The sequence below is a fragment of the Chroicocephalus ridibundus genome, chromosome 2 (genome assembly GCF_963924245.1).
Source record: "Chroicocephalus ridibundus chromosome 2, bChrRid1.1, whole genome shotgun sequence".
Taxonomy (NCBI): domain Eukaryota; kingdom Metazoa; phylum Chordata; class Aves; order Charadriiformes; family Laridae; genus Chroicocephalus; species Chroicocephalus ridibundus.
This window is the reverse complement of record NC_086285.1, coordinates 146,813,547-146,956,629: the sequence shown is the minus strand read 5'-3', so window position 1 is coordinate 146,956,629 and position 143,083 is coordinate 146,813,547. Positions and strand designations below refer to the sequence as shown.

The 143,083-nt window shown below is 41.7% G+C and overlaps 3 protein-coding genes and 1 long non-coding RNA gene across 16 annotated transcripts in view; 2 read left to right on the top strand and 2 right to left on the bottom strand.

Annotated features, from left to right (window-relative positions):
* Nucleotides 1-12,217: 12,217 nt before the first annotated feature.
* Nucleotides 12,218-14,944, bottom strand: ODF1 (outer dense fiber of sperm tails 1). Its single transcript, XM_063324064.1, has 2 exons — nt 14,736-14,944; nt 12,218-12,527 (listed from the first exon to the last, which is right to left on the bottom strand). The coding sequence occupies exons 1-2, from the start codon at nt 14,942-14,944 to the stop codon at nt 12,218-12,220; spliced, it is 519 nt and encodes a 172-aa protein (XP_063180134.1).
* A 12,252-nt stretch (nt 14,945-27,196) lies between these two features.
* LOC134512176 (uncharacterized) lies at nt 27,197-39,167 on the bottom strand. The gene is made up of 4 exons (XR_010070059.1): nt 36,921-39,167; nt 35,020-35,251; nt 29,916-31,551; nt 27,197-29,086 (listed from the first exon to the last, which is right to left on the bottom strand). It is a non-coding gene; the product is annotated as an uncharacterized LOC134512176 (long non-coding RNA).
* A 611-nt stretch (nt 39,168-39,778) lies between these two features.
* UBR5 (ubiquitin protein ligase E3 component n-recognin 5) lies at nt 39,779-130,554 on the top strand. Of its 11 annotated transcripts, none has more exons than XM_063327300.1 (60): nt 39,779-40,172; nt 58,610-58,654; nt 59,154-59,235; nt 59,413-59,489; nt 60,287-60,406; nt 63,461-63,650; nt 65,899-66,058; nt 73,540-73,689; nt 75,692-75,885; nt 79,742-79,858; nt 79,938-80,048; nt 80,808-80,962; nt 82,899-83,016; nt 83,875-84,059; nt 84,835-84,944; nt 86,488-86,600; nt 93,446-93,589; nt 93,685-93,796; nt 94,001-94,155; nt 95,081-95,278; nt 96,410-96,620; nt 97,243-97,287; nt 100,641-100,767; nt 102,193-102,344; nt 102,742-102,837; nt 103,281-103,404; nt 103,753-103,850; nt 104,725-104,873; nt 105,310-105,401; nt 106,341-106,487; nt 106,583-106,701; nt 106,783-106,909; nt 107,010-107,139; nt 107,366-107,526; nt 108,107-108,346; nt 108,581-108,704; nt 109,446-109,557; nt 110,709-110,840; nt 111,742-111,999; nt 112,353-112,621; nt 114,176-114,387; nt 114,776-115,006; nt 116,689-116,762; nt 117,347-117,519; nt 117,621-117,734; nt 118,299-118,519; nt 119,164-119,284; nt 119,380-119,478; nt 119,755-119,998; nt 120,614-120,725; nt 121,566-121,710; nt 122,010-122,140; nt 122,377-122,437; nt 122,746-122,921; nt 123,276-123,360; nt 126,002-126,157; nt 126,524-126,637; nt 127,996-128,140; nt 128,729-128,814; nt 129,927-130,554. In XM_063327300.1, exons 1-60 carry the CDS (start codon nt 40,111-40,113, stop codon nt 130,137-130,139), a joined length of 8,424 nt encoding a protein of 2,807 aa, XP_063183370.1. In that variant the 5' UTR covers nt 39,779-40,110; the 3' UTR covers nt 130,140-130,554. The 11 variants fall into 11 exon arrangements, with proteins under 11 accessions (XP_063183370.1, XP_063183372.1, XP_063183368.1 ...); XM_063327302.1 differs by having other exon boundaries at nt 75,674-75,885; nt 102,793-102,837; XM_063327298.1 differs by having other exon boundaries at nt 75,674-75,885; nt 107,016-107,139.
* Nucleotides 130,555-139,104: 8,550 nt separating this feature from the next.
* Nucleotides 139,105-143,083, top strand: part of RRM2B (ribonucleotide reductase regulatory TP53 inducible subunit M2B) — a 19,116-nt gene continuing 15,137 nt past the window's right edge. Inside the window, exon 1 of one of the 3 annotated variants that reach the window (XM_063327296.1) lies at nt 139,105-139,249. In XM_063327296.1, the coding sequence (XP_063183366.1) occupies nt 139,196-139,249 (54 nt within the window). In that variant the 5' untranslated portion in view covers nt 139,105-139,195. The other 2 variants (XM_063327295.1, XM_063327293.1) reach the window with 2 other exon arrangements.

Below are 143,083 nucleotides of genomic sequence, written 5' to 3'. Positions count from 1 at the left end.
TATTTGCTAACCTAACTTTTACAACCCCTGAGAACCTCAGCCAAAAAATAAGCAATTCCCGTGCTTTGCTCTGGTGCCAAGCGACTTTCAATCTGCACCATCTATATTAGCTCTCATGAAACTCTCTTACTACTGCTTTGTTAATAGAAGAATTTTAAAGCCCAGCTATCTTGGTGTTTTAAATTTGAATTACTGTGGCATTTACTGGTGTGGGTGGCAGAAAGCACGAGCCTGTGCAGCTCGCTTTTGTTCTTTGTTTTTCTTTATTTGCATGTTTTAAAGTTATTTCTTTGCCCAAGCAGTGACACTGGTCATCGTCACCTTTATTTCAGCTGAAATGTGCGTGTCTTAAAACCCTCTGGAGAGCCTACAGACAGGCTGAGCCGCTTCTCCTCTTGCGTCCTCTGTGTGCCACCCACCCGCCCCAGCCCAGTGTCACTGCCCCAGCGGGAGGTGACGTGAGTCAAGGCTTCTCTGGTCCGGAGTAACCAGCCTCATGTGATCAGGGACGGATTTGTGACCATGCGCCTTCGGTCCTCAGCACTTACCGGAGCGAAAATATCTCACGGCAGCTGATGTGGGAGTTGGCGTGGCCCGCTCCATCCGGATGGAGACTCTTCCAGCCGGCTCTGGCTCTTTTATAACAGTGCTGGGCACGGCTCTGCAAGCATTTCTGTGCCATTCATAAACACCAGATAGGAACAAAAGAACAGGTAGGGTGTGTGCGAAAGAATACACCAGCACTTCCTATAAAAATGCTAATGCTGCTTCAGGCCTCTTGAGGGTGTTCAGTGATGTGCAATAAATTACCTTTATATGGCTTTGTGAGCAGTTGTGAATTTAATATGGTTTTCAAGGAGCAAGAAGTGTCTCCATAATCACAGTCAAGGAGATGGAATAAAAACCTTTCCAGCCAGCAAGCATAAAAATATCTGGCCTTTACCTTTTGAGTCTTCCCAATAATGTTTGAAATCCAGTTAAACCTCTATACCCAGGAGAAAACTAGCACAAATAATGACAGAGATATTGATGCTAATGCTAGGCAAAGGAGAGCGCCTCTGTCTCTTCAAACACATTTAGTTCCCCTTCCTTCTGTAATAATCAAAGGAATGTTCTAAAAATGCTAGATTGTTAGAGGTAAGCTCATCTCCCTGCTTGTTATTTGTGATACTCTGCTCCGGCGTAATGAATGTAAGCGATGAGCTGCTGTTTCTGCCAGACCTCATGGGTCTACCCACATGAAGCGTTGGAAGCAAACTGCTCTTCCTTTGTAAATTGGAAGTGGAAGAGGTCGATGGGTAAAAAGCTGTTAATAGGTCAGAAGGAAAGAGCTGAGGTCTAGAAAGCCACTTGAATTTAAGTGGAAAGCCTGAGTCCCCTTCTCTTCCTAGCCAGCCCCATTGATGGGGTGGATGAAGTCAGGTCTTTGGGGTGTCACCAGGAGACACTCCTGCGCAGATCCTGAGCTGCAGATTTACATCTCTCCAAAACAGGCGTGCCCCAGGGCTGACCCAGTATCGCTGGAAGAAAAGAGCTCAAGGACTGGAATTCAAGTCCCAGAGGCTTTTGCAGGGGGCTACAAGATGCATTGAGGTGACTTAGGAATTAAGAACTGATTAAGATTTCCTGTGTGGAGAAGGTAAATGTTTAACTAGTAATTTCATTTATTCCTGATTTGAAAGATAAAAATTCCCTTACAGATAATGAACCATGCTGGGATTCAAGCTCCTCTGTCATTGGCAGGGGATGGATAAGAGCTCCTTCCTACGCCCTGCGACTGGACTGCCCCAGGATGGATGGATGCCCAGGAGAAGCTAATGAGCCTTTCAGACCAGCAGGCACTATCAGGTCGACTGATGAACCAGGCTCGACTTCGGTATTGGTGACAGACATTCGTTACTGCCATGACACCTCATCAGCAAGGGGAAATCCCACCAAAGCTGTTGGTAGCATGTTCCAGGCATTGCCTGCCTTCACATCGCCCCCTGGTCTGGCTCCAAGCCGCCACTTTTTCTACCAGGGACTGAAGAGGGCCCTGGGACCCATTTTTACCCTTGGGTATGGGTGGCTGGCCAAAAATGTGGGATCTTGCCGTGCTCTAGTGAGGAGAGATTGCCAAAAGAGTGAAATATTTTTGATTCATCCTGGGTTTGTTTACAGATATATCCCGAAGCCTGCTCCTCTCCCCGTTTTGGGGGCAGGCTATTTGTGCAGCCCTTGCTGGGATCTCCCTGCACACAATTTTCCTGTCTGCATTGCTCCAATGTCAGCTGTCCCCCGAACAGCCAATTCAATGTTCTTGCTTTAAATTTGTCCCTCACTCTGATTCCTTCTGAAGTTGTTTGGAACCTCTACTCTTTACTCTTCACTCCAGCTTCTGTATCAGGGTGACTGGCACCCGGGGGACAGGCTGTGACCAACAAACTCCTTTCACATCGGCTGTTAGAGGGGAAGTTTTGGTCACGCTGCCTGCAGAGCTGCCCGCTGCTAGCTGGCACACCGACAGGCAATGCACCCCTCTGCTCCCCGGCTACACAGTCCTCCACCAGTGCAGTTTTAAATCTCTTTTAAACCAGATTTTACCTTGCATGTAAATTGTACCTCTGGCTGAAGCCAAGCTCTGCAGCATTGGCTTTCCTGCTCCCTGACAGCGCATGGGTCGGTCTCTGCTACCCAGCAACAGGCGATGGGACAAGAGGAAATGGCCTCAAGTTGCACCAAGGGAGGTTTAGGGTGGATATAAGGAAAAATTTCTTCACTGAAAAGGTTATCAAACATTGGAACAGGCTGCCCAGGGAAGTGGTTGAGTCGCCATCCCTGGAGGTATTTAAAAGATGCGTAGATGTAGTGCTGAGGGACATGGTTTAGTGGTAACTTGGCAGTGCTAGGTTAATGGTTAGACTTGATGATCTTAAAGGTCTCTTCCATACAAAATGAATGATTCCATGGCCCCTGAGGGCAGAGGGCCAAGGCTGAGCAGTGGGAGTGCAGTCCTGGTGAGCCATGGCTATATGTTTTCTCCCGGACCTCCCATAAAACTCAAGGATTTAGGTAAAATGAAATAAGCACAACAAAACATCTGGCTGCATCCCATACACGGTGCTCCATTTGCTGTTGTTCCCAGAAGCACGTGCTTGCACCGAGGTCACAACAACCCCATGCAGCGCTACAAGCTTAGGGAAGAGCAGCTGCAGAGCTGCCTGGCAGAAAAGGACCTGGGGGTGTTGGTCAACTGACGGCTGAGTATGAGCCAGCAGTGTGCCCAGGTGGCCAAGAAGGCCAACAGCATCCTGGCCCGTATCAGGAATGGTGTGGTGAGTAGGACTAGGGAAGTGATCGTCCCCCTGTACTCGGCACTGGGGGGGCCCCACCTCAAGTACTGTGTTCAGTTTTGGGCCCCTCACCACAAAAAAGACAATCAGGTGCTGGAGCGGGTCCAGAGAAGGACAATGAAGCTGGTGAGGGGTCTGGAGAGTAAGTCTTTGAGGAGCAGGTGAGGGAGCTGGGGTTGTTCAGCCTGGAGAAAAGGAGGCTGAGGGGAGACCTTATCACTCTCTACAGCTCCATGAAAGGAGGTGGTAGAGAGGTGGGGGTCGGTCACTTCTCCCAAGTAACAGGCGATAGGACAAGAGGAAACAGCCTCAAGTTGCACCAGGGGAGGTTTAGACTAAATATTAAGAAAAATTTTTACACTGAAATGATTATTAAGCACTGGAACAGGCTGCCCAGGGAAGTGGCTGAGGCACCATCCCTGGAGGTATTTAAAAGGCGGGTAGACATAGTGCTTAGAGATATGGCTAATGACGGTTTTTGTCAGAGTTATGTTGATGGTTGGACTAGATGATCAGAAAGGTCCCTTCCAACCTAGGCCATTCTACCATTCTATGACTGTGTTGGCATCTGGCTTGGTCCTCTCTGTTTGCTGTTGGGATGATGGAGCACATCGTTAAGGATTTGCCTGTGGTTTGGAAAATCCCCCCCAAACATGGGGGGTACGTTTGCCCTCACTAGCTCCTCTGTGCAAGGGCTCTGGGTGTGTGTGGTGGGATTGAGGTATTTTATCCCACTTCCACAGCAGGCTGCAGGCACACCGGGAGGGGAGGCTATGCAGGCTCCCGGTGTGGTACCCGATGCTGAGGCCACCCTGGGAGCACACATAAATGGTTGAATAATACTACAGTACAGGCATTGCTCCTACTCCTGGGGATTAATCAGCGAGTGTTTTTTCCAGTTTGTTTTGGTGCTTTAATCCAATGCAAAGCATCGCTTTTTGTGTGCACTTTGCTTACCCCTCCCAGAAGAAACCCACGACATTATCATGAGGTCAGCTGCACCACGTTTCAAATGTCATCGTGCTAACCAGGCACCCAATCTAGGCTGGAAGGTTTGGAGTTTATGTGGGCCAATCCCTTGGGCTATTTTTAAATATTGAGGTTAGGTTCCCATTACACCGGTGCATTAACATCCACAAATCTCTGTGGGTGACAGCCCTGGATTTTGAGCTAGGTCTCTGGCTCTCTAGGCACACCGAGCAGCCAAGGAGGGCTGGGGACGTGGTCAGGGAAGAAGGGTTTCTGACACTTTCCCCAAGATGATAGTGTTTTGCGTTCCTAGAGTTTGTGTGGGCCTCTCTCCGTGTGCGTGCGCTTGGCTCTGAGCAGGAATGGTCACTCCTGGGCCTATAAATATCTCTCCATTTCTCCAGGGGGATTAACTTTGCAAGTGTCCACAGTAATGGTACAGTTCAGCTGTGTGCAGTTACTGTCCAGGGAATTTAGTGGGAACAGAAAGTGCTCAGGACCTCCTGTGAGTGGACGCCAAGTGCTGGCATTTTTATTTATTCCTCTCTTTTTAATGTCCTGCAGCCTTACTGTATTTCACAGTCAGTCAACCCCCAGCAAGGCTGCAGGACTGGTAGCTGCTACATTCTGCTTTTTCGCCTCCCGCGTAGCATACTGTTTTCAATCATTCTCTTCCGCTGCCTCCCCACCAAAGGATCCTCCTTGATTTTAATGGTTTATCTGCACATGCTCCTTAGTCCCAACCTGTTCTCAAACCTCGCATCTGTTACACCAGTCACCTCTACTGCATCCTGCTGATTCTGCTTTATATTTCACAGAATCACAGAATGGTAGGGGTTGGAAGGGACCTCTGGAGATCATCTAGTCTAAGCCCCTGCCAGAGCAGGGTCACCCAGAGCAGGTTGCACAGGAACGCGTCCAGGTAGGTTTCGAACACCTCCAGAGTTGGAGACTCCACCACCTCTCTGGGCAGCCTGTGCCAGTGCTCTGCCACCCTCACTGTAACGAAGTTCCACCTTGTGTTGAGATGGAACTTCCTCTGTTCAAGTTTGTGCCCGTTACCCCTTGTCCTGTCCCCGGGCACCACTGAAAAGAGCCTGGCCCCATCCTCCTGACACCCACCCTTTAAGTATTTATAAGTGTTGATAAGATCCCCCCTCAGTCGTCTTTTTTCCAGACTTCAAACCCAAATCCCTCAGCCTTTCTTCATAAGGGAGATGTTGCAGTCCCCTAATCATCTTGGTAGCCCTTTGCTGGACCCTCTCCATCAGTTCCCTGTAATTCTTGAACTGGAAAGCACAGAATTGGACACAGTACTCCAGATACAGCCTCACCAGGGCAGAGTAGAGGGGGAGGATGACCTCCCTCAAATTTTTTATTATTTAAATGTTTCTAGCAGGTAACCAAAAGAGAGGGAGAAGCCAAGACACACACAGAGCAGTGGGAGTCGCTGCTGGCCTGAGCAGGAGACAACGGGCTCTGCAGAACCTTGGGGATGCTCTGATGGGGACTGTGCCTGGGCTCCAGTGTCTTCAGCTCACCTGCTTGGCCCCCAACCCTCTTCTCCATCCCTTTTCTGTCCCCTCGCAGGAACATGGACCCTTCCCTCCCTGCTCACAAGCGCTGGGCTCTGGCAGGGTCTATCCCGGTGGCAGCACTTTGGTGGGCCACTGGGACAGGGCTCGAGCACTTTGCCTGCTGTGGCGCTGCCCGTCGCTGGGCTGAGAGCTCGTTGGCAAGCTTTCCCGCTCTCTCTGCCTTCACAATGACCTAACTTTTGGCTCAAATTCTCCTCAAAATGCTTATCAGGCCGGAGCCAGATGTGCTGGGTGGTGTTCCTGGTTCTGTGCCTGCAGGGACACAACCCTACACCCCACAAACACAGGGCACATGGTGGCCGGTGACCCCCTCAGATGACAACCCAAGGGCAGCGGGGGATGCGAGAGGACGGGGTGAGTGCCATCACCACCCGGTTGTGTGCTCCGGTTGCTGCGGGCCCCTCTCGGCTTGGTCTGGACCCAGGACCCACCTGGGCTTTGGGGCCCAGACCTCAGTGGGAGGGGATTTTTGTTTTCTCTTTTGATATGATTTAAAAAGTGCCACATCCCCGCGTGCAACCGTGCGGCAGAGCCCTGGCAGCTCTCTCTTGTGCAGCATTTTCCGCACACGCATAGATGCACCAAGCCAAGTCAAAAAAAAAAAAAAAACAAGCAAAAAAAGAGGCTGCATTTTATCTTTCTGGCAAGTTAAAATGTGTCCCCGTGAGGTGCAGGGGATGAAGTTTTTCCCTGTAGTTTGATTAATGGTTTACAGTTTTTTAAATTGTAGCATTATTTTCACTTGCAGGCCTTTAAAGACTACATGCAACGCCCCAAGTTAGGCACCAGCAAGAGTGACCAAAGAGCTGAGAGACCTTCTATTATTTGTAATTAAAGAAGGACAATTACATGGGTATGATTTCACACCACCTACATATAATACAGCAACCGAGAGGATAACCTCAGGTACAGCCAAGCTTTTTCTCACCTAGACTGGGATTTCAGCCCTAGCAAAGGGCTCCATCGATCAAGAGAAGAAGAAAACCCCACACATCAGTTGCCAAAAGAAAGGCCTGACCTACAGCAATTGAAGTGGAGGGGAACACGTGGGATGACGGTGGGGATTAGAAGACAGCCAGAGATGGAAAAATACCTGGTTGTTCAAGGGAGCAGGGAAGGGACCAGCAGGGTGAAAGAGAAGGATCAAGGGCCGTGCTTGTGGAGTTGGCAGCTTCTCAACAGTCACACCGAGGGTGCTGGGAGGATCAGCTTCCTCCTAACCTAAATCCAGAGCAGGATTATTAATGAGGTGACAAGTGCAGGATCCAGAATGCCAACAAATCCACCAAGACTTTGGCACAGAGGAAAGCTTGAAGCAACGGCTCCTGCTCCGCCTTCTAAACTCTTAGCGCTTTCTCCAGGGAAAATGACTGAAAACAGGCTTGGAAAGTTTATCCAAGAGACTGAGATGCCAAACGGCTTATCAGGGGACGATGGTTAAAATTAACTGTAGGCACAGATGAAATGGGTGGATGAAGTTCCTCACCCCGTGTGGAGGTGCAGCGGAGGGCAGCCCCACGGGGCCGGCGTGATGCCGACAGCCTGGCCTGGGAGGATGAGGAAGGGAGGGGTGAAGAGCAGGGGCTGGCCCCCGCCACAGGCAGCAACTTCAGCAACTTGGTCCCTTGCAGGAACATCCCTCCCGCGCCGGCGCTGCCTGCAGAGAGAGCGGGAGGCCTGCAGTGCACTGCCGGCCTGGAGGAAAACCCCTAGGAACCCGTGACCGAAGAGATGGCTGGAGCCAGCATCCTCAGATGACCTCCCATTACAATTTCCCTGGGGCTCCGGCTATTTATAAATGCCCCGATAAGGCTAGAGTTCAAGAATGCGCTAACGTTTATTACTACAGAGCCAAGTCGCCCTCTCAGCCATCTTCCTCCTGCCAGGGAATTCAGAGAGGGTATTTGCCGTGCGAGGATGGTCAAAATTGGCCCCCAAAATAATTTGGTGCAACAATATGCTGAAGAATCCATTAACTCCTGGAAATCCCTATTGAGGCTAATAGCTGCGGTAGAGTTGTGCTGCAAAAGAAACTTGTTTTTTCTCCGGGGGGGAAGAGCTGCGGGATCGAAAGTCGATATAATCCAGTGCAGAAACCTATCGTGACGGTGGTGTGTCGCGAGGGCTCCTGCACGCCCAGGATCACAAACCGCAGCTCTAACTCTTGCCCTCCTCCAGCTGCTATTAACACCGCAAACCAAACGCCAGCTGCAGCGCACGCCAGCCTTTTTGCTTTGTAACACCACCTTCACCGGCTTGGCATTTAAAAAAGAGTTAACGCAGTGGTAAATTAAAAAAAAAATAAATAATCTGCCACCTAGTGGCCAAGGAATTTCTGTAAGGGAGATGCTGAAGTGAGCACGTCTTGCTGTGCTAACGGTAGCTTTCCAAAAGTATTTTCACTGAGCAAACCCTCACCTAAGTGGTATTTGGAGGGTACAGATTTTGAGAACGCTTTGGGGTATGCCCCAGGGTATTTACAGCATGTAGGTATTCACAAAACTAAGTGACTATTTGAGTGATTTGCTTCTATTATGGAAAAGGTCCTAAAGATGCTCCGACCAACCTAGACTAGCATTTGACGGGATGTAAAATTAATTAGGAATTTTCTTCAGAATTCCCACTAAGTTCCTCTCAGTCTGCAAGTCCTCTTTGAATTTAAACACTAGGAGTCCTAATAAGTAGGAAAAAATGGCTATTCGTGGCTCATTTCTGTAAGAAAAAATATAAACCAAGCAGTTTTTTCCTAAATCTTTCTTTAATAACTGAAGCATGCTTCCCCCTGGATGTTTTTTCATGTCCCCTGGGCTGTCACGCCAACCTTCTCCGCATCTACAGCATGATGAGGAGCAGCACGGAGCACCTGCCCAGGCTGCAGCCTGTCAAGGGTGGGACCCTTCAGCGATGTGTAGGGCTGCGGGTGAAATGGCCATCCAGCCAGAGAATCTCATGCAATGCAGCGTCAGAAAGATACAGAGACCTTTCCATCTTGGGAAGATGATAAAAAACCCAACACCATGTTTCTGCCTCCGTACGCTGTATTGGTGGGGTGGAGAGGGAATTGCTGCAGCCAGTCCTGGTGGCCACCTTTGCCAATGGCACCAAAAACTTGAAAAAGGGGGCAAGAACAAGCTAAAAATATTAAAAAGTTGGGCACCATGTCTTACAATGAGAAACTTCAGAATTTCAAGATTGAAAAGTGACTTGCTTATAATGTAGCAGTTCATAGCTGCTACTGAGTTACTACAAAGTCAGTTTTGAGGGCTTTTGTCATCTAGCAGTGAAAAAAAAAAGTGATGATGCCAGGCAACCTCATGTTAGTAACAAGGCATGACATTTAATTACAAGGCAACTACCAATTGGAGCAAAATACAAAGAGAGTTGCCGCAGTTTGTCTCCTGAAGTCTTCAAATAAAGACCTTCCTGGAAGTTAGACTTTGGTCAGATTATTTGTGGTATAAGATAATATAGTGGGAGATTAGGACAGATGACCTGACAGTGCCTTCTAGTCTTGAATGCTGGGAATTAAGTCATATCTTTCAATAAAGTCTTACTGCTCAGGAGTGTAATTTGGTGTTAGCAGCTTAATTTAGGAACAACGTGTGAAGAGGATGTGTTAAAGGATGAGCAATAAGGATGAGAGCAGTCATAGCCAGCCCTATGATCGCTGTGGGACTCGATATATTCTGCAAGTCTGAAGTCACGGGTAGATGGGAGGTGTTGAAATATGTTCCTCCTGTGCAGGCTTAGACAGCTTCTGTAGAAATAGTTACAAAGTGAGAAGACTATATCCCAAAGGGGTTTCAGTTTTATTACTTGCTGGGTTGCTTCCTAAGAAGATGGTCTTCTCTGGGGGTCTGTAGCGTCCCCAGACCCCATCCCTGCTACCTGCTTTCACAGGAGTCTCCCTTGCAGACTCCTAGTTGAGGTATGGCTTGTTTCTTAATGTCCTCAATGAACATCATCAGAATCGGGCTACCTGTGCATAGGCAGCCTTTCAATTTATAAAGGCAGCTTATAAGAAAGATGGAAAGAGCTGTTTTACCAAGGCCTGTAGTGACAGAACAAGGGGTTTCAAACTGCAAGAGGGTAGATTTAGATTAGACATAAGGAAGAAACTTTTTACGATAAGGGTCGTGATGGACTGGAACAGGTTGCGCAGAGCAGCTGTGGTTGCCCCATCCCTGGGAGTGTTCAAGACAGGTTGGATGCGCCTCTGAGCAAACTGATGTAGTGAAAGATGTCCCTGCCCATGGCAGGGGAGGTTGGACTACATGATCTTTAGCGGTCTCTTCCAACCCAAACCATTCCATGGCTCTATGGTTCTCTACTAACCCAGCTACACGCCAAGCCCATAAAGCTTAAAATTTGTTATCAATGGTTTCTTAAGTGCCAGCTGGATGCTGAAAACATGCCAGAAGCAGCTCATTTCTTGCACAGAAGTTAAATTACTGAGCTGGTTATGGCCAAGCCAAACTGATTCTCAACCATTTGCTGGGATGTTTGACTGAAGGAGTTTCAAGGTGCTGGTGATTTTGGGGAGAAGCCTGTAGGGAGCTGCCCTAAGGGGCTGTGCTCACTCAAGAGGAGGCCGAGTGCTTATGACTTCTCCAGCCTGACCTAAATGCCACCAAATCAGTGCAGGGGGCCACTCTGAGCCTTTTGAATGCATGGACAGGGATGGCTTCGCTCCTTGACGGAGCATGTCTCCAGCTGGGAGGAGAGGAGCAGGGGGCGGTGGAACCGGGGGTTTCCCCACACCGTGGTGCTCCCAGCCATTGACTCGCTGCTTTGTAACCCATCTCCTCTGAATTCACCACCTTCATACGATGAATGTAAATTGTGGAAGCAGGGCTGGCTGTTTGCAGGCTAAAAATAAAGGTCTGGCTTTGTTTTCTTTGGGTGTGAGTGTTACCGGGGAAATATCCCCGTTGCACCAGTGGGTGGGAGCCCTTGGCACTGGGGACCCTTCAGCTACCGGAGGCGAGTTGCCCCAGCGGCGTGGTGGCCCTGTGAGGGCTGGGGTCCCCCTGTGTGACAGCCAACAACTGCATTTCTCAGCCAGGCTAATGGCAGGGGACAACTCGCCGCTTCTGAGGGGTTTCAAGCCGGCAGCACACCTGCATGGCGCCCGCCCGCAGGCTGCCCACCCTGCAGGTTAGTTAACATCAGAGGTTCGTTTCTGCGACAGCACAACCTCAAGCATTAAGTTTCCCACCAGGAAAATCTGCTACAGGGGAGCGTGCCACAAAAAAAGGCGGCAACCTTCCTCCCCCCAGCCCTGGGGGCTCATGAAGCCTGAACCAGGTGGTGCTCGCTGGTGAGATGGCTTGCCCCAGCGAGATGGCTTGCCCGGGCGGCTTGCAAATGCAGGCATTAGGTACATTTTCCTGTTACGTGCCTTTCTGCAGTGAAAACTAACCCTGCTTCCCGCAGGAGTGCGTGCCCAAGTGCTGAGGCCAGGGCAGCAAATGCAATCCCCCCACAAGGCTGTCCCTTGGTGTCACCCCTATCCCACTGATCCTGCTGGTCCCTGTGCTCGGGGAGAGCGAGGGCTGTGGCTACGTGAGGTCCCACTTTGGACCTTAAATTTTTCATTAATGTTACCTAGAAGAAATTGTATTGACAATTCTCCCCCCTCTTGCAACATGAGAAATGTTTTCTTATTCATTTGGAGCTATTGATTCCTACAGCAAGAAATGCTTTAGTCATCCCCTCCTCTGCTGGTAGGCGCTCTGCCATAGTCCCAACGTCTTCTAAGGAAAAGCTCTCTGTCCTTCAACCATGGCTCTTCCCACCCGGGCAGCCTCTGCAAGAATCAAACCAAGGGGCACAGCTTGGGTTTGTTTTTTTTTTGGGGGGGGCTCCTCCCCTCAAGCTGCTCATTATCAAGGTTTTCTTCCTGGAAATATCCTACAGCTCAAATAGAAGTGGTGGGATTGAGAGAAGTGTCCTCACAGAAATGTGACAGATCATAAATGGTGCCTCTCAGCCTTTAGAACCCACGAGGTGGTACTGCAGCAGTAATCCCCAGCCTGAGCCACGCTACCTCCAGCCGTGCCTTCGGAACCCAGCAAGCGACCGCAGGCGAGTATGCCCAAAATCATCTTGGCGTTTTCCTGTTGGCATCTCCTCCTTTTTTCCCACCAAACCCCTTCAAAATGAGACTCACACGCATCTGCTGGGAATGCTGTCTTTTATTTTGGCAGAGGCCCGAGGAGCTGCTGGCGCAGGGTTATCGGGGCAGAGCTAAAGCCGATGGGGAGGAGGGATGTGGCAGAGGAAGGGCTGTGCCCGGGTGCTGCTCCCCGTTGCGGCTCAGCGGCTCGGGAGACAAGGGTAGCACTTGTGTGCTGCTTTGATCTTCACGACGTTATTGGATCCCAGTGAGTAGGTCACCTCGTCCTCACTCACCCCTGGTGGCAGGCTGATTTCCTTCATGATGTTTTTGTAGTTATATTCCTTCCCTCTTGAGGTGGTGCGCTCCTCCCTGTGCTCCGCTAACACCTTCACCTTCCCATCTTTCACTGTTACAGTGATTTCCTTGGGGACAAAACCCTCCACGTCCACCAAAGCCAAAAGCTTGTCATCATGGGAAGAGTCCAACACGCTGTTAAGTCTTTGCATGCTGGAATAAAAACAAGACAACAGCCTTTCAGTCCAACTCACAGAGGAATGGGTGGACCACCTTAAGGACAAGAGAAGTAAATAGGAAACTATTGGATCCACCTTCATGCTAATGCACAGCCCTTGGAGTGGTGTCTGCACCGCCAGAAGGAGCTCCCACCTGCATGACACAGCAGTCAGGAGTATTTCAGTGTCCCCTCTTGGGATAAGGCAATGGTGGAGCTGAAAACTTCTTTTACCTAAACACAGAGAAGCCAGTGCTCCTCTTTCACATGCACGTACACTCATGAAGCCACGTGTCCATCTTATGTCCTGTCCTGCATTTTCAACGGACAGTTACAACAGATCACATTTTTCAGTTAGGAGTTTTCTTTAAAGCAATCAGTGGGCAGGAGACACATCTGGCAAAAAAAGACCAAACCCAAAATGCTCCTTTGGAGCTGGGCTGGAGGTTCACTGAGCTGTTAAAATGATTTCTAATACTGTCAAACAGCGACTCTGCTCAACCAGAAGGTTGGCTCCTATTCAAAACCATTTGTAAAGCAGACAATGGAAGGGTCACCTCGGTTGTAATAGCTAAGTTGGACACAAGGCACCAAATTAAAAAGATAATGGGTGTGATGGAAGCGGAAATAGGGCAAGCAATGAGGGAACGGACAAATCCCTAACGAGTGGTTCATTAGCAAGGTACACCCATTTCAGCAATCCTACTGTAAGCCTGCAATGATTCAACCTGGTGTGGTGATTTTGGGATGTATTTTTTGTGCTCTGTAAGAGCTGGCTCCTCTACCTGCCCCTTTGGTCTTTTTTTTTTATATTGCTGGTTGGAGGAGAATAAATGTGCTGGGAAGAGTTGGTCCTTCCCAGAATTTTTTGTGGGAAGGGGATGGCTGAATTCCCTGGTGCGATGGACTGAAATCCTGCTGGGGTGTGGTTTTGTATGGCAGTCATATGGACTTGTGCTCAAACCAGCAAGTTGCCCTGAGTGTGGCAGGGCCAGGGAGCTGGCACTCAGGGACACTGTGCCCTGACATCCCACGGCCCTTCCTGAGACCCCACAGCTTCAGACTGAATTTCCACTCCTTCACTGGGATTTTGGTGTGCAGTGATTCTGCAAGGGGGTGCTACACCTGCCCAGCTCTGGTACTCAATGCGCCAGTGAAAATCTGGATGCAGACATCAGTCCTGTAACACCTGGGACGTGAAATCTGCTGCTTGACGTCCCTGCGTGAGCTGCAGCTACTGGGTAACTTTAAAGTAATCCCACAGCAACTTTTGGTTTTCCTGAAGTCAGTGTAAAATTAACCTGTGGTCAGGCTTTTTTTCCGTTTTACTCTAACTTTATTGCACCCAGGAGATGATGCACGTGGCAGGCTGTGGGGTGATGCTTGCTGCTCTACGGGTAATGAAAATGTCACACTTCAAATTGCCAAGATGAAGGTCTCATCATCAGCAGGCACCACACAAGAGGACTCAGACAGAAGCTTGAGTCTGGGGAGAAAACACCAGTGCCACAGACGCAGCAAGAGACTCCCACCGCTGCTGGTGGCCAAGGGACTTCTCAGCCCTTTCTGTTTTCTCCATGTTTGGTTGTGCCTTACTGCAAATGGTACCGTTTTATCATTCAAAAACTCCCTTCCTATAGGGTACCTTTGGGTTTTTACTAGAGTCAATCTTGAACTCATTAACAAAATAAAATCATCACCCCAGTGGTCAAAATGGAGATGTAGAAATCCTGAGACTTATTCCTCCTACTGTACGAGGTGGGAGAGTATGGACACAGGTCTGTGGTTTGTCAGTGCTGCACCCCCCTGCGTATAAGCGCGTTTTGGCTACTGAAGAAGATAATTATGTGTTTAAAGGACTTAAACTGAATTTACATTGAAGATGGACTTTGTTCCACAGCTGAACAGCTTTGGATCTAGTCGCGTATTTTAATTTAGACGCAGTTTGTGAGATGATTAACGTCACAACACCGTAGCCCGAACCCTTTCCAGCACAGGCACTGCCTGCGTGGCTCCTCTCAGGCTGCCTAGCTGAACAAGCTGTGCTTCCCATTCCCCTTTCAACTAATTTCTCTGAAAATGGCTATTTCTCTCCCTTCCTGCTTATCTGTTTCCACTATTGTTCTTGGTACCCGTACCAAACCTCCCTTCATCCTGCTTTAAAGGATGATGATGCCCGTAGAAAGCAGGCAAATTCCTGCTACCTGCTCAGCTCTCGCTCCGCATCCAGGCGTGCGGTGAGGGCCCTTGTCTCCCAGGAGCCGGGGTCGGGCTGGTGCGGGCAGGACAGGGGCAGCTCCTCGCGGAGCTGCTGCAGGTGCAGCTCCAGGTGCCTCATCTGCCTCCGCATCTCTCTCTCCCCCTGCCTCAAAATCCGCTCGGCCTCTTCCAAAAGGCAATTGTGCAACGACATCGTTGCGCTGCAAAGCACGTCAGGGCACGAGCGCGGCCGTGGCAGCCTGCGCTCGTGGCGGAGGGAAAAAAATTGCCTCCGGAGTTTCGTCTGGAGGTGAGTGCGTGAGCGGAGCCACGGGCGCTCCTGCAGCCTCCCCAGCGGGCACCCTATGACGTCACGGGCCTGCTGACGCGTCACAGCTCCGCAGTCGCCATGGGAAGCGCATCCCGGGTCTGTCCACAGCTCCATCCCCCCCATGGCAGCTCCCACCCATGGACGGGGGGGCTTGTGGCAGGGGGACACGCTGGGGACCGTGGGCATGGCGGGGGTACGTGCGCAGTGGCCGGGCAGCAGAGCCAAGGGCCATCGGGAACACGACTTGGTGTGGTGTCAAGCACATGCTTCAGCACAGCTGCCCACACCATCCCCTCTCGCCTGCCCTGGCACACCGGTGTGGTCATCCCACTCCGCTCCCAGCCAGAAATCCCCATGGACCAAAGCCCAAGTCTCCACTCAAGCTTTTAAGCGCGGTCTCCTCTTGAAACTCATGGGGATTCCCGCTCCCGGCTCCTGACCACAGCTGCCTTGGGAGAAGGGAAACGCACAGTGGGCAGCCGCCAACCTGCTGCAGCCCCCTGCAGCCTTCCCTTCCTCGCTGTCTTGCTGCTGTTCCCCACAGCCTTGCAGAAAATGTGTAAACTAAGGAGAGCTGCAGTCGCTCCTTATGTTTTTTTTCCTCCTTTTCAAGTGCTTTGCACAAGGCGTTGGATGTGAGATGCCTACATATGTTTTTCGCTGACACCCAGCATGGACTGCCATGGCGTTAGGCCACCAGAAGCCTTGGCCTGAATATATGTTGGGCTGGTCTGTGGGGTGCTGGCACCCCCAGGAGCACCACCGGCACCCCGGTGAGTGCCAGGGAAAGGTGAAGAATTCCTGCACAGCTTCTCCCTGGCAGAGCATCCTGCTATCCTGCTTTCCCATCCTGCTGGCTCTCTTCTGGAGTTTTCTCCAGCGGCTACAAGTTTCAGATGTGATTTCAAACACGCTGCTCCCATCAGGACCTTCTCCCTCTGCCTGTTCGCTCTCTGCCTTTTTTTTTTTTTTTTTTAATGGGACAGGCACAGCAAATGGCTAAAACTGTGCAGAAATGGGAGGTTCTCTTTATATCCCTTAGCTGACGGCTGCAGTTAAGGTACTTCTGGGAACATTTTGGGACATAGGGTACATCTGGGAACCTTCAAAAATATTTTTGTCCCTGCTCTCACACCATATTAAGCAAACAAGGCGCTAAGAAAAGCAGACCTGGGTATTTGCCTCCCGCCCCCTTACAGATGTTATTCCACAGCTTTCACCTGCCTATGCGTCAGGACGAGGAGCTGCCTTGCCAAGAGTGGGCAACACGAGGATTTCGGTCGATGGGAGACAGAGCAAAAAGGATGCTGCATCCTGTGATTATTTTGCAGAGAAGGGGACAGGATACATGTGCCGTATGCGCTCAGGCCACTGCTGCGAGCACTTATCTGAGCGGACAGATTTACCCTCACAAATTCTGTGTGTGCTGGGTGCTGCCTGCTCCCTCAGCGAGCTTGGGCAGAGGGGCTGCAGCCATCAGCTCCTGCCTCCAGGACTTCCGAAGCCATCGTGTCCTGTCAGGCCGTTCCATTGTTTTTTCTTGAGAACGACCTGCACGGGTTTCAGTGTCAGTGGCGCTGGCGGCATGGAGGGATTTGCCTGGCTGCCTGAAAGGCACCTGTGGTGGACTTTCATCACAAGCAGCACTGACACCAAAACCTCCTGGGTCTAGTACTGCTAGAAAAACTAAGAGAAGAGAACAGGAGTGAGGAGTGCTTCATATTTCAGGGAAGTCTGGTCTTTAAGGGCTTGCAGTGGACCGAGTATCAGTGGGAATGCACAGTCCCTGTGTGTTTAACACAGCAGGAGAAGAGCCCTCGGGAGCCTGGGAGCTGCTCTACCCTGCTGGCACCTTCCCATGGAGGAAGCGCCTTCTTCAATTATTAGCTGTATCCAAGCCCCAAGAAAATGCCCCCTGCAGCCTCCAAGGAGGCAAAGCCGAGCTGGTGCCGGGGGTTCCCGTGGGGCTGCCTGCTGACCGCCTGGAGGGGGCTGGCAGCTGAGCGGGGAGTGCTCAGAGGGGGACCCCAAGAACCGCAAAGGGGAGGAGGTCACATCTCAAGTAGGACAAGAACTTCCTGTTGGACATCACTCACTTTCAAACATTGGTGTAACATACGCAAGAACAAATTCAAACATTCAAATGTAACTTTATATACCTAATGACATTTACATATACCAGCAATGAAAATCCCTTGTTAAAAGCCAAATGCTTAATACGTACTTACGAGAAAAAACTTCTTAACAACCCCTAATTCCCAGCAATGATACTCACCATCAGCTTCCGTCCCATCATCTCTGATAAGTGCTGTAGCCCCAGACGTGAACCATATTCCCTCAGACTGACACAAAAGCTAATCCCGGCCTCAGCAGCACCAACAGCGTCGTGTCTCAGGCATCTGCAAACTGGAGAGCTGGATAACGTGTTATTTTCCCAAGGCAAAATGTGAGTTTGGCTTTTCAATAAATCAAAAGAGATAGCTTATTTTATATTGAATAGTAATTTCAACCAGGAAAAAAAAATGGCTTTAGACTTTATTACTCATAAAAGGCATCAATTTTTCAGTCTGAAGACAAATCTTTTATTTAAAAGCCGAATTCAAAGGCTGCCAACATGTGAAGGGTCCCTCCTGTACGAAGTCTGTGTACCTTTCTGATGGCAGTATTTTGTCTTTAAAACTCTGACACTCTCTAGTCTCTTTGGCTCCACATGAAAGAGTCTTTTGGGAGGTGTCTCTTGCATGGTGAGAGTCTGAATCCTTTATTTGACGGAGGAAGCTTTGTCTGCCAAGTCCCATCCGAAGAGACGAGATGTGGAGCAGCCCACTCGAACGGAGCACTGAGCTAAATCTTCCTGTCAGAGTCCTGGGGGTACTGGACCGCAGGAGCCTTTTGGAGGCAAAGACACTGAGCACAAGGATTTGTTGCAGGAAAAGCAACAGCTTGAAAATGATGTGAAGTTCAACCTCCCTGGTGCATGAAATCAGGGGGTTTGAGGGTTCCCCACGCGCCCCGCAGGAGAGCAGACGGGCTGTGCAGGCAGCAGTGCCCGTGGGATGCTGCCTCCGTTGGGATGCATTTTTATTCCAGGGATGTGAGTTTTCCCTGCAGGCATGCTCACCCGGGGAGTCTGTTCCCACACCTGGAGAGAATCAGCACGGCCCGTGACTGCACCGAGCAGAGGGACCTGCATGCAAAATAAACTCGGGGGCATCACCGCACATCCCATGTGGATAAGTAGTTGTCTGCGGACACAACTCAGCCAAGCAGAGGTTTGCCGAGCTGCTGCTCTCCTCCTCTGCTCCCTTTCCCACCCCACCACCAGAGGCTGGAGCGCAGCGTGCAGCACTGCTCCTGGCGTGTGGTGGCCCTGCTTTGGGAATAGTGCCTGCTTTTCCTTGTCTTAATGTGCCCCGAAACCTTCCAGGAAATCCTGCAGTAGGATGAAATGCCATGTCAGTGAGTGTCCTCTGTGAAATCAATTAACTCAGGGGTAGCAATGCTGGTTTACAAAGACTTCCCAAAACACGTGTGCACGGAGCTGCTCACCCCCGAGCGCTGGCACACCAGCTGCGCATCTTCACTTACACTTTCGATCAGTGCTTAAAAATCATAAAAACTTATCTGCAGGCAGGACATGTTTTTAATGCCCTGAAAACTGGGCTGTGTTTTTTTTAAACCAAAAGGAAATTCACAGCTGTGAAAGTAATTTGTAGCCTTGTTTCCCTTTACTGCAGCAGCTAAGCAGGAACTGGGTGCTGGCAGTGTGCTTTTTTCAGGCCTCTGTTGCTGTTTTTAGTTAAAACCCCCACAGTTCAAACCTTTGGTCTTCCCCGAGCAAATCATTCCCTTAGCACTTACAAGGGATGGATGGGTGGCTTGACTAGACAACTTAATAGTCATTTTTCATCTTACGTTTTATGATCTTCCTATAAAGATCTACACAGTGATAATTCTTACTGTGACTTCCTGGGGGCTGAGCAGAAGCCTGCACCTGCTTTGGCTGTGACAAGTGACGCTCTTGATTGTACGTACTTGAAAACAGTTTTGGAAGGCGGCTGCCGCCTCTTCCTAGCATTGGGCACTGTTTGCAGCTGGCATCATCTGCAACGTCACCGCCAGTAGGTGGCTGGTGAGGTGGCTAAGGATATCTTACAGCTCAGTGCTCAGTCAAACTCCCTCAGCCCTGAAAAGCCTGCTGAGCCCACGCGTGGGGCTCGTCATTGAGTGGGCATCATGAGTGGGTCTTCCATGAGCCTCGGGGGTGACAATGGACTATGGGCTCTACTCACTGTGGTGTTTGTCATGCTAAACTACCCAAACAAAAAGAGCCCGCATGGTGGCTTGTGAGAGAGATGGTGGCCGTGGACTCCAATCGGGGCGGGGGAAGGAGGGGTGGGTTCCACCTCTTTCCACAGAGGAAGGCTAGATGTAAGTGGAGGATGAAGGTCCCACTCCTCAGCTTCTTCCAGTCTACCCATGGGCTGGGGTGAGGGCAGTCCTTCAGCTGTGTGCTACCACCACATATCACCAGACAAGGACAACATGCAAGTGCTCGCTCTGCCATGGCTGTGAGGTAGACCCCCCTGAAGGCAGGTACTGTGTCTTAAGGCATCACCATAAACAGGTAAAGAGACTTTGTGAGGCTGCTGGTTCTCCACCAGGGACCTGCATCCACTCCTGCAGAGCAACGAAGGAGACTCAAGGCCCCTCCAGGTTAATAGAATGAAGAGTATTGCAGGTGGAGCTGCTAAGAAGGCATCTCTTCAGCAAAGTTGGCATGAGAGATCACCAGCCTTTGCCTTTCACTCCCTTATCAGGGGAGGATCAGGGTGGGAGGGCACCTCTTCCAGGGCAGCACCATGCTGGACCACCTCCAGCTGCTCCATGTATGGAGACGGTGAGCTGTGGGGGTGGCACAGGAAACAGCCCAGTAAATGGGAAGTGGGGCCACACCAGTGTGAAACAGCTTCTCCAAAATGCCTGCTACTTTTTCAGCAATTTCTGAAAATACGCAACTCAACTCTGTAATAAAGGGTTGGGCTCCTGACTCATGAGGAGCAGTTTAATTTCCAGAAGCAGCTCACTCCTGAGGCCAGATAATCTGCTGAGCGCTAAACAAGCATTTCTTGATGGGCTGCTTCCCACAGCCAGAGCCACGTCCACTCCTCCCCTTCCTCCCCAGCTCCTCAGCATTGACATGCTGTCCTGGGCTTGACCAGCCCCAGATCTCGCATTGGGCTGGGTGGCTGAGCTGGGCTGTGAGAATCACGCTGGAAAACGTCACCCACCATGAGTAATGCTGCTGGTGCCTCTGGGACATACCAGGAAGAGCTTTGTGCTGCAGGAAGGTGAGCTGCTCTGTAATTATTTCCTGTGAGCTGCAGGAGAGCTTGCCTGCACAGATGGGTAATTACGGGCAGACACTGGAGGAGTAACCAACCATGTGCAGGTGACTTGGCCGATGTCACCACTGTGGAGCTAGTGACTTCTCAGGCACGGGGAAGTGGCACCCATGTTTATGTGGGTCTGCCAAGCTGGCCCCACTTGAAAGGGGCACCAAACATGGCTGAGAAGGTATGTGGATGGATAGGAATTGCTTTGAGTGCAGGTCAACTCCACCTTGAAGGTGTGCTGTCACTTCAAGAACCGTCTCAGCTCCATTTCCCTAGGGGAAGGAAGGACTTCTGCTGCACACTGTCTTACTCCAGCTGCTGGTGGGGTAGTCCCAGTAGTCCCTGTAGCAAAGAGGGTCTTTTAGTGGTTCTCCTTCACTGCAAGTCACCCAGTGCTGTAAATGCAATGTGCGAGTTGCTGGCAATACGCTGATACGTGGACGCTGTGTGCTACCGGGACAGGAAGAATAACCAGGGTAAAACTGCTGTGGTGTGATGCAGGTTTCAGCTTAATCAGGTCCCTGCCCAGAGAAGTCAAGGTGAATTTTGACTTCTGCTAAGATCCAGCAATGAAACATATTTGGGGCTGTCAAGGAAGTGAGTCCACTATCAAGCCTAACTTGCAATTCTGTTTTGAAATTGTCTTTTCTTATCGGTGGAACAGGACATCCTCCTGCTTCGAGTCTGCTGCACTCCTAGGGAGCCTGCACAGTCAGATCGAACCTGGCGAGAGGATAAGGAGGAAGGAGTGCATATGCCACAGACTCCACCTCTGATCTGGCCCTGGTCAGTCTCACAGATTTTCTTGAACTCACTCTACGGTGACCTTAAAAGCAACAAGATCCCAACACAGCTAAGTCAAACCCAGTGTAAGTTTTTTGGCTCTCTGTTTCTGAGCCCTTTAGCGTCCTTGGCTGTCAAGATCTTCCAGATACCCATGAAGCTGAGAACCTTTCTCTTAAAATGTAAAAGCAGCGTGGAGGGATGGAAACTAGAAGATGCCCTTCAGACCACTGCTTACTGCCAGGTGTGACCCTGTCCTCAGCGAGGAGCAAGGGACCCCCCCACTCAGAGTCCACCTTGTCAGGGCAGTCCATGGGGACTGGACTTGAAGATACTCCAAATGATATGAAACTTGCAAAAAAAAACCCCTAAAATCTAACCCTAAGGGCTGGAAGCATTGCTGCCTTCGTTGCCCTTCCAAATATAATGCCTGGATGAGCCCATTCTTTTGAAGCCTCTCTTGGTCTCTTTTGAGCAAGAATGGATCAAGTATGGAAAGCACCGACCAACTCAAACAGAGTTTGGTCGATATATTTTCAGACCTAGCAGGTTTTGCCAGTGTCCGACATACTGATTTACAGATATCAGCCCGAATCTCTTACCACCCCACCTGCGTTACTAAGTGTGGTGCAAGGACGTCACTTTAAGCCCAGTCTGGAGTAACCCTGGTACAGAAAGCCAGACGTTTAACTGAGAGAGCAATTGCACACTGAGCATTGCAGCCACACACTGAAATCAAGTAACCATGTGCTCAAATGGCTAATAATGATCATTTTCCCCTCTCCTCATTTCCATATGGAACAGAAGTAATTAGCCATGTAACTGTGCACCTCTGTGTCCAGCCAAGTATTGCTGAAAGGCTTGGAGGAGATCCAGGGCGTCAGGCTCCAGCTCAGCCTCCTGCTCTTTGGAGTGGCAGCGACTTCCCATACAAACCTGTAGAATTAACTCCTGGGGACGGCATTTCTGGATTCCCAACACACAGTTTATGTAAATGAGATCACCCTTTGATATCCTCTTGGTTTTACCTATGTATTTAACACTTTTTAACCTTCATGGGAAAAGATATTCACGTTATACCAAGAACTGCTTTTTACATTTTTCCTCAAGGAATTCTTTCTCCACTTGAAACTCATAATGGAGCAATTGAGTTCCTTCAATTCAAATTTAAATGATTCGTTGAATATTTTACACTGACTCACTTCTGAGTGCTCAGACACACTGACGCTTAGTCAACTTTAAAAGGGTTTTCTTTTCCTTGTTTTCTTGGTGCTGTTCTAAGGTGTCTTCCTTTCAAATAATGCTTCCCGCATCATCGCGGGCTGTCTTCCACTTCTGCTCTCCCACTGGCACACAGCGGCGAGGACCTGAGAGTGGGCCATGCTTTCTTACACCTAAATGAATAAATTTTCTTCTTCCCAACAAGTTCTGGTCTAAACAGGCCAGGTGGAAGAAAATGAGTATTACCCTTTCTTTTTATAGCAAACCAGTTAATTAATTGCTGACCTGCTCATGGTATTATTCACTTCAGCTTTGCATGTTTGAATACAATTAAAGCGGTGACAGATCTTTCCCCAGCACACTTCAGGGCACCGCGGTATCCGGCGTTGTTGCTAAAGATGCTTGATCCCATGCGTACAGAGGATCTTGACCGGAACTCCCTGCAGCACCGCGCCTTGGAGACCAAAAGCCCACGGCGTGCCTGTCATGGGCATGTCAGTTGTGCTCATTCACTAAGCGTGCCCTTTCTGGAGCCTCTTCTGACCCCAGAATGTCCCAATACCTCCCCATGAGCGCTGGCTTTCTGCCTGCTCACTGCTCCTCTCGTGCGACGGCCTCTGCCGCAGCCTGGCCGTGCCGCCCCCACCATTGCTCCTGTGCCGATGGGGCACCACGGACCGCTTGGAAGACGCACTCACAGCAGCTGCTTGCCATCATGCAGACTCGGAAGGGGTGACGCCACGGAAGAGCTCCTCTCTCCCTCCACCAGGCCAGTCCACTCTTCCCAAAGGTAGTATCTGGAAGCTGCTGCAGTGCTTAAAGAGAACAGCCTGCTGCTTACATGGAAATTTCTTCTCTCTGTCACAACCAGAGTCATTTCCAGGCACCCACATCACCTTTCCATAGCACACACAGGAGGACTGCAGTACTCTTCAGGCCCTAAAGCTGCTCTGAAAATCCCCTTGCTTTAGCTTTTGTTTTCAGCCAACACCACTGCATTCCAGCTGCTGCCATTTAGTTCAAATGGCTCAGCAAACGGCGAGTCTGGCGCCCAGAAGAGATGCAAACCGCGGAGCAGCTGCAGAGGGTGGTGTCTGTGCTTCCCAGCTCCCAGGTGAATGAAGGAGAGCGAGGGGTATTGCCCAGCAGCGCACAGCTCGCCCCGGGCGGGCAAACGCCCATCCGAAAACAAGTGCCGAGAGCAATTGCTGCCGGTACAGCTTAGTACTTGGTGTGTGTGCTGGGTCTTGTTCTTCCATTTTAGACATCTCCTCTACCTAAATGTAAATAAAGAACAAAATGTTATTTGCTATACAAAAGTGCATTTTATGTTCTTAGTTAATAGCCTGACATCCGCTTCTGTTCCGGACAGTCTTCTACAAGTGAAACTCAGCTTTGCTGCAAGAGTAGAAATCAGTGTGCTAGCGCAAGGTAAGAGAGAACTCTTTTAGTGAGAACTCTTTCATTTCTACAACATCCATGCCCACTTCAACAGAAAATAGTTTGTATATACCAAGGCCACCTTTTGTTTTCTCCTCTGCAGGATGAAGGTAAGGCATACCCACTTCTCAGGGATGTGCCGAGGTTACTCGAACACGGGCAAAGACTTCTGCGTTTCCATCCCTGTGCTTATCCCCAAAAGACGGTGCTGGCGATGGGTGCTGTCACCTTGGAAGACGACCCTGAGCATCCAACGGGATGCGAATGAGAATTCCCATTGTGGCAGGCGTGCTGGACTGGCTGCAGCATCGCTGAGCATAGGAGGAGACCTGCCTGTCATCAGGGATCATTGGGCTTCTTGAGGCTTACACGAGGATGCCTAGAGCTGTGTGAATCTCAGAAGTCACATTTTCTTGGGAAAATCGATTATTTCAAATTCCCTTTCATTCCAAATTGAAACATAATAGAAATACCGAAACCAAGCTCATTGAAGCCCTTTGTTTAGATGTTGGTCTTTGATATTTTATGGGATTCGTATCAAGATTTGAAGTGCTTGATAATCCTGTCCTATCTCAGTGAAATCGGTGATTATGTGAAACATTTCCATTCTCGTCTGTTCTCCTAGGAAGAAAAAAGTCTGTCAGTTTTAATGAGAAACAAGTTACCAAATAAATGTATACCACTCACCAACGTCAGCTGGGCACTCCAGACTACTCACAGCGTCTTTCTCTGGTGTTGAGCTCTCACCATCATCCTCCCATCATTTCTGTGACAGCTTCTTTCTGCACCGACGGAAAAAGGCATGGGCTCTGGTGATGACAAGAAAACCCAAACCCTGATTTTGCCTTCCTTTTCACAAGCTTTTGTTCCTTGTTTAAAGAAGGACAAGCAGGTCTTGTTTGCAACGAGGATCCCTCTGGCAAGGTGCAGCACCGGCCCAAAAGGACGAGCTGTGCAGGTCCTACCTCACGACACAAAGCACGGGCCACCTTTAGCAGTAGTGAAATGGGAGCTGGGTCAGCCTTACTTCCTCCAGTGAATCTATCCCAGGGCATCAGAGATCTTACCTACAGTATCCTCAAAGCAGATGTAAATAACCTGGTGGTTAAATTTGAAGAGCTTCTGGTAGCTTGTTTCTGCAGCGCTAGCAACAGTGATGAGCACGAGGAAAGGCTGGCTGAGGGCCGGTCACGGGGATCTGAATCTCCACCTGAAAATACCTCTAGGCATCAGGAACATCCCGACGTGCCACGCTACGAGAGGCACTTTCACCACTTAAGTATTGTGAAACGTGAAGTTCCACAATTTATGGATTTTTCTTTCATTCTATTTTTTTCCTCTTTTTCATGGCTGGCTTACAATCTGGGGACACAAAAACTGAACCAGCCCCAAAAGACGCCAGTTCTGAGGCTACATATAAACTTCTCCAGGCTACGTGAAGCTGCCATGTCTCTTACCAAAGGGGGCAGGAGCTTCAGAGCAGCGATGGCAGCAGAGGTAAACACGTCACTGAACACCAGCTGCACGCGGAGGAGGAAGAGCGTAAGACGTCTCTGTCAAATGTTGTTACCTAAGATTTGTTTAAATTGATTTTCATCCTCTGTGGGTAATTATCAAATTAAATGGTTTAAGAACAAAAATTGGAAACATTCTTCTCCAAGAGAAAAAAAGTTAGCCTTGGAGCTCGGTGTCCTCTCCCAAGAAACCTGTGAAGTATCTCTTGCAACGTGGGAACAGTAATTTGGTTGTATTATAAAACAGACTGGAAATATGCACAAATCGGAGTGACAAGCACTTCCAGTCAGCGGTGGATACAAAAACCCCAGCTCACAGCACAAGCCCCCTCTAGCCACATGCAGGGCGTTGCATTTGTGAAGGAGGGTCAAAGGCCAGACAAAACCGTTGTTCTCATCATCTTCATTTTAGATGAATCCTGAATCCCTCCATATGCCACTGCGTAAAATTTCAGTTCTTCCCCTCCTCCTTTGGCAGCACTGTTAGGGTGTGAGACGGGGTCAGACAGTAACTTCTCATATTCCTGAGGAGTTTAAAATTAAGCCTGTGCTTTGATGAACCATAACGATCGCACCCTATTTTAGAAGCACTGATCTCTGAGATGGCCCACATGCATCCGGCAGAGCAGGAGATACTCTGCAACTCCCAGGCGCATGTCTGTGAGGGCTGCTGCTTTGGAAGAGGCAATTACCTATGCACACGGACGTTGTGGTGATGAGCAAGGGTTAGGTTTGCTCTGGTGCCCTGCCTCTAACAGTCCTGCCCGTGCTGGATGCTCTGGAGAAGAACCTTTCTCATTTCCAGCTGGAGACAGGGTGCTGCCACAGCACTTCCTGATGTGAAGGGTCCAATGGACACCGGTGGGTTGCGTGGGGCTGTGCCAGCCACGTGCAGCAGGTGCTGTTGCTGCTGGCTTGGTGTTACTGCCGTCACCTTTTCCTTTGTGTCACACCTGCCTTTGAACCTGCCTTTCCTGTTTCTCCTCACTACTCAGCAGCTCTGCGTCTGAGCGGGACCGGCGCTGCACCAGCGCCAGGCGGTGAACGCAGGGATCCAACAGACATGTAGTGACACATCAACATCTGCAGCCGAGGAGGTGATTCACAGGAGGAGCACATCCTTGCTCGAGGGCAACTGTGCCTACCAAAGGGGCAGGGGCAGCAGCTGCAAGAGGTGACTGCTTCAGCCGCCCGACACCGAGTGGGACCTGCAAGTCACCCAGCACCTTTGGAGCAGGGACAGGCAGACGGCTCCCCGGCTGCAGTCAGCAGGCCCCTTGACAGGGTTCACTTACTTCGAACCTCTACAGCAAACACATCTTCTCCCCTCTCAATGTCCTCTGCAGACAGTGGAGGAGAGAGGTGCTCCTAGCACACCGTTAATCCCACCAGCAGCTGTGCACCTGAGTCCATCAGGTCCCCGTTTCCCCCCACTGGCTGTAAAGAAGGTGCAGGGAACCAGCTCAGGTGTGGGCATCCATGCTGTGCAAGCAGGTGAAATGGGGGCTGCTTTCCGAGTCCCGAAGTGTGGGAACCGAGAGACTTTGGATGTAACCTTACTTCAGCTAACACCACTGGCAACACTTTCTGTGCGTGTATGTAATCCTTTTTGAAATGCAGAAAACCTGCTCTGAACCAGGAAAGCTCCAAGTGTTGCTATACCTCTTGCAAAGTTTTCCGGTTCCAGAAATTGTATTGGGAGAAAATGCTTTTATTTAAATTAACAGCTGAGTTTCTGCCATTACAGAATGTCTTGGAGCCCTTCCTCCCACAGCATCACATGGGGACACAGCTAACGAACACTGCTAGACCATCGAGTGAGGAGCGAGTCTAAACCTGTCAGGAATATCCAGGGCTGGTTCCATATGTTGATTATATGTTGTGTAAAAAAGGATTTCCTAAGAGCTTTTGTCAAGTTAAACTGAAGATCTGGATCTTTCCTTTTTTTAATGTGTCAAGGGACTAGATAAAGCAGAATGGAAAATCCTGTAACAGCCACACTTCACATATCAGCATCGCATATCAGCGTCACATCTTCTCCAGAGTGCCTCCCTTGCCGTGTAATGAATCCTTGTTTTAAAATGAATCTTTCTTCAAAGGAGCTTTCTCAGGTTTAACACGTATTCCTGGTTTCTCCTAATGTATTGCATATCTTCGAAGGAGTGGAGATCCCAGGGTCCATCTTCTGCGTGCTAATGGCTTTTAGCCATGATGGGCCATCTTGATAGGTGGGCAGGGAGGAGTGGGGAATGCTCTGGGCAGGCATTTAGACACAGCGAGGAAGGGTGGTGGCAGGCAGGAATTTGCTGGTGCTGCACCATCTGGGGGTTCCCACACATAGGGAATTTCATGGAGACTCTTAAACCATGGCCAGCTTGCTCTGCTCATCATGCCCATGGCAGCCATCACTCCACCGCTGAGCCTCACATCACCCATTTTTGGAAAAAGCTACCAAGGAAGTGCACAGACAAGCAACCCTAGCTACACCTGATGTCTTTGCCTGTCTCAACCCAGTCACGAGCTGGACTGACAGGTGACTTCATGACAAATGAAAAAATATGTCCTTGATGACTGCCTAATTGTTCAGCTACCAGTTTCCTTCTAGAAACAGCCGTGTTCAGCTATGAAGTAGCCATAGGAAAGAAACCAAATGTTAAGAGGATGAAGATATAACAATTATGGCTATTTGGTAGAGAAATGGGGTCTTTACCATGTGCATGTTGACACTGTGGACCTGCAACTCTTTCAGTTGATTGACCTCAGCTTTCTGGAGCATCCCCATGCAGAAACACCACCTGAAGTGGCAGCACGTCCGCAGGAAATCTCTGCTGGCAAAGCCCACCCGGACACTAAGTGCAAAAGAGATGAGAGTGGGTGGCCCTGCTTCCAGAGGGTTAGTCTGGCTTCATTCAGGTTACCTTGTTGAAATCTCAGCATGGGCAAGGTTGGAGCCCAGGGAAGGAAGGATCTTTCCTAAGAACCTAATTAAGACGAGTGCAGACATGTGCTAACAAAGCAGCCTGGTCAGACCTTCCCTGAACACAGAAGGCAGGGCTTCAGCACTAGTGCAGGCAGGACCCTCGTGTCGAATCTTCCGGGATGGTTCTGGGAACGGCTTGCAGTCCCCTGAAGCTGCACTGATTTAAAATGGGCTGTGAGGCATTTCCTGATGTTTCGTTTCCGGAAATGAATTGTGCGCTACAATTTTGCACGGCGGTTTTTGGGAAATGCCCAGGCTGGCAGGTGGTGACGACTCTTACAGGTGCCTGCGCTGCAAAACTTCTCCAGCGCACTGTGAGGTTTCCTAGCAACTTCCTTCCACCGTCTTTGTGCTCAGATTTGTTTTGAGATGTGGGCCAGCACAAAACAGTATTTCTGTCTATTTAAACTAGTTTAGTTCTTTTAAGCTGGCAAGGCAAGCGCAGTACAGCAGCAGTGTCTGATTTATATCCTTTTCAACTATGCCTTCCAAAACCAACAAAAACCTAAACCAATGTAGGTGGGTTTCTTGCATTATATTGTTTTTTACTAACCAGATCACCAGTCCATCGCTGAAATTGCTGAGCAGTAGGAAAACTCCAAATCCGTCTTTAAAAAAATATAATACACAGGGCCAATGTTTTCTCTGATCTCTGCATCTATTACACTCTTGCTGAGCTCCGTTGGCATACCTGAAATCAACAGATGTTGATCATGTGCTTTGGACAACTCTTTCCAAATACCTGAGAGACAACACATTTTTGAGCCAAAAACACTCTTAAAAATAAGCAAAACCAAAGTAGCTAAACCGAGCTAACCTTCGTGCGCATGCATGTGTATCCAGTTTAAAATTGGCCATAGGTTTTAAGTCTGTAAATTCACTGATAGCATCCAGGTTTGAAGACGTTGAAGTGTTTATTCAGTATTTTGTATTGGCTCAGACAGTCAGCTTGAAATGACACCCTTAACTAGGAAGGAAGCGAGAGAGCAATCTGGTGCTTGGAGCAAACTTGAAAGAGTTTGGGGATGCAGGAGAGAAACTCAGATTATCCCCATCTCCCAGAGCAGCACTGAAACATTACTTGTTACTGAAGTCATTCACTACACAAATACCTATTTGTTCAAAGATAGCAGAGGGGAAAAAATTATCCCCCCCCTCCATTTAGCAACTGGAAAGCAAATGCCAAGTGCCTCGGTGTTTTCCTTGGCACCTGTGTTGCTCTGTGAGCTCTCTCAGAGAGAGCCATGAGCAACTGAAGTGCAAGAGGAAATGTGGCATCAAGTCCCCCCACACTCAGCCAGGCTCCTTCCTGCCCTCAGCAGGATCCGTCCCTGCCAGATGCTGAACAAACCCCATATTCACGGGGCTTGGCATCCCACCTGGGCACGGCTGAGGCACAAACCCAGCCCTTCCACAACCACCCTACGTGACTCTGCCTTCCTCCCCAGGCTTGGCTGCCACCACGACTATTTCAACCCAGCATCAGGTTTTAACCTCCACCAGAGATCAACTGCACTTACCCCCTTGTGCGTGCTGGGGACTTGCCAGCTCCTGCCATTTGCCATACTTTGCTGCTATAAACCATTGGACTTCTTGCTCAGCACTAGCGTTTGCACCAATGCGGCTATGTCAGCTGTTGGCATCGGTTGCAGAGATCAGGGCAAACTTCCAGAGCAGACCAGGCCTTGGATTTCTATCAAAACCCATCTGTTCCTGGCTGAGAGGTATTCCCACCACCTTTATAGCTGGGTGGCATAATGAGCTCTTGAACCCACAAATTAGCACAACATGTAGGTCTTTTAATAGTCTTCCTCCCCTGAAACTCAAGGCTGCTACCGTATCTTGTGTACACCAGCCAGCCCAGTGAGCTAGGATGACTTCTAGCTGACAGTGTCAATTGTTTTTAAAGTGTTACTGCACTGCTGACATTTGAAAAGCAATTTAATATTTCTCCCATGACAGTCACTTCAAATAGTCTGGAAACAACTTGTATGAAACAGCAGCTGACAGCCACAACGCTTGTCTTTTCCGAGACGCCCAGGCTGGATTCGGGTACAGCTTGTGCCAGGCAGGACTGCGAGGTGAACATCGCGGCAAATACACCTCCTCCATCAACCTAAACCCACTTTAGGTTAGCCTCACACCCCAGGCCCTGCCACAGGAGTGTTGTAATTAGAGAGCGCAAGGGCTGAAACGAATTCACAGGGTGCTGCTGTGGCAGCCCTCCCTCCGCAGCAAGCCGCAGCACCGAGGGTTAACACTCTGCTGCCTGCCTCCACAAATCTGCATAATGCCTGCCGTTTGGCAGCTCATTTGCATAATTTTAAATGACTCTTTTGTCTTGAAAATAAAATCTAAAATGTAGCTTCAAAAATAAGTGGTAGATATTAACGTTTCATATACTACAAAGGCTCCGTTAAGTCTATTTGTCTGAACTCGTCAATTGAGGTTGTAAAAATAATTTTAACAGAGCGATGTTGTTTCTTTATTGCAGAGCCTTGGGTGTTCTTCCCTGGTGCCATTTTGCCTACCCTGTATAAAGTCTGTCCTCATCCGCCCCACACAGAGGGGCTGAAGCTGGCCGACACGCTCAGAGCATCCGGAGGGCTCAGCAGCTCCAGCCTTTGCGAGGGGTGTCCAGCCCCTCTCGTTAAGCTGGAGAAACAATGCCAGCAGCCGGAGACTGAATCCCTGTCATCAGTACATCCTTGTCGGGGCTGGGCTTACCTCCAGGCTGCAGATGTGTACCCAGAGGTGTTGACACATCAGTATGAGCTCAGTGTCCCACCTCCCACTGCCATGAGGGATTCAGCTCACCAGAGGACGGATACCGGCGTTTCGTCAGCTGACTCACACTCCCAGCTCCATTGACTGTTGTGACGAAGTCTCCGCTGACCGGAGTGGGAGATTAGACACCTAAATTCAGGGATCTGTTGTCTGGATCTGGTTCCCACCCCAAGTTCAGTTGACAGCCTGTGAGTTGGTCTTTGCGGTCTGAGCCCCGTATCTCTCAGCTCTTCTCTCCCTCATCTTGGAAGACAGATACAAAGCACAGTGCCTTCTACTTGCAGTGACGTACAGGAGAAGGGGCTATTAAGCTGAACTGGCGCTTCAGCGTGTTTTAAATCATAGTTTATGAGAGCAGCAGAATAAATCCTAGGAAATAGAAAGCCAAACGGATAAGATATACATTTTACAGTAAACTCACCTGTTGTTATGACTGAAGCCTACCTGAACTCCCACCCCAGTGCCTCACATGCTATAAACTTCCGTACGTTCCTCAGGCAAAGGCCCATAATTGCTGCATTAAACATTTACAGCATTTCTAAATGGGACATCCCAGAACAATGCATGTGTGCGCATGACTTTGCAGTCCCAAAAGCTAGGTGACACCAGAAGACATTTCCCACGGAAGCCAGCTCCCCCCGGCAGCGTGCCGGGCAGGCGCCTTGCCCAGAGGAGCAGCCAAGGGGCAGGAGGGGTGGCCGCCTCCTCCCCTGCCAGCTGGAAGGCACGTCGGGGACAACTTTAGGCACATCTAGCTGGGTCTAGGTAGCTTGTACAAGCTGTATGGGGAAAAGTCCATAATCCTGAGCGAACAGATCTGCCAAATGCTAACAAGTTTCTGCCTGGCATGTTTAGTTCAGTTTTTTCTTTTGCCCAGTGCTCATAACCCAAAGTCGGGTGAACTTTGAAGTTTCCTGCAAGTGATAATACACTGATTGCCCTCCTTCAGACTCCTGTGGCATCACAGTTTTCAATAAAACATTTCAAAGATGATTTAGGGCCATCTTTTTGTATCTTTGCCTTTTGCAATAGATAAACCTTTTACTTGACACTTCTGTTAAAAATTAGACAAAGGCAGACATGCAGTATTAAACACTTCAGCCCAAACAATTAAAGCCTGATAAATTAACAAACAGCCCAGCTCACCCCGGTTTATAGCAGTAGGCAACGTTTATTGCAAGTGAAACGACCTGTATGTTCAGTTAGTAGCAAGTAATTTGGTATTTGCAAACCTGCCTGCAGATTCACGTTATCTACCTATCTATATAGGTATGGACCAACACACACGCAGGCGCATACAACAGACAAGTGTTGCAATTGCTGTTACTCACAATAAGATGTTCATCCATCAGTTAACTGTGTCCCTTTCCTCTTACACCTCAGTGGAAAAAAACCCTTCCAGACTATTCAGATTTTCTTTTCTCCATTGGTTTCACTGAAGCTAAACGCTAACTGCCGAAGCAGTTCCCAACAAAGATCTCCATGTATTGGATCTCCTATTGACCACTGCCCCCGCTGCACATTTTTTTTCCTCCCTTTCATCATTGAAGCTCAATGACCATAAAAAACCTAAAACATTATTTCATCTGTTAGAGCTGCCTCTCTTCACATGAAGTCAACATCTTTTTTTTTTTGACATTCAACCCCTTCCATGACCAGTTGTGATGACCCACTGCAATTATGTTCTCAGCTTGGGAACATGCTACAGGCACATGGAGGAATGGTTTAAAAACAGCCGTCCTGTTTTATATAAATGTCCTTAGTGATTTAAGGGGGGAAAAAAACAAACAAGAAAAAAGCTCACAAGATTTTTAGCAGAATGGTGAGATCTTTCCTGAAAGCAAAGCCTGTCATTTAAAGGGAATGGGGTGGTCCAAGAGATGAAAATGTTGTCACTCCTGGAGCGCTGCGTTTGAAACCATGCTGGCACGCCTGTCACGGGAGCCTCTGGCTGCTGAAACGTGGAAGAGCTATTTCAGAAAGGATGGCGAATTTGCAGCCTCTGTGTACACTCATTCTGCACAGGCCAAATTTCTCCTGAGCAGCCACTGTTTATCGCTTCTCAAATGACACAGCTTCTGGTTTGCTTAAAATGCCAGCTGTAAACAGAGGCTGCTCCGGAGCTGCTTCAGGAGCAGCTCAGTTTTCTCTCTGTGTGCCTGTGTTATCGTTCAAATCAGCAGTCTGGGCTCGAAACTCATATCTTTCTCACCACCCTCCTCCGGTTCACGTTGCGGAGCAGCCCGAGAGCACACAACTTGGCCTCCTTTGGGGTGAAACCAGATGGAAACCTGCACTCCCAAAGTGCAGCACAATCTCTGGGGAAGCTGTGGACGTTCAGTCCATGAGGCGCACCTACAGCTGACCAACACAAAGCCCCTCAGAACACAGCACTGAGGATGCCTGGGCACTCATCACCCCCTGCTTTATGCTACAGTTGACTCATCTTGAATTTTTAAAAATTTTAATGATTTTTCAAGTGGAATTAAAACCAAATGCAAGAACTATCTGCTATTTCTTTCCATATTATAAATAGCTCTTCATGACAGGTGGCCATTTGGCAGCAGAGGAACAGCGGCGAAAAAGTAGGCTGCTACACAGAAAGGTAAATCCTGGCCCCATTGGAGTCCATGGAATAATTCACTTGCTTTTGCCCTGGAAGATCTCCATTCCTTTGCCTGCCAGAAACAAATTTACTCCGCAATGACTTCGGAAGGTAGTACGTTAATCAAGGGCCATACACAATTATTGCTGTGACTGCAGTTCACCCTCACAATTTATAAAGGCAACTTTTTTTCCGAACTGCTGCTTTTGATGGTAAATATGGTTAAGGCAAGAGTAACTAACACAATCAAATGGAACTAACAAGGAAATAAAACACCTATTTTGTCACGGTTAATCATACGGAGTCCCTTGGAAACCTGCAGACTATGAGCAGGAGAAGGAATTCCAGAGGGAACCCAGAAAACCTGCCATGTGCCCACCTTTTAGGTTGCTCAAGTTCAAACAAATTCTGTCTTTCCTTACCAGGAGCTTCCAGGAAGCCGCTCTGATGTAAACAAGCACAACAGTGCTTTTCAGCTGCCTGCAAAGGAACACCTGTCCAGGCGACACAGCTGACACAAAGCCTCAGAGATACATCCACCACATACACTGTGCACGTGAGGTCTGCCCACACCACCCTCCAGGGACAGCCACACAAGGTGGCTGTCCACAGCCTCTGTTCCCAGGACATTCAGCTCCTGCACAGCGCCTGACGTGCCTGGTGAGCTCCTCTTGCCATGCTCAGCTGCGCTTGTCAGCAGACAGGTCTAGTCTACGCATGCAAAACCCATCACAGAAAATTTGTGGTTGGGCCTGGACAAGATGAGATGTCCTGGATGCCTAGTCAGAAGGAAGAGGTGTTCAGAAGTGTCTCTGTGGGAGCCGTGAGAGAAGGATGCAAGTAAGGGGCTACACCAAGGGTGAGGAGCAATGTCAAGTGAGAGATCTGCCAAAACAAAATCTCAGTCTGACAGATACTGGTGGATCTACAAACTCCATGGCGTACTTGGCAGAGACCTCACCTCAACCCCAGACATACCATGCCAACTTCCCTAAAGAGAAGAAAGTAACCCTGACTGTATATGAAAGAAAGGAGAAACAGATGCAGAATGATAATATTTAGCCTGGGAGTCCTTCACTGCAGAGCCCAGGAGAGGAAATGCTGAGCAGCTCAGACAAGAAAAAGGAAAGATCAGGCACCTGCAGTATTGCCTGATTTTAAACATTTATTTCAGTCCATGTGCGGTAGCAAGTGTTATATCAGCAAGCTGTCTGTCAAAGCGTCTAGCTCACCATATTGATTTCTGAACATCTGAGTCTCTTTTGGCCAAATTCTGACACGAGGTTCTGGTCTCGGAGGTCTTTGTTAGCTTAATTGACCCAAACATCACAGAGGGGGCAGGAGAACTGGTTAGTACCGCAGCTGAGGGGAAGACCCCAGCAGAGCTTAACCTTTTTCAGTCACTGGAGAATACACAGGGCAGAGAGAAACTGTGTGTGCACTATTAAGACACTGAAGAACGCACTGTAAGAAAAAAAACATGGGAAAGAAGTTTTCATCAGTTCCAAACTTTACTAAGCTACCTGCTCTTCTGTGGCCTTAAATAATACTTCTTAAAGAGCAGCATCACTTTGTGCACGCGACAAATGATTTTTCTATTATAGCAACCTCTTCATTTCACAGCCAGGTACCAGTTAGAAAATAAGAGATTATAAACACTTAATACCTGGCATCAAGATGAAGTTTCAGCTGTCAGAAATAAGCAATGTATTAAGAAAAATCAGGCTATGACAACCTGGGACGTGAACGTAACCAAACGTGTCACAGGACAGCAGAAAGCAAATGGCTGGCAGCACAGTCCTCCTGCCTGGACTGGAATTGCGCGATTTCTAGCGTTCACTTGCAAACTACGCAGGTGCTTGTGTTGCAAAACACACGGATATCCCCAGCCCCACATAAACTACTCTCATGCTGCACCTAGACAGAGGGAGAGCAAGAGGCAGCAAGGGGCCCGCTTTGCTCCAGCCTGTGGCAGGAGGTGCAGGAAACAAAATGTCTGTCTTTGTGGCTCACCACAGGGACTTCTGCTCGGCCTTGGGAATAATCTAGAAGCTGGCAGTTTTCTGCGCAGCATTCTTGTTGACATTTCCAGGAATGCTGGCCTCATTTCTTCCACAGCGAAATACAATCTTATGCTGCCAGCCTGATGTCATCTCTGTTGACATCTGGAGTTAACAGCCTGGAAAGCGCGAACGGGGGCTCTCCTCAGCTGCCTGAAGCTGCTTCTTCTTCGGCTCAGGGCCTCCTTCCCCGACCCCAGCTCGCCCCATCAGCTGCAGGCACCACTGCTCGTGCTACACCTGCTGGCATCTGCTTGCACTGTTCACACAGCAAAGTCCCTCACAGTCCTCCCACCTTAGTCCTCCCATCTCCAGCAGGTCCCCTCCCTCGAGGACTAGTAGACTTCTCTGCAAACCCCCAGATCGGCAGCTGCTGAGTGAGTTCAGCAAGAGGTCGCAAATAAGTCTGTCCCAGCACACATTATTCTACTGGATCTACTGGTACTGGACATTTGTGGAGCAGGAAGCTGGATGAGATGACCTCCAGAGGTCCCTTCCAACCCATGAACTTCTACCAGTCCGAAAACTTCAGGAAATGCTGACTCTTATCAAAACTCAGTTTTAGACATGACAGCAAAGATCCCACAGCAGTTATTTTATATGTTATTCCCAAGCTGGCAAAAACTCTCGCACAGACAAGTACAGGAGCAAGGAACTCGTTCTGCTGGTTGGGTGTTGGTGTATTTATAGCTGCACCTTCATAAGGAAGCTGCTGCTTTATCAGTATGCCCCAAAATAGCACCATCTATACACCAAGGAGTTGTGCAACACAGGGAACGAGATTTCTTAGGCCAAGACAGAAGGCCTGTCTTAAAGATACATTTTGTAAAGAAAGAAAATCTAGTTTAGTTCTTGATTGTTTTAATCCCTTGGTAAATACGAATTTTTAAATACCGTTTCAGTATCGGATGTTGTCATCCAACTGACTTAGACAATCCAGAGGACTTGAGAAAAAGCCTTTTATTTTGAAGTTCTTAAAGAAGAGAAGTTGCAAGAATAAGCGGTTCTACTATCAGAAAGCAATTCTATTTGGAGCAATTTCAGATAATTAAAGGACCATCAAACCCAGTTACCTGCATGATTATCTTCTAAGAAATGCATCGGTGGACAAGACAGGCATTCAATGCCTTACCACTCACTGGTACTTCAACAGTCAACCAGTAAGATGCATCCTTGTTAGAGAAGTATGGGCACTTCTGACAGCGCACTGGAACTTCCACCGTGTTACGAACTCCTGTCAGAATAACAACATCGTCAGCTGAACACTTGGTTTTGTGTCCTCTCATCTACGCTTCTAGGATTAGTTGCCATTTTAGACAGCAGTATAAACTCCTAGTGTGAACAAAAGCTGACATTTGCACTACTCCAGTTTATTCTGGCTCCAAGCACAAGTTCCAGTGGAATCAATTTTAATTTTTCTTTTTCATTTTTGCTTATGCTGAGTGTTTGCATTGGCACAGCCATAGGCAATGGCTAAAACTGGGGTTCAGTCATAATGTAAATAAAGCTACAGAAAAGGCTTACTTGGAAATGCCAGCAGCAGACTGCTGAGCCCTAACAGACGCATGTCCCCCTTGGGCTTTTCCAGCTCTTTTCCTGTCTTTTATCTAATAGGTTTCCATAAGCCATTAACTTTTAAAGCTTGCGTGTGAAGGGTGGAAGGAAGAGAGTAATGGAAATCTCTTCCTTATGCCTGGCCCCTGAGAGAACTCCACTGAGCAAGTTGTGTTATTTGGAAATGTAAATGCTTTGGACAACTAGATCTTGATCCCAAGAGCAAACACAAATATATATGGCGCTTCCCAAACCCTACCAAAAACTCCTGAAAGTATTCCCAAGGACGCAACAAGACCCACTGCAGGAGTTCATGTGCCCCATCTTCCTACTCAATGGAAAAGACTGTGAAAGGCAAATATTCATTTTTTTTTGTCTGGAAAAAAAATAATCAAATTGAGATGCAGTTGATTATTAAAACATGCAAGTGATTATGATAAAATGACTGAGGTCAAGATACCTTAGAAGAATCTCTCACTGCAATAAATAACATACATGTTTTCAGGGAAAGCATAAAGACTGATGTTCAAGAAAGAAAAAGCATAATAAAACTAACAAACTTTGGTACAATCAAAGGCAGCACTAAATAATACAACAAACTTTTAGCTCTGTCCTAACAGGAAAAAAAAAGGTAAAATATGGCTCTACCCATTTTCACAAGTACAGCTACTGTAATCTTACTGTCTCTACCAAACAGAATGAGTCCTATTCCTTGCCTTTGGTACTTCCAGAAACCCATTAGGATTTTCCTTCTAGGACAAGCTAAATTACTTATTTGTATTTTTAAATCCATTTGAATTTCACTGTCACTTGAGAACAGAACATACGGGGAAACAGTATCTAAGAATAAGAAACCCGGACCACATCAACTGAGTATTTCTTCTCTTTACCACATTTCCTCATGTTAATGATAGCTGTATTTAAAAAAAAACCAAACAACTACACAAACTCTCTAAATCTTTGGGCTGCGGCAGTTACATCAGCTGACTCTTGGATTAGCTCCTTTTGGCTGTACAGGAGGAAGAGCCAGGAAAGAAATGGGAATGGCAGATGGGAAGTTGCAAAATTCCTTAGATTTGATAGTGGACGAACAAACTGAGATTTCCAGGGTTTATGATTACACAGCCTCAGAAATAAGTTATAACTGACTGAACTAAGTTATAGAATTATTTTTTTTTGTACCATTATTATGTGATTGACAGCATGCCTCACATGCTAAAAATTTCCAAGCCGGTTTTCTAAATTTCTGATTTCCTGAAAATGAGGAGGCTGCAAAAGGAGCAAATTCCAGTAAAAAAAAATGAAAATCAAAGTTTGGTACAATCTCAGCCAGGATGTTAGTTTCTATAGAAACAAATGGTTGTTTTACTGACTTTATTACTCAACTTTCAGCAAATTGAGATGTTAATTTGTTAAAACCGGCTCTATTTGCAAGGTATGCTCTCTTGGAACAGTACAGTTAAACTCTGTCCAGGGGGAGGGTGCACAGCCAGAGTGGTATCGAGTGCTTCACCGGCTTGAGAGGTAACTTTTTATGCTGACGTACCACCAATCTCCATGAAAAAAAAAAAAGGGTGGATAGTTCAGGCTGTTAGAGGGAAGAAGTTACAAATACCTAGGAATTACAAAGCAACCATCCGGCCTCGGAAAGCAGGTGATGAAGGGCACTGAGTTTGAAGCCCACCTGCGGCCACCAGCGCCCCGGGGCGGCGAAGCCCTATCGCTCCTTCCCTCCTCCTCGCCTCTCCTCCCAACCTGGGACCCCCCCTCGGAGACAGACACGGTCTTCCCCTGCCGCTCCCCTACTCCCACCCCCAGAACCACTCCAGCAGGCCGCACCCGCGCCGGTCCCGGCCGAGGGGCCGGTCACAGCCCTCCCTTCCCCTCCGCGGTGGTCAGCGACCCACGACACACCCCGCTCGGGGAACGCCTCGACCCGCGCCGCCCCAGCGAGCCCTGGGAAGGCCTTCAACGCGCTACAAGGCCGCAGTGCAGCGGAGACGGCCGGCCGGGGCGCGGCGGCCTCTGCCCGGAGACCGCTCCCGGCGCCGCCGCCGAGTGGGCCGCCCCAGGGCTGGGGAGAGCCGCCGTTGGGCCGCCCCAGTCCCTCCCCATCGGCCACGGCGAAGCGGCGCCGCCCGCCGAGACCCGGCGCCTCAGGGAAACCCGCGCGCGCGCGCCGCCCCGCCCGCCGGGGAGCCGCTCGCAGGAGAAGGAGGGAGGGGAGCAAGGGGCACGTGGCCTATTACGTTCCTCCGCGCATGACGTCACCGCGCTCCGCCAGTCCTCCCCCGGCCAATCGGCGGCGCGCTTAGTGCCGGGGCGCCGCGCGCCGGCGCGCGCGCCAGTCAGCGCGAGGCTTACACGGCGGCCGCGCGCCGCCGCCCCGCCCTCCCCGGCGCGGCGCACGGAGGGAGGGAGACGGGCCCGCTGGAAGTTAAGATGGCGGCGCGTGTGTGAGTGCGGTGCGGGCCGAGCCTCCTCCCGGCGCCGTTGCGGCCGGCTCCTTCTTCCCCGCGCCCCCCGCGCCGCGGCGGGTGAGCCCAGGACTCCGCCGGCGGCCCCTCAGCGGCACCGGGGGAGGGACGGAGGCCGAGCGCCCCCTCCCCCGCCGCCCCCCCCCGCCCCCCCCCTCCGCCCCCATTGTGTGCCCGGCCCCCGCCCGCCCGCCTCCCTCCGGCGGGGGGGGCAGCGGCGGCGGCGCCGAACATGACCTCGATCCACTTCGTGGTGCACCCGCTGCCGGGCACCGAGGACCAGCTCAATGACCGGTGAGGGGCAGGCCGTGCGGCGGGGGGCGGAGGGGAGGGGCCGATGGCGGGGCTCAGCCCCCCGCGGGTGAGGGGAGGGGCCGGCGGCGGCCGGCCGGAGCGGCGGGGGCGCCCCGGGGGAGCGGGCAGCGCCGGCGGTGGGGGACATATCGACATCCCCCCCTCCCCCCCCCACGCCGTCCCGTCCCGCCGAGCCGCAGGGCCCCGCCGCTTTCCCCCCTGGAGCGGTGCGGGCCCCGCCGCACGCACCCGGCCTCCCTGGGCGGCCGCCGCCGTCAACTTTGCCCCCCGAGGGAGCGGGGGTGGGTGGGGGGGCCGTGACCTTCGCGGCGGGCCCGGAGCCCCATGGCCGCCCCGGCGGGGACTCCGGTTTGGTGGGAGAGTCCGGCGTCCGGCCAGGGAAGTGGGTTCCCGGGGATCCCCGGCCGAGGACGAGGAGGAGCGAGAACGTGTGCATATTAATCGGCGATGGATCGAGGCAGACAATACGTGTGGGGGATCGCGGTGTGTGTGAGGGAACGGTGGGGGCGAAGATAAAGAAGAGGCACGGCAGGGGTGTGCAGCGCGCACGTACCGCCAGTGTGTTCTGCCTTCCCCTTCCTACCTACGGTTGGTTTTCGTAAATAAGAAAAAGAAGGCCCCATCTCCACATTCCTGATTGTGTGCGGCTCTCCTGGGATGGGATTGACAGCTAGAACAGAAGCGCAGTGGCTTGTAAACCTCATGGCTAACTTTATGTCGGATTGGGGGAGAGAAATTGCGGGCTGGAGAGGAAAACTGGAATGCTGGGGAGAAAATAAACCCGTGAACCGATTTTCTTTGCTGCTTGGTGTGTATTTGACAGCATGCTGCGTGGCTGTCAAATGTTTCTTCTCTAGTGATTACTAATGGTATGTGTTATAGCTTGTAAATTTTACTTGTGCTCTCTTATATAGAAATTCTTAAGAAAGGTGTAACTTTTTATCTCAGATTTCTTATAAATTTATATGTGAATTAAGGTGAGATCTTTAATCATCACTGGATATAAAACAGTATATTTTTTTACATTATACGTAAATATTACTAAATTTTTGTAGGTAGTGTCTAAGTATGTATAAATCTTCAAGGCTTTTGTTTGTATTTTCCTGGTTTTGATCTTACCAGGTTTCAGAGTAGGTTGGGGTCCAGCTCACTTCCACTGTTGGTTGTTTGTAGCTAGGTCACTTTTCCTAGTCCAGTCTTTGCTGAGATGCCTCGGTTAAAACACCGCTGAGGTTCGAGGGCTTATGGTGAGGAAAATAGGTCATTGTAAAGATAAAATTTCTGCCAAACAGCATTATCCCTGCCATTAAACAGGGAAAATAAACTTCTAAGGATAAAATAGGTCTGAAACCTGCAGTGTCTTAGTGTGTATTTTTTTTTCCTTATAATACATTTTACAAGATCCTGTTTCCTAGGAGGCCTACCCATTCCTATGGGATTGATTTGCTTTCTACCCAGTAATATATTCAAATTTGGCATACATTTTCTTCCTTTAGAGTGACAGGCTCTGAGAGGTGATGCTGTACTAGGAGTTCTTCCAGTTCTTCATTGCACTGTTTTGATTTAGGGTAAGATCTAGGACTTTGAACTTGAAAGCACCCTAGTGGTTTTTCTTTTTTTTTTTTATTTTTTAATGTTGATAGGCCCTTAGAAAACATTTATCATGTAATTATCACACTTTGCTTGGAGCAAGAGAGCTCATCTGTTTTTTCTTTAATGTCACCTGTTTTGTCGACTTATTGATGTTAAATATGCTGCCACTCCAGTCTTCATAATGCTTCCTAATTTTTCTTTTTTTTTTTTTTCTTCCCCCTTCTTACCACACCAGCAGCTCTTCCAACTTCTATTTGATACAGGAAGCTTCATAATCTGTGGTAATTAATATATGGAGAAAGCTGCAGAAGTGCTATTAAGTAGTGACTTATTCTGAAAAATCAAGTGGCTCCTTGATCTGAACTGCAAGTTGTAAATTTCCACTTCATAAACATAATTTTACTAGGAGTGCGGTAGCTGTGTATCAGAACTTGTAATGCAGTGAAATCAGAATGATTCATAAATAGGGTTGAGGCACACACGCATATGTGCTGGAAATGCCAGTTCAATTTTATCAGTAGCATTGCTGCTTATTACTACTCTGTCAATATAGATCAGGATCTAGATAGCTTAATAAATTCTCATATACATGTGCATAGAAGTTAGGATCTTGGAACATTTCATATATCTATGATGTTTCTTTCCCCTCTCACAGTTTGTAGGCTTTTTTGAGCCTGTGCTGCAGACAGTGGTCAGTAGCACAGGTTAGGTTTTTTTCTGTCTGCATTATGAATGATAATTGCTTCTCGAAATCTGATTTGGGGACCATAATTCTGCATTGTATGCTTTCACTTGTAGTGTATATAGAACATGATCAATTGTGTTGCTTTTAATATTGGATCTGTGTTCTGCATCTAAAGAATAATCACATTTTAAACCACAAGGGATTTATCAGTGCAATCCCTGTGTGTTCAGGATACATGACAGTTTTGAATTTTTATAATAAAGTATTTGATAGATTATGCTTAATAATCAGTGTAGATATGTGAAGGGGGTGAAGTGTGTTTGGAAAACATCCTTCTCCTGAAGTATCGCTCTGCTCTTAAGCAGCCTCCAAAATGTGAGGAAGTATTTTTTTTTTCAGTTTGATTTGGTGCAGTTTGTGTTACTCCGTTTTACAGTTTTTATTAGATTTTCTATGTAATATGTTATCCCTCTTATTCATGCAGCAACTTGGAGAATGGTAAAACACTTTGAAGAAAAAAGGAAAAAGTAACTGTAGAACCGCAAGTAATTGGGAAGACTCCGGAGCACTCCTGAGCTCACATCATCTGAAAGTACTTCTTAACTAGTCTTTTTGAAAACACTAGTTAATGTTGTACCTTGATGGTAGTTATTAGGCCTGTCTCAAATAAGTTGAAGCAGTGTTGGCTTGTTTGTGGCATTCACTTAGGTGTCTGGAAGCTAGTTGCACTGAAGAAAGCTTGTAGAGGACAAAGTTATATTTACTTTTGCAGTTGTGTTAGGATTTGTTTTTTGAAATGGGCAGTAGGCTAAACTTTTGTTTAGGATGATCTAAGGTAATTAAGTTTTTTCTGCTAAGTTTATTTAGGAAGATAGGTAACTTGGAATTTTTCCCCCAAGCAATTTGTGAATATGCAAAGTTGAATGGCAGAAAAATTGGCTATGGCCTGCAGTTTGAGAAACAACTCCAGAAAGTATTTGGAATGTAAATAATTAATGGTTTTAATCTTTGAAAAAGAGATGCCCAGCTTCTGTTGCAGTGGATGTTAGATATATTTTGTTGGTTATCCACCTGTTTCATGTACGTTTCAGGGTTGGAGACTTTATGCTTTGTGAAGGAAGTTTGACACAAAATTTCATAGACAAGTCAATCTTAGTAAATTTTTCATAGTATATTTCTTAATTTTATGTTGGGTTAGGGAGTGGGTGTTACCATGACAAATAACCATTTCTTGGCTGTTAGAAAACCTCACAGGAGCAGTTCACTTAGTGCTCTGTAGAATGGGAAGGGGAGTCTCACCTTACATGAATGGCTTTCCATATGTAAACTAACTTTCAGGGACAGGATTCGCCTCAAGTCTTTGCCTTTGTTTTTACCTAAGAAAATTCGTGTCATCTAAGTCACTTAAGTTCTAGCATAGGGTAAGATGTCATTTTTGAAATGCTCATTGACACAATGTTGATATGCTTTTTCTCTCCTCTTGAAGATGAGTTGTAATGAATTTGGTTAAATAATATTCTGAATTTAAGGTGAGCGTTAAGAAGTGGTATGTCATAAGTTTTCGCAGTAAGCTCTTTGAAACAAGTAATGTGACCAAGAAAAGTTCATTTGAAGCTTTGGTGTTTATGTACAGTCAGCTTTGGGGGAAGAAAGGATTATCTCATTCTTATGTGAGTTTGTTTTTCCTTAATAATACATTCAGTGCCTTTCTCTGTTATTCAGATCTTACTTATGTTAGGCCATGCCTGAACTGAAAAGTTAACTAGTATACTTCACATTACCTGCATTGCTTATACCCTCTGATAATAAATTTCCATGGAAAAAGTACCTAGCAAAAACATACCCTTTTAGTCTGTGTCTGTGTATGTCATAGTTTACGTACATGAAAACATAATTTCAGTGTAATAGGCAAGTGATGAGTGGATATGTGGGCTGCTACTCTGGCAGATTTTCTTGGCCCCCCCCCCCCCCCCTTTGCATGTACTGATGAGCAAATCTATTAGAAATCCCAAGCAGATGTTGCTGGAAGGAGCTGGTGTGGGGTGCGGTGTGATTCTGTGCAGGGAGCCAGCAGTGATGTGGACCTGGTGTCCTGGCCCCACATGTCCACTGGAGCACGCAGCGAGAGGGAGAGCGAGCTCCTGGTAATACAAGTGTTTGTTTGTCCCTGAACTCCCTCTTCTGTGTCCCCAGGCATGCTGAGAGAGTACCTGTCCTCTTGTGGAGCGGAGGGCAGCCCGAGCATGCACTTCCCTGCTGTTTCTGTATGTAATTTGCATTGCTGCTCCAAACTGGGGGAGAGAAGGGATTGGCTGACTTATTCTTAAATAGAAAACCTGCAAGTTGTGTGCAGATAATATGGTACTTCTTTTAGCTCAAGTGGTTTGTTCTGGTGCGCTTTAAACTGTTTCCTAATCTACTTTAGCTAAAGTGAAGTTAGCCTGCCTCAAACAGGTAGAGATGGTTTAATTACAGGGAAGCCATTGCCGATGTAGTACTTTAATTCCCTGAGTTACAGTTGCTTGATGAGACTTTAGTAACGGGAGAGGTGTTGACTTTGTTTTTAGGATTAATTTCTTGAAAGCATAACAAAATTTAAATTGATTTCTTTTAGAAAACTGCGAGAATGGCATGACTATCATGGCATTATTATTATTATCATCAGACTCCTATTTGGAAATACTTTTTTAAAAATAAAATGTTTTAGTTGCATCAAAAGGTTTGCACCACCACTGTGGTTATACAGACCATTATAGGATTCATACATTGAGAAGGAGTGCGTTCAGATTTGGTCTTATTTCAGTATTGTTATTTAAGGATGATAATTTGGGAGGTTAAGCATCAGAACTTGCACTTCAGCATCATTTCATACCCGGTTGAATATAAAAGGTTACTTATACACAGGCTCCAGGTCTCTTTGGACTTTACTCCGCCAGGGTCCTTTTCTGGTTACAATTGTTTGCTGTGCTGCAGACACTGCTTTTTAGAGAGTATGTGTGTAGTTGTCTGTGAATGTTCTTGCCGAAACTTTCCTGAGATGTTGTAAGTCAAAGTAATTGTTCTTTTAAGGAGGGAGGTTTGTTTTCCCCACTTCTTACCTTGCACTAACTTTAAGTGTCTGATCCTACAGTAAATTGACTTAATTTGTTAAAATGATGTAAAGTTAATCCTGGTAAAGTGAATTAAATACAGGTTTGTGCATTAGGAAGTTGAACTGGTTTACCTCCTGGTTGGGTGAGCATCAGAGTAGATGGGTAAAACAGGGGATTTTGAAAAGTGCTGCAGGAGGGAGAGTTGGGAGCGAAGAACGGGGAAGAGAAAGCAGAGAAGCAGGGTTGAGTTCCTTCCATTTTGAAAGCAGCAAGTTTATTTTGGCTACTGTAATGTGAAACTGTACTGTGAATGTGATCTGAGCTGTGAGAGTAGTTGTGACCTGTCACAAGAAATGTAGTAAAATAGTAATTGGGGCACAAATATTTCCTCTTTTTTTCCTTCTCGAGTTATGTGTGAGGTTTCAGTGTATTTTATGTTAGACCAAAGATAAAGTAAGATTAATGGAGTAACATATTAATAACCATATTTTAAGGTTGGCAATGCAAGTCAGAGCTGTCTGAAAACAACTTTTTTTTAATTCTGAGAACAGTAGGGTATCAGTCAATGACGTTTATGTGCTAATTCTTGATAAAAGTTAAAATACGTAATCAATAGCATACTTTTAAGGTAATTCTGGTATAGCAAGTATGTAATTATTAAATGTTCTAGTTGCCATGTAGGATACTTCTGTAAAAAAACATTTGTCAAAAATTTTTAATTGAACTATAAGATAATTGTAAAGGGTATGACACCTTTTTCTTAAACTATCTAAAGTTTAAGTATATGACTGTTCAGTACAGGATTATGCTTAGGTGAAAAATTACTTAACGCTTGAGGAAAACAACCAAGGATGTACCTAAGCAAGGCAAGCTCTGCAGTGTGCTGTAGCTGCCTTTTTACAGTTATGGCATGGTTAACTGTTCATGACTTATGAAATAAATGGTAGTATGTATTTGAAAATTACATAAAGCAGGAGAAGGGGTTTCAAGGTAGCTTTTATTGTAGTGATTACAGTAACAGCAATGTAGGTAGTTAAATCTGCAAGATGTTCCCTGTAAAAGCTGCTGTTTTGTCTTTCTCTGCATCAACTCAACAGCCACTTATGCGGAAGAAAACCATATCCCAAAACTGCTTGTGCTTTTCACTTGCAGTTATAAAAATGATCTTTAATGTAGCATCTTCTGGTTTGTCTCCTTGGCTAGTTTTTGTAATCCCAGGTCTGTTGGTGTTATGCTATAAGATGTCTCTTAGCAATTTCTAAAATTGTTTATATCCACAATGGAGATGAAATGTGTATTTACTGTAATTTTGTTTTGGACAGCTTTTCTTGATTAAACTGGTTACTACCTTTTATCAGAAAAGATGCCCCAAAGTAGCTTTAGTCCCTTATGTTTCTAATTTAATTTTACATTATGGCATTTTGTTAAAGAATGCAGAATAAAAAACTTTGAACATTCACATGATCAGCACTATTTTGAACATTAGTGTGTTGGAACTTCTCACTGTCGCTGTTGTCCTATTGCTAGCTGTGATGTCTATCAGTTTAATTTGTGACAATGGTAGTGTAACTCAACAGATAAAGCACAAAGGCTGTTGGAGACTTCAATAATCTTATGAAATTTGTCTTTAGCACATCCCCCTCCACATTCAAGGTGGTGTGTTTTTTGTTTGCCTGGTTTTTTTTTTGCGTTTTACCCAAAGTAATCAGTATTGTGGACAACTGGCAATATCTTGAGTAATCTAGGGTGATTATACCCATACAGCTGTAGTTTGCCTGTTTGTTAGGAAGTAGCCCAGAAAGAAACTCTGTGGTCTGTACACAGAGCTTGGTGGTATTACTTTCTGCAGCATGTTTGCCATCATCTCTAGTTAAGCTGGGTGCTAATTTATGTCTTTTTTTACACTGTATAGAAATAGTAGTTGATTAGTTTAAGCCAAGCCAGTGTTAAAACAGCATTTTTAAAATTTACTTACAGTCTTTCATTATGCTTTTTTCTCTATTCTCCATTAGGTTTCCTCAAACTCTCACCTTTTTCATCTTTGGGATAGATTATATATGTAGGTAGTTCCAATACAATGAGATGGGTCTTGACTGGGATCTCTAGATGCTACTAAGAATTATAACTTCACTATATAGTTTCCAATGTGGAGTCTGGCATTGATTTAATATGGGAAAATGTTTGTGATACAGTGTTTTTACCGAAAACTTAACTGGAAAATAAATACTTACCCATGTGAATGCAGCTGAATGAGAGCTGTGGCCTTACTCTGTTGTCATTTGAAGTCATTGGGGTTTGTGACTTCCTTCAATAAGTGTGGTATCATTTTAATTTCTCATTCATCTTGCAAACTTAGTTTTCTTAAATGTGTCTCTGTGTTTATTCTTTCATTTATGATATGAAGTTTTGCTGTTCTCCATTCAGCCTGTAAATGATCAGAGTTGCATTTTTTTCCTCTCTTTAATAAATATCAAGAAGTGTTCTTCTAAAAAGGATTTATGGCTTTTAATCAATTTTATATTGCTTTTCCTTGTAATATAACTGAGTTATTGTTGTCTGACCTTTTATGAAGATCTCTTTCTTAGGCTGTTGAAACTCTCTTCTCCAGCTTTGACAACGTTTAGTACGTTAGTAGCAGCAGTTTTTCTTGTCTCTTTTTCTTTTTTCCTTTTTTCTTAAGGCATTGTTTATGCAATTTGATGACTTTGGCAAAATGTCTCTAGAGCAGAGATTTAAAGGTATTTAATAAAACATTCCAATGATACGAATCATAGCATCTTGTCATTGTGGGGCAGATTGGGTAGGCAGAATGTAATCTGGATAGGATTGCCCTGCTTTTGGTGGGAGGGTGTGTGGGGGGGATATGCTGGCATAGCCAAAGGTTTGTTTCTTTCTCATGGTGCTAAATCTGTGTCTGGCAAGATTCTTACCTGAAATAGTATGGCCGTAGGCAAAATGTGAAGCAGGAGGTGCGCAACGTGCTGCTTCATGAGCTCTTGTAGAGGAACCAAAATACTAGTTATGCTAAGGGGAAGCACCTGGAGTTTTGTGGCTATTGTACAGACAGATGGAAAAGAGAGAATCTGTTTTTCGGCAATGCAAAAAAGTATTGTGATGAGCTGTGCACCTCAAAAGCTGGGATTTCTTTTGGGTTATTTGGCCTTCAGTGTGCATCTGACAAAGCGATTTGGCTGCATGTTTTTCTGGCATGGTGCTTGCTCTCTACTCCCTATGCCAGGCCTCATTCTCTTCCTATCTGAATCAAAGATGCAGTGTCTGAGAGGAAGGTTTTGAAGACGCATGTTTAGTAGAAGACAGTGCAGCGTAAGGAGGGGAGTTGTGGTATTTAAAAGCCAGTTTTTAACAAGTTTGAAAAAGTGACATGCAGATAATATTGTGATATCAGAGTTTTTGTTAAAGACTTCAAGCCTTGGAATTGGAGGAATTGGCCAGTAAAGGACCGGACATGCTAAATGATCTTTCCCTATTGCTAAAACTAATTCAGCATGTGAATAAGCATGCTGGACTTCATTGCAAAGCAATTAGAATTCAGTGTCTTGTTTGTACTTTGTTTTCAATCAAATCACTTGTACAAAATATATTGTTGCTTTTCTCCAGCCAAGACAGAAAGTAGTTAATAACATTACAGTTCTTACTTTTAAAAATATTTTTGTGGCATTTGAATGCTCTAATCAAAGGCCATTTTCCAGCTTTGCACATATTGGTCATAGCTTCCAAAAGCTTAGAGCAAGAACGAAAGGGAGAAGAGTGGAGAGATTGTGATTTGGGTTCCCACAGTATCCTCAGTTGGGACCAGAACCTGGCTGTCCTGGCTTTAACTGGTGTGCTGGTAAATACACAGCCTCCCTGGTGGCTCATAATAAACTCTTGAAGGAGCTTTAACAATATATCACTATGAGACACAAAAAGATTTTAAGATTTTTACAATGACTGTATTTTTATTTTGATGATTCTTTTTTTAGTGGAATCATTACACTCTGACAATAAAAAATAAGATTTTTTTTTTCAACTTTGTTTAAATGTGGTCTTTTAAATTTCACTCGTTCTCATTAAACAAGTGTACAGCTTCGTAGCTACATTTTGGTAGCCGTCATTCATATGTTACCCCATATAGTAATACTGGCTCACGTTATTTCATGTGAGTATTTTTCAAGTATCCTTGAAGACAACCATGGGTTCCAAGTTCCCATTATCCACCTTTTACTATCATGGAAGGATGTACTTATTGAATTGATGGATAGCTTAATAGCTTGCAGCTTTCGTTGTTGTAAGATTTGGAACTTGCACCCATCTGAGTTGCTTGATCCAACTGTTTAGCATTTAGTGGTCTGGTTGAAGAAATAGCCTGCTAAATGTTAAACAGAAATTCTATGCAGCTACAAGGACTTTGCGCAGTTGGACAGAATCTGGGAACACAGAACGATGATTTGATGCATTCTACACTAGAGAACACGTTTTTGTCTTGTATTGCCTGAATCTGCAACCCGCATTCTTGGAAGTCTACTGTCACAGAATAACATCAGATTGAGGCTGGCTCATTTTCCTGTAGTGTGTTTTTCTTTTTTCCACAGAAACACCACTAGGCATTTAGGCAACCCGTAGCTGTACATCTACTTTACTACTAAATCCTTTGGATATTGTGCTAAATAACATATATAGGTGTGCTGTAACTGCTATGTGCTAATCCTGTCAGGACCATACCATTTGTGATTTCTTCCTGTTTTTACTCAGACTTCTCATTACACCTTTTTATTTTCAGAAAAGGGGCCGTGCTGTGTCATAGCTATTTTAGGATTGGGTTTTTGCTTATTTAAAAAGTGTGATTGACTTTATATTCCTCTTGAGGTAGGTTATGGCTGTGCTTTGCACTGTGGGTTTGATGGTGTGGTTTTTGCTTTGTTGGGGTTTTTTTTGGTGGTTTTTCTTTTGTTTTGTTTTGCCTTTTTTTTAATTATTATGCAGAAAGTCTTTTTTTCCATGTTGTTTAAATGATAGGTCTGAAGAAAGGGTCTAAGTAGGTTTTGAAGTAGAGGAACCAGTCAGCCAGCCTAGAAATTCATCATTAATTGGAGGCATCTAGCTCTGGGAAACCTAATGCTGCATTTCATGAGTCCTACAGGTGGCTGTCCCCTGGCCTTGCTGAAGGGATTCTGTTCCTGATAGAGAAACAGAGTATGTTCGCCTGGATATTTTAGTACCCGTGAATATTTTTACTCGATGTCTAAATAATACTTCTCAGACACTTCCCTCACTCCTTGGTCTAACTGTTTTTCCAATCCCTTGCAGGGATTCTATAGCAAAATGTGAACTCCTAGCTTTTCAGTGGCAAAAAAACTATCCTTTTGTTGCTACGCCTCAAAGTCAAATGTGTGGAGATCACATCCTGAAAGCAAAAAACCCTCAGAATCACAGGATGGCTGAGGGTGAGAGGGACCTCTGGAGGTCATCTGGTCCAACTCCCATGCTTAAGCAGGGCCATCTAGAGCTGGTTGCCCAGGACCGTGTTCAGACAGCTTTTGAATAACCTACAAGGACGGAGGCTCCACAACCTGCCTGGGCAACCTGTGCCAGTTCTTGGTCACCCTCACAGTAAAAAAGTGTTTCCTGATGTTCAGAGGGAACTTCCTGTGCTTCAGTTTGTGCGCATCACCTCTGGTCCTGTCAGTGGGCACCACTGAAAAGAGTCTGTCTCTGTCCTCTTTTTTGCACCCTCCCTTTAGGTGTTTATGTGTGTTTGAGAAGATTGCCCCAGAGCCTTCTCTTCCCCAAGCTGAACAGTCCCAGCTCTCTGAGCCTTTCCTCATTTGAGAGTTGCTTCAGTCTCTTAATCATCTTTGCGGTCTTTTGTGGGACTGTCTCCAGTCTCTGTTGAACTGAGTATCCCAGAACTGAAGACTGAACTCCAGGTGTGGCCTCACCAGGCTAAATAAAGGGAAGGATCACCTCCCTCAGCCTGCTGGCAATACTTTGTCTAATGCAGCCCAGGATACCATTCACCTTTACCGCAAGGCATGCCGACTCATGTTCAACTTGGTGTCCACCAGGACTCCCAGGTCCTTTTCTGCAGAGCTGCTTTCTAGCTGGGCAGTTCCCAGCGTATGCTGGTGTATGGGGTTGTTTCTCCCCAGGTGCAGGACTTTGTGCTTACCCTTATTGAACTTCATGAGGTTGCTGTGCTCTGGATGGCAGCGTGATCCTCTGGCATATCGGCCTCTCCTCCCAGTTTGGTGTCATCTGCAAGCTTGATGAAGGTATGCTCTGCCCCCATGAAGACTGCTAGTCACTGGCCTCCAACTAGACTTCACGCTGCTGATCACCACCCTCTGGGCCCAGCTGTTCATCCAGTTTTCAGTTCACCTCAGTGTCTGTTCATGCATCCATACTTCATGAGCTTCTCCGTGAGGATGTTATGGGAGACAGTGTCAAAAGCCTTACTAAAGTCTGGGTAGACAATATTCACTGCTTTCCCCCCATACTCCTATACAGTGATGTGAAATCTGCCGTGCTTTCTTAAAACCAGAACTGAAATATGTGCTTACCTCCTCTGTAGGGTAAAGAAGATAGGTAAGTCATTTTACCTGCCTATTCACTATGTGTTTAATTCAGAATATTAGATATTGGTGGTTATCTTATGTTAAACCTTCTGATATTGTTGCCACTATCTTGTCTTTGCTAATTTTCCTTGTCCTGCTTTAACCTTGTTGTTATACCTAACTTTAGATGTAGGTCATTATCTATATCAGTGTTGTTATATCATGCAATAACAATGGTCTGATGTAAGGGAATTTACTTTCTGCAATCATTGTATTATCTGAAGACTTTTCAGTGATATTGCAGAAAACTGTTTTCAAGAGATTAATTTGTTTGATGTTTGCTGTATTAGCTTTCTGCTATAGCTTACTGATTCAGCACGGTGTGTTGCTGTTGCTCCAGAGAGGACCATTAAATGGTCAGAACTACCTTTCTCAACCAAACTGACAGTCTTACAAAATAGAAAATAACGTTTGGGAGCCATATTCTGTAAACCCGTGTTGGTTGATACCATGAAACATAAAAATAGTTGTTATAGAGAAGAGATCCATCTTGTTTTCCTCCTGTTTGTGGCAGTGACCAGTGCTAGATGGCAGGAGGAGTGTTAGAATAGAGCAAGCATACAGTGATGTTTTCCCAGCCTGTAAGAATTTGCAGCTCAGGCATTTCCTGAGCAATAGATGTTGTCTTAGTGTGTAATAAGCGAACATTCCTAATTTATATTCCTTGGAATGGGGAGAGGACATGGTGTAAGCCATGGTACACCTGATTACTGACTGAGCAGATCAATGACTTTTTTTGTCATCTTGTTTGTTTTGCTGATCTGTGTATTATAGTCTAAACACGTTGTCCCACCTCACTGCTGAGTAGTATTGGTTAACTTGGAGGCTGCCGTTTTGTACTGGAGCTTGGGATTATTCTTTTTCTAATGTGCATGACTTTTCTACAAATAATCTTACTGCCTGCTTTTGTGTGGAACTTTACTGTTTTTTTGGTTTTTTTAATGGATGCTCCCTCTTACTACCCAGAATGACATAAAACTTAAAGCACGTTTAAATCTTCTTCTCACCTTCTCACCACCCCCACGCACCCCCACACCCCCCCTCCCTCTTTGCTCCAACTCATTGATGGAAAAGAGGTTTCTCGCCTTTTTTTTTTTTCATTTATTACATTAGGAGAAAGGTGTTTTGGTACGCAAACTGTGGAAGGCTGCCTCTTTAGAAACTGCTTTCTAACGTTTGACATGGCAATCAGGACGTGGCAATTGGAGGCAGGATCCTTTTGTATGCTGTATTATGGCATGGAAGGCAGCTGGATGTGACTTTACATCAATGACAGCATCCAGTGCCCAAGACATCATGGGATCAGGAAACAAAGATAACATATTTGCTTAAGCTTCTCACTGGTGTCTATTTTCTGCATATCTGAGACTTGTGTTATCGTGACACCGATAGACAGGCACAGGAGTTAGTTTCTACATGATTCAAGATAGGCAAGCCTGAGAGGGCTTTGATCTGGAGGCCGTGCAGCTCATTAACAGGGCTAAAACCTGTTAATGGGCCACATAGCTGCCTCCTTGGGTCTGGCTTCCTCTGCTCCGAGAACTTCAGGCTCTCAGCTGGGGGGATGGAGATGAAGGTTGTATTTACTTTTTAGTGTCCACAGGTATGTTACTCGATACTGTTTTCCACTGCTTGAGTTGGTTCCCCTCCCCCCCCTTTCCTTGGATATCTGTTACCCTTCCCGTGGAAAAGCATTGTGTCCATCTTTGTATACTTCTTTCTGCTCTGGTGTGTAAGTCTCGTAAGTTTGTTGGCTTACAGACTTCATTGAGATATTAGGAGTCCTGATCACTTAGAAAAATCTACCAGGGCTAAATTAGTTTTATATTTAATTTCCCTACTCCAAGTTGTTCATCATACCGAGCTGGTTTTTATAAAATGTGCCTTGCCTTTTCCTCTGCAGCTCTTATCATCACCATGTGGTGCTGATGTGAGGAAAGGTCTTGTAGTAAGGCCCTTGCCTGGTATTTTGCCTTTGAAGTGTACAAATAACTTCTTACGTCTATAAAGGAGCAACTTCAGGAAAAATCCCAGAGAAACTTCTGAATATTGTGCCTGGGACTCTGTTAGTGTTACCTGCCGAGTACAGAAAGACTTCCTTCTGGAGACATGCAGCATGTGAACATTTTATTTTACATCTCTGCGGTTAAATCCTTTGTTTGCATTGTTTCACTTAAGTGATTTTTACTGTGTGTTCTTTAAAGACCTAGCTGACATTTAAAAATTTAGTCTAAAGTTGCAGAGAGAAGTGAAAAATAGCTTTATATTGTTACAGAAATGAAATCTCTGAGATGGCAGAAATTGTTTTAATACTTATAAATAGATGTGCTAGATATACTGTTATTTAACCAAAGCTGCAAAATGTCAGATTAGATATTAGCACCTGTAAATACTGTTTCTGTTCAACAGCAAGTAAGCTTTTGAGGGGAAAATTATGTAAATCTTGCTACATGAGATTTCTATTTACAGGGCACTATACTTTTTATGTTACTCACCTGCTTGAGAAGGTCTTGCAGATGTTGACTGAGTGTAGATGAAGTAGGTGCGGTTGGCTTTTTTTTTCTTTACTTTTGTAACTGTTAGTTTCCTAACATACAGGAGAAGGATAATCATATATTCATTGAACTATTCTAAAACGTTACAGCAGTAGAGAAAGTTCTGCTTATGGTTTGTTTGTCGGTCTGTGAACTGTTGCTAGCATGATGGAAATACTTGAGAAGGATGAGTATTCCTGCAGGGTTGCTGGTAAGGTAGGACAATTGCTCATTGACTGCCAGAGGGAACTGGGCGTGGTGAACACGTATTGTAGAAGTCCATAGTGTCTTCAAGAAAAATAATTCTTGGAACAGCCTGCCTATTTTAAAACAGAAGATTTCTGTATTTCCAAGTTGGGTAAAAGCACAAATTGTAAGCCAGATTTTTGCTTATGTGGATTTAAGCACTTGTTTGTATAGGATAAAGTTACTTTAAAATGTACTGAAGTTCAGTATTTCTGTAAAATACTTAGTATTTTAAAATGGAATTTCTCTGTAGCTCTCTTGCGTTTCTGAGCCTAACTTGGGTTTATAAAGCAAGATGTGGTGGATGGATCCTCAGATAAACCTCTCTGGAAATAGAAGCGTGCTTGTGAAGTCTGAGCTCCTGTAGTCCTGACCTGGAGCCTGTTCGGTTGCCTAGTGTGAGCGTAGTTCCCTTCTATTATGATTAGTTTGGAGAGGTTAGAAATTGTAGCCGCAAAACTTAAAATTGAAGCAGTCCCTGCTTGGCTTGGACAAACTGACTTCTTGTTTTCCTCATAACTGGTTTTGGATGAATTTTGATAGGAATAGTTAAAGAGTGTGTGTCTTAACACAGAAGTCGTCATCACTAAACTTTTTGTCTAAAATTGTGGCGAGCTAGTGCATTTCCCCAAAAATCATTTTGTGAGCAAAATGTGTTGCTTCTAACCTCATTCAACTTCATTCTTTGAAATAGTTTAATTGCCTTTAATGAGAATTTTTCAAAGCTTACCCTGTCCAGGCATTCATATCAGAGATTCTTTTTACCACAGAAAGGTCTCAGTGTAAGTGTTGCCTTTCCTTAATGCAGGAATTGATTAAATCCTCTCTGCCTTGCCTCTTCCTCCAGTGTACCATCAGTTGAAATTATTGAATCGTATTGTTAAAATTAACCTCATCTTAAATGTGCATTTTGCATTTTTCCTTCAGAGGGTCAGTAGTACAGTACCATGCAACTATGCAAGCAGAAAGGCTTAGATTGCTGCAGGGAATGTTTTTGTGAAATTATTTTGAGTTTTTATTTGCACAACCATATTCTCCATACAGAATATACAAACACATCTTTCAGCTTTACTCCTGCTTTTCTGCTGGTTTAGTTTTGTGACTGGTGTTCACGCAAATGCAGGTGGCGGCCCAAGGAAGGGGGAGGAGTCGGGGTGAAACCATCAGCCCAGCAGGGACGCGGTGCTGGGGAACTACTTTTTCACTCGGTGGTGTTCTGTGTCAGATGCAAGTCCTTATGCATCTCTAAGTTTATTAGACAGTACTTGGTAATTTTGCTATTACAGCAGTTGCATACAAGGTCGTTGGGGGGTGAGAGAGTTTTTTACTTCCCCCTCCTTTTCTTTCTGTAGGAGAGTTTAGTACTTTCAGCATCATCACTCTTGCACTCATCTCTGCTCCCTCCCCTTAAATGTTGATAGCAGCCTCTTTTCAATAACATTAGATCTCTTTTGACCTATGCTTTTGCTGATAGACCCACACTCTTGAGATTGGTGTTATAGATTGACTGAATATGCAATTCTTGGCTTTCTGTGCGTATTTCTTCCCTGTCACTTCATTATTTTTTCACAAGTAAAAAAGGATTATGGTGATTTTTTACAAATTGAAAAATGTCTCTTTCTTTGGTAGTGCTTAGATTTTGTGACACAAAGCTCAGATAAGGAAGCTTTAAATGTTGCTCATAGACTAGTCTAGTAACCATCTCCAATAAAGCACTACTTTATTTGCCGTCAGTTTTTCATAGAGGCAGTGCAATGAACTTAAAGGTAGGTTTTCCTATTCTGTAATTATTACTCATGCTTGCCAAGAGGAGAAATGTTAATGGAAAACTGCTCATGATTCCTGTGGGAAACCGTTAGGCGATATACTTAAGACATAAAACTTCAGGGATGTTTAACTTGTCATATATTATGCAGCAGATCCCTGCTTGCTTTATAGAACTGTATGGTAAGCTGCGGAGTGTGTGCCATTCATCTTCGGGGTTCATTCCACATTCTCCCACAGTAGTTTGTTCTTGTGGGGTACCTTTCACGCAGATTGCCTGTGAAGTTTGTGTTCTCTCTTTACCTTTTGCGGGTCGTCTTCACAGAAGCCTTATCTATGTATGTACTGTTGGCTTGTGTGAAGCAGTTGTGGCTGGAAATTGGGAGCGTGAAATTGCCTACTTATAAACCAGCAGCTTGGCTTGGAGAGCAAAAGGAGATTCTAAGCATGTTCCCTTCCTTCCTGCTGTCCTTTCACTGCGGTCCTTTCTTCTTGTGCTTGAAAGTTATTTCTGTCAGTATTAAGTATCCTGTTTCTCAAACAGACATATATCTTTTTTTTCCTTTTTTCCCCTCAGGACAAGCGTGTTAAGAGTTAAACACTGTTGATAACATGAAGACTTGGCTGTTCAGACCTCTAATCTGTATTCTTTCTCATGCTCAGGGTTTGCAAGTAACTGAAGTCTGTTGTCTGTAGCAGTCTGTGTGTAGAAACTGAAGTGAAGCAAGTAAAAAGAAAGGGTTTAAAGACGTGGGTTAAGACAGAGGAAGGTGGTGCTGGTGCACATTTCTTTTTGTCAGGTTTGGAAAGATGTTACTGATTAAGGAGGAGATTTGTGGAATGCTAGGATGAACATGGTACAAAAGTTGGGATTTTTTCTCTGCATTAGGAAGGAATATAATACAAGGAAGACCCTGTATTATTTTTACAGGACTCCTTGGTTTTTCTATCTTAATATAATGCAAAATTTTTGACTAAAATTGGAAGCTATTTGGGGACTTTTTCAGATTGCTTGTCATCTTTGGGAAGAAACGAGCCTGAGTTTTCCCTGAAATGTTTACCTGATATTACGAGAGTATCTTTGTTGCCTGGACAGGATCTTTTCTAGGTGGATTAGAAATTACCTTAGAAATTACTGTGTTGGTTTCTACTTTTGGACACCATACCCTCTAAGCAGGGGTGGTCTGTGGGTTGGCCCTTTTTTTTGGGTTCTGATCTTCATTTTGGTGAGGTACCATGAAAGTGAGATGGAAGTACTTTTGGAAACATTCTTTCCCTTTCAGTAAAGGCGATATTTTACATAACCCTATTTATAGTGAATTTTCTCTGGATTGTTTCTTCTACTAGTCAAAGTTTGTTGTTCCTTCCTTTTGATGCTGGCTTTTGTGCATCTGTTTTCCTGTCTTTTCTGTTTTGTGGAACTTACTGTCATATTTTGGCTCCTGGATTTCCTAAAAAACAATAATTTTGTGTGCTCTGGGATACTGTATTCAAGCTTATATGAGGGAAACACAAGTATATTTACAGTTAGTGCTCATTGCTTCATTTCCTTAATTTGTATGTAAAATTGTAAATGGTGGTAGCTACACAGGAGTAAACACAGAAGTGTAAAACACATAGAAATGCAAGAAAACGTGGGTTTTGTGTCAAGTGAGTAGGTGTAAAGGTAAAACCATAAAGCAAAGTACCTTCAAAACAAAAACCTGATTTGAAGCTGAACACCATCCAGTTCTTATACAGACTCCCAACACCAAGTAGTATTTGTATCAAGCTTCATTAAATGTGGTGGTAAGTTATTCCCATAATGTCGTAAATGTGCTGCTTACGTGGATGTTGTGTACTGTGGAGGATGTCTTTCAAACAACAGCTTCATTTCTTTTTGTTTCAGATTAAGGGAAGTTTCAGAGAAGCTGAACAAATATAATTTAAACAGGTAAGGCGTATCACATGCTGCTGTAAATAATTTAGGAAAGTACAATTTTTCTAACAGCAACAAGAAGCAAATGATTATACTGTAGATATAGTCCTAGAAAGTCTCAATATTACTAATAACTAAAGTTCAGAAATGCTTCAGATAACACAATTCTTATCTAAGGAAAAAAAGTGTTAGGTTTTCAGTCATGATAAATGTTATTAAATACCCTTCATATTAAATGACTACTTAATTTGAAGTATAACCCTTGTTGTTTATTGCTGATGAAATGAAATGAAAACTCTTATCACCTTTTAAGGTTTTGTTTTGCATTTTCTGGGTTTAATGACCGAAAATGCATCATAGTTGCTTCAACTAATGCATGTGTTTAGTCATTCTTGAATGTTTTTATATCAATAACAGTCACTACACATTGTTCCTTCCATATACCACTTGTTTTTTATTTTTTTCAGACTTTAAAACTTTAGAAATGTTATACATGCTCACTTTTTGTTTTCAGCCACCCCCCTTTGAATGTATTGGAACAGGCCACTATTAAACAGTGCGTGGTGGGACCAAATCATGCTGCATTTCTTCTTGAGGTAAATTACTTGAATCTGCTAACAAACTTGAAACCATACTGTTAGAATTACTTGTTCTAACATCAAACCGATCAACATTCTTCAGTAACTGAAGACTTGTTTTTGTTTGTATTTTTTTTTCTGTAACTTGTCTTATATTTCAATTTTGGACATTTGGTTTTCTTGTTTTAAATATAGGATGGTAGAGTCTGCAGGATTGGTTTTTCAGTTCAACCAGACAGATTGGAATTGGGTAAACCTGATAATAATGATGGGTAAGAAACATTTTTCTTCATATTAAATCATTCTTTTAAACTGGTAAGCAGCTTGGCTGCTTTTTTTGGTTTTGTTTTTGTTTGTTTTTAAACTAGATTGCCTTTGGAATGGGTAATTTGTGTAGATACATAATGGTTATGGTGATGCAGCCAAACAGCCTAGCTTTACAGACTGGTGTAGGAATAAATAGTAGATGTGATTCTCAAAGAAGTGAGACAGGATCTCTGTAACTTCAAGAAACAAACCCTTCTAAAAATAATCCTTATGAAAGAAACTGCATTCAATTGTTAAGCTTCATGTAAAATCCACTCTGAAAATGGTTCCATTTGGAGAGGCTCATTTTTTAGACCTGTTAACTTCCGTCCAGGTAAGTCCCCCTTAATAGGACTATTTAATGGTTCATATTTGGATGTAAACTGCTTCTTAATATTGAAGTAGCATACTCAGGCTCAGGTTTATGGATAGAACACTTGGTGATTACAATTTGTTCACATACGCTAACTGAAAACTTAGCACAGTGGCTAACTCCAATCACTAATTAGCTTAATATGTATTTGCAACTGTGCTATTATGGATAGCCGATGTACATAAGATCTGTTAGGCATGCTTTCCACTTTCTTTTTCCAGTGTACCTCTTAATATACAGTTAGATTAGTTTGGAATATTCCCCAAGGGTGTTGCTTAAGCTGGTATGTTACCAGACTAAGTCCCTGAGAATTTAGACCTGGGATTCCAGGTTTTGTTCTTAACCCATTTGGGATTGTTTTGTGACTGATTTACCATCTTTTACTTTCAGTTCAAAGTTGAGCAGTGGCTCAGGGGCAGGAAGGACATCCAGGCCAGGCAGGACTAGTGACTCCCCATGGTTTCTGTCTGGTTCTGAAACTCTGGGCAGACTGGCAGGCAACACCCTTGGGTAAGTTTTGATAGGACTGAGGCTGCAATCTGTTTGTTCCATATTTGAGTATATGTGTATACACATATATAAATTGTATGCAGTATGTGTAAGGGAACGTATAATTACAGCCGTTGTGTAGGTAGGGTATAATAAAAAACTTTACTGACTTGGTTAAAATAACAGATGTGAAGTGACCCTTCAATACCTAGGATACAGAGCGTTCTTCATATATGTGGGAAGAATAATTTGGTTTTGGCTGTGTTGTCTTTTTTTGAACGTTTTTACTTGATTTTGAAAAGCAATTTTTGTAGAGGGACGCTATCAATTTAAACCCTGATAGGCTATCAGTATAAAGTAAAATGAGTGCATTTATGCAGGAAGAATCTTCGTTATCTGTTTGCAGACCTTTGTGTGCTCAGTTTTATTGTGCCTTCCTCTCCCCTGCCTCAAGTAATGAGCGGTGTTTTCTTAGTTGGCATCTTTTACATAGTAATACGAAGGGAACATTTGGAAAAGGTTGTCGCTCAGAACTTTAAAATTGTACTATATACTAAATGTACTATACAGATTCAGTTTTTCTATCATTAGCTTTAAAATTGATGGTGTCCCTTTATATGGCAACGTAAATTAATCTTCCTTACATGATCACTGTGAACTCTTCATTATATGATTTTGGAAGACATGTTGAACAGTGCTGCTTCCTAAGGTTACTAACCATAGTAAGGAGAATTATGTATACAAACTGTGGTTTCTGCATGTGAATGATTTGTTAAGAGGGAGGAACTGCAGCTTTTCCACAGAAGTGAATTTGTTGCTTATGTTGACAAATAAGCTAATTTCATCTGGGGTTTAGCTACATGAAAGATAACCCACCCCATTGCACCCCTAAACTTTTTGTGAAACCTTTGTGCGTCTGAACCTAAGATCCATGTGTTAAACTTTAAAGGCAAAGTGGTACTGTCATGTTTAAAATGTTACTATGGAAAGCACGAGACTTTTTTTTTTTTCCTTGTTATTTTTACCTGAGCATAACCGGTTAAAATTGTTTGAAGCTATTTGCTTAGGAGACCAACCCTGAAGAGTTCCTCATTTCTTCCCTTGCATGTTTCAGAACTAGGTAGTTGAAAGTAACCGAATTAGTAGAGTAACAGTAGACAGTATAACTGCTGTTAAATGAAGGGAATACTTAACTTAATAAACTGAGTCTAAACACATTCAAACCATGGACCCGTTACATTAGATCACTGGATTTGGAAAATTGCTAGCATGTTAGTGGGCAGTGGAGAGATGTGGAAAACTGGTACGTGAGCAGAAAGATTTTCATTCAATATTCATGTTTATTCTAGGTTTAGACAGCTTTAATAGGAATAGCTGTGTCCTTAACAGTTGTTTTTTTTTTTTCCTTTATAACAGGACCAAGTTAGGACATACTTGGAATATGCGAATTATATGAATATAAAGGTTTTTAACTGTTAGATATCTAAAGTAGAAAATACGTCTATAATTAAGTATTAAAATCTAACACTTAATCTTTTCTTTAAACCCACATCTTCCCTGCTGAGAGTTGGATTGGGAATTGTTGTGTAGGAAGAATTTGACTTCCCCTCAGCCCCCTTCCCACCTTTAGAAACAGATTAACTGTCTCCTTTTATTTAAAATGTCCCATTCTTCTTTGGTTTGGTTTTGGATTTGTTGTTTTCTTCCATTTTCAGTATTGTCTTTTTTTTTTTTTTTTTTAAGAACTGTCTTTCTAACTCATGAGACAGGACTTTTCCTGAACCCATCCTTTAATTGCTTTTTGTCTTGTCATTACCTGTGTGGTCGCTGGCTGGAATCCTGAAAATGTAAATGTTTCTGTGACGGGGCCTTGTCTTAGGCAGATAAGTTAAGTTATTCTGTGATTGCATGGTCTTGTCAGGAGGAAAAAAAAAATGAACAACAGAAGGATGTTAGTAATCAACTTAAGCCATAAAATTAAGACAAGTATTCTCACTTAGCTTTTATAGCTACATGGGGTATACTTTTACATGAATTTATTAGATACGGTTTCAGAGAACATACCTTCTTTTTCTTGTCTTACTTTAAATGTTTTACTTTTTCTTGAAAGGAGAGTGAGGATTAAGGTGGTTGAGAGAAGGAAAGTTCTGCTGATACTGATTATTAAATAGCAATAACACCATATCCAGTATCCTTTAAGGTAGATTTGTACAACAAAGTTTAGTTAACCTTGAAGAACAAACTAGAGTCTTCTAGCCTTTCATGACAACAGAATATCTGGTCTTACGTCCAGAACAGATTCAGTTGAGATAGTTCTGTGGTGTTAAGATTAGCGGGAAGTTGTAATGATGGTGAGTTGTCTATTTCTACAAATTGCTGCCGTTTTACTCCCTTGTTTTGATACTGACTTACAGAAATGAAAAACCTGTTCAGTCAGTTTAGGCATGTTTTTGCCATGTATACAGTTGATGTTGATTTCTCCAATAGAAATATACATCCAGAGTAGGGTATCTCTTGAAAATCATCCATGAGGATCAGAGAACTATCTAGTGTAATATTTGTTTTGCAGTAAAGATTACTTGATTTTTCTGGTATAATCTTAAGCAATTTCTTAAAGTAAATGAAGTCTCAGAAATTTTAGGAGACCCTTCTGTCAAACAGAGTCCACTGACCACAAAGCTGCTGCATATATGCTTTTAGAGCAGGAAATTAACAGACGAGTATTAGATGTTATGCTGCTGATACTGTTGCTTTTAGAAACTCTGGGAAATGGTGTGTGCATATATTTATGTATGTCTATGCATCCACACAACTGTACGAGTCGGAAAGAGCGCAACTTCCAGTTGGAGTCCTGTTTTATATTCTGTGTAATTCAGAACTTTATCAATTGCCTGGTGCTCTTGTTCTTACTAGTTTTGAGAGAGACTTTAATAGTGTTTGTCTACACAGTCAATCTGCAGTAGTTTTCAGAGACTGTCTACAAGTTATTAATAATAAAACTAAAGCCTTACTTCTTCAAGTAGTCCCCAAAGTATGCTGCTCTATATAAAAAAAATTGTAATCTGAATCTTCTAGGAGTCGCTGGAGTTCAGGGGTTGGTGGAAGTGGAGGAGGATCTTCTGGGAGATCGTCTGCTGGAGCTCGAGATTCACGAAGGCAGACCAGAGTTATACGCACAGGTCGTGATAGAGGATCTGGATTGCTGGGGAGTCAGCCACAACCAGTGATTCCAGCATCAGTCATTCCAGAGGAACTCATTTCACAGGTACGTGAGCTAGAAACTGCTTGTTGCCAAAAACCTGGAGAGCTTCTCATAGCATGTGAACAGGAATGTTTTGTAGTAGTAGTGCATTTTCTCCAAGGAGTAATGGCATATAATTGAAAAGATTAGCTTTCTCTAGCTGAATTGCTTTTATTCTTAAATGCCTAGTGCGATAGATTTGTTCTGAATTCTAGAATTTTTGTTTCCCAAAGTTCCAGTAAGATGAGGTATGTGTTTAACTAGATGAGGAATGTCAGGCATTGTGCATTTGCAGATGGAAGATGTAGTGAGAAAATAAAATATTTGAGAATTGTCCGAAGCATGTAGCTAATAAAGTTAAGTTTCTTGAAAGAGTATAAGGAAGGGGGGCAGGTTGACTTTTTTTTTTCTTGTTTGATAAAAGGAGTGATCCATTTTAGATTTAAATGAAAGACATTAAACCTATTTAATCTCTTTAAATACTAATAATTCTTATTCACGGACATCTCTACTTATTTTTGTTATAAATGTAACTAATGAATGTGCGGTATAAATTGCTCTGGTTTTGCCTCTAAATGCACTAAAGCCTGAGTAAGCTGACAGACTTTGCAATGTGTGATTAAATGGAGTTTGTTAAAATGTTTTAACAAAACATGTTTAACAAACATGTTTGAAGAAAATAATACATCCAAAATATGTGACTAGTTAATGCATTTTAATACTTAGTTCAAAACCAGTTGCTGATCTCCATTTGGAATACAGTTGTTAGTTGCTAGGCCAAAGATAACCGGCTTGTATGCTTTGAATGGCCTACAGTGTGACTGGCACAGGATAGGAACTAGTGGGCAAGGTATCTACAGACCCACCAGTGACCAGTGGCTTCTAGTACCTTTTGCTTTTTGAATTCAAAACCTCGCATAAAAGCTGTGGGCTTCTGCCTCCACAGAGGTAAGATACTGGAGGTGTTGGTTACTCTGAAGTTAGCCCTGCTTTCAGGAGACGGTGTGGTTAGATGACCTCCAGCGGTCTTTTTTAACTATGGAGTGGTAGGGTTTTTTTGACTACATTGTTCACCTCTGGGTTGGTTTTTTTTTTTTTTTTTTTGAGAGCATTTACTGACATCCTTGATATCTTACATGAAATAGAAAAAACAGACCGGTATCCCTCGGTCCAGGCAGTTCCATTCTATAATCTAAAGTATGGTTTGTTGGTTAAGTTGTAACTTTGCTTACCTTGCTGTGATGTTTTGCCTTTTTTTAAAAAAATAGCATACTTTGTCTGCCTTTAAAATGGAAGGTGTCTAAAACGTTTCTGGGATAGCTCTAAAGCAGATCAATGGGAAAGAATCTTTACAGCTGGTCTATATAGATTCTATATGGTATATATAGATTCTACTGTTGTCTCGAAAAATCTCTAAACTTCCGGCATAGAATGTTATGACAAAAATTTAAACTTTATGTGCAATTAAAATGTCCCTTTCGTTTTTTGGTTGTCAATAGACAATTTTACTTGGTGCCTCATTTTTACTGTGTTATGAAAACACTGAGTACTAGTTTCTTACTTCTTCACGCAGTTTGTGATGTAGAACTCCGCAATCTTCTGTGGCATTCGGTAGAGGGTAGTCTGTCTGTAAAAACAAAATGCTCTGAGTCCTACGGTTAGTGGAATAGACCAGAATGTTTCTAGTTTTTGTACGTTCATTGCATCTGTTCAACATTCGGAAGGTTTTTTCTGCATTTGCACTTTGCTAATAAAAATCTAATGTTTCAGAAACTGCTGAAAAGAAGCCTTTAGAAACAGAATTATTAGAAAAACAGAGGAAATAAGGTGGTTACGTGTTGAAGGGCAATGCAAAGAGAAACCAGTGTAAAAAAAGCAGGGATTGAGCTGTAGTTTTGGAACAACAGTTGATTGCAAAACTCTGTTGATTGACATAGTACGTTTAAGCTTTTATAGAAACATATAGAACATTCTCAAAAACAGATTTTACTTATCCTTTAACTACAGCTTTAAGCATTACAAGAAGTAGATTCTAAGATACTATTAGAAAATTTAGCGCCAAAGTTGGAATTCGGTGGCCTAACTTGAACTAAGAGAAGGTTAACCATCTAGTACAAGATATTGTGAAAAATCCATGTGAGCCCTTGTCTGTATGTACTGTGATTTACTTTTGTTTTTTATTAGACTTCTTTTAGAATTAAGCATTCTTTTCTTATGAATGGTGGTTGGTGAGCTGAGAATGACCAGTAACCAGTGTACTCTGCTCTTACAGGCACAAGTTGTTTTACAAGGGAAGTCCAGAAGTATTATTATTCGGGAACTCCAGCGAACAAATCTTGATGTAAACCTTGCTGTAAATAATTTGTTGAGTCGTGATGATGAAGATGGAGATGATGGGGATGACACAGCAAGTGAATCGTATCTTCCTGGAGGTTTGTATCCTGCAACTTTTGATAAGTAGATGCCAGTTTTTCTTTTTCTGTATTTAAGCACTGACAATGTGGTCCATGCTGTGCAAGGTATGCAGCAAAGACAGTTCTTGCTTATAGGAGCAAAGTCTAAAGATGCGCAAAACAAAAGATGCAGTGAGATGTCTTGAGGGATTAGGTTAGGTATTGAAGTATAACTGTTGACCCTGTTTGTGGGTGGCACGAAAGTTATTTTTTTAGGATTCCAAGCTTTGTAACATCAGCATTACTTACATCTGTATTTTGCTGCTCGATGAGATGCTGAGGCTGCTGTGTGGCTTGCTCATAAAAGCTAATTCTAAAACCTTCTAGTGACTTGCATGTTTTTTACTACTAACATATATTCTTAAGATACAGCAGTTTTTAGGGCAAAAATTATACAGCTTTTTTTTTTTTTTTAATCAAATTGCCTCAAGCGAGGGCAAAATGACTTACAGTTGTTACAGTTTAGACTGAGAATTTATTCTTGATCTCAGGTTCCCCTCATAAATGCTCTAGTATTATGGCTGTACTGGTAAAATGCTGTAATTGAAGTCCAGCTATTTTTGAAATACTGTCTATCCCATACAATTGCTTTTTATAAAAAACTTTAAATCTTCTTTTGCAATGGCTGAATAATTTAGGTAATCTTTTCTTGCTGAGTAAACATATTTGAAAACATAGCAGCAAAATCTAATGTTTGTGTTAGGTGCACTGCATGAAAAGAACACATCTAAACTCTGACTACATATTAGCTTTTCTTTCTGTGTGTCAAAATGACTTTTTGGTATTTTTCTAATAAATGTTTTGTTTTTTTTTTTTTTCTGCTCATCTGGTTCACCAGGAAGGTTCATGGGCTTCCTCCATCTTTATCTTGTCAGTCATGTAATGAGACAAAGGTTTTTTTGTTCTGCAGCAAAGGCTTTGTATTTCATTTTGCCTCTTCTAGTTTTAGTTGCATCTGTCAAGCTTCTTTATTTTGCTGTAGAATCAAGAATCCTCTGGTGAAAGGTGTGAAAAATCTTTAATTTTAGTCTTGTTTTTTAGTGGTCAGCTTAATAGCATTAGACAGATGCATTGGAGGAAGTAAATTCTTCTAACTCTTTTCAAGTATTCAAAGCAGATCTTACTTGAAGCATACCCAAATGCATTCCTCCAGAACCGGCCTTCAGAAGATATATCATTGTTAGTAATCGCTTGCAGTAGAAGTTCCTTTTAACCGTACTAACCAGCTTTCTGCAGCATTAACTGTTCTCTTAGTGCCTCTTGAGGTCATAAGGATTAGTTAATAGGGACCGTCTGACAACCTATGGCTGGTGACTTTTATTGAAGGTGCCTGCGCTACAGTCTGTGAGCCTTTTGTATTTGAGATAGGTTAAAGGAGCATGCAGTTTCGCCGTCCAGAAAACAGTTTTGTCCTTGGCTTGATTTTTAAAGCTTCTCCCCTGTTTAGACTAATTTTTCCTATAAGGGATTGCAACCTCCTAATATTAGTATTTTCTTTCCTTTTTTCTTTTACCCCACAAAGAAACTGGGCTAGCTTTTCCCCAGTTCTTGTGGGAAAACACATGGACAACTGAAATGAAACTTGGTTGTCTTAACTCCAGTCTTGAAATGTGTAATTTGCAGTTCGTAGAACATGCGGTGCCTTCTCTGTCTTAAGTTATTTCAGTTTTATGGGCAAAAATAAGTTTGTTGCACAGAAATGTATTAATTTGGTATCTGAATGTGATCAAAACAGTAGGAAAAGTAGACGAACATTAGTCAGTGCTGTTACGGATCTACTCTTAGTACATTAAATAGTAAAAACTACCAGTCCTCGCTTGTGTCACATAACCATGCAGGCTAGTTTTCAGGAAGATGTGACAGCCAAAGAAACTTACCTATAGCTGTCTGGAAAAATACCAACATTCTGTCCATCTGAACTATGTAGAACCTTTTTTAAAAGTCTCTTGCTCTAGACACTTTGCATGCTCTTGCTTTCACTTGTCATCTCGCCCCTGGATGTACTTTTGGAACTATAACATCACAGTTCATAAAAGAAAACTGTAGATAGTTGATAAATCTTATATGCATTCAATCCTTAGGGCCTTTTTTTTTTAAAAAAAAAATTATGTCAAATGCTTTAAAGCGTTCTGATTTTGTTCCTTCTAAGCACAAAAAAAGCAAATGACAAGACTGCTTTTGCCTCAGGACTTTTGAGGCTCTTGCATTTTGATTAAAAGCATATGCTAATTTTTACTTTCTCCCTTCCGCATGTCTGCTGCTTTGTGACCCTTAAATTTAGGGCTTGCTCCTCTAAGCCTTCCAAGACAGAGAAGCTTTTTTTTTTTTTTTTTTTTAAAACACTGAGAGTAATTTACTCTTGATTTTTTTTTTTTTTTTTTTTAAAGCTAAGGTACTTTCCAACCATGGTGAAATTAATAAATTCTTGTTTAATACATCACAGTTTCATTAATGTCTCAGTTGTGATAATTCCAGTTAGTACCGTAAACATTACGCATCTGGATTTTTTTAAGGTAACAAAAAATGTGTCTCAGTTCTTCACAAATTCTTCAAAATGTCTTCGGTGAACAGCAGAGCTTTACTTTTCTTTACAGATTTTCTTCAATAAGTGTCTCTTAGATATTTATTTTTGGACGCTTACGTACTTTGATTTTGAGTTCTCTAATCTAGTCCTGTTGCTTTTGTTTTATGCTAGTTAACAGAGAGGAATGTGGTTCGTTTGATACATAACAAGCACGTAAGGAAAATAGTCAAGGTAAAAACTACGTAGAACAAGATCACTTAGCACAGAAAAGACTGGAAGGTCTATAGATTAATTTTCCAGCTCATACCAAGTTGTATTTGAGGCTTCTTCTGAGCTTTATGTTCTATTAATCTTCTCTCTAGAGATTCTGTAAAAGTTAAAATATTTTGTTGTTTTTATAGTTCAGATACGTGCGTGTGTGCGCAGTAACTTCTGCATGATATAGTTAGTGGGTTCTCGCTGCTGGGACTTGTGAAACATAGGTTTGGCAACATCCAGACTACTTTGGCTTTTGGAATTGAGATAAGCTTGTTTAAAAATCCAAAATCTTTTTTTTTTTTTAAAGGAGAGAAGAGAGATGGGCCAGTATTGCAGCAGTACTTGTTGAATGGGCTTGCAGTGAGGGGAGATGAGAACCAGAGCTTAGCATAGGATCAGTTCAGTGGCTTGCCTTTGGGGAAAACGATTAGGTGTGTGGTTTTTCTGTGGTTTTGTTGGTGTGGTTTGATTTTCTTTGTTTGTGGGGGTTGTTTTTGTTGTTTGTTTTTTGGGGGTTTTTTTTGGTTTTGTTTTTTTTTTTGAAGATGAACTTCACATTAGGCAATGTTTTGAATAAGTATATCTTATCAAGAAATGAGTTCTGGAGTTTTGTTTGAGTCTGGTTTCCTAGGAAACCAAAGTACATGTTTCTCTCCCTTCACTGTCACAGTTATGCCAATTTAATCCAAACTTTAAAGAGAGGAGATATTGAAGACATTGAATTCTTGAATATTTCATAAAAATATGCAGCTGAGAAGAGAGGAGAGAACTTAATGATTGCCCCCTTAAGGGAAAAGGTTTAATGTGAGCTCAACTTGACATCGGAATTGATGTAGGCAGCGCCTTCAGTTAATGAGTCCAGTCATAATGCTTTGCATGGAGCTATTGAAAATAAAAATTTTCTCAGTCCTTGAATTTCTGCTTATGCGCGTACTGAGACTTTTTTTTATTGGGGAGGGGTTGGTGGTGTTTGTGTTTTGTTTTTTTGTTTGTTTTTTTCCTTTCCTTTCCTCTGTGCTGGATATCCATTTCCTTCCAATTTTCAGTGGTATTTACTAGTGAATCATAGGTACTTTCTTACCTAAATAGGTTGATCAGAATTATCACATCTAAGTGTGAAGGGTGCGGTCTGATTCTGGTCTGACATGGCACAAGAGATGAATGATATCATCCCATGGGACTTCTCTGAAGAGCAGGAAGATAAAGTTATAGAGAATGTTTTTTGGGTTTTTTTGCCTTTTTTTTTTTTTTTTTTCCCTGAATTCTTAAACTGGATGTAGCCTTGCAGTATCTGTGTTTTCACAGCACTAAAAAAATTCCAGTGATGTTTGAAGGGGAGTGGATTTGGCTCCTATCCCTACTGGTTTTAGCACCTTTGTTTGCTTGAATAGAAAATAGAAGAAGGGAGATCTCTTGCAGAAATATTGGAAGAAAATTAAAATCTGATTTGAAGCTGAAATAAGAGGGTAAGAAAAGGCTTTGTTTCCTCACTTGTCTTAATGCACATTTAGCCACAACCCACATAGTTTTGGTTCTTAAGTCTGATGGCTTGAATTTTTACTTTACTTTTTGGAAATACAGCTAAACTCAAGTTACCTAACATGGTGGAAGGGTGTTTGTGTGTGTGTGTGTGTGTGTGTGTGTCACAAGTTAGTGTTTATTGTCTGTCAACAGGATTTCTGTCTTAGCTTACCTTAAAAAAAAACAACCCATACTGTCCATTTGGAATGAAGCTGGAGAGTTCTTTTCTTTGCTGGCCAATCCTGTTCCTAAAAAGAGATCCAATTTTTTTGCAATTTTTGTCTGAATATTGACCAGAAAAAATTTAGATGAGTTGCTAGACTGTAGAGAGGTTGGAGCTTACTTAGGAAGAAAAGGTCATGGTGTCTGTGGGAGGAGGGAAGAGGAGCAGCATGTGAACGTTGGGAGATACAACAGAGTCTCAGCTGTGTTTCCAGCTCTTAAAGTCTGGTACTTAAAAGTTGACACTCATAAGGTCAGGTGTACTGCTGCTTTATCGGTGCAGAAAGCCAGTGGAAAGTAGATAAAGTAGCAGGCAGGATAAGGCCGCTCTGGGTGATCTGAAGTGTTTTAGTAAGACAGAGCCTGTTTGCCAAATCCGATTTTTTTTTTTTCTTTTCCCCTTTCTTTCTTTTCCCCTTTCTTTCTTTTCCCCTTTCTTTCTTTTCCCCTTTCTTTCTTTTCCCCTTTCTTTCTTTTCCCCTTTCTTTCTTTTCCCCTTTCTTTCTTTTCCCCTTTCTTTCTTTTCCCCTTTCTTTCTTTTCCCCTTTCTTTCTTTTCCCCTTTCTTTCTTTTCCCCTTTCTTTCTTTTCCCCTTTCTTTCTTTTCCCCTTTCTTTCTTTTCCCCTTTCTTTCTTTTCCCCTTTCTTTCTTTTCCCCTTTCTTTCTTTTCCCCTTTCTTTCTTTTCCCCTTTCTTTCTTTTCCCCTTTCTTTCTTTTCCCCTTTCTTTCTTTTCCCCTTTCTTTCTTTTCCCCTTTCTTTCTTTTCCCCCTTTCTTTCTTTTCCCCTTTCTTTCTTTTCCCCTTTCTTTCTTTTCCCCTTTCTTTCTTTTCCCCTTTCTTTCTTTTCCCCCTTTCTTTCTTTTCCCCTTTCTTTCTTTTCCCCTTTCTTTCTTTTCCCCTTTCTTTCTTTTCCCCTTTCTTTCTTTTCCCCTTTCTTTCTTTTCCCCTTTCTTTCTTTTCCCCTTTCTTTCTTTTCCCCTTTCTTTCTTTTCCCCTTTCTTTCTTTTCCCCTTTCTTTCTTTTCCCCTCTAGTACTTCCAAGCAGTCTGACATGGATGACTTCCTAAAATGTACTGCATGAACCATTGAGTCCCAAATGGTGTACTTTTAGAAGCACAGGCTACACTTGAGTGGATTACTTACTTAATGCAAAAAGCATTCATGCAGGTCTTGCTTTGAAATCCACAGCACTCACTAGTTACAGCGCTGCTTTTTCTGGGGACAGCTGGTTGTAGTTGGTATGTTTTACATTTCCTGGAGATGAGAGTTTAGAAATTTAAGGATGAATGTTCTGATGTGCAGGGATGTGAAAGTCTCTTAATGCTTTCAATATCAGTAAGTGTAATGGTTAAGTGAATTAATACTGGCTGCAAGTGTGGACTTCTGGCTTCTTTTCAGTTTTGGATACACTCTCCTTTGAGTTCCTCCCCCCACCTCCTTCATTCCAGACACAGAAAAAGACCCATAATAATCAGTTCCTACTTTTAAGAATGCTTTTATTTAACTTCAGACTTGATTTCTAGCCACTGTTTTGTTTCATGCTTACGATGAGGTAGAGGCTGTGAACCGGGTGTGTTGAAGTTATCTGTGCTCCATCTGTGTTTCCTGGAGGGACTCTGTCTATAGCCTCATGTTGGCTTCACCAGTGCTTTAAGCAGATGAAGTTGTCCTCCTGACAGAAGGAGCTAGCCTGCCATTCCCTTGCATGGTGGTGAGGTTTGTGTGCCTGTGTGGGTTAGCTGAAACCTAATATGGGGAGCCTGACTTTTTTTCAGGCAGATTTGCTTGAAAGCTTGGGAAGGGGCAAAACTTCTCCTTTGGCAGCAGTAGGGTCCAGTCAGCTTTGCTGCATGTGGTGAGGCATCACCATTGGGGCTCTGTTTGAGTTAAGTCAGTCTGAAGATTGCTTCCCACCTTACTTCTGTACCCTTTGAAGTACTGTCTCCAGCCAGGTGAACGCTCTAGTTGTAGATTTAGAAATCCCACCTTCCCCCAAGGAGGTGCCTGCCACAGGGATGAAGGAGGGAAGCAGGACTGTCCTTTCTGTGGCGGCAAGATGGTAGTCAGGTTTAGTTGTCTTATCAGTCCATACTGCTGGACTTCAATAAATGAATTTTCCTTAGCCTCTTTCGTATGTGGATAGTAGCTATAGTTTAGTAAATGGAAGGAAGTTGTTTTACACTTTAATGACAATCAGTACTTCAGAGGAACTCAAGTTTTCTAACACAGAAGCTAGGGCAGTCACAGTATTTAAGTTCATCTTTTGGTTTTGGTTGTGTTTTGTGGTTTGGTTTTTTTTTTTTTTAATTGCATGATATTAAAAAATGGTGCTTTTTCCAGATAACTGTTGTTGTTCTTAATGTAGCTACCATTTAAAGCTTTGTACTGAGAGCTGCAAGCTGCTAGCCTGTGAATTAAACAAGCATGTCAATCTCTGAAAGAAACGTTCCATGGAGAACATAGTCTTTGACATCAAAGATATGGCTTTGTGAAGGCCAGCTTTCACCATCAATTCTGTCCTCCCTTAATTCTAGGTCATCTCTGGAGTTCTGCGTTACGTGCATGAGTGTGTGTGCACATGTGTGTATGTGTATCTATCTTGCCCTAGCGCTTTGTTCTTTCAAGTGACAGGCTAAAGTTTGAATTTCCGGGTCACAGAAAAATGTGTTTTGGGCAAGTCTTGTTTGGGAAACGTGGTTAGAGAAGTGACAGAGCAGTTCTTGTAGGGAAGCTGGTTTGTTTACTAGTCTGTCAAGCTTGATTGTAAATGTGGTTGCATAGGAGGCACATGAGTTTGCACTGGTGAATCTGAAGAGCAGAAATTCAATTAATAGATAGGATTTTTTTTGTTTTGATATTTGTTTAGTTGATGGTCTCTCTAGCTGATGTTTTAAGTAGCTGATTATTCACTTAAGACCCTTGTCTCCTCTTATAGAGGATCTTATGTCTCTTCTGGATGCTGACATACATTCTGCTCACCCAAGTGTCATTATTGATGCTGATGCTATGTTTTCAGAAGATATTAGTTACTTTGGTTATCCATCCTTTCGGCGCTCATCACTTTCCAGGCTAGGCTCATCCAGAGGTAATTTTGCACCTTTTTTCTTTGTAATAAGTAGTTTGCTGTGGAAAAAGCTAGTGATAGTACACACTGGTGGTTTAGATTCTGATTTAATATGAAAGTAGACTGTGATATGTTGTCAAATACAGAGTAGACAAATAGACTGTTACTCTATCAAAATTATTAATGAATTCTGAATATTAGCAGGTAAGTTCTGCAAGAACCTTGATAGTCATGTATTTTAAATCTAATTGTTGATCATTGGTGTTGGAAGGTGTTATAAAATTTTTGCATGTAAGTTTATTTTAAACAGTAGCATAAGTACCTACTAATTCATGTATTGCATTACAAATATTTAATTTGGCTCAAAAATGAGTAATGATTGATGACATGCAGCATTCTTAATCTTCCATTTTTTTCTTTTTTTTTTTTTTTTTTTGGGTTGCTCTTTGTTCACTGTTCTTCATATTTTCTTAATTGTTCCGTGACAGAAGTTACCTTTATGGAATGAGGAACTTTAGCTACTAAGGAGGCAGAAGAAATCTAAATTTTACTCTTTGGCAGCATTTTTATAGTTGGATAAGGCGAACTATTGGCAGCTGACAAAAAACCAAACCAAAACCAAACCAACTCCTTGAGCAGTGTTAAGGCATTTTACTTTTTTTTTTTTAAAAAAAGCATATTACAGTTAAAAGTTTTATAACCAACCATGCAGCAATTTCCTATCTTTTTGAAGCTGTTGCACAAATGCCTAGAGTATTTCCAAACTGTTAATCCAACCTCTGCTGTGATTGTTTGTTTAGTACAGTTTTGTTGCCTTTCATGAACATGTTTTAGTATATTAATTCTGAACACATATGTTCCTGTTACAAAATTTAGTTGGGGTCAGTGTGATGTTTGCTAGAAAATGAGTACCGTACTTTATGAAATGTATCTGTAAGACAAGCTGTTGCGTTTGGCTTATGTAAAAACTTTCCCACTTGTCTAATACAGCAAAAGACCCAAGACTTGGCGTAATTTGTTGAAACTATGATATAATGATGTGGTCATCTCATACATGTAATTCCAGTTGATATTTGTGAGCATAAGTGAAGTACTTAATAGGTTAAACGCATTATGTGCATGTACGAATATTCAGCATCTGACGTAACTCCTTCTAAATTCCTCCTTTTTTTTCCTTTCCTAAGGTTATTCTATATAAGACGTTACCACGAATTTTATAATCCTTATTTTCCATGCATAGTTGACTCTTGGAAAGTTAGTTTGATTACCTGATTTAAAAAATTTATCTGCATGAGCGAACTGCAGAGTACTGGCTTTAGACAGTTTGTAGGCCAATTGGAGGGGAAGCATTTTGGTAAGGAACATTTTCCTACAAGGATCCTTTTTAAAACTTGTCTGACTCTTGAAAAGTTTTCATTTGATCTACTCAAAACAGATACACTTTAATTTATTAAATCCAGTCCTATGGAATATTGCTTTAAACAAAAGGGGTTGGATTATCAAACATGTATACGAGAGCTTTTTTTAATGCTTGCTTTCTTTAACCTTTTCAAATGACTGGGTTTTTTTTTTTTTGGGAAAGTTGTTGTGAAACTCTCTAATAAATACTCTTTTTTGGTTTGCATAAAGATATCTCACAGACTATATAGACTTAGATTTTTTTTGTTGTTATTACTACATTGATAAAACACTACAAAAATCTGCATATTGTATTTAAAACTTTAAATTGCAATGTTAAATGTATTTGGCCTCATGGTGTAAGTGAAAATGCTTTGGCATTTTTTTTATAGTGCACAAAACTGTAAGACTTTATTTCTAGCTTATGTTTATGTTTAGGAATTCTAAAGTACATATGCTTGAAAGGGTCAATGTATTGAATGTTGCATGTCAGGACTTTAATTTAATCTGTGTGAGTAGATTTAACTGCTGTTAGTTGCATCCTGAAGGGTCTTTACTAGAGAGTGGCTTACTTTTATCCCACTGGTGTGACCCAATTGCATACCAGTTCTCCTTCTTCCCTTAGAGAGAGACTCTGAGCTGTTGCGTGAACGTGAGTCCGTTTTACGTTTGCGTGAACGAAGGTGGCTTGATGGAGCCTCATTTGATAATGAAAGAGGCTCTACAAGTAAAGAGGGGGAACCAAACCTGGACAAGAAGAATACGCCTGTTCAAAGTCCTGTTTCTTTAGGAGAAGACTTGCAGTGGTGGCCAGATAAGGTACTGAATTTTTTTTTTACTATTTTATTTGTATGCTGTGCAGTAGATCTGTTTATTTTTTCCAAACTAATACTGTGTGTTTCACTTTTGAACATCACATCTTAGTTTATGTGAGATAATGTAATAAAGGATAGTCTTTATTATGCACTTAGGAACATTATGAATAACTAGTTACACCCTTATAGCTGCACTTCTGTTATTATCGTTTTAGTTTTCTTCTCCATGTGTTTTGAAGGTAGATCATGAGGTTTGGGGTTTTTCTTTTTTCTTTTTTTACTTAGGTGCTCAAAGCATTTAATAAGAAATAGGAAACTCATGAAACAATTTAAACTATACTTCATCAAGGAAATCTTTTTTTGATTAGCATTATTATTTCCAGAGGCACTTTCCATTTGAGTGGATTGGGCTTTTAAGCGACAATGGTGAAAGTTTATATTTATTTGCAGTTGTGTTTCGAATTGACCAATAACTTCCATGAGTTAATAACTTCTGCTCCTTCAGAATCCCTTTGGCTTAGGTTAGCTGGTTTTCTTTTAACCCTAATTCCATTTTTAAGGCAAGAAGTAATTCCCACATGAGATATAAGAACAATAGGAACACCAGCTCTATGTTGCTAACTGGGTATCTGTAGTCATTTTCTTTATGAATTACCTAGATGCTTGGGGAAATGACTTTAAAAAACAAACCAAACCGAACTCAAGCTAACCAAGCAAACAAAAAAAAAATCCAGGGAATGGAAGTGATTATCTGTGTTTATTAGACCAAATTTTATGAACTTGGGGTCTCTTTCTAGTGTTCCCATTTCTGTCTGTCCACGGTATCTGTGAGGTTGCTATTTTCGTATGTCACGCTTTCGTTTTCTATGTCTCTGTATTTTTCCTTTCAGACTAAATATAGATAGAGAGTTTGAAGAGGGAGGCGAATTTAGAGGCTTATTTCTGCTTACAGCAGCTCACCTTTGGCTGCTATCATCTTCATTTGGGCATTCAAACTGTGAAATGAAGATACCTAAAAAGAATGTTTGTCTATTAATTGCTTACCCAACCAGACCTTTTATGTGTAAAGTGTGATTTTATTTTTTTCAGCCAGTAACATTGAACTTCTGCGTCAGTGAAAATTGGCAGCTTTTGTCCCCCTTGCTTTGCCATAATAGTAGAATGAGAGAGTCATCTACCTTGAGTAGAGAGAGATTTCAGGGGTCTTAGCATCAAAGAATAAATGTAGTTTAGATTTGGAATACTAACTTATCTTTATTTCCACTAATGCGTTTTGGTGACGTTATTATGTCCATTATTACTGTTGTGTTATTTGTTTTGTTCTGGTTTTTTACTACTTTGGGAATTTTTTTCCTGTTAAACCCGTTTTTCTGTCAGGCCCTCAAATTTAGTTACTAAATTAGGGGTTGGGGTTCCCCCCCGCCCCGGATGAGGTTTTTTGTTATTTGCAAACCCATCAGATTCTGCCCAAAGACAGTTATCGCAGTCTTTTGTTGGGCATTTTTTATGGAACTAAGTTGCTGTGATATCTAATTGCATGCTTGTTCAATTTAAATATACTGAACTTCTTCCAAGATACCTCCTTGCATATGCACTCATATAAACCCTAGCTTCCAGTTAAATGAAGGTGTCTTACTGGAAAGGCCTTTTATCTTTATCCAAAAGTAGTTAAACTTCTCATCCTGTCCTTCAGCTGAACAGTCATAAAAAATTGTTCTGCATCTTTCTTGCTATAGCCCCACTCTGAAGTTTTTGTTGGTGGTATTTTCCAACAGAAATTCTGCAAGGTAAATCCCGAGGGAGATGATTTAGCTGAGATGCCAGTTCAGATGTTTCTTCCATTTTTAAAATTGGAAAGGAGATCTTGAAGTGTTAATGGAAAAGACAGTAAGCTAGGGGAGAGTTAAAGGATTCTCTACAAAATAACCAATCTTGCATGCAAATATTTTTCCTTTATTTTTCATTATTTTGACATTTAGCTCAAAATGGACTCAAAACAGTCCATGTTGAGGATGGTTAACTTGTTTTTATGGGAGGTAAAGTACCAACCTGAGAGGAATGGATGAAACATTTGGAAAACTATGTTCCCAAATACATCAGTTTCACGCACAGTCTGAGGCTGGTGATGCTGGGACATGATGCATAGGTACTGAGTTTTCTCCACAAAATAAGTGAAATCAGCTGCTCAAGAATTCAAGTCAATGAATGTGTTCTTCTGATAGTTCAAATCTCATCGGAATGTAGTACTGTTAGCGTACACTGCCATGTATCAACATTTTGCCATGCATATCAGAGACACTCTATAGTATGGCAAGTATGGCCCTGTTTTTTCCTGCTAGTCTGTAGCTGAGCCTTTATTTTGTTCAAGTAGGTATACGCTGTTTAGCTATTGAGATATAAAGATTTTTGTCAGCAATCTGTGTCATCTTCAAGTATGTAATTTCTCTGGTCTGAAGTCAGAATTTATAGTTGAACGTATAAGACTGCGGTTACAGAGCCAGCGTTGTCATGTTGTTCGTGCATCTTTGTGCCATTAGTCTTTTGAGTGGCCTCATGGGGGTGTATGTAGCATTGGTCCTGATTTTTAGATCACAACTGCTAATATTTTGATGGAAAGGAGAGAAAAACTTTGAATGGCAAGTCTCTTTAGGGTTGAGCTTTTGGTATAAAACTGTTTATAAAAAGTTGTAAAACATATTAGCAGGATTAAAGGTCATAATGATACTGTCTTGGGGCAAAAATTCATTGTTTTCCATACTTGTGTTTGAGGCATTAGGCCAGATAACTTCTGAAGATTCATTTATGCCGATGAAGTAGAGATGCATCTCATTAGACTACAGTAGGCTCTGATGGTGGTTCTTTCTCAGAATATGCAATATTTATGTGATGTCAAGTATTAATCATGACACAGATTAGCATTTGTGCTACTTCTGTGCTGTATTGTAAATGTTCTGTGGAATCACCCAAATTCACGGGTCTGTAGTTTGATATTCGTTTCAATGCAAGGGGGAACAGGAACTTTGAAAAAGTGAGATTGTACCTGTTACGTAGTTGCTGCAACATTGACATAAACCCAAATTTCAGAGATGGGGAAAACGGGCCAGTGAGATCTGGGTGAGGTACAGGATGAGGCAGTTGAGCAAAGTGGTGCTGTCTCAGTAGTAGAGAGATGCCGCATTGAGTTTTTGGAAAATGTTAAAAAGGAGAAAAGACAGGGGGAGAGGGGGGAGAATAATCCATAATTAGAAGTTTTTCCAGCGTAGCAGGTAATAATAATGCATTCATGTGACATGTAGCCTGCTGGTTTTTTTATGTTTGTTTTTTTTTTTAAACTTGATCTTGTTTGCAGGTACTTAACTTCAGAAGTGAAAGATATGAATTGTTCAATCATCAATTTCAGTACATCATCAATTAATTTCTCAGATAGTTGGAAGATAACTTCATGAGTATACTTAGGAATGGAATAATGTTGCTCTTTTGTTAATTTCAAAAGCCAGAATTTTAGAGGGAAACTCCTTTTAAATATCAGAAGTCGAGATCTTCCCATCTTTAATTCTATGAGCGATGCTGTGTTCTTAAAATATTGTGGAAGCTCTTAATGAACTGTCCATGTTAATTGCCACAATATTGCTAAATTTTAGGAAAATAATATCTATTTCTTTCTCCTCTCACTTTGTCAGAAGAAATAATGTTTGAGGGCATGATGAACTTCCGACAAACTGGATATATCTTTATTGTCAAGTTCAACATTCATGGGAACTCTGAAAAAAACAGTTACAAGTTCAGGTTTTTTGCATGTATGTATTTATATATGCACTTATAAGATTGCTGTCTTAGACTTCATATTTCTGTGTTTGTAGGATGGAACAAAGTTTATTTCTATTGGAGCTCTGTATTCTGAGCTCGTGGCTGTTAGCAGTAAGGGAGAACTCTATCAGTGGAAGTGGAGTGAATCAGAGCCTTACAGAAATGCACAGGTATGGTACATCTTTAAATGCTTACCTTCAGAATTATTTATATGCTTTGAATATCTAAAATATTTTTTTGTTTCCAAAGAATCCTTCGCTACATCATCCACGAGCCATGTTCTTGGGATTAACCAATGAGAAGATAGTGCTCCTTTCTGCAAATAGTATTAGAGCAACTGTTGCCACTGAAAATAACAAGGTATGAGATGTATGCTGGTTGCTGAATTAGACTAAGCTGTTTTTTCAGTTACTTGTGGTATAATATAGAGAAGTTGGTTCTTCCACTTCATCAGTAGTAGAAAGTATTTAATTTCTTCGTTCATTCCACTGCTATTCCTCTATACAGATGTAAAAACAAAACAGAAACCCAGCTGGTGTTTTGTAAAAATGTAAAAAGGTTAAAAAATATCTGGTAGATTTATAGCTTGAAACAGTGAAAAGGTATCTGTTCTACCTGATTATCTGAAATACTTGACTTTTTGCTGTTACAGTAGAAACTGACACTAGTTTAAGAATAGAGAAGCTTGTTAATGTTCTGTATATATCTACTAGAAAAACTAAGAGCATTGAAGCTTTCAGTGCTGTAAAGTAAGTTATCCAAATATGATTTTCTGACCAGTTAAGAGTGAAGTTGAAACTCATTTGGTTAAAATATATATACGTGTTGAAGTATTCTTATGACACCTCTCTACTTTTTTTTTACCTCTTTTGTTTTTGTTGGGAACTGGAAATAGAGGCGGGGGGAAAATGTCCTGAAAAGCTCTTTTCTGCGGAAAGAAAAGGTAGTAGGGAATAAAATCCCAAAGGGAATCATTGGTGTTTGTTTGGTTTTCTTGGTTGTGTTTTTTTTTTTTATTCCCTTTCAAAATCAATAAAAATTGCATTAAAGGTGCAACTAAGGTGCAGCTTTTCTTTTTTTCCCCTACCTTCTTTGTTCCTTTCTTCCCTTCTGCCTTAGGTTGCTACGTGGGTAGATGAAACTTTAAGCTCTGTAGCTTCTAAATTAGAACACACAGCACAGACCTACTCGGAGCTTCAGGGAGAACGGATTGTTTCTTTACATTGTTGTGCTCTTTATACATGTGCTCAACTAGAGAACAACTTGTATTGGTGGTAAGTAAATACTGTGTTTATGGGCAACAGTGTAGATCCACTGGATGTCTTCCTGTCCTTGGCTCTGAGCATTGCAAAACTACTGAACCACAGTTATGCTGAGTCCTGTAACTCTGCACTTTCAGCTTAGGTTCCCTTTTTAAAGTGTATTTATTCTCCTCTCTAATGCCTAAAGCTTTTGGATCCAATTATAACATCTTGAAGAGAATACAGTTATTCTTTTAGGAGATGTGTATAAGTGCTTTAGTATTCAGATGTTATCAGTACTACTCAGTATCAGAAAATAACCTTCTTTATGCCTTTCAGGCCTTTTTCAGATTATAAATATGGAACAAACTTACCCACGTATGAGGTCCACATTCTTCTGTCAGGCTCTGTTAGGAAAATTTGGTCTGTTACTTTATGATCCAAATCTTAAAGAAGGGAGAAATAACATCAGATGCTCTCCCTGGAGCTTGTTAAAATATAGTGCTTTTAAACATTGTGAAATAAGAAATGTTAGTGAAAATATTTAAACTAACAATTTGATAATTAAGAAGTCTATTTTAAAATAAAAAAAACCCCAAAACTCAAAATAACACTCCCCAAAGAGCTCTGAAATTAATTTCTAATTTGAGTAAATTCATTAAATATTACTCATGCATTGTCACGATGTGTTATTTTTGTCAGTGTGTCAGGAATCGTTGCATTGCATATCATGCCCAAAGTTCAAGTAGCTTTTAGGCATGGATGAGTTAAATACTTGATGATAAGTTGGAAATCAGAGCACTGAAAATTGATTCTGTAAAACAGCTTTCTTATTTAATTCTAATAACTCTCTGGAAAATATTTAAGTAGAATTATATCTAGGCTTGTAAACTTAAACACAGCCGTATTTTATTTTAACGTCTAGTCCCAGATCGGAAAATTACAGCTCTCTGGTTCTCGACCCTTTTATTATGTCACGGCTGACATACCTCAGAGCAATTACTCTTAGTATAGAAACTAATAAGCCATAACATTGGAGACTGGCTATTAGAACCTGCCATTTTTGCTACTTTTAGAATAATCCTTGCAATATATAAAACAACTTATTAGCGTTTATATGTAATCTTTGAAAGCAATTTATTTATTAACCAGTCTGGCCTTTCTGGGAAGGGTTAAATGTCAGCAGTGGTGATTTTATGTTAATCAGATCGATGTAGACAGAAGCTTCTGTTACTATTGATATCCTTAGTTACAATGGTCTGTAGTATACTGGACAGAATTTTGATTTCCAGCGTTGCACAGGACTGATGCTTTTCATGTTTTACTTAACACAAAGGAGGTTTTCAAATAAAAGCATCTAACTCTATAGCCCACTGGCTAAAACATGAAGTATCAAAATAATAAGCATGCTTAACTGTGTATGTAGATGTTATTTTCGGCTAAACTGAGTGGATCCAATTACAAAAGAAGTGTCCTTTTTTCCCCTCTTGCAGCTTAAGTCTGTCATAAGAGTCCTAGACTCCTTCAGCCAAGTCCCTAGAGAGAAAGTGAGGCTTTAGAATTTAAAAACAAAAAAGCTTATCCTGTTCCCCAGTGACTGCAAATTCTTGACATTCTTACTAGTCTTGGCAAAGATATCTTCAAGGGGACAATCTGCAACTTGAAAGCTGTGGCTGGAGTGTACCATCTGCGACTGGGGGTCTTGAAGCATTTTGGACTAGAAAGCAAGCCATTTGGCGGTGACATATCTTACGTCCTCTCCCCCTTCCCCTTCCACCCCCACAATTTGGAAAGTGGGGGTGAATATAGAAAAAGATGTCATTTCTACAGTGCTTTGAGATTTTGGAAAAGGTGGCAGAGACCTGTATGTTTGATCATGACTACATTAAGCAGAAAGAATAAAATGTTCAAAGTTATTAGACACAGCATGTCTTTCATAGCCTTTTTAAAAATATGTGTTTTTTTACAGGGGTGTAGTTCCTTTCAGCCAAAGGAAGAAAATGCTAGAAAAGGCCAGAGCAAAAAATAAAAAGCCGAAGTCTAGTGCTGGTATCTCCTCTATGCCAAACATAACTGTTGGAACCCAGGCAAGTGCAACTGTCACAAGTGGCATTTTTACAGTGCTATATAATGAGCTTACAGCCAGTTCTAAAAAAAAAAAAAAAAAAAAAAACCCAAAACAAAAACAAATTAGGTTCTGTTCTTGTTATGCATGAAAGTTGTATTGAAAACATGGCATTAACATAGTAGGTTTTAATTATATGACTGTAAATTGATGTGTCCTGTTAGTGGTGTTATTGTTTTACAAGTATGATTATTGTTGCAAATGTGGAGGAACACGCCGTACTCGTACAAAATACTTCTGTTTTGACTTACCTACCAATTCTTTATTATGAGAGAAAGTAAAGATAGAAATATAATTCCCAATAGAGCTCATAGCTTTGTAAATGATTTGGCATTTAAGTGCCTGTAATATTATAGCCTGGGTTTGATTTATTTATGCAGTGGGATAGGCCTTTGATTTGAAGCCTTTACCAAAAATGTTAATAGCTGAGACGAATAAGTAGAATTACTTTTGTCGTTAGTATTGGGAAGAAGCTGTTTTGTCTCATACTAGTTCTAAGGAGCACGTTTCTTTTGGTTCTCAATCCATTCTAATCAACTCTAGGATGAGTCTTTGTTATTGGATGAATTGTTCGTTTTGTGGTTGAGCATCTAAAAACTATATATTAAACAGTTGCATTGCTAATGGTGTTGCTTTCAGCTGTGAAGAGCACAACAGCCTCTTTTTTCCTAGCAAATGCATAGCACATCATGCTGACTTTTTTTTTTCATCTAGTTCTGTAAGTATGACTACTACATATGTCACCAAGGAAATGCATGTACATATGATTGCCCTCAGTATAATCCATTGTTTTAATAGAAATAAATATTTCTATCTGTAGGTGTGTTTAAGAAATAACCCCCTCTATCATGCTGGAGCAGTTGCTTTTTCAATCAGTGCTGGAATTCCTAAAGTGGGTGTGTTAATGGAGTCTGTTTGGAACATGAATGACAGCTGCCGATTTCAGCTTCGGTCACCCGAGAGCTTGAAAAACATGGAGAAAGCTAGCAAAACTACTGAGGCAAAGTAAGTGTTGAGAACACACACACATACACTCAGAACATGGATTTGGTATACTCTTGACTTGGTGATTGATTAAAAATTGAAAAGAAGAAAATGTCAGGTTTTATCAGTTTGAACTTTTTGCCTTCTTTATGAGATTCTAGCTTTCTTGTAAACTCTGTTAAATGTGCAGAAATGCTCACTGCAGGAAAAGCGTCTCAGTTGCGTGAAACCACTATGGAAATGTGAAATGCAGAAGGAATGGTAAATTAAGACTTTCTTCGGTGTTTCATAAATTTTCCAAGATTTTATATTTGACGAACTGAAAGTGGTTTTGTTACGGAACGGTTTGCTGGCCCTTTTCCATGGCATTGAGAGACCTATTTCAGCCCCTTCATAGTTTGAAAAAAATGATTGGGTTCACAACTGCCAGTTAAATGTTTCTTAAAACAGATTTAAAGCATTTCAATAAAAGCTTGAAAAAGTTTAGCCGTTCTAGAGTTTCAGGTTACTGTATAAAGCTAATAGTTCTTCCTGTCTACAAATGAAGCATATCTAAGAATGTTTATTTTGTGTAATGTTGTGTCTATGCTCAGTTAATGCTAATCCCTGATTAAGACGCATGGCGCTATTCCCAACATTGGATGTATAGCCTTGTCAGTTCGGATGGTTATAGTATTGTTTTTGTTAAGGAGAATAAAAAAATAACATGACTGGTACACACTAACACTTTGTCTGTTGTCACAGAAAAGATTTCACCTTTTTCTTTCTTCATTCTAAGTAATGCTTTTTATTCTAGACCTGAAAGCAAACAAGAACCAGTGAAAACTGAGATGGGTCCTCCGCCATCCCCAGCTTCCACTTGTAGTGATGCATCTTCAATAGCAAGCAGTGCATCAATGCCATACAGTAAGTAATGTGTGCCTCGTAGTAACATAAAATATTTGTGTAGATCAGAATTTTTCATCAAAAGGCAGTTCTACAAAGATCCTGCAATAATTTCAGAATTTGATTAAAAATCTTTTTCGGTCTTTCAGTCTGAACCACAATATGTGTAAAGGCTTTTGTAATAGACTTTAGATGATCAGTGACTTGTCAGTGTTAAATTTAACTATATTAGTGTAAGCAGTGACTGCTTAGATGTAAGGTGTATCTAAGCAAGCATAACAGTTCTCGGAATCAAAAGTATTTTTCAGGAGGTGATCAAGTCTGAAGATAAAGTTGTTTAATTGCAATGTGATAGTGAGTTTCTTTACCGTCCAGAAGCCGAACTTGCTTTCAAAAATTCTTTTTAAGCTTAAGCTGTTCTTGCACAGCTTGCCTTGCCAGTGCATAAAACAGTAGTTGGTCATCTATTACATAAAATGTCTAAAACCAGACGTTCTTTACTAACATAGAGAAGCACTGAGAGAAGATTTATAGTACATGTAATTCATGTAACTGACCTCTTAAGCTTTTTTCCTCCGTTTAAACCCATACTTTTATAAAGGGTTAATTACAATGCCACCATTTGAAGAAATCTTCTCTCTAGTCCTGTTTCTTCTAATTGTTCATGTACTGAAGTTTTAAGAAGCGTTCACCTAGGGAATCAAATGGTCTCATTCAGTGACCGAGAATCTTGTATGGTCAGATCTGCAGTGCTAACTAATTGTACTAGTAGAGTCTTTTGCTATTTATTTCTTCTCTTTTGCAGTTCTTTCAACTGTAATTTTTCACTGTCTGTAACTTTGCTTGGGATTTTGAACTAGTGTTTGAAGTTAGCTTAGTTAACTTAGAAGTTCTTAGCTTAGAAGTTCTCTGCTTCTTACTTTAAATATGTTGATAATATTAATTGCACTATAGAAACTCAATTCAGGAGATAAAGCCTCTTGTCAGTGTTAATTTAGCCATGTTATGTATTTAAATTTGATCTCGAGTGTACTGCAGTTACTGTTCAGATAACGTATTTAAGCAAATCTGACTGTATTGCAATTACTGTTAGCCCAAGTAGCTATTTTCTGCCTCATTTGCTACTCTCCTAGATGTTTACCAAAACCCAGCTGTAGTGGACAAGCAGACTTTTTGCAAGGGTGATACAAAGCACTGTAGCAGGGCTGACTGAAGGGTCTTAACGATGTCAGTCTTGTTACTTACAGCACGAATAGCTGAGCCCTGGCAAAACAATTTCTTGTCTTTTAATTATTTTGCTTAAATGTCCTTAAAAATAGCTTTTTTTTATCTGATAAGCTTTATTAGTGCTAATTTCATAGAAAAATACGAAAGTGTCACGGTATACTGTTACTGACTTCAGGTAGTTTTAAAGTCATATTCTTGTTAACCTCTTTTTATTTTCTAGATTTGAACATCGATACTCTTTTTTAGGGGAAAGGTTTGGTGTTTACTGAACATTGCGTTGTGATGCTTTGATTAAATATTTCAAGTATTTTCTTTGGTAATTACTTTTTTGTTTCAGAGCGACGACGATCTACTCCTGCCCCAAAAGAGGAGGAGAAAGTGAATGAAGAGCAGTGGTCTCTGAGGGAAGTTGTGTTTGTGGAAGACGTTAAGAATGTTCCTGTTGGCAAGGTTTGTCTAAAATACACTGTCCCACCGTCTTTGGGGAGAGAGGAAAAAAAAGTTTTTCCTTTAGATAAGCTAACTGTTAACTGTTAAAAGAATCACAGTTTTGGGGATGCTTGAGGATGCTTCTGACTACTATGACTTTTGCTGCGTTTTTATTTCTCCATAACACAATGACTGTAATAGACTGAATGTGTTGTGAATAAAACGTTCCAAATATTAAAAAATAAGTCTGGTACTTTAAGTTTTTGACCACAATATTAAGAAAAGCAGATGTGGTTTTATACAAAAGATTTTTTTTTTTTGGTGAGTTGAGTAATAGCTCCCACACTTGTCCAGCAAGATTGTGAAGAGTTACATGTATTGTGACTGACTTTTACATATGCATCAGCTGAATGTTTACGTTCATGTTCTGGCAACCAAAGAACAGAAATGTTTTGATTAGAAATGACATGCTTCATTAATACGACTATAAAGTTATTTCATTCATTACTCCAGAAAATCTGTTTGTTTCATCCTTATAATTTTTTCATTTTCTCTCTAGTAAACCTTTGCTCTCTTTTGGCATTGTTGTGTGATGTGAGGAGGGATTAGGTCATCTAGACAGTTCTCTGCTATGCTTTTAAGAAATAAGAGCAACAGGAAAGCCAATATAGGTTTTCCACAAAATGAAAAGGTTGAATTGCTTTCTACTTGATTCATAGAAGATCCAAAAAAAAAAAAAAAAAGAAGTTACCAGAAGAGGAAATAAATGTTCAAGAGAAAGTAGTTGGATTTAGGCAAGGTTATTTCACCTGCATCCTTAATGGGCTTACTTGTGCAAGAGTGGGAGATTTTCCTTGAGCAGTATCTTTGAAAGGAGGAGGCCCGCAATAAATTTTCATTATCAAGTTTAGGTTATTTCTGCAAAAAGGAGTATGGAGCAACTTAATTCATTGAAACACCTCAGTTTCTGTAAACAGGGTTTTGAGATCTAGTTGAAGGCTCTGGAACTATTGCTTGCTTCTTATACCAGCTTTGGGAAAGCCCCTGTCTTTCCTGATTTAGATCCTAAGATTTTCAGGACAGAGACTGTTTCACTAGTTCTATATGTGGTTGTAAAGGGGTCTATCTTTGTGCGCTGCATCAAGAGGAACTACTATAATAAATATAGAAGAGCTTGTATTTTTATATGTTGATATTTTTACTGAAGTGTGAAAACCAATAAGTGGGCTGTCTTTTGAGCAGAGTTATTGGTGCTGAGTCTATTCAGTCATTTATGGCAAAGGTGCTTTTTTTACTTCATAAAGCATACTGTCCTTTTCCAGGGACGTATATGGGCATTCGCTCTTTTCCTGTTACAGTTTTGTAACGCGTTATCTTTAGAGTTTGGATAGAATCCAGCAGACAAAACTATACTTTTTTTTTTACCTATTTTTTTATGCCCTGATATATGTTTTGTTTGTAATTTGGATCATTTGTGTGATTGTATGAAAAAGACTGGAGGCACCTCACTCTGCAGAAGCGATAACTCTTTGCAGTGTTCTCCTACAGGCTCCAGAATAGCTGATGTTGTTCATTGTGAAACAGTAATGTTTGTAATTTAGCTGGTTGCGGTTGTTAAGCACAAAGCTGATTTGAATTCTGAAAAATCCGGTCTTCCGTGCATAAATAATTCTGAATGTGTACAGAGGTTCAGGCTGCAAAAACATAATCATACGGGTTTGAGCTCTTAAAACTTCATGGGTTAAGAAGTCCTACCCTTTTAGATTCAACCCAGATATACCTTTTTCTATTTTTCCATGACTTCCTGTTTACTGAATGACATTCTAAAAAGTCACATCTTTGATATATTGGTATGTACAGCCACGGTGTGTAGTGGCATGAGCATCCTGGATGAGAATATACTATTTCGATGTAACCTGGAAGTTTGTTACTTTTGGTGTTTCAGAAAATTGGAAAGGCTTTGAAGCACTGTTTTAAGTACTTGATGTTACAAAGCATGGTGTAAAACAGAGCAACACTTAGCTTCTCTCACAGTGCTGTCATTGAGTAAAATAGGTGGTCACGGAGCATGTGAATATTGGCACATCTTTGAGAAATAATGCACCGGTAATTTGGCAGATGTTTTTTGACCATTCATGAAGTGAATTGCACTAAACTAATTGATCTGTGAGGCCAAAAATCTTGCCTTATGTACTGATTCAGATCTGAAGTAGTAAGATGAAAAAACTAATTTCTGCATCTGAAATATTGAATGTTTATATTCTTCAGAATAAAGTGAATAAAGTGTGATAGCCATGAGCTTCTGTCAAATTGTTTGCCACCTTTTAAAGGTATTTGGGTAATTCCTTGTTTTACAGAAAAAAGAATTGTTCACTTAGGCTTCAGGAGATGGCATTTAGAGATAGGAAAGAGATTTAGATTTACTGATGCTCAGCCTGTGTTCCAAAAGTAGTTTTGTTTCTGGAAAATTCGTGTTCCAGTACTTTTGGATGTATGCAGCAACTTCATGACGTCACCAAAAAGTGCTTGGTTAAAATCCTTCCACAACCGCTGTTGTGTTGTGTTTGTAGAACGGTGGGCAGGTAGATGGTGTCAAGTTCTAATGTGTGTGTTTCTCTCTGGGGTCTTACTGATCTTGATACAGTAACAGCCTTCCCTTCGGTGCTAAGATCTGAGATGACGGATTGTGATTATTCAGATACCAGTAGATTGTACAACATTTTACACACTGCTTCGTAAATGTGGATTGCATGTGGTGCCAAAGCAACAAATGACCAGAGAGGGAGGCAGAGCGCAAAAGTTCATATGTTGGGGCAGTCTTGAAAGAAATAAAGAAAACAGAAGTCTGCTAGATATACTCTTGGATTTAGTCATCTTTCTCCTTGAAATATGTTATCTTCCAACCTCATTTCAATTTAAATCCTTCATGGGCTTGGAACAAAACTAAACCGTCATTCCTCCAAGTCCGTCATTAGATGAAGGAGATAAGATTATCCACCTAATGGAAGAGTGATGCAGTAAAAAAGCTTGGCACTTGTCTCTCTGTGTGCATCAGTGAGAAATCTGGTGGAGTCGTCTTTCAGTGTAGTTTATAGAAGAGATGGACTGAAATAAGCCTTTGTTACTGCTCACTGGTATCAGAGGAACAGAAGCTGGTTTTGTCCTTCCCATGCATGTTGGGATATTCTATTTACCCACATAAGCTTCTGGATCTCCTCTACTGGAATGGTTAAGTGATGTCTGAAACCACTATTAAAAGGGTAGGGAACATGGGTTGGAGCTGCTTTTTTCTTCTTCGGCAGCTGCGGGTCATTTTGGTCTGAGGCTTTCCATTGGCAGTGTCCAAGGCCTCTCCAAACTGCTGCTTTTCCTCAAAGTTGTCCTCAATCAGGTGAGACTTATGTGTATTACCAGTTGTGCAGTTCCTATGTCCAGAAAGCTTATCAAGTTCTAGGGATTTTTTGAAACATAAATTTGAATTGAGTAGTTTGTTCTTTAACTTGTACTTTGTATTGTATTATTTAAGTCAGACAGTTGAACTTTTTGGATTTTGTTTGATTTCTGTCTGAAATTGAAGCCTTCCAATGAGAAGGATAAATTGAAAGAGCTCAGGCTGGATATAGTCCCAGAAGAGTTACCTAATCCCTATTAGGAATCTGATTTTAATCCTTCAAAATTGAATATTTTAAAAATTGTGTCAGTATTTCTTTGGAAGTGCTCATTCTACTTTGAGAGTAGAGATAGAAGCCTTTTCTGTAGTGTTAAAATTTCTTCCATTCCAAGAAGGAGATTAGATAAGAAATAAAAAAATGTGTTTTTCCTGGTCTTCTGCTGCTGTGTCTTGAGAGGGAATATGGTGATTCTGGAGGGGGAAAAAAGTCTACAAATTACCACATTTGGATCCAAACAGGTTTGCTTCTGAAAGACCCAAGTGCTAGTAGTGAACTTTGTTATTTTCAGAGGGTACTCACCCTATTGTTAATGTGATTTTTAAATGAACTGTAAGAGGGAACAGGGGAGGAGAAGCAGAGCTCAGGACCTGCCTCCGCTTCCTTTAGAGGAAGGGAGTTCAGTTGAATGTTTTCTGCCTATCAGTATGCTTTGGCATTGTGGTTTAAAGGAGTGTGGCAATGGGTTGATAGTAAGGGTAAAGGAGATAACAAATATGTTAATCTTTCAGTTGTTTCAGTTTATCAATTAATTTTTTTTCTTCCATTAAAAAGAAGGATCATCTCTCGTGATCCTGTAGTTGAAAATGCTCTAAAAGGTCAATTCGCTTTTGGAAAAAAAATCTTTTAAACTTTCATTTTGTTGCTTGCTTTTTTCATTCATTTGCTTGATTCAGTTCTTTAAATTTAGTCTTAATAAAGCAAACATTAGTATATGTAGTTCTGTAAAATGCTTGTTTCTAATTGATGAAACTTTTATGTTTGCAGTATGAATAGTGTAAGTACATTAGTTCTGTAAGCTAGAGCGTCTAAATCCTTTAAGTTCTTGCATTTTATTTTTGTTTATGCATTTTTCAATTAATTCAGACATACATAATTTCAATTAAAGAGGAGTGTTAATGTTGCTCGTTTGCCCATTATACCACACCTCTGTTTTGGAGCTTTCTGTGCACAATTGCTGTGAAGTGTTTCACTCAAGCTCCTGGTTGCTTGCTACATCAATGGATAGTTTTATTTTCTTTCTGTGTAGCAGCCAATAGCCATAGTAGTAACTGTTTAACTAAAGAACTGCATTTTAGTTACCCTTGGAAGAGGTGTATTCCTTCTCAGCCAAATCTTTATATTTTCTAGTTTTTAAAGATACATTAGATACAAAATAGGGAAGAAGAAAAAAATTTTGGCATGTGGACTCTGAAAGAGTCACCATACAGTTCCAGCATTTTAAAAACTGTCAGCATTTCTTTGAACACATGAAAAGTGACTAAGTGAAATGTGACGTAGCAGCCAGAAGACATGCAGAAGAAAAATTTTAATGATGGAGATAGGATATGTTAAGTATTTGGGGATTGTGCCTTTTTTTAAGTATGTTTCTTCCCTCCACCCCCCCAATTATAAATTTGAAACTTCATAAAGAAGATTTCATATGCCTCGCTAGGCATCGACCATTTAGAATCTTCTGTTTTCAGAAGCAGACCAAACTTACAAAGCTTTTGTAGCAATGTTTAGTCATTAAAAAAAAAAATCAACGTGTCAGACTACAAGTTGTGATTGAACCATTGGTATATGATTTCAGGCTTACAAGTTAGTCTGATTACCTTAAAAACATTAAACATACCTTGATTAAATTAAAAAAAAAAAAATCACAGTTTTTGTCTAGAGTGCTGTCTTGCAAGTTTCAATAGAAATCTGTATAGTCTAGATTAGAGTTAATGTTCATGAATCTTTTGGCAAGGTCTGAATTTTGAAATTTTTGGGTAGCGTTCTTACAGTCATCGGCGATGCTCTACTATTAGAACTAGAAACTCTGCTACTAGAGTGAAGTTTCATTATACGGGGAACAAGTGCTCTGACTCTATCCACAGTAATCTTTGTCACAAAAATCTGCTAATACTTTCGTATTTGTCAATATATCCTCTCTGGCACGCTTGATAAGCTGCACCTAGCTAGAGAAATTATGAGAAAACATGGAAATGCCTATATTTTTATTACCTACAATATCTTGAAAATTTGAGAGGTGTTTTTCATTGTCAGGGACATTTTAGATAACGTTGATTACATCTACATCTTTAATATTGTTTTGTAAGAACTTTCTTTGTAAAAACCAGTGATAAATTAGGGCCTAATCAAGGTCGACAGTTGCTTGTATCTAGTTTTGATAAAGACTGAGAACATACTGAGATCTTATTTTACTCAAAATTAAAATATTTTCTGTCCTTCCCCCTGCCCCCTTCCCTCAGCTTTGTTTTCGTTTCAAGAAAATTACGGTCTCAATGGGAAACTCAAAGGACCTTGCTGTTCAGTGATAGTGTAAGATGTTTCTATATCACGGAAACATATTTTGACAGTTCTGATTAGACATGCATGGCAGCAACTCTTCAGAGAGGCTTACAGTCTCAGAAATGGCTGTGTCAGTGTGGGGTTGAATAACTTCAATTTCTTTGAGGGGCAAAGAAAGATGCAGATTCCTGAAGTTTGTCTGGATAGACTTATCTGTATCCTTCAGTCCCGAGTGGAGAGCTTTATCATTGAGTGTAAGGAACAGCTAATAGACCCATAAACCAACACTTCTTTTTTTCTACTGTGCGCAGTCATCTTGAGCAATGAGCACTAGGACTCTGCAACACAGGCTTTAAAAATTCTTAGATGGGGCCAAAAAAAAAAGAGAGTGATTTCCTGTTTCTTGTGGTACAAGAACTAATAAGGACTTAAAGAAGTAAGAGGCTCAGTGCAGATGTTTTGGTTGCATTGTTAGCTAACGTTTGGAATTCGTTGCCACAAGAATAGCATTTATTTCCAAAAGGAATTGGACAAATTAATAAGAGAAGGGTCTATCCAGGATATTAAACATGAAGTTGTCCTGCTGTTTCTAGTAGGTGGAAGCTGGAGAGATACCATGGAAGTATCAGCAGGAGCTTCTCTAGTTATTGGTGTTGGTTCCTGTTGAACATAGGATCTTGAAATGGGAGGACCTTTGATCTGATTCAGGATGCCTATGAAGTCATTAAGAAATCCAAGTCTTTAAGATTTTGGTAATTTTAGCAAAACAACAAGGCTAATGGCCAAGAGTTGTAAAATTTTATCACTGACTATTGTAAATTTTTTTCTTTTCCTGATAAGTCTGGTTTATGTTGAAGCAAATTAACCTAAATGGTTTCTATTCAAAGCTTTTGGTAAAACTGTAATGTGTTCTGCTTGTAGGTGCTAAAAGTCGATGGTGCTTATGTTGCTGTGAAATTTCCGGGCACCTCCAGTAATGCAAACTGTCAGAGCAGTTCTAATTCAGATCCTGACCCTTCTTCTCTTCTCCAAGACTGTCGGCTGCTCAGAATAGATGAGCTGCAGGTATGCCTTTGTGAAATGTTGAGAAAACAATCAGTATTTTGAAATGTCAGCATTGTGTGCTTAATTACGTCTTAAAATTTTACGTATGCTTGCAGGTTGTAAAAACCGGTGGAACTCCAAAAGTTCCTGACTGTTTTCAGAGGACACCTAAAAAGCTGTGTATTCCTGAAAAAACAGAGATCCTAGCAGTAAATGTAGATTCAAAAGGTAAGTAGGACTTAGCCAGTAAGGTACTCTGTTGGATACTTATTACCTGTCTCGCTTCTTAGTGAAAAACAACTACTGTCAAACTAAATAAACAGTTGATTCCATTAATACTTAGTAATTCCTTAGAAGTGCTTTAGTCAGGAGTTCTTTTACTGGATGCCATCAGTAAAAGATACTAACTTTTTTCTTTGTGTGTCTCTGAAGGAGTGCATGCTGTTCTGAAGACTGGGAACTGGGTTCGATACTGCATATTTGACCTTGCCACAGGAAAGGCTGAACAGGAAAATAATTTCCCTACTAGCAGCATTGCATTCCTGGGTCAGAATGAGCGAAGTGTTGCTATTTTTACAGCTGGACAGGTTTGTGGTTTTGTTTCTCAGTCATTTAACCTCACTGCACTTCACTTCTGTCATCTTCGAATGGGATGGTACAGCCTTTCGTAAAACTTTTCCAAAGACTGGCAAAAATATCATTCTTCAAAAGGGTTTTGAGAGGCTTGCTGCTACCATTAATATTTTGAAGGCGCGAGGGGAATAGGGATCTAACTCAAGCACTTTTAATAATCTTACTCAAATTCTACCTTGAAAAGTGAAAAAGGGGGCAAAAAAGCCCTGACAGAGTAGTTCCTGTGTTAGTGTAAATTTCTTATCTAGCTATAGTTTGGAATTGGGACAGATGAAAATCCACTCTTGAGAATAAATGGAAACATTAACAAAAAAAGTCTGTATTTGATACTAGAAATGATATACTGAGATTTTGTGCAACTCTTTCTACTATCCAATGTTAAGTATCTTATTTTATCTGATTGATTACACTGTGCAGGCACTGGTGCGGAGGGCTGAGAGAAAAAAATACCAAAAGGATTTTAGTAATTTCCACAAACACAATATACTTTGTTTAGGATAGTTGAAGGAAATGTTTTTGGCAAAAGAACTGAATTTGAATGTTTCATTTCTATATATTCAACTTTCTCTGGAGCGTTTAAGTATACTAGAAGTATAGGCACTATATGTTTCATTGGTAATGTTTTGTAATGAATGTATTTCATAAAGAAGATAATTTTAATAGTATTTGTTATGTTAAGCACACTTCAGACATTTGAGAAAGGGAATCTGGTTATCTGAAGCTGCACCACTTGTAATGATAGGAGACAATGGCGTAAATGAAAATTTTAAGTCAACTGTTCTCACTGATGGCAGTCAGGCAAAACTGGACCTTTTGGGAAGGATAATATTTGTAAATTGTGGAGGCTTATTGTTAAAACTTTTTTTTTCCCAAATGTAGGAATCTCCCATCATTCTTAGAGATGGAAATGGTACAATCTATCCAATGGCAAAAGATTGTATGGGTGGGATACGAGACCCTGACTGGCTTGATCTTCCACCTATTAGTAGTCTTGGAATGGGTGTTCATTCCTTAACAAATCTTCCTGCTAACTCGACCATCAAAAAGAAAGCTGCTATTATCATTATGGCTGTTGAGGTAAAATATTTTCTTTGCTACAGAATTATATGCTTTTTTTTCTCTTGCTTCTAGAAAGTTATGCTTAAAGCAGCTTTGTGTTTAGATACCGATTTATGTTTTTCACTATTTCAAAGAAACCGATTTCAGCAGAAGATTCTCTTAGAAACATGAAAGCACAAACAAATTGAGGTAGTAAAGTGAAAGATCCATTTTGGGGGTGCATGGCTTCTGTATCGTGCTTAACTAGTACTATTTTCTTAAGCATTACTTTTAAAACTGTTTATGTATACTACCACTATACAATTTTATTTGTTTTTTGGGTGCGCATTTTTTCTGAGGGATCCAATAACTTGTTTTCTTGTGAATGCAGTACTTTTTTTTTTTTTAACCTTATATTTGGACCATACAGTAGGAAATTATGAGAGTCAAGCGAAGATTTGTTTTCAGTTGAATTGCCTGTAGAGTTCTTTACTCATCTGTGGTGTTGTATGAATAGTTCTACTGTGAATTTGTATATCATACTTGCGTAAACCCATCAGTGATTTGGTGCAGTTTAGTTAGATCTGCTGTGTTGAGTTAGATATGCTGCCCCCAGGAGGTATTGTGTACTTGCGAGACTGAGAGTGATTTCACAGCAGAGTATCCCATCACTGTGGAAAAGCTTGTTAGATACAGAGTTGAGCCTCCCAGACCTTTAACAGCTTCTATTTGTTCACATCTCAGTGTGTATGTTGCTTGCTTAAAACAAATGTGTAAGAGCTAGTTAACATAGACTCCTTAGTTTTTTCATTGTACTGCTTTTCCCATCTTACATGTAGCCATGAAATAGAAAAATAGAAGTAATCTTATCTATACTAAGAACCCAGCTATGAAGCCAACGGCATACTTTTGTGAGCCTGATAGCTTCTGCTGCTTAAGCCTCTGTTTTCCTTTTACTTGTCTGTGCCCGAATGCACACTGTTTTCTCTTAACAGTGCTATAATTGAGATGATGCGTATTCTCAACAGTTCCTGCACTCACTTCCAGCCAATGTCCTATATTTAGACCTTTCTATTAATTTAAAAAACAGAAAACTAGAAGTATGTAGGAAACTTGTATGTCTGCCTTTTGTATTTTAAACTGTTAAAAATTTTATTCTTTTGAGTACAGAAACAAACTTTAATGCAGCACATTCTCCGATGTGACTATGAGGCTTGCAGACAATACCTGATGAATCTTGAACAAGCAGTTGTCTTGGATCAGAATCCACAAATGCTGCAGACGTTCCTTGGCCATAGATGTGACGGAAACCGCAATATTCTGCATGCTTGTGTGTCTGTATGCTTTCCAACCAGCAACAAAGAAACAAAAGAGGAAGAGGGTGAGCTCAACAATATGATGAAAATACTTTGAAAATAAACTTTTTATGCATTTTCAAAAACATTTGAAATAAAGACTGCGTTCTTTGTATATGGGTATCTTAAAATTTGGCACCTAAAATGTGTCCTAACCTTTCAAAGGTGCTGAGACAACATTTTTATTGCTCTCATAAGGATTTATAAGAATTCAGTAGTTAAGAATAATATGCTGTTTTTTATTGATTGTAAAAGACAAACTTACCACATTCACGTTAGTTTTAGATGAAAACAAGTATTTTTCCACCTTTATTACTAATATCCCTATTATATCACTAGTAAGCTTGTAAGAGAAATGATATTAATATTTTTCAAGTGTTATAGTATATGTTAATGTCTCCAATAAGAAATGCTACTTGCACGTGATGTGTATTAAGGAACGTGAAAGAATGACTTTCTGTTAACACCAGTTACTGACTCCATTTAAAAATGTCTGTTAAATACTGTTATGTAAAAAGTATGAACAAGGTTGCTAAGTCAAGCACTCAAAAATTAGGAAATGCCAGAAATAGGTTTACCCATGTACTATACATGGGTATGCGTTATGAAATGGTCTTTAATTACACCGTCATACTATTTTTTCCACAGGACTACCTCATTCAGTGCACAAGATGGACGGTGCTCACCGAATGGGTAGCTATTCAATATTTCTTTTTATCCTCATCATTCAGTGTGTGGCCCCATTCCTTACTTATTGCACACCATACAAACCCTGCACTGAATAATGAATGAACTTCCTTGTGGGATTTTTGTATGGTGCTGTCATTGAATTTTAGTCATTTATAGACCTTAATTGTTCTTCGTATCCCTATTTCTAAAATGGGGGTAATGCTGCAGCTTTCTCATCTCTTGAAGGTATTATAGCTTGAAATTTTTCTGTGTTCAAAGCTATTAACTAATTTTGAGGGTTTTGTTTGAGAAGCTTAGGGTCTGATCTCATTTTTTTGAGTAGGTGTTATTTCAAAACACTTTATTCTACAGCTGGATTAATAGTAGTTTTAGTTGTTCTGTGAATGTTAATTATTTCTGTGAGTCAAGCACTTTTTAGGTGCCCAGAAATAAGTAAAATGTATCATGATCATCTGTAAAAACTTGTTTCACAAAGTTCTGTGTGCTGTTAGATGTGACAGAAATAGGTTCCAGTTCTCCAAAGTGATGTTCAGTGGCATTAAACACAAAACAGTGCTTCCCTCTCTCCTTGCCAAGCTGTTGCTGCCTTACTGCATGCCTTCGGATGTCGCAGCAAACGAGGCATTAACAGCTTGCTCATTGTACAACCCTTCATCTTTAGTGTGTCGTCCATCCTGTGCACTGATTGAGGCAGGGGTCTTGTTGCGGGGGGTAGGGTGGGGACAAAAAAACCCCAAACTAAAAAAACAACCTCAACCAACCAACCAAACAAAAGCCAACTGTGTAACTGAAGATTGTTTTACTGTAAGCACACAAGGAAGCTGAAATAAGGATGCATGGGCAAACTTAATCTGACTTTTCCTAATTTGAGTGCTTGTCTTTGCAACCTTGATGTTTTTTCAGTAACTTCATTTGGATGTAATTTAACTTCTGAAAAAAAAAACCAAACCAAACGTGAAACTGATAGACATTTAACACCCCTCTGCCTCTCTCTTTCCCCTCACAAAAATTGTTTTAAAAGGGGATTCATATCTTCAGATTCAAATCACTTTCACCTTCCACTGTAGCTGCTAGCGATGGATATTAGGACAAGCTTATTTTCTGTGTGTCATCTGGAGGGCAGTGGTGACTAATGGTATTGTCTGTAAATTATACAGCCATCTGTTAAACTGTAAAAGAAGTTTGATTTAGGAGTAAAGGCTTCAATTCCAGATAGGACATTCCTTAACAATTACAGAACATACCGCTCCTTCCCAGATAGTGTCAGCCTGAGATCCTTCACTCTTCTTCATATAGATTCCTCCGTAACTGCCAGAAAGGGAATATTGAGGGCAGGGATAAGCTTTTTTTGTTCTCAGATCCTGTGTGTAGTTTAACCATAGCTCCTGCAGCGTTGGATAAATGAATTGCAGGAAAAGTGGCCCCAGACCTGCAAAGCTGGGGGAAGGCTGCTCTGTTTCTCTGTGATTTGATTATCTCCTCAGTCTCACCAATGGAAAGGATCTTGGGAAAGACAGGTCCAAAAGAAATGTCCAAAGCATGTGAAATCATTGAAGAATTATGATACTAAATTTCAGATAACTGTACTGAACGCCTACAAACTGAGTTGTTTTTAGAAAATTGGGACAGACTTCATTAGGCAACAGAACAGCAAATTATGCTTAAAGCCAGGACACTTAAAATTGATGGGTCTCCAAAAATGAGTACTAACTTCAAAAGTGGAACAGTGGAAATTCAGTTACAGTTTAATGTGGGACCAAAGATAGGTGAAATCTCTCTGTTGCAGAGAAAGGTTGTATTGCTTGAGGGATCACTCTTTAAGAGCTGCGACCCCCTGTGTGAGGGGCCCCAGAGTACTATGTGATGAGTCAGGAGTTAACTAGTGGATTTTAGAAAGGAGTACAGCACAAATACGATGGCATTTGCAATTACAGGTCAACTAGTATAGAACTAGGGGAATAAGAGTAATGCTTTCCTAAGTCCTTGATAGTCATCTGCTGTGGCAGTAGGTGATTTCCGTCTAAGAAACCTGCACATGCTTGAGAAGAAGGAAAACCTAAGATCTTTGCTACTTCAGGTAGTGATGAGTAGAAAGGTCTAAAGAATAAACATACTATAAAAGCTGACAAACGCCATCGCATTACCTTATTCTATGAACTCACAGTTAAAGGTATTAATAGTGCATTCTGGTTTGTGTTTTGGTTTTTTTTTTATTAAAAAAAGGGGGGGATTATGCACGTCTTAGTACTGTCAGTGGAGAAAATATGCATGCAGAGGATGGTGACTGTCTGTTGGAAAGGCCTTTAAATGGAAAGTGATCACTAGCCATAGCAAGAATGATCAGAGCCACTTTAAGGAAATTTTTTCTTTTTTTTCAGAAATACACCTTTTCTTTCTAGTTAGTACCAAAAATTGTCTTTCACTCTGCTGAAAGGAAAATTGCCCCTCTCCTGGCCTGTATCGTGCTAAAAGTGGCTTCTCTTAACAGTTCTTTGTGGATCTGTGGCTGTAGTGAGTCATAATTTGCTATGTAGTGGCTATGTGATCTTTAATTGTCAGTAGCTCCTTAAGGGGCAATGACTTACTCTGTGCAAACCCTGTACAGCTGACTTCGCTGCTTTATGTGTGTATTTATCTTGCAGATAAATAAATCTACTTTAGGTCTTTGATTCAGGTCACTGCTTCAAGTTGTACTGTAACTGTACAGCTAGGCAATTTTTTATATCCTGTATAGCACTTGGCACAATTCGGTCCTCCTTATGACTAAGGCCTTTAGATGTTATGGTGCTTAGGGTTTTAGATGTTAGAAGAAATGCTCTATATTTCTGATGTAAGCTGATTGTGCTGCATTATTATACTCATAACAAAGTTTTCCTAAGCATGCTCATAAGTAGAGTGTGTATCTTACAAGCCCACAACTTTGCATTGTTATTCATAGCTGCTCGTTGTGAAGTGTGGGGTTTGTCTTTTTTTGTGGTGTCCTGGGTTTTTTTCATCCTTACTTGTCCTTACTTTTGAAGCCTTGACTCCACAAGTGTCTGGAATCAGCTGTGTGATAGGTCCGTGTCTCTTGATGATACTGAAAACTGAAAGGTTGTTCTGCAATTTGGGTGGCTTAAATTTCCTTCCTTGATGGCCTTTTAGAAACCAAACCCAGTCAGAATCATGGTTAAGCTTGTCCAAAATAAAAATTTATATATGAGCCTATTCTGTCCCTGTAAATCTTAAAAGAGAGAGAGTGAAAAAAAGCATTACAGGGAACATTTTATGACCAGTGACATTTCATACTTTATACTCCTTCCTTATAATTTTCCCAAGTGAAATTTTGGCATTAACACATTTTCCTACTTTTTCAGAAGCAGAGCGCTCTGAAAGGAATACATTTGCTGAAAGGCTCTCGGCTGTGGAAGCTATTGCAAATGCAATCTCCGTTGTGTCAAGTAATGGTCCAGGAAATCGGGCAGGATCATCAAGCAGCAGAAGGTAAACTAACGCTTCCTTTTTTGCATGCTAATTTCTGTATTAATTGCCAATCTCTTATTTCCTTCAGTCTAGTTTAAGAATGGGCTCTATTGCTAGCCTAAAGTCAGATTTCATTTCTTCAAGCATGAAACTAGAGCTCTAGTGGGTTTTTTTGAAGCCTTTTCTAGTGTGAGAACTAATGGTGGGATATTTCTAAACTAAATCTGTTTTCTGGGGTTGGGGCATTGTCTCCTCAGTTATAAAGCAGAAATGCTCCCCCTTGTGGGGAAAGGGAATTTGAGGATAAGCTCTAGTGTTCTTTACCAAGGAAAATTAAGTATCACAAAAGTACTGTAATAGCTCTCAGGCTTGTTCTTTTAAGAGAATTTCTGAAGGGAGGTGGTCACGCAGATAAATAATACTGAGATCAACACAAGTGGGGAGTCCTTTGTGTCGAGGTGGCTCCAAAGGATAGTTTTCTGACCCTGACAGAATCCTAGTTTCTGATGACATACGTGTTCTTCCTCTTCCCATGATGGTAACTGAGTGGTGCTCACACCAAGGGAATTTGATGGTATCTGTACTGAGTTGTAGTCAGCTCAGAGCCCTATGCATGAGGGCATCGTACAATTTATTTTTTTTACTTAGCTCTGTAGTCAAAGCAATTGACATGAAACGATGTCTTCATCTTTCCCAAGCTACAGACCTCATCACCGCGGTCTTTTTGGTATGGTAGATAAAGGTAAAGGTTGAAGCTTCCCTCCCACATTCTGCAGGAGACATTACTCTTAAGAGGAAGTGCATTAAAAAAAAAGACAACAAAAAAACACTTTTATGTTTGTACCTCTTTGTATCACACTGGGTTCTTTGGCTCCTACCTTATTCTTACCACCTGTCCCTCTAGTAAGATGATACAGAATTTCTTGAAATTGTTTACTGACTGTCCTCAGTAAAGTAATACTTTCACGTTACATAACTTAAAACAAGTAACTGCTTTCAAAAAAATTATTTTTCAAGACCCATTTTTATTCTTTCATTAACCTCTTCTTGCAGTTAGATTTTAAAAAACATCAGCAACAAGTCCTTGCACAAACTTAACACCCCTGTAATGAGTTTGGGGTAAAAGGAATGTCAAATAGTGGTAATAATGCCCATCAGATGCTGCTGCCTGCAAGAGGCAGTGATGCGGTGACTAGGGATGTGTTGTGGACTCAAATCTGCCTTGAGATGTTGCTGGCTGACTTTTCTGCCAAGGCCATTATATTCTGTTGCAACAAAAACGGAATTCAGGAATGAAAAATATATCTTTGCTCATTGTTCGTTATGCTGAAGAAAAAATGAAGATAAGAAGAGTTTGGTTTCCTTTTTCAGTGTGAAATTCTGCTTTGAAATGTTCTAATTATAAACGAAAATGAGACGATATTTTTACCTTGGTTTTATATTCAGTTTGAGATTAAGGGAAATGATGAGAAGATCCTTGAGAGCTGCTGGATTGGGCAGACATGAAGCTGGTGCTTCATCAAGTGATCACCAGGACCCAGTTTCTCCACCAATAGCTCCTCCCAGCTGGGTTCCAGATCCTCCTGCAATGGATCCGGGTAAGTCTGCTTATCTATGGCATTAGACTGTAGAATGAGAGATTTAATAAAGGGACCGAGGGCTTTTAAGGTGAATCACTTAGATTTCAGTGTGAGACAAAAATATCTAATGTCATTGAGGTAGCAAGACGTCATGGAGGTGGCTTTAAAAGTTTACTGAAGACTTAACAGATGTTTTTAAATCCAGTACATGTCTTTCTAACGCTGGTGTCAAGCTTCTGTGAAGTGTGTTCTCTAATGTTGAGTTACATTACTAATCTAGGAATGTGGCCGTTTGTAGGAAAGCGTGCCAATTAAATACAGAAAACCTGCAGCGTGTTAGACACTGCAGAAAGAGCATGTTGTTAGGGATGTTTTTATGTATTGATATACATCCTGCTGTTCTGTTTACTGAAAGATGGTGACATTGATTTTATCCTGGCCCCCGCTGTGGGATCTCTTACCACAGCAGCGACTGGCACCGGCCAAGGACCTAGCACCTCCACGATACCAGGTGAGGACACACTGCTTATCTCATTATGCTTTAGAAGGAAAATAATCTCAAAAGCTGTCTTTGCTTGCACAGACTTTCTGCGTAGGAAACTGCCTCTTATCAGATGAAGACTGGATTGAAGGAGAATTTCACAAGTGTGCAGAAAGTAAATGAAGCACCATGCTGTGTTTTATGTAAAAATTATTTTTACTTGGGGAATGACAAATATGTAAAAATATGGTAATCGGTATGAAATTGGGATTACTGTCTGTATTTCAGAATGTAATTTGGAATTGAAATTTACAGTACTTCAGTGAAGTGTCGCTGAAACTGGCAAACCAGTGAATAGTCAGGCTACTGATTAATCACCCCAGTGAAACATTGAATTATTTGCTTTTAATAGGTAGTCATTTTTTGAGGAAAAACTGTTTCTCTGCAATCTTTTTTTTTTTTTCTCATTACAGGTCCTTCTACCGAACCATCTGTAGTGGAATCAAAGGATCGGAAGGCAAATGCTCATTTCATACTGAAATTACTGTGTGATAGTGTTGTTTTACAACCTTATCTTCGAGAATTGCTGTCAGCGAAGTAAGGATTTTCATATGAATTCTCACTAGCCTTTGTAGTAATATATCACCTGAAATTTATTACATAGAACTCTTTTTAAAAAGGATATTTAAAGGCACATTAGTTTAAGTGGAGAATGTTAGAATATTGGCTCTATTTGTGTCCTGCCATTCCTTAAAATTAGGTCTATTTCACAGAATTAAAACAGATTAAACAGTGCTTATTCACTCAGTGTTTTTTTTTCTGTTCGCACAAGATCTGCAATGCTAAGTTTTCATACATTTGTTTTCCACCTCTTCTGTTTTAACAAAAAATTTCAGTGTGTTTTTTCAACTTGTCTGTTGTTTTGTGTTTTTTTTTTTTCCCTAGGGATGCAAGAGGCATGACACCATTTATGTCGGCAGTTAGCGGCCGGGCATATCCTGCTGCAATTACAATTCTAGAAACTGCACAGAAAATTGCTAAAGGTACACCAGTTTCAGTAATTATTAGCGTGTGGTTTCCTTCTAAAATTTGGCATGTGTGCATATTCGTTATTACCAGTGATTTTTTTGGTGAAATTGCATGTGCTTGAGCAACTGGCAATGGTGGTAAACACTTCTTTCCAAAACACTGTATATTGCTGCATGTTTTGGAAGTCTTGCTATTTTCCTCTTTTGTAGTGTGTATATTACAATAGATTTACATGAATGTTACTGTTTTTGTGTTCTTTATAGTCTTTTCAGCATTTCATTGCTTTACAAACACCAGTGGATTAAGGTACTGGTTTTCAGTAGCACAAAGGTATCACCTGGAACTTCTTTCTTTGAATTGGGGAAAAAAACCCAGTATGATAAAGCAGTATGCCAAGCTAGATCCTATTCCTGAAAAGACTTCTGTACAAACACGTTTTGTGACTCTCTTTCGATGTTGGTATTTAATTGTTTAAGAGAAATGTGTGAAGTTGAACTTCAGGAGAAACTCAAGCAGTTTAGAACTGTGGTGTGACGAGGGCTGTAGGGCTGTGTGTATTCCTCATAAGAATATTGCCCATAAATTATTTTTTAATCCTTCAAAATTGTGATGCACTGAATTGATTAGGATATCAGTGAATTTAAAAGCGGGGAAGAGTTGGTGGTTGTATTTTTCAGTCAGAAATTTGCAGCAGCTTCTGTAAGAAATACCTTTAATGTGACAAGCAGAAAGCTTTCTCAAAAAACTGTGACAAGAGACTTGATTCAAATTTCCAAATCATTATGGGATTTTGTAATAGCAAACATCTGTCAAGTATAGATACTTTTGGTGGGGTTTTGTTATTTTTGGGGGTTTGTTTTTAACACTGGTATTCTATTGTTCTTTTAGCTGAAGCAACTTCCAGTGAAAAAGAAGATGATGTGTTTATGGGAATGGTCTGTCCTTCCGGTACAAATCCAGATGACTCTCCTTTGTATGTTTTGTGTTGTAATGATACATGCAGCTTTACGTGGACTGGTGCAGAACATATTAACCAAGTAAGGCTCTTCTTTTCTTCTTTTAAAGTAAATAGGGATGTGTTTCAACCATGGATTCTGTTAGTCTACTAATCTAATTTTTAAATTATTAAAGTTGCATTGTTTTAATTACTGTAACTTTTAAGTCTGGGACAGTTATTGCCTCCGCTAATTGCTTGGTACTCTCCAAGCTGGCTATGTTGGTCAGATATGGCTGGTTATGCGTGTGGCTTTTCCCCTCTGGATAGCTTTGGCAAAAAATTTGATGGAAACGGCTCTTTGAAAACACTGAATATTTTAACTAACGATAAAGTTTCACTTTCTAGAATTGACTTACTTCTAAGTGAAGGTATTTGTTGGAACAAATGCAGTTTTATTGCAAACTGAACTGCTGTGAGATTGCAAGCACTGTAGGGAGAAAACTATGCATAATACTTCTGGTAAATTTTTTTTTTAGGATATATTTGAATGCCGAACGTGTGGCCTATTGGAATCTCTTTGTTGTTGCACAGAATGTGCAAGGGTCTGTCACAAAGGACATGACTGCAAGTAAGTATTGTTTTCTGTTTCTTATAATTAAATCAATACTTTGTTATTTCATTTGTTTACTGATGATTAATAGGTTTTTTTCCTTAGTTGAAGTGTTCAGATATTAGAGAACAGAAGATTAATAAAATATTTAAAATAGCTTCTTTTCCTTCTGTTCTGTAAGATTTATTTTATGGGTCGGAATTGAAAGAGTAACCTTGAAGCAGTCTTGTACTGTTTTCACTTCATAGAATTCGGAGTAAATGAGTAATTCTAACACCCTCAAAGTGCTTAATACTCTAAGAATAATATATCTAAATAATACTGTGTTTTCATTTTGGGTGCCTCCAGTGAATCCTGATGACAGATCATTCTTGTAAAGGTTCAGAAAGAAGTGTAACATTAATCTCTCAGATCAACTCTAGTAAAGGGAAAAGTGAGCACGCAGTCAAATGAACCTTCGAGATATCCCTGATGAACCTGGCCGAAGCTTTGAAACTGCAGATGTTTTGTGCCACTATTACAGGCTGTAAATGTTACAGTATTAATATCCTAGCTACAATAAGCTAACAGATAAAATTATAAAGGTATTCTCAGCATTGTAACAATTACTGAGATTTTACCACCTCATGAGGATTTTCAACTTAACTTTCTTGGCTGGAGGCTATTGTGGGGAAGAATAAATGGTCTTGGATGAGTTTTACTAAGGCACCATGAAAAGCTTTGTAGTGAAACTACCCTCTTAAAATGAGTGTAGGAAACAAGAATAGCAAATGTCAAGTGTTGCCACATATAAACTCTGCATTTCTCTTTTAAGCGAGGCTTTGGCGTCTTGCTACTATAATAAACAAAAAACTCTATCAGGAATCTTAATGTGTACGCTAACACCCTCAGCTTGCATAGAAAATATTTGATATATTACTGAACAATGTTGCAGCTCACCTTTTCTACTTCTTGTAGGCTCAAACGAACATCTCCAACAGCCTACTGTGATTGCTGGGAAAAGTGCAAGTGTAAAACACTAATTGCTGGACAAAAATCTGCTCGCCTTGATCTCCTCTACCGCCTGCTTACCACCACAAATCTTGTCACTATGCCAAATAGCAGGCAAGTTCATATTTGCAATGACGAGGGCAGAGTAATTTTTGTTACTTTTGAATATGTGGTATATAATACCTCCATTAACCAATTTTTCATTACAGGGGAGAACATCTGCTGCTGTTCTTAGTACAGACAGTTGCTAGGCAAACTGTGGAACACTGCCAGTACAGACCACCTAGAATTAGGGAAGATCGTAATCGTAAAACTGCAAATCCTGAAGGTAAGAGCTGTTTCATTGAAATAAATTGCAAATTCCATATTTCAGTACCTCTTTCTTATATTGCTTTTTTTGTCTCTTTAGATTCTGATATGCCCGATCATGATTTAGAACCTCCTCGTTTTGCCCAGCTTGCTTTGGAACGTGTTTTGCAGGACTGGAATGCACTGAAGTCCATGATCATGTTTGGCTCCCAGGAAAATAAAGACCCGTGTGTATTTACACGTAGTTGTCCATGTAAAGTTTGATCTGATACTCGAGACCTGCTGACTTATATAAAATTTATTTCCTTTCTTTTTGTTTTTTCCAAGTCTTAGTGCAAGCAGTAGGATAGGTCATCTTCTGCCTGAAGAACAAGTTTACCTTAATCAGCAAAGTGGAACTATTCGCCTGGACTGTTTTACACACTGCCTTATTGTCAAGTGTACAGCAGACATTTTGGTAAGCACTCTTAGCCTTGTTTTACATTACGTTTTTCTGAATAATGTGATATTATAGTGTATCTCAAGTGATATGCTTGGAGGCTAATTTGAAAATAACTCAAGTTAGTTGTGTTTTTGTGAATTTATACTGTTACGACTGCGGCGTCCCTTTGAATCTTGATCTCTCCTGTTTCGTGCTTCTGAATTACATGTCATTATTGGGTTGTAATGACCTGTTTTTACAGCTCTTAGATACTTTACTGGGTACTCTGGTAAAGGAATTACAAAACAAGTATACGCCAGGACGCAGAGAAGAAGCTATTGCTGTTACAATGAGATTCCTGCGTTCTGTAGCAAGAGTGTTTGTCATTCTGAGTGTGGAAATGGCTTCCTCCAAAAAGAAAAAGTAAGTGGGGGGGTGTGTGTGGGGCTGTGTTGGTTGTGGTGGGTTTGGTTTGTTGGTTTGTGTTTTTTTTTTAAATTTAAATATTTATTCTCTTATTAAATGAGTTGATACAAGTCAACAATAGGCAGAAACATGGGAATTAATTTGTGGTCTGTAGGCAGCATTGTGTGGAAAGGTGCAAAGCTCAAGATTGCACAATAGGTGCTGGTATGTCATGTAGATTTTTAATACAAAGCTTGTTAAACTGACGTGTTCATACTGAACCTTTCTGTTTAAAATGTTTGGATTTTTGGAAGTAGGGTTTTTTAACATGTTAATATAAATTATCTGTGGTTGTTTGACAGTAGATATCCAGCCTTAGTCTTGAATTATTGAACAATAAATGTTTTAACTGACTTGAATAGCTGTGCATATTATTATTATACACACATGAATGTATGTATCTGTTAAAGATAATTGTCATGAGTGTTTTGGGGAAAAAAAATATTGATATCACCATGCAGTGTTTTTTGTTGTTTGGGTTTTTTTTAAAAAAGAGACATATTTGACCTTTTTTTTTCCCCTGTACTTTTTCCCCTAGCAATTTTATTCCACAGCCAATTGGAAAATGTAAACGTGTATTCCAGGCATTATTGCCCTATGCTGTTGAAGAGTTGTGCAATGTAGCAGAATCTCTAATTATTCCAGTCAGGATGGGAATTGCACGTCCTACAGCACCCTTTACTCTTGCTAGCACTAGTATAGATGCCATGCAGGGAAGTGAAGAACTGTTTTCTGTGGAGCCTCTGCCACCCAGACCATCATCTGATCAGTCTAGCAGGTAAAAGTTGCTAAAGCTCACTGTTCATTCTTATCAAACACTTGGTAAAAGGTGGGTTTGGTTTGGGTTTTTGTTAGCTTTTCAATAACAGAAATGTGGTGAGGCTTCTTATTCTGGCCAAGCATTTTGAAAGTACTTTCCTACTGACAGATTTCTACAGTAATGTAGGTTCATAATGACATCCAGAGGTCTAAATCTACTTTTGGGGGTTTGTTTGTTTATTTGTTTTTAAAGTTCTAGTCAATCTCAGTCATCCTACATCATAAGGAATCCTCAGCAGAGACGAATCAGTCAGTCACAACCAGTTCGTGGCAGGGATGAAGAACAAGATGATATCGTTTCAGCAGATGTGGAAGAGGTCAGTAGTCTTTTTTTTGTGTGGTTTTTTGTTTGTTTGGTTGTTTTTTTCTTCTTGGTATGGCACCTAATTCATTAGCACATACTTTGACATTTAAACATCTGAATCAGTGCATCAAGACCTCTGATTTGCAAAAGATACTGAAGTCCTGTGGTGCATTAAGCATTTTGTTCTGACAGAGCTTTGTAATCGTTGTTTTGTATTCAGCAGTATTTAGTCATTTCAGAGTATATTAAGTGCCTCGCATTTGACACAATTACATATATACTAAGAAATACATCTGTCATTTCTTTTATATATAAACTTACACTATATTATAACTCCCAGTTAAAAAAGCTTTTGAGTCTTTCAGCACATGGTTGCTATTACGTAGTTTCTATTAGAGAACTAGAGAGTCTTTTACCAGGATGGTAGCTCTTCAATATTTAGAAACTAATTCTGGGTTTTATAGTCAGTTTTACCCTTCCAGCATTAAAATCTAATGTCCAAGGCTATGTTTTGTTTGTGGTCTGGGCCTGATTATTTTTTTTTTCCACAATGCTGTGGGCTGTACAACCATGTACAACTACTGTGGCTGTAAGTTCATTTTCTGTTCACGCAGTTCAGTTGTGAGGTCATCTTTCTTAGATGTGTCTTTTTTTGTTAGTTTTTAAATAAAATTTTGCACTGAGTTTTTGAAAATTCGTAGATTGTCTCTGATATGGAACACACTCTAGCATAAAATTACAATGCTTTTTCCAGGTTGAGGTGGTTGAGGGGGTTGCTGGTGAAGAAGACCATCATGATGAACAGGAAGAACACGGTGAAGAAAACGCTGAAGCAGAAGGACAGCATGATGAGCATGATGAAGATGGTACGTATAATGTATATAAGGCACTTTACTGCTTGGATGAGCAAACTGTGTATCAAAACCAAAAGGCATCTTTGGAGTCACCAGCGAAAATGATTTGGGAGACTTGCATGTGTAGAGAGAATCCCAGAGTTTCAGACTACGCATCTTACAAAAGGAGATGAGTAAAATTGTAAATAATTCGTAGTAGGCAAGTACGTGAGCATTTTTATTTTCGTCTTTCTGCATGAGGAGAAAATACCAAGATACCAAAGGATAAAAAAACCAACCTAATGTTGGTTAACAATATCTGTTTTACCTTTTGTATTTGCTAACATAAAATATTATTGACATAAACTACTTGAAGGACTGAAAAATAACCTAGCTCTTGTATGGCTAATGATAGAATAGCGGTTGTGGTAGATGTTTTCTCAAAAAGGATCTGAATCATGGCGAGGTAGTTTTCAAACCAATCACAAACCATTAAAGTACATTTTAATATTTTTTTAGACAAAATCAATCCATTACGTATGAAAATTCTTGCCATTAATAATTTAATACTTGTCTCCTATTAGTTAGTTTAGGATTAGATGGCACAAAGCTATGATTTAAAAAAAAAAAAAAATAGTTGTCTTCTCTTTCTGACCATGCCTTGTATTTCCAGTCACCCCATTTGTAGTACAGGAAATCAGTTTATTCACTTGCTTAGTATTCAGAACATTGAATTCGCAAAACTTAAACTTGAATAGAACATGTTTTTTTTAATTAGATTTTTTTTATTATTTTTAAGTTTTCAGGTATTCCTTAGACATTCGTTTGAAACAGCATATGGTTAATTGTCCTAATACATATGCATGAAAAATTCTGGAGTCTTTTGGCTTGAGTGACTAATTCTGAATCCTTAAAGTCTTAATTTTCAGTGTGTGTGTATTGAATGTATATGTACAGTACAGAATGAGAGGGCCAAGGGTTGCTAATTGCTGGATAATAAGAAAATATGCTTTAAGTACAGCTGCATGTTTGCGCTGATTTTATGACCTCTCCCTGCATATCCATTAACTTCTGCTATAGTAATAGGCTCTGGGTTTTGTTTAATGTCTTATATGAGTCACTACAGTCATTCTATTTTTTTTTCTCTTTCTAAACAAGAGATGTTTTGTATATTGTTTTTATAGGCAGTGATATGGAGTTGGATTTGCTAGCTGCTGCTGAAACAGAAAGTGACAGTGAGAGTAACCACAGTAATCAGGACAATGCTAGTGGGCGCAGAAGTGTTGTCACTGCAGCTACTGCTGGGTCAGAAGCAGGTATGACACAGCTAATGTTTAATCTAGCTGTTTGAATTTAGATATTAGGATTAAGTTGTACAGGAAAAAGAAATGTGTTAGTGATTGAACATGTCTAACAAGGGCAGAACTGGCTTCACCTAAAATATATTATTCTTTTTGCCTTTGGATCTGGACTGCATCCAGCACTCCAGAGGTGTGCTGGAGATACTACTTCACAACTAGATCAGACAGAGTGAGAATTACCTGGTTATGACGTTTTAACAAATACTTTTCCCTTGCAGTCTTATTTTCCTTTTCTTTATTTTTTTTTTTTCTTCAGCCAGCTTCTTCCCTCCCACCTCTGCCTTCCCCATGTTTCCTGTTTTTCCTTTGCTTTTTCTTTGCCTGTAATTGTAAGGTACTATGCAGAGTTTTTGGACAAGGAGATGCGCTAAGATGTGGCCTGTCTTTTTTGCTCTTATGGAGCTTCTGCGTGTGTTAGCTAGAGATTACCTTGTACGCTTGTGAAGTGAAATTAAATGTTTTAGTGTAGAAGTTAAAAATGGTTTAAAACAAAACATAAAACCTGACCAATCATTTTAAGGGTTTTTGAAAGCAACTGCTTTACCGTCCAGTTTAGAAGCATAATTTCTGGAATTCTTCGCCTGGGGGCAGAATCAGTGAAGAATTTCTTAGTCAAATTATTTCTTAATTTATGTTATGAAATGTTAGTAATCTTACTGCTTTTTCATGAAACCTCTGGAAAATTAGCAGTATGTTATTACGATAATTTATTAAAGATTTTCAGTAGTGGTACTTGAACCTTTTTAGTACATGAGTTTCTTCTCATGGAAAAAGTTCACAACACTGGCATGATACATGTATATGTGCAAAGATGTGCAGTTGTCGGTTACTGTTTATTGCTTATTTTCCTCAACAGGAGCTAGCAGTGTTCCAGCATTTTTTTCTGAAGATGATTCTCAATCAAATGATTCTAGTGACTCTGATAGCAGCAGCAGTCAGAGTGATGACATAGAGCAGGAGACTTTCATGCTTGATGAGCCCCTGGAGCGAACCACAAATAGCTCACATGCAAATGGTGCTGCCCAAGCTCCCCGTTCCATGCAGTGGGCTGTGCGTAACACCCAAAACCAGAGGACTACCAGCACTGCTCCTTCTAGTACCTCAACCCCAGCAGGCAAGTCTGAGTAAAACGCATGCATGAATGTTGGTTAACTCTGGCTTTGTTTCTTCCTCTATTTTTGTTCTCTTAAGGAAGAAATCTTATCTGTTTGTCTTAGAAGAACAGTGCTAACCTATCATGACTGTTCCAGTTCTGGTTTTGAATTTTAAAAAAGGAAGGATCTGTTGCAGTTCTTAAGAAGATATGAGTATTCTTACTGTAGCTAGTAGTTTTTTGCTGGTTACAGTTGTGATATCAGTAATATTTGCAAGTTTATTTCTAGAAATGTTCATGATATCAGTCAATACAGAAAATATGTAGCAAAGGTTAAATAAATTCATTAATGTCATACCTTCTTTTATGTTTAGCAAGTTCAGCAGGCTTGATTTACATTGATCCATCAAACTTACGCCGGAGCGGTACCATCAGTACGAGTGCTGCGGCAGCAGCTGCAGCACTTGAAGCCAGCAATGCAAGCAGCTATTTAACATCTGCAAGCAGTTTAGCAAGAGCATACAGTATTGTGATACGGCAGATATCTGATCTGATGGGTCTGATTCCCAAGTACAATCACTTAGTATACTCCCAGATCCCAGCTGCGGTGAAGCTGACTTATCAAGATGCAGTTAACTTGCAGGTAAGAACATCCAAATCGCTGTAGAGAAACATAATTTCAATACAGGTGGGTTGTGTTTTGTTTTTTGTTTTTCTTTTTTTTAAATCATAGAATTGTTGGAGTTGGCAGTGACCTCTGAAGACTGTCTAGTCCAAATTCCCTGCACGGTCAACTCGAGGAAGCTGCTCAGGACTGTGTCCAGTTAGGTTTTGAATATGTCCAAGGATGGAGAGTTTGACAACTCTCATAGTAAAAAAGTTTTTTTCTTGAGTTTAAATGGACTTTCCAAGTATTTAAATTTGTGCCTATTGCCTCTTGTCCATTGACTGGGTATCACTGAGAAGAGTCTGTCTCTATATATTTATACCTTTTTATGAGGTATTTATACACACTGATAAGATCCTCCTGAGTTTGTTTCTTGAGTCTAAACTGTCCCAGCTTTCTCGGCCTCTTTGCATATAAGACATAGTGTAGATTGAAGTAGCTGTAGTTACTAATTCCATTAAACTGTTCATATTTCATATACATATATTCTTTCAAAAAAGGAATTTCCATTTTGTGTGTTTTGTTTTTTTGTTGTGTTTTTTTTTTTTTCTTTCCAACTGTGTCTGACTGGTATCTAATTAACAGTTAAGTCAGGATTGACTGCTTTGGAGATACTAGTGATCTCTAGTAGAGATCTTTTGCCCTATTCTTTTTGACGTGAACTGTTGAGTCTGTAAGAGGAATAGTGTATAGAGTGAAATTATCTGTACTGAATTTAGTTCAAAAATAAACTATCAGAATAAAACCGCTGCTTTGGGGAGCCCAAGAAATCAAGTGATGCTACAAGAGATTTGTATTGGCACGTGAAAGCCTGACAGTGGAAGTTTCATTTTTATGCAGAAATGGGGTTGAGACAGCATATTGTTAGTTTAGTAGATACAAGATTTGAAGTGAGAGATGTTTTTGAAAACAGAAATGTAGAGGAGTGAAGAAAGCAGACTGATGTGGAATAAAAAAAACCCGCATCAGGTCAATGAAGTTAGCAAATGGCAAGAAAATGGGGCTCCAGAGCCAGTATTGGGAACAGGTGAAGAAGAGCCTGGACCAAGAGGAGAGGTTTGTATGTAGACATAGTTCTCCATGCAGGTCTTAACTCTGTCGTCTTCACTAAGTAAGTTGCAAGGGGTGAAGAATGGTGGAAGATGTGGCTGGTGAATGCCATAGCAGGATGAGCGCTGTTAAAGCTACTAGAAAGTCAGGAATTGGACCAGAATCCCCAAGATGTGTGCACACCGTGGAGATGCTGGGTTGTCATAAGATGAGGAGTAGAAGAGATGCCCAAAGGGGAGAGAGGGGTGGTGAGAATGATTTACAGACACCAAGGTATTAAGTGATGAGAGATGCACACCACTACAGTCTCAATAGAGCTTTCAGAAACTGTTCACTGGTCATTCTTGAATGTGATTTTACAGCCTCTTTGTAGGGAGTTAGGTGTAACTGTAAAAGCCCCGGTGGAAACTTACATTGAGATTGCAGTCTCATCGTGTAGTTCTATAGTTTGCAAAACTCATTAAATCTCATTTTCTCTAGAATTATGTAGAAGAAAAGCTTATTCCTACTTGGAATTGGATGGTTAGTATCATGGACTCTACTGAAGCTCAGCTGCGTTATGGTTCTGCATTAGCATCTGCTGGTGATCCTGGGCATCCAAATCATCCGCTCCATGCTTCTCAGAACTCTGCCAGAAGGGAAAGGATGACAGCCCGTGAGGAAGCCAGCTTAAGAACACTTGAGGGAAGAAGGTATGAAAATAGGTTGATTTCTGCATGCGATATGAATTACCAGTTTTACAGTCAAATCTTGTTCACTGACATTTTAGGAATCAAGTTTTGTAATGCAGCAATGTAGTTACTGTTTTGTTTTAAGTTGGCTTCCTGTGCCGTTGCTACTGTTTGGTTTATTCTGACGTACTAGATTCATCATGAGTATTAATTGTTTATAATATACTGCATCTGAGCTCCTTACAGTAAAGCACAAAACTATGATTTACTCTTGTCACACCGCTTTGTGGTTTGGGTTTTTTTTTTTTGAGTTTTTACATCTGTATTTCAAATACAGAGACTAATACATAAAGGATGCATTCTACTGTGACACCTAATCTCTCTGTATTCAATCCTTTTCTTTCACTAGGCGTGCTACTTTACTCAGTGCCCGTCAGGGAATGATGTCAGCACGTGGAGATTTCCTGAACTACGCACTGTCTTTGATGCGTTCTCACAATGACGAGCACTCGGATGTTCTTCCTGTTCTAGATGTCTGTTCACTAAAGCACGTAGCATACGTTTTTCAAGCCCTTATTTATTGGATTAAAGCAATGAATCAACAGACAACATTGGATACTCCTCAGCTGGAACGGAAAAGGTATCAAGGCTTTGCAAAAAAAGCGAAAGTGGCGTATGCCCTTTTGTTTCAGTCATTGGGGTTGTTACTCAGCAACTCATATATCTATATACATGTATCTGTGTGTGTGTAATAACATGTGTATTATAAAAAGAAAATCTATAATGGTATATAATGTATGTATGTTTAATAAGCCTTTTACAGTATCCTGTTAGAATCATTTTATGCTGATTCTGTCAAACAAGATAAGAATGACATGGGAGAAAATGTCAAAGTCTGCTGTGATGGGCTTAGTAGTTCTGTTTTCCATTTGGTTGTGGATATTTGAGACTTACCTTGATGATTTAAAGCACAGTAGGGAAGTAAACAGCTGAAAACATCCTTAACTTGAAAATCCCTGCTACTTCAACTATAGCATTTTAAAAGGTGTATTTATTAGTTTTTAAAACATTGTAAAATTTTTTTTTAGAAATGCTCTTTGATTCAAAATGGCAATTAATGATCATAGAAATGTCCACATGTTGGTAGTCTACACCATTGGTTCCCATTTCTTACTAAGTTTTGGGGTAACGTACCTGAACAAGTTCTAGTCAACAGTTAAATAAACAAAAATTTTTGCCCCTTACTGCCCCTAATTTTCAATATCGCAGGTTGAACTTAACTTTTCTCTACAAATTCAGTAACTGTAAAATGTGAGGTATCAATATTTTTAGATACATATTGGAGAGATGCTTTAGTTCCAGTCTTATGTTCAATATATCTTGGTAACATAAGGCTTGTTGTGACCTCAAAATGTATGCTGGAGGATGTTGCTGTCAACATTAGTTTTCTCACAAGTAGGGATGATTTAATACAGTAATTGATTTTTTTGTGCTGGCTGACTTGAGTAGTTAAGAGCTGTGGCTTTAAGCCTTTTCCAGGCAATAACATACTTCTAGAATCTGCTTTGTCTCCAAAAATTCACATATTGAAATCTGTCAAATAACTGTTCATCAAAGAATTGCAAAATTTCCATGAAGTGCTTGTAAAACTATGAAGCCCTAGACCTTTGCAATTAAAGGTGCGTGGTTCAAATTCAGTTAGTTGCTTCTGGTAGATGACATTTTAATAGCCTGTATGAAATGAAATTTATTGGTCTTCGTTTAGTTTCAGATCATATTTCACAATACACAAACTGCCAGAAATGACTACTAATCAGAGTTCTTGATCCTTTTTATAATACAATGAAATCCATTTCTTTAATAAGCAGCTTGCAGACTTACGTTCTGAAATATGATCAGTGACATTATTTTTATAGGACTAAGCATATTCTACACCAGTAAATTTTAGAATAGTACTCACTTACATATTTCTTCCACTAATGCAGGGTTCCTGGGGTTTTTATATTGACATAATCTTTATAAACAAGCATACCTATCACTGTCTGAAGCCGTAACTTTTTAGATCAAACTTGGTGGGTGTCCAAATGGCTATAAGGGTAACTGCGTGAGTAATGTAGAGAGTGAGTATGGAATGAGAGGTACTCAACAGTACTTTGATTTTGGAGTGAGTTATGTGTAGCTCTCAAAGTACACTTACTGATTATACTCTTGGTTTTATTAATTGCTACAGACGTAAACGTTTTGCCTAATGTTTTCTTCAAGAGGATTGACTCTTCTTTTTTCTTTCTTTCCTTTTTTTTTTTTTTTTCTTTTTCCCCCAAGAACTCGGGAGCTTTTGGAACTGGGTCTTGACAATGAAGATTCAGAACATGAAAATGATGATGACACCAATCAAAGTTAGTATACAGAAACACTTCTGCAGTATGCCAAAATATGACACTTTCTTAATGTTTTTCCCCTTTAGCTAGCTGAGACTTTGAATAAATTTTGCTACTTGTATATGTTACATTACAGTTGGGTTTTAGTAAGATTTTCTTACTGTTTTTGCTTTACCAAATTTTTTCTGTCATTGCCTGTTCTCATTTCGGGGCCCTCTTTTTGTCTCCTTTCTCTAAACTGCAGAATTTGTGCCCTTACTTATCATTCTGCACATTAACAGAATTTAAAATTTGAATCAGAGTTAAACTGATTTTTTTGATCTAATGAAACTGCTGCTGAAAATGGTAGAATGTATACTCTGTACTAAGTACATATAGTGTAGGAGCGCATGTTCAGTAAAGTTAGTTGCAATAAAAAGAATAAAAGTGATGACTAAGCAACTTAATAAAAATACGGGATTTGTGGAAGCATCCTGTAGAAGTATTAAATTTGCAGAGATGCTCCTCCAGTCAGATAGCTAAAAAGGAAGCATATTAATTTTTGGTATTTTAAATCCTTTTCTAACTGTGAAAATTGAATGGAAATCTTCTGTGATATTTAGGTGCTACACTCAATGACAAAGACGATGACTCCCTCCCAGCAGAGACTGGCCAAAACCATCCATTTTTCAGACGATCAGACTCCATGACGTTCCTCGGCTGCATTCCACCTAATCCTTTTGAGGTTCCTCTGGCAGAGGCCATTCCACTGGCAGACCAGCCCCATCTATTACAGGTGACATCAGAGATGGTGTTCTGGAAGAAAACTGCAGTTTGCTTTTTTTCATTTCTAACTGAAGTATATTATTTACCCAGAATGCTTTTGTTAATTTTCAGCCAAATGCTCGCAAAGAAGATCTGTTTGGCCGACCAAGTCAGGGTCTGTATTCATCTTCTGCCAACAGCGGGAAATGCTTAATGGAAGTTACAGTGGATAGAAACTGCCTTGAGGTAAATTTAAAGGTTTTATTATTTTAAAGAGTAGGGTAATTTAAGCTAGTACCTTCATTTCTTAAAAAGGCACTTTAATGTTTTTCAGAGATAATTTAAAGTAGCTTTCAATATGATAATTTAAAAGCCCGGTAAGTGTGAAAACTTGGACTTTTTAGGAAAAGTATACTTAATATTTTTCTAAATGTAGGAACTTTTATGGTTACTGATTTGTAGCAGATTTCAGGCAATATTTTTAAAGGCTGCAGTACAATCCTGAGTTAATCTTGAAATGCCAATTATATAATTATTTGTGATAAAGAGAATTAAAATTTCCCTATAGCTCAGTAGATTTAACTTGCCTACAGACTGAGCATTAAATGGCAAGCGTATGAAATGCAAACATAAAGTAGGAAAATGGTTTTTCTTGTTTGTTGAAATGATTGAGGTTATTGTGTTTTAACAGGTCAATTACGATGCTCACTTTTTTGTATGGTTTAAAAATTTGATAAATATATGTATCTCCTGAAAAATCCTTCTAGACTGCCTTGAAAGTGCAATTAAATTTTACTTCTCCTTGTTTAGGTTCTTCCAACTAAAATGTCTTATGCAGCCAACTTGAAAAATGTTATGAGCATGCAAAATCGGCAAAAGAAGGAAGGGGAGGAACAAAATGTGCCTACAGAAGAGTCTGAGAGTTCAAAGCCAGGGCCTTCAGCTCATGATCTTGCAGCACAACTGAAAAGCAGCTTGTTGGCAGAGATAGGATTGACAGAAAGTGAAGGGCCACCTCTCACATCTTTCAGGTAGTTTGGGTTAAAAATTACTCCATGAAATATTACTGAACTGATAAAAGGATATTTGGGACTCTGAAAAGTTTTTTAAATTAAAGTGGGCAGCTTACTTTAGTTTGAATTTGTAGTTTGTGTTTGATAGCTTTTAAAATGAGCAGTTGAACAGTCTTCAAAGAGGTCTGTGCAAACTGTAGTAGAAGTCGGTTACTACCCGACTTCCTGCTGCAGACCTGCCGTGATGTCCTGGGTAGCTAAGTTTAAAAATTGTAATTGACAGCTTGCCATCTGTGTCTGGTGATACTGACCACGCTTTATGCAGTTAGGGATTGAACTGCCCTCGCTTTGAATTACACCTTTTAAAAAAAATAAATTAAGCTCTTGATTGAAGGGAGACCAGTAACACTGATTTCCATATAGCAGTGAAGTTACGTGCTTTGAGAGTAATTTTTCTTGTGAAGTGAGACTTATGTTTCGGCTCGAAACTAAGCAGCTTCATGTGTTTTTGTCCACAGACTTACTGTACTGTGGTGTTGTTTATCAGAAATAAAGAATTAATTTGAAAGCAGAGGGTAAGAAAAAGCAGAAGTACGCAAAATGTGTCTGAAATTTAACTTGTTTTTGCTTGTCTGTCATTTTTTTCCCCCTCCTTCTGTCAGGCCACAGTGTAGCTTTATGGGCATGGTTATATCTCATGACATGTTGCTGGGACGTTGGCGCCTCTCTTTAGAGTTGTTCGGTAGAGTGTTCATGGAAGATGTTGGAGCAGAGCCTGGATCGGTATGTATTTCCCAGTGTAAGGAAAATTCCTCTTACAACTAAATTGTGAACCTTCCTCGTTATTCTAATTTTGGTGTTTGTTTTTTGTTTTTAAGATCTTGACTGAATTAGGTGGCTTTGAAGTGAAGGAATCAAAATTCCGCAGGGAGATGGAAAAACTTAGAAACCAGCAATCCAGGGATTTAACCTTGGAGGTAAAAAATGTTAGTTTATCTTCTGAATTTGTTTTCATTAAGAGTTGAATTATCACGTGTTGCAGGAACTTGATAGGAGAAGTTGTATTTCAGAGTCTGTAAGCAGGTATCTTAAACGTTACTTTGTGAGCCGTGTTGCAATTGCTCTGTGGTTTTTCACAGCCTAATTGGTATTTTCTGAGTCTGTGCAGAAGTGTCCAGAAACTTCTTGTGAAGCTGAAATTCTCTCAGTATGATGATTGGTAAAGAAAAGAAAACTTTTTTGTTTTTCACTAGGTTGATCGAGACAGAGATCTTCTAATACAGCAGACCATGAGGCAGCTCAACAATCATTTTGGTCGCAGGTGTGCTACCACTCCAATGGCTGTACACAGAGTAAAAGTTACTTTTAAGGATGAGCCGGGAGAAGGCAGCGGTGTAGCACGAAGCTTTTATACTGCTATTGCACAGGCTTTTCTGTCAAACGAGAAACTGCCAAATCTAGATTGTATTCAGAATGCCAACAAGGGTACCCATACAAGTAAGTGATGCAGAGCAGTTAATCTACTGATAACATTCATAAAAAAATCTTGGATGCTTTTTTGCATTGAAATACTTGGCATTATCTCGGAGATTTCTCTTGTTAGCTCAGCACAGGAACTGTTGCATTGTTACTGGTTGCATCACGTAGCACTGAAATGTGCGTGCTACTCCTCTGAGGCAAGGAAATGGCTTTTTTCTGCTTTCAGAAACAGGAAGCTCTTGTTTTTCTCGAAACAAGAGCCTGCTTTAGATGCTTTCACCTTTTTTGAGCATCTTTGTCTGTGGTAGGCAACAATTGTCAAGATTTTAGCCAGTAAGAGCTTACACATTTGAATAGGACTGCTTCATCTGGCTTGTCACAAATACATATTAATGTTTTTGAAAGTAATATATAAACTCTTGAAGTATTTTGACATTCGTAAGTTGGTACAAATGTTTCAGGTTCTGTTCTTAAGTTTGGCTGAACACCAGTCACTACTTTAAGTGAAGGGGTTCTGTCTCATTGATGTCTTTTAAATTATCTTCCAAAACTGTGTCCTGCTTACACTGAAACTTAGGTAGGAGAGAGAAATACAAAGATGTTTAAGCTTAATGAGATTTTTTTCCCTTTCAGGTCTGATGCAGAGATTGCGAAATAGGGGAGAGAGAGATCGAGAAAGGGAGAGAGAGAGAGAAATGCGGAGAAGTAGTGGCTTACGAGCTGGTTCTCGGAGAGATAGGGATAGGTAAGTGATATATTTTTAATTTGACGGAGACACTTTGTCAAATAGAATAATTGCCTTGATCATCTTCATGAAAGGGGGCCTACAAGAAAGCTGGTGAGGGACTTTTTAGGATGTTGGGTAATGGCAGGACTAGAGGGAACGGATTAAAACTAGAAATGGGACGATTCAGACTGGCCGTTAGGAAGAAGTTCTTCACCATGAGGGTGGGGAGACACTGGAACAGGTTGCCCAGAGAGGTGGTGGAAGCCCCATCCCTGGAAGTTTTTAAGGCCAGGCTGGATGGGGCTCTGAGCAACCTGATCTAGTGGGAGGTGTCGCTGCCCATGGCAGGGGAGTTGGAACTAGATGATCTTTAAGGTCCTTTCCAACCCAGACCATTCTATGATTCTATGAAAGATACTTCTACTTCCTCAAATTAAAGCTTTTTTACTTTCAGGAGCAATTTACAGGGTAGCTTCTTGAAGTTCAATATATACTTTAATTCTTTATAGAATACTTATGCTTACTTTAGCATTGATAGATGATGTCTCAAGCATCGATCTCTCCTACTAAAACAATAATAACAACTTGTGTACTAGAATAAAATTGTGAGGTGGTTTAGAAACAACATTGCTGTTGGTGGCATGTCTGACTGCTGTATCCAAACTACTAGTAGCGTTAAAATCTCTGGTTCATTTTGATTCTCTGTTTTTGAATCATTCTCTCCAAGCACCTATGAGCAACACTACTGTTCCCGCATAAAACCGAGTGCTATTTTGAATCTGTGTGCAAATTGTATTGTTCCAGAGAATTTTTGCATATTTCCTCTGAAATGAGTACAAAGTGCTCTAATTTTTTAAGGGACTTTAGAAGACAACTTTCCATTGACACACGGCCTTTTAGACCGGCATCAGAAGGAAATCCTAGCGATGATCCTGACCCTCTTCCAGCACACAGGCAAGCCCTTGGAGAAAGGCTCTACCCTCGAGTGCAAGCAATGCAACCAGTAAGATTTATCTGTCAAATACACTTAATGATACATTGTCTTGTCATCTCTTAGTTTAAAAATTAATTTCCCTGTCGAGTATTGTTTAACATAACTGAAAATATTTGAACATGTAGGGCTGGTGTTATATTCTTCGGCATTTTCGTAAGATTTTGCTTCTGTAATTTGTCATTTAGTTTAGGAGGTATCTTGTAACGTATTCTATATTTAAAATACTAAAACTTTCATAAAACAATATTTGAAAATGAGAGAACTGGAGGTGAATAGTAAGACACATTATCATTCCTTATTATCCCCAGGCATTTGCAAGTAAAATCACAGGAATGTTGTTGGAGTTGTCCCCTGCTCAGCTGCTTCTGTTACTAGCTAGTGAAGATTCCCTTAGAGCAAGAGTTGATGAAGCAATGGAACTCATTATTGCACATGGCAGGTAAAGTATCAAGGATTTAGATAAGAAATGAGAACTGATTTTGTGGCCAAAGCACTTGTACTGTGATGTACTGTACATCTAATCCTGATACATGCAACTTATTCCTTGCTTTGTTTTAGATATCTTTCTTTGGACATGTGACTTGTTGAATTTTGTTTAGTCTGTCTGGTTTCAGAATATGACAATTCCTTACTGTGAAATTAAATCCGCCTTTTTTATTTTTTTTCCTTGTCAAGGGAGAATGGTGCTGACAGTATATTGGATCTTGGATTACTAGACTCTTCAGATAAAGTGCAGGTAACGAACTGTTGCATAAATTAATTTTACTTAAGATCCAGTTGTATCAGTTAGTTTTAAAAACTTAGGCAACTGGAGCCTTCCTTTATCATGCAAGACAAAGTTCTGTTTAATTAATCTTCTATCATTATCTTTTTTTTTTTCTTTCGAAAAGATTAAGCAGTAATTACTCAAAAGTACAAAATGTCACCGTTAGAAATATCGTGGAAATTCTTCACCAATGAAACTTGAATCTGTGGGTCTAGTAGTTAATGTGTGTCAGTAACAACAAGTAAGTTTGTTAATTGCTATTCTGATTTTCAAAACAGGAAAATAGAAAGCGGCATGGTTCCAGCCGCAGTGTAGTAGATATGGAATTAGATGATACAGATGATGGGGATGATAATGCACCACTTTTCTACCAACCTGGAAAACGAGGATTTTATACACCAAGACCTGGTAAAAACACAGAAGCAAGGCTGAATTGTTTCAGAAACATTGGCAGGTATGCTACTATTAACTTTCTAGTCTGAAAAAATGTAAAAGACAAATATACAAAATACCAGGGAGAATACCAGTGATCCAAGCTGCAAAAACTTTATTACTTTTATGGTCTCTACTGTTTCTCACTTGGAGCTAAATAGTAGGGAGTTTGCACACGTTAACTTGAGGTTTCTTTTCCTGTTAAATTTTTATTTTACAATCTGGAAGTTTTATACTGCAGGAAAATATTTCGTTTAAATTATATATGTCCATATTTTTCTTTTGGGGATTGATAGGGCTGGAAATTTGAGTTTGCTGAAAGATCTGTGATGTAATTTATGTTGTACCGAAACAAACTCCAAACATTTATTTTCAGAATCCTAGGATTGTGCTTGTTGCAGAATGAACTATGTCCCATCACGTTAAATAGACATGTAATCAAAGTTCTTCTTGGCAGAAAGGTAAGTTGAACACAGAAATTTTAAGATTTTATATAAAGGAAATTATCTTTAAAAGCGGCTTTTTTCCTCCAATGTTCATGTATTGACTAGCAGTGTTGATATTGGAACTGTAAGGAAGCCTTTAAAATTAATTTGTGGAGTATTTTTTTTTTTTCATTTTCTAGATTTTGAACTGAGTAGATGTACTAGAAGTCAGGTATTTGACTAAGATGGAATTATTTTTAATAGGTTAGCTTTTGACTCTCTTCAGAAACAGCTTACTGTCTCCCCTTTTTCTCTTCCTGAGACTGAAGATTCAAAGAGATAGAATCACAGAATTGTTCAGATTGGAAAAGACCTTTAAGATCATCAAGTCCAACCCTAAACCTGACACGGACAAGTCCACCACTAAACCATGTCCCTAAGTGCCACATCTACATGTTTTTAAATACCTCCAGGGATGGTGACTCAGCCACTTCCCTGGGCAGCCTGTTCCAGTGCTTTACAACCTCTTCAGTGAAGAAATTTTCCCAATATCCAATCTAAACCTCCCCTGGTGCAACTTAAGGTCGTTTCCTCTTGTCCTATTGCTTATTACTTGGGAGAAGAGACCGACCCCTACCTGGCTACAACCTCCTTTCAGGTAGTTGCAGAGAGCAATAAGGTCTCCCATGAGCCTCCTTTTCTCCGGACTGAACAGCCCCAGCTCCCTCAGCCGCTCCTCATAAGACTTGTTCTCCAGGTTCCTCACCAGCTTCATTGCCCTTCTCTGGACCTGCTCCAGCATCTCAATGTCTTTCTTGTAGTGAGGGGCCCAAAACTGAACACAGTATTCAAGGCCTCACCAGTGCTGAGTACAGGGGGATGATCACTTCCCTACTCCTGCTGGCCACACTATTCCTGATGCAAGCCAGGATGCTGTTGGCCTTCTTGGCCACCTGGGCACACTACTGGCTCATACTCAGCCGTCAGTCAACCAACACCCCCAGGTCCTTTTCTTCCAGGCAGCTTTCCAGCCACTCTTCCCCAGCCTGTAGCGCTGCTTGGGGTTGTTGTGACTCAAGTGGAGGACGGGGCATTTGGCCTTGGCCCATCGATCCAGCCTGTCCAGACCCATCTGTAGAGCCTTCCTATCTTCAAGCAAGCAGATCAACACTCCCACCCAGCTTGGTGTCATCTGCAAACATACTGAGGGTGCACTTGATTCCCCCCCGTCCAGATCATTGATAAAGATATTAAAGAGAACTGGCCCCAATACTCAGCCCTGGGGAACACCACTAGTGACCACTGGATTTAACTCCACTCACCATCACTCTTTGGGCCCAGCCATCCAGATGTTTTTTTACCCAGAGAAGAGTGCACCCATCCAAGCCATGAGCAACCAGTTTCTCCAGCAAAATGCTGTGGGAAACTGTGTCAAAAGGCTTTACTGAGGTCTAGGTAAACAACATCCACAGCCTTTCTCTCATCCACTAAGCAGGTCACCTTGTTACAGAAGGAGATCAGGTTTCTCAAGCAGGACCTGCCTTTCATAAACCCATGCTGCGTGGGCCTGGTCACATAGTACTGGCCACAGATGGTGTTAGACAGTACTAGGCAATAGCATCTCAGCTTAACAAAAAGCATTTTCCTCAGTATTTGAGAGAACTCATTGAATTGTAATTAAAATTTTGTCTGTGGTGCAGGTATGATTTAATTCAAAGCAATAATTACCTGAACTTTTGGCAAAAATGCTTCCCCACCCCAATAAACAGTAATTATGTACTCCACATTTAATGCATTAGTCAGTAGCATTGTAAGTTCTGTCTGCTGCAACAAATTTAAACCAAGGTTTGTTACTGCTGGTCTTTCCTTTAGAACGATGTCGATCACATAATCAGTTATCCAACATACATATAATCTTTAATGAAAAAGGGTTAATGGCAGAAAGATATGCTTCCAAATATCTCCTGATACCTTCCAAGAGGTTTTTTTCTAGTTTTTTTTCTTCAGGTTTTTCTTCTTGAATATGTATTCCTTCCAGTTAAATGTTGGATACATGAACAAATATTTTAGTTAAGTTTAGTATAGTTGGTAGATTACTTTTCTTTCCAGGCTTATAAAGAACAAAGAGGCAAGGAGCTATAGAAACAGCAAGAAGTAGACATTGGTATTTGAATTGTTTGAAACTGTGGTATGCAGCTACTAGCCATCAGTCATTTAAATGTGTGTGTGTATATAGCAGCAGTACGGATGCGTTTAAGTGGAGGGGATCTTTCAGCATTTTGGACCACTGATGCAAATTGTTTCCAGCTTCAGTCAGCCTCCATCAAATCTCTATTGAGCTAGGTGATACGCAGAATTTGTTTAAAAAAAAAACAAACAACTGTAAATTCTCTTTATAAAACCTATGCCCTTAATAGCAGAAAAAACTTTTAAGGTCTGTTTTTACGTTCTGCTAGTGCACTTCAGTTGAGTATTCTAATGTACCTTCAAAAGCAGGCTGAAAATAGAAATGTGACTGCCTTTATTTCCAAGTGTTTGTATGCTTTGTTACATGGATTATGCACTGCGGTATGCTAGTGCATAGATTAGGCACAGATCATATAATTTTGAACGTATTTTTCAAGAGCTGGTATGTTTCAAACATCTAGTTTCAAATATCTGTCTTTTTTTTTTATAGGTGAACTGGCATGACTTTGCTTTTTTCGATCCGGTTATGTATGAAAGCCTTCGGCAACTTATCCTCGCTTCCCAGAGTACGGATGCTGATGCTGTGTTTGCAGCAATGGATTTAGCCTTTGCAATAGACCTGTGTAAGGAGGAGGGCGGAGGGCAGGTAAGCACAGCTAAACCCGTGTCTCTCTAGTTTCAGAATTCGACAGCTTCTGTGTGTTGTAGCGTATGCGTAATCCATGCTCTTCTCAGATGGCAGAGATAATGTTTTACCCTTCCTAGATTCAAGTACAGTGTTCTCATCAGACGTTGTTTCCTTGAAAGTGATGTAGAGCCTACCGTAAAGCCTGGATAGCATAGTCAGTCCTAGGGAATCTGCAAAGCTAACATCTGATAGTAAATTGTGCTTGTTTTTAGAGGAATACTAAGCAATAAATCACTGTGCAGCATGCTGTGGCTGTTGTAATGATCTCACTTACTTCCCCCCCGTCCCCTGCCTTTTTAAATGGTCCTTGTTGCTTTGCCATAGGTTGAACTTATTTCCAATGGTGTAAATATACCAGTCACTCCTCAGAATGTATATGAGTATGTCCGGAAATACGCAGAACACCGAATGTTGGTTGTAGCAGAACAGCCTCTACATGTAAGTCTTTGGTGGAATATTTTTTAAAAAATGAAAAAAAAAAAATCTGTAAGTCTTCAGTCAGTTAATTCTTTTCCTCATTTTAGTATTGCTAACCAGGTTTCTTCTGAAGTCTTGACAGCTTAATTAAAAATATTTCATTTTCTTTTTTTTTTTAAATGTTAGCTTTTTATGCGGTACTGTGAAGACTGAGTACTTTGAGAAATTTGTCTTTTTTGATCGAATGAAAGATAATTTTGTTCAACCTTGATCTCATTGGTTAAGCATATATGTTAATTTCTTGAGCTCAAATGGCACGTATCCACTTGGAATTTTTGGTTTGTATTTAGCAGCTACTTTGTTCTAATAATCTGTTATCTTTGTTTTGTTTAGCCTTATAAACAAAGATTAAAAAGAAATTTCAAAATATCTACACAAATCACCTTGAACTTCTGACTTGTGTCCTTGTTTTAAAAGGAAAAAACAGTTATGAAACATACAACTTTGTTCTTACTTTACTAGCTGGGCAAGAAACCTAACAATTGGCTATAAAACCGTACTAAAAATAATTTCGTTTCGAAGCCTTCTTAAAATAAAAGTTACAGATTAATAACATGTTTTTGTTAACAGTCTGGTACTTAGAACCACTTACTCTCTGTCACATGAAATAACTTGGGGTCATTTCTTCTGACTGTGGTTTCCTGCTGCACTTCTGAGATACTTGAGATTACCTCTGTGCAGTTTAGGTCCAAAAATCTCACAGAAAGAACATGTTCCTGGAATTGAGCTACTTGATCTCCATGCCTGCCTGTATGAATAGTCTGACTCGTGTTTATTTTAAGAGTTGAAAAGCATAACATTCTTATTCATTTTGGAATTTACTAAAACAAATGTATTTGTATTCTTCCATTTTGAAAATGGAATTTGCAATCTTTTGGGGATATTACTTATTTATATAAGATACGTGTGCGTGTAAAACAGTTTTAAAGCAGAGTTGGCGTCTGAGCATCTGAGAAAGCAAAGGAAAAGTAACACGCAAGATACGCTTTTCGTAATTCACATCAGATTCATCAATTTAGCAAAATAACTGAACCTTTTAGCATTAGAGAGTGCATTTGCTTCTGCTCCTTGTGAAATATTAGTTCAAATCATTACTGCTTTCTTTTGCAATAGTAGGGAGGGTTTAACAGATTGGCGCAGTTCTTTGTTTCAGAAAACTTGCATCTCAGATGGTAAAGCTTTGAAAGAAAGGAACAGCTAGGAGAATAATGAATTTTGAGTTAGCAGGGGATTTCACATGGAACTTTTCAGTAGTGCATTTAAAGTCAATCTGAAAGTGACATGGCTATAATGTGTGAATCTTGTGGTTTTCACTTAAGGCAATGAGGAAGGGTCTTCTGGATGTACTTCCAAAGAATTCACTAGAAGATTTGACAGCAGAAGATTTCAGACTTTTAGTAAATGGCTGTGGTGAAGTAAATGTGCAAATGCTAATCAGCTTTACCTCTTTCAATGATGAGTCAGGTATGAAATAACTTACTCGGAAACAGAGTTGTATGGATAACTTAACACTGTTTTTTCTGTGTGGAGTAGAGTTACCAGCATTAAACTTAAATGACCTCTTCTGACATAAGTTAATAAGTCATTAAAAATCCTAATAAAAGTACTACTGTGTTTTTTATGGACCTTTGAAAATATTTACCTTCAACTCAGGGGGAGCACATTTTCCAACTTTGCTGTCACTTGATGTTAAATACAAGGATTGTATTACTGGTAGCGTATCTTTCCTTCTGAAACGTTTGACCTAACTTTAGAACTGTAAATGTGATGGATGCAGTCTAATATTTCTTACATAAATTTTTAAACTATATTTAGATGTTGTTAGGCTTTTTGGGAGGCAGGGGATGGGAGTTGTCCTGAGGTATGTCAGAATTAGCCTTTATATTCAAAAGTATGTGTATTAGTTTCAGAATTACTAGTGTCTCCAGTATCAGGGCTTTATGAATGAGATCATAGCTAAAATCCAACTTGCACTACATGTAAAACAGATCTCTTAATATTTATTGTCCAGTGTACCAGCTGAATTATATATCTTTTTTTTATTTCACACAGGAGAAAATGCTGAGAAGCTTTTGCAATTCAAGCGTTGGTTTTGGTCCATAGTTGAGAAGATGAGTATGACAGAAAGACAAGATCTAGTAAGTTGTCCGTTCCCAGTGGAAACATGCAGAAATGGAATAACTTTAGCATCACTACTATTTTTAACTGTCTACCTCCAGTGACATTCTATGTGAAGGCTTTAGGTAGCAGAGCAGGGTAGTAGGGTTCGACTAGACTTTCAGTTCTGGAAACATCAGGTGTGAATCTTAGACCTTCTTGCAACTGAAAGTGTGTGGTGTGTTCTTATCCATATTCACAGGTCTATTATGGAAGCACAGTTACAGTCTCTGCACAGTCGTTCTTAAGTGGAGTAACTGGTTAGTCAGCAGTGTTGTGCGCCAGTAGGGTTTTGAGGTTGAGTTGTTTTCCTGGATCATCTCCTCTCCTGACTCCTGCATATCCCGAGGGCAACACCCGTGTCCTCTCTGTGAGATGTCTGTAATGATGCTGTCTCCTTCTCACAGCCTTTACGGAGTAGCTGGTGAGAAGCATGAAAGAACAAGATACTGTTCAGGGGGTTTCATTTTGGAAAACTTTGCCTGTAAATTGTATTCATTGTATGCTTCTTAAGCTATTTGCTTTTAACTTCCTACTACTTAAGGTACTGTCTTTCCTTTACAGTTTGCTAAAAGGAAACAAGGACTAATCTGAAAAGCGGAAAATCTAGAGCACATTTATTAAGGAATATCTATGGTTACACTTTGGTAGTGACTCTGCTCTGCAAGTCAGTATTTTACACTTGGGACCATAAACCAAATATTCTCTGTTGCTGCCTTTTGTCTGTACAAGTACTATATTCTGTAGTATTTCTGCTGCATTTTGTATCGATGGCAGTCACCACCTTCCAGATGGACTTGGGAACATTTCATTTACTGAGGATTTGTTGGCACAGGGTCATTTTGAGTGCTGCTTTTATCAGTTTTAACAGAAGTATATGAAATAGTGAGCGGATAAGGACAAGGAAGTGAAGGAAGGTACTACAAAAGCGTGTAGCGTGACCACCTAGTTGTTGACATATTGAACAGAACGTAGTATGATCAAACTTGCTGTGGCTGTGCAGTTCTTGTTTAGCCTACCCCTACACGGCATGTAGGCAATAAGAAATTTAGCCTTGTATAGCAAAATTTTAAATGCCACCTTCTTTTTTCAGGTATACTTTTGGACCTCAAGTCCATCATTGCCTGCCAGCGAGGAGGGATTCCAGCCTATGCCATCAATCACAATAAGACCACCGGATGACCAACATCTTCCTACAGCAAACACTTGCATTTCTCGCCTTTATGTCCCACTCTATTCCTCTAAGCAGATCTTGAAACAGAAATTGTTACTCGCCATTAAGACCAAGAATTTTGGTTTTGTGTAGAGTATAAAAAGTGTGTATTGCTGTGTAATATTACTAGCTAGGTTTTGTAGATTTTTCCATTTGTCTATAAAAGTTTATGAAAGTTAATGCTGTCATACCCCTGGTGGTACTTTAAAGATTTAAATGCAAACATTCCTGTACTAAATTTGTAACGTAAAGGCCTAAGGAGCACTGGCAATATCTGATTGCAACAGTTTGCTAGTCAATAACTCCTTTGCCTAACCCCAGCCAAAGATGACAGCAGAACAATATAATTTACACTGTGATTTATCTTTTTGCTGAGGGAAAAAAATATGTAAAATGTTCTGAAAATTCACTGCTGCCTTTGTGGAAAGTGTTTCAGCAAAGGTTCTTGTATAGAGGGAGTAGGGAATTTCGAAATAAAAAATTAAGTATGTTCTGTGTTTTATTTTAACTTTTTTTAATGGTGTTTAATTTGTGGTTGGCTGCAGTTGTGTATCATGTATATTGAACTTGTAAAAAGTTCCTGACAGCTCAGATCCTGGAGTTGGGATCGTCCACTTATGAAACCACTTTCATTGCAATTTTTGTTCCGATTGCATTGAACTCTGGCGCATCAGATACCATCACTAATATTTTGCATGTAATCTGTACCTTTAGTGGGTTTCTTTTTTTTTTTTTTTTTTTTTTGTACATATGATGAGGCCAATGCACAGTATTTCATAGTTCACAATCAACATTTTTGTATCCCTGTTTCAGTGAACAGACAGTCAGGAGGTTGTTCCACTACCAGTTCTAACCTGACACTTGTACTACGTTATCTAACTATGTAAACTCAGCCTGGGCACTTTCTGGTAACTGTAAAATGTTTATAAGATCATGATTATTGAAGATACATTTTGGAAAACTTTAATGTTCGTGAGCAGCTTAACTTCTTTTGTATCTAGCCTTTTTTTAAGTATCTTGTTACAGTTTTTTAATAAAGAAATTACAGACAAAATACCAAGTCATACTGAAGAAACAATAGTTTTTATTTATTTAGCCATTTATACTTTAGCTAGCAGCATACACTAAACATAGTTGTTCATTAAAAATCTGAATCTTGTTACTGAAAAATTGACCTGCAGAAGACATTCAGCCCACATTTTACAGTTAGCAGAGAATCCTGAATGAAACAGGCCAGGCAACCCCTTCTTTTCACAGAATTGGTTTGAAGGGAAAGTGGCTTGTTCTGAAAAATCTCAAGGTAATGAGGTTAGAATAAAATTCTCAAATTGCGTTGTAGTGGGTTCTACTGTATGTTCACTTTTGAAGTGGTTGGTTGCTTTTGGGGAGGGCAGTCTTTGACCATAACCTAGGACGTGTTTTCCCTAGTGCTTGAGAGATTTTTTGAGAGTTGGGAGGTGATCAATAAAGGAAGGAGCTACTTTTTCTGTGTCAAAACCAATTTCTGAAAGCGTAGCAGACCAAAGCATTGAAGGTTAAGAGCTTTTGTGGTGGTGATGTTCTCCTTCTTTCTTGCTTCTCCAACACCATGAGTCTGTGTTAGTGATTTTTATTTTTTTTTTTCTTCCTGTTGTTGGGAAGAGCTAAACTTACTGTTCCATCAAAATCCGAGTGGAATTCACCTTTGACAGAACTCCACTGGGTTTCCTTTTCTGCTAGCTAGTGGAGGATGACCAGAAGTTACCTACAGCTGTGACTTTTTAAAAAGTCATTTAGTTTATTTAGTTGCTGGAGGTATGGAGGACAGCTGAGATCAGAAACTCTGATCACCAGTTGCCAAATTGATGCCGAAAATCCTTTTTTCTAAATAAGGCTGACTGTTTCAGGCTTATGTAGTTAAACTGCAGATAAATCAAGTAAAGAGATGTAGAATTATTTCTGCATGTACTAATACTTCCTAAATCAATCATCCTAGAAAAGGATAGTTTCAGGGTATGAGGACTGGAGTCTAGTCTGGATTTCCTATTGTGACCTCCAGTGTATCTTAAGTTCAAAACTGCATCGGATTTTACAATGCTAGTATCGATCAAAAATAAAAAGCAGTACAGCTGCACAAGTCTAGCTATAGGTGTATTAGTATAGAGAAATTCCTGCTGGTATGGCTGTTCTCGTATACCAAGGAGGATAGTTACAAGGGTACGAAACACCATCTACCTTATGCCTGGATTTCTATCTGGTCTAACTATTTCCATTACCAAAAACGCCTCTAACTGAAATGTGTAAAGTTAGTAGAAAGCAACAAAAGAAACTGTTTAGAATAGGCATCAAATCTACAGTCTGTAAAATAAAAGCTCCCTCCCTCACAAAGCTTTGTGAGACTTGATGTATTAAAAAGTATCCAAGGCCCTTGGATGAAAGGCCATATATAAATGTAAAGTACTGTGTGTATATATATATATATGTATTGTGTGTATATGTATATAAGTGTATGTGTATGTATAACATATAAATATATGTTATATGTATATATATTTCTGTATATAGCTTAAACATTTTTTAAGTCCTGTAATGTATAGCTAGACAAAAATTATGCAGATAACTCACAGTAGCTCACCATATATACACACACAAGGCATTCTGATAAGTGGAGAGGGAATCTAGAATGATTTATGCTGTCGTCATTGACTTGAAATGTGTATGTAGCTTTATAAATAGCTTTTTTTTCCTCTGTATGGTATATTTAAACTATATCAAGATTTTAATAAGAAAAATGTTTATTAAAATCATACACCTCATCTCCCTTTGGCTTAAGCCCTTCTGTTAGTTCACTTTTAAGACGTAGAGAAACTAGTTAAAGGAAAATTCTGTAATGTTTACATTTTTTTAATAGTCTAAACCCTTAGATGTTCATAACTGCTGAAATAGGAGATAAAGGTAGCTACTAATAAAATGTTATCGCCAACTACTAGACTAGTTCCTATTCTGAATCTAGGGAAAACTGAGACCTTAGTGCTAATGTCCATGGCTAATTCTCGGCGTTTGTTTCTGTTCCTTAGCTAACTGTATCCAACACAGAAGGCAAATCGCTTGTTCCAGCTTTGATAGTTTTCCAGAACGAAAAATTGTATGGACTTGTCATCAAATGGCCTTTCCCATCTGTTTGGTTTGGGAGTGACTTTTTTTATTCCTGCAAGTTAGTCGTTGGGTCATTTGAAAACAGGCAGAGAAAAAGCCGTAAACTGGCAGATTGGTGAATCGAAAGCAATACTCTTCTTGTACAGCAGCAGTCATTCAGGGAGGCAGAAGAAAGGGAATTTTCCTAATCTCTTTACCTACCTTTGTATTTTAAGAGTGCACAATTGTATACAGACCTGCTGTTTATCAAAAGTTTGCTTCCACGTGCGCATCCGAAGAGCAGCGCGTAGAGCGCGGAGCGTGAGCCTTCCCTTAGTAGCTGGTGTGCAGGTGGGAGAAGTACCAGCTCCTCGCAGGGAGCCCTAATTCAGCACACCTCGGCAGCGTTTTTGACACCGTGTGAAAGATTGTTCAGTAGTAACCTCCTCCTCGGAAGCTTACAGCTGTTCTGCAGCTCCCTTTTCATAGCGTCCTTACGAGCTGTGGATCACGTCTCTGCATGTGAATCTGCAAATGCCATTCTGAGCTCTCTCTGTGTCTGTACTCATCGCTTTGTTGGCACTTGCATTTCTCTGCCTTCCTCTCTCTAGGGCAAACTTACAGATAGGTAGCTTAGTAGCTTTGATTCCCTTTCTCTTCTCAAACTTCATGTAATCTGACCTTTTTTTCTCAACTCTTCAGTTTGCCTTTTTAGTAACAGGTCTGCCAAAACTGAGTAGAAAATTCTGCCGGTCTAGATTAACTGGATTTCAGTGTGCGTGGCATTCGCTTATCCCGAGGTCCAAATGTCCCCACACAGACTGAAATGGTCTTGCAAAAGCTTCAGCGACTATCTTGAACTCATAGCGCTGGAAGTTCCTGCGTGATCTGTGTGGGGAGGGCGTGAACAGGCTTTACAGCTGGGATCTGGTCTCCATCGCAGCGTAGTCATTGCCCGGCAGGACTTCCAGCATCATCGGGAGCACCAACGGGTCCCTTCCTAGTTGGAAATTGCTTTTGTGGTTTTAATTTGCAGCTATTTGAGTATCTCACCATAGAGCAGATTTGCTGAACTGAGAAGCATGGAGGGCTTTTAGGTTTTTTTTAAGTGTCGTCTAAAGATTTTCTGTGGAGTTGTCTTTAAGAGGAAAACTTCATGTCTTGCTGGAAACACAAGCCTGTGAGACTTTTCCCATGCTTTGTCCGTGCCTCTTTAATACAAAGGCATTTTTTGTCATTGAATATCACCACAAATTACTATCATAGTAACACTGTTTAGTATAGCAAGAAGCAGTCAGTTGCTACCAAGCGTTTCAGAACTTTTTTCCATAATGGTGAAACTTTTCAGCATCCCTTGTCCAGTGACGACAGCCGCTAACACGAATGTTTGAATGCTATGGTCATGTGAAACTCTTGGAAAATAGGTTGCTGCCACAACCTGTGGGAAGGATTCTCTGCAAGGAGACTCTTGTAAGAAAATAGTTGGTTTGGACATACTGATACTATTCACAAATGAATTTTCATACAGTGAACAGTTTTAAGCTGAAAAAGCAGATTTCACTTTCATTTATAAATGACAATTTATCTGAAATGGTGTTCTTCATGTGAAAAATTATAAAGCATTTTTAAAAGGCAGCTGAGTATTCCCAAAATAAGTAATATCTTTGGCGGGGGCGAGGAAAGAGGCATTATAGCTCAAACTGTGATGACTGCATTTTGGATGCCTTAGTAGATAAAATTTTGGGACGTATTTTGTACCAGTAACTTACTTTGTCTTGCCATGAAAGAGTACTTTGCCCAGAAAGTTATAATTGATGCTAGTATAGATGACATTTTTTCACTGCTTTTATTAATTTCAGAGCTACTAAATGCATCATGAACTTGCAGATTGTTCTCATTTATGTTTTTCCAACGGAGGACGTGGACGGGCTTTTTTTTGTTGATTTTTTTCTTGAGTGGATCAGAATTACTGTGTTGGACAGAGCAAGCTTTGGGAATGCAAAGCTGTGCTGGGAAGCCCATAAGGTCTGAATCTGTCCCGCGGTGTAGTAAAGGTGTGTGCTGCTGCATTAATTGCAATTAGTAGAGTGAGAGCTGTTCTGGAGCCATAGGCCACCCTGTGGGAACGCCCGTTCTGGGTGCTGCTTTGCTGGGACTCTTCTCCGCTCCCTGCTGTGGAGTGTCCTTCACCTCTGGGAAGTGCCACCGTGCCTTCAGGAGGTGACAGTGGACATGATCCTGTGGATCAGAGTCCCTCCCCACGCAGAAACACCTCTCCAGCTCCTAGCGCAGGTACGGGACCGTGGGGACCGGGGCAGGACAAGCTGCCGCACCACCGGGAGTTGGGAGCTGAGGAATGAATACAGCTCCCGCCACCCGTCGGGGAGGTTGTTCTAAACTGGACATTGTAGGTACAGCTGAGTAATCTGAAATCTTGCAAAATCATGCGTAATGCTATATTTCGTATGTAGGTTTATTCTGCTTGTAAACGATTCTACAGTTCCACAAGTGCTTTTCTGTATTTCAGTATCATGTACATGATGTAATTAATGTATATAAAACAAAACTAACAGAAGTTGGTGGATTTTTTGTGGAGGTGGAAGAACAGCCCACTGCTGTTATGTTAATCCTTGTGGTATATTTCCTTTGCAGTATTTCTGCTTTGTATATTGATCTTTAGGCACCATGTAAGTAGACATTTGCTGTGCCTGTGCTTCTGTAAAAGCGCAGGTGTGACTTTAAGAAGTTTACCCTCAAATACTCAAACTCCTTCGTATTGCTAATTATGTTAATTTGTAGTCGTTCTTAAACCTTGTCAAATACTCAGCAGGTCAATCCCTTGTTTGGCAAATTTTGAAACCGTAGCCAGGATAATCAGGTTAGGGGGCTAAGACAACTGAGAGGCAGGTCAATGTTATTTAATATGATTAGCGTGCTTGAGTTTTACTGCTTGGTGGTTTTGGCCCAGAAACTCATGTGTCTCCCTCTTAAACCACCAGCGCACTCTGCATTACACACACCAATATAATTTGTCAGTGTTAATGGGTCAGGTGGGTTTGCTGTACATCAATCAGTGTTCCTCTAATTGTTTGCTCTGGACAAAAAAATGGAATCCCTGGTACTCGGTTTGCCAGCGAGTGGAGCTGTTGTTGGATGTGAATATTAAGCAACTTGCATGGGTATCTCTGGGTAATAAAACTTAAAGGCTGACTCAGAAAGAGCATAAGTCAGGTAACAGCATATATTGTTAGTGTAAAACCACCTTTTCTCACTTACTGTTCATGTCTTTCTGGTGCACTGTTCAGTAATTTGCTGCTTAGGCATGTGTTCCTGCTCCTCAGAAAACTCGATGGAAGAAAACCAAAGCTGCTCCCGTGCTTAGGACCAGCACAGTCACCCGAGCTGCACAGATCTTGCTGCTCAGTTTTCCTCACCCCCTGCCCTGGTGAGGCTTGAGCTCCTCTACAAGGCGTAGAAGCTGCAGGAGGCAGATATGGTCCGGAGGAGCCCAGCTGGCCTGACTCCCACTTCCAGTGCTTGGGAAATGGGGAGAGGGGAGGTCTTGGTCACTCTGTGCCAGCCAGCTGGCTATAGGAGAAAAACCTGAAATTCTTAATGACAGAGAACTAACAAAACCAGAGGTTACCTGTCTGGAAAAGGATACCAGAATCCCTTGCAGCCCCTGCCTGTGCACTGTCTCCCTTCCCTGGCTGTGGGGCGGTTGGGGATGTTTGGCTGGCGCTTGGACTGGGGAGCACTGGGCAGCTGTCGCAGGGATGGTACACGGCATCTATGGACTTGCCTCCAGGTCCTCCTCCTCCTCCTGAAGGGACCACCATGGGCCCCAGCCTTTCTCTTGGTCTCGGAGAGTGGCCCAGTCCTGCTTGCGTGCTGCCCGGCTGTCTTGGTGCTCATAAACTTTTAGTTCTCGCTCACTCGTGTTTGTTTTTAGATCTGTGTCTTTGAGTTCAGGTCTTCATGACGAACGAGGCTGTACCCATGGGGTAGGACTGTTCTCTTTTTCCTATGAACTGTTGTTTTGGTAAATGACCCACATGTCTACAGGAGAGGGCCCGAGGGCCTGGCCAGTTTTCGGATGAGGTTGGATGAGGAAACCACTGAACCCTGATGGTTCCCAGCTCTGGATGAAAACCCTCTGCTTGCAAGAAGTGACAGAAACAAATGTAAATTTGTCCTTTTGCTGGCGGTGCCTGCACTCACAGGCCCCCGCGAGCGCTTCCAAGCACTACAACCATCTATGCCTGTTACACAGTTACTGCAGGGTGTTCTGAGGTCTGTATTGGCTCAGGATGGATTAAAAAAGACTTTTTGCTTACATAGGTTGCTCTTTCTTGTATACTTTTACACTGCCCACCTGTACCCAGTAACAGACACTTGAGCTTATGTCTCGGTGACAGCTACCACTACTGTCTGACAGCTACCCATAGAATTCTCATGGAAAAACTGGCTGCTCATGGCCTGGATGAGCAAATGATCTGCTGGATCAAGCACAGGCTGGATGGACAGTCCCAAAGAGTGGTGGTCAATGGAGTTAAATCCAGCTGGAAGACGGTCACAAGTGGTGTTCCTCAGGGCTCGGTGTTGGGACCATTTCTCTTTAACGTCTTTGTTGATGATCTTGGTAAGGACGTAGAGTGTATCATCAGTAAGTTTGCAGATGACACCAAGTCAAGAGGGAGTGTTGATCTGCATGAGGATAGGGAGGCTCTACAGAGAGACTTGGATAGATTGGATCAATGGGCCAACGCTAACGGTATGAGCTTGAACAAGGCCAAGTGCCGGGTCCTGCACTTGGGCCACAATGACCCCATGCATCGCTCCAGGCTTGGGGAAGGGTGGCTGGAGAGCTGCCTGGCAGAAAAGGACCTGGGGGTTCTAATTGACAAGCGGCTGAACGTGAGCCAGCAGCGTGCCCAGGTGGCCAAGAAAGCCAATGCCATCCTGGCTTGTATTAGCAATAGTGTGACCAGCAGAAGGAGGGAGGTGATTGTCCCCCTGTACTCAGCACTGGTGAGGCCACACCTTGAGTATTGTGTCCAGTTTTGGGCACCTCAACACGAGAGAGATATCGAGGTGCTGGAGCGAGTGCAGAGGAGGGCAATGAAGCTGGTGAAGGGCCTGGAGAATAAATCTTACGAGGAGTGACCGAACGAGCTGGGACTGTTTATCTCGAGGAGGAGAAGGCTGAGGGGAGACCTCATCGCTCTCTACAACTACTTAAAAGGACATTGTAGAGAAGTTGGTGCTGATCTCTTCTCACAGGTAATTGGTGATTGATAGAACAAGAAGGAAGGGCTTCAAGCTGCCAACAGGGTAGGTTTAGACTGGACATTAGGAAAAATATTTTCACAGAAAGAGTGCTCAGACACTGGAATAGGCTGCCCAGGGAGGTGGTGGAGTCACCATCCCTGGATGTGTTTAAGAGTCGTTTAGATGTGGTGTTTGGGGATCTGGTGTAGGGGAGAACTTTGTAGAGTGGGGTTGATGGTTGGACTCGATGATCCCAAGGGTCTTTTCCAACCTAAAAGATCCTATGATTCTATGATTCTACTATCTTCAACTCTGTACACGCTCTGAAGTAAATATTTGCAACAGTTAATGCCCTCCACTACTTCATCTCCCATTATCATCTTTCAGAGGTTTGTCTTGGTTTTTGTTGTTGCTGTTTTTGCTTTTTTCCCTATACAATAAGACAACCGGTAGCGACCTGCGCCCTCCCTGCCCCAGATTCCTGTCCCCACCTGCCCGGCAGCAACGGAGGGCGGCACACGGCGCTACAGGCTGCTCCTTCCCCGGCCCTGGCTGCAGGCCCGGCACCGCGGCGCCCTCCGCTGCCGTCTGCCCGGCCGTGCGGGCCCGGGGCCGCCCTCAGGCCGGGCCCGAGCGGTGCCGCGGGCCCCGGTGCCGCCTCCGTTGCACGCCCCGCTCCGCCCCGCGGAGGAGGAGCGGCCGCCGCCGCGGCCGTTCCCCCCTTCAACCGCCGCCGCCCCCTCGCGGCCTAGTCGCCGCCGGCCATGGGCGAGCGCCGGGGGCCAGCGGCCCTGCAGGAGGCGGCCGGGCCGGAGCGGGTAAGGCCGGGGCGGTGGGGGCCCGCGGCGGGTGTCCCGGGCGCGCAGCCGTTGCCGCCCGGCGGGGGTGACCCGACCGGACCCGCTCCGCCGCCGCGGGTGTGGGGGCGGCGGCGGGAGACAGCGCAGCCCTGTCCGCTGCCGTCGCATCCCCGGCCTTGAGGGCACCCGCCCGGCCGGGCGCCGCGGCCTCATCCATCGCCGGGCTGTCGGCAGCGGCGACCCCCTCCGCGCTGGGCCCGGCCTGCCCCGGGGAGCGCGGGGCTGGCGTGGAGGGGTCACGGCTACTAGAGGCTTCACCTGCGCCCGCCCCGGGGGTCTGCAGTCACGGCTGCGCGCCCGCTCGGGCTCGGGAGGGTCGTTCCCTTCGGGCACCGTGACCGCGGGCAGCGTGGGGCAGCCGGGGTCGGGGCCCGGTCTCGGCCGGGCGCGGAGGCCCGGGGTCGCCCGGCGTGGGGCAGAGGCAGCGCAGGGCCCGGCTGCCCGGTGGGGCCCTGGGCTCGCAGAGCGGTGCCCGCCTGGGGCCGGGAAGGCAGAGCTTGTCCCCTCTGCTCCTCCTGCCCTGGAGGCAGGCGTGGTGGTGTCGGGTGGTCCTGGCTCCCGGCCCCTGTGGACCAGGAGGGTCTGCTCCCCCCCTGGAGGTGTCCCGGCTCTCTTCTGCGTTCTCCCCAGTACGACCTTGACAAGCCAGGATGAAGCATGCGAGGGAGAGGGATTCTTACGGCAGAGAAACCCACATGGTGGTCCAAACCTCTGCATCTCAGCAATACTCGAGTTTCCAGAAACTGGGGCATGCTGTGTTAAGTACAAGCCTAAAAAAACCATGAATGTTTTCCCCTGTGAATGGCAGCGTGCTGTACCTGCAATGAAACCCCAGAATGTAGTCTCCTGGGAGCGTGGGTGATCTTCCCAGCCTTGCCGCCAGCATGACCTGTGCTGTCCAGGGCTGGCCCGAGGCCTTTGGGGGCTCATGGGATGCAGGTGCAGCCTCTCGCCGGGGTGCAGAAGGGCTTGTCACATACCGTGACATGGTATGTGCCCCATCACAATGCTGGCTCTGCCAGCGCCTTTAGCTTTTTCCCTGGCTGCAACTGATATGGGGCATGTAACCGAGGTACTTGCACATGTAGCCCAACAGCTGTTGCTGTGGGGTGGTGGTTTTACGTGTGTATATATGTTAATTGTTTCCTAGTTAGCTGAATTTGAAGTTAACAGAAAGAGCTTCAGTACCACTATGCGGTCTTTGTTGTCCTTTGGGTTTATTGTCATCATCAGAAAACTTTATTTCTAGCAGTTGCAGAATAACTGGGATACGATGTACCGGAGTGTGTCCAGCAAAGGGCTGACGATTAAGAGACTGGAGCATCTGTCATACAAAGAGAGGCTGCGAGCGCTGGGGCCGTTCAGCCCGGAGAAGAGAAGGCTCCAGGGGATCTCGGTGCTATGTGTAAATACGTGTTGGAGGGAATAAAGGAGACGGTGCCAGGCTCTTCTCAGTGGTGCCCTGTGATGGGACCAGAGGCGATGGGCACACACTGGAGCATAGAAGTTCCATTTACACATCGGGAAGCACTTGTTTATTGTGAAGGTGGTGATGCTGGCACAGGTAGCTCATAGAAGTTGTGTAGTCTCCATCCTTGGAGATACTGACACCTTGGCTGGACGTGGTCCTGGGCAATCTGATCTTGGCTGACTGTGCTAGAGCAGGGGTTGGGCTGTGCCCATCAGCCTCAGCTCTTTAATGCGTTTGGCTCATGTTGTCTGAACAGAAAGTAGCACGTTTGCGTTATAAACTGGATGGTCTTCATTATTATGGCAAGTGTTGACTGTTTCATGCACAATCATAGGATGAAGGAAAAGATGTGTGGTGCAGATTGAAAGCAGGTGGTGTATTGGCCTAGTGACTGTTACCGTCTGCAGCTCCCCGTACCCCTGCCAGTGCACGCTGGGGCCAGGAGGGCAGGGCTGGGAATGCGTTGTGCTCCTTCAGTGCAAGGCGGTGGCTGCTTCGAAGCCCTGGCAGTGATCAGAATGTGCCGTGCATCCAAAATTGAGTCAGAGAAGGATCTCCCATGAATTTTCAGGTCACTTGTACCAAGACATGTACTGTGTTAACAAACAGGCAAGGTAATGAGCATTACTCTGATAAAACTTTGGCTAAGAGGAATGGAACCCAAAATGAAGAGTGTCAGGGCTGTTTTGTAGCCAGGAGCTACCTGCTTGCCAACTTCGAAATGGAGCCCACCTGTGAAACTCCCCTCCACCTGAGAAGGGGTTAGGGGAGGTGGGAGGTGGGTTGAGGGAGAGGTTCCAGTATGGTGTTGTCGCTGTGGGCTGACCCTTCCTTTTTTAAAATTTAAAAAAACCCACCTATTTAAAAAAACCCAAACTTGTGTCATTTTCCGGTTCTGTGTGGTGGTCCTTGGTGATGGTTGTGCCGTCATTCTGAGTCTTTGGCTCCTGGAAGCCATCCTTCTGCTTTCCTGCCATCATGGCTCTCCAGAGGGTACACCCTGCTTTGTGGTCCCTTTCTGCTTCTCTCCCCTTTCTGTCTCGCTGTGCACTGACAGTATTTCTGGCATGTTGACTCCTCTGTGGCCTGCGGAATGGCAGCTGTTAAAAGTCATTGGAGAAATGACAAGCATGTCTCGGTGTTGGTCTCCAGTTTTCCTGCCATACTGGAACTTTGCTCTTCCTGTGCTTTGCTTCACTTCTGTACACCAGAAGTTTTTTTCAAGTTATCTCCCTGCATTATGGGCCTTGCATGCTGGCTTTTGAATGGCTCAGGAACATCAAGGCTGAGGTTGGTAACTGCTAGTCCGCCTTGTTAGGCTAAAATAAGTATTTGGGGATAGTCCCCAGGCGCTATAGAAGGGCTTTGCTCTGGTAAAGACTGGGCTAATAAGGAAGACTTCTGCAGTGTTTCCTTTTTCAAGGATGATGGCTGGTCATCCTGAGGTCACCTCATCCTTGGAGACAGATGCTAGTTGGGTGGCTGGCTCTGAGGAGGTGTGTGCCATAGCAGGGTGCCATCCCCACTGGGCCCAAATTCTCCCCTGTGGCACTTCCAGTGGGTTACTGCAACTGTCTCTGTGTCCTGGGAAATGCAAAAGGTCTTGCACTCTCATGGCCTTCAGCGGAGACTCTGCAAGATGATGCCGGGAAATCTGTCTCGTGTATTGAATAATATTTAAAAATATAATAAAGTGCTAAAATTGTAACCCAGAATATGCTTCCTGATGTATTTTCTTTGGGCCTGTGCAGTACATATGCCAGCTATGAAATGTTCACGTGTGTTTGGTTTTTGTTTGTTTTTTAAATGTCAGTAGAATTATTTGTTTGAGGGTATTTTTCAAATTGAAGTAAAGGATTACTTGTTATTATGTGAGTGGTTACAAGCAGACAGGGTAGGGAAAGGACTTTGGCACCTCCTAGGAGGGTAGAAGCAATGGTATTCAAAACCTTACGCTCTGCTGTATTACATATAATACCTTGTATACTGCCTGTGGCTGGTTATCCTCTACAGCAGCATCAGCAGGATCTAAGGACTGACCCAGAAGGGTGTCCTGCTGGCTAAACTTCTGATCAGTGTGAGTCACCAGCCCTTCTGGAGAGGCTGCAGCACGCTGTCCTGACAGCTCTTCGTGATGGTTGTCTTCAGTAGGTGCTTGGTGGTGTGCCTGGCAGGGATGCTGGCTGGCGTTGATCCCAGGAGCAGGTCCCTAGCTGGAGGTGAGGGGAAGGCCCTGCTGATGGAGTGCCCCCTCCATGCTGCCCTTCACTGGCCTGTCTCTAAACGTTCATCCGTCCCCACCTCGGCTGGGCTGGTAGCTC

Coding starts and splice junctions, on each gene's coding strand:
- ODF1 (XM_063324064.1), bottom strand. CDS start 14,944: ATGTCGTTGCACAATTGCCTTTTGGAAGAGGCCGAGCGGATTTTGAGG. Junction 12,528..14,735: donor GCGGAGCGAGAGCTGAGCAG/GTAGCAGGAATT, acceptor TTTTTATTCCAG/CATGCAAAGACTTAACAGCG.
- UBR5 (XM_063327297.1), top strand. CDS start 40,111: ATGACCTCGATCCACTTCGTGGTGCACCCGCTGCCGGGCACCGAGGAC. Junction 59,490..60,286: donor AAACCTGATAATAATGATGG/GTAAGAAACATT, acceptor TTTTACTTTCAG/TTCAAAGTTGAGCAGTGGCT. Junction 104,874..105,309: donor GTGCAGAACATATTAACCAA/GTAAGGCTCTTC, acceptor TTTTTTTTTTAG/GATATATTTGAATGCCGAAC.